The sequence below is a fragment of the Bos mutus genome, chromosome 12 (assembly GCF_027580195.1).
Source record: "Bos mutus isolate GX-2022 chromosome 12, NWIPB_WYAK_1.1, whole genome shotgun sequence".
Taxonomy (NCBI): domain Eukaryota; kingdom Metazoa; phylum Chordata; class Mammalia; order Artiodactyla; family Bovidae; genus Bos; species Bos mutus.
Genome location: NC_091628.1, coordinates 40,714,262 through 40,858,440, shown reverse-complemented (window position 1 = coordinate 40,858,440; position 144,179 = coordinate 40,714,262). Strand labels below are relative to the sequence as shown.

Genomic DNA, 144,179 nt, shown 5'->3' with positions numbered 1-144,179 from the left:
GGGCCTGGTTTTAGTCTCAGTGTTATGAATGCACTACCAGCTGATGTACTTTTGTCAAAGCTCTATCTGGCTATGCTGTGGAACTGAGAAAGAAAGAGGTGTGCAGATAGGGCATATGAAAAGATGCTCAACATTGCTAATCAGGAAAATGTAAACCACACCCACAATGAGATATTACCTTAGACCTGTCAGAATGGCTGTCATCAAAAACAACACAAATAACAAATGTTGGCAAGGATGTGGAGAAAGGGAACCCTAGTACACTGTTGATGGGAGTGTAAATTGATGCAACCACTGTGGAAACCAGTGGAGGTTTTCCACAAAAGTGAAAATAGAACTATCATATGACCCAGCAGTTCTACTCTCAAGATAGATATGCAGATGATACCACCTTAATGGCAGAAAGCAAAGAGGAACTAAAGAGCCTCTTGATGAAACTGAAAGAGGAGAGTGAAAACGTTGGCTTAAAACTCAACATTCAAAAAACAAAGATCATGGTATCCAATCCCATCACTTCATGGCAAATAGATGGGGAAACAGTGAGAGACTTTATTTTCTTGGGCTCTAAAATAACTGAGAATGGTGATGTCAGCCACTGAATTAAAAGATGCTTGTTCCTTGGAAGAAAAACTATGACAAAACCTAGACAATATATAAAAAAGCAGAGACATTAGTTTGCTGACAAAGGTCTCTGTATAGTCAAAGCTATGGTTTTTCCAGTAGCCCTGTAAGCATGTGAGAGCTGAGCAAAGAATAATTGATGCTTTTGAACTGTGATGCTGAAGAAGACTCTTGAGAGTCCCTTGGACAGCAAGGAGATCAAACCAGTCAATCCTAAGGGGAATCAATCCTGAATATTCATTGGAATGACTGATGCTGAAGTTGAAACTCCAATACTTTGGCCACCTGATGGGAAAAGCTGACTTATTGGGAAAGACCCTGATGCTGGGCAAGACTGAGGGCAGGAGAAGAAGTGGGCGACAGAGGATGAGACGTTCGGTCGGCATCACTGAATCAATGGACATAAATTTGAGCAAATTCCGGGAGATAATGAAGGACATGGAAGCCTGGCATGCTGCAGTTCATGGGGTAGGACACAATTTAGTGACTGAACAACAACAACATATATGAAAAAAAAATTATATGAACAACAGTATATATGAAAAAAATTCAAAAACTACATGTACCTCAGTGTTCATAGCAGCATTATTTATGATTGCCAAGATACAGAACAACCTAAATGTCAATGAACAGATAAATAGATAAACAAGATATGATAAACGCACACACACACACACAGACACACACACACAATACAATACTATTCAGCCATTAAAAATGAAAAATTTGTCATTTGCAGCAACATGAACAGGCTTGGAAGGCATTATGTCAAGTGAAATAAGAAAGGCAGAGAATTAAAAATAATGTATGATATCACTTACATGTGGAATCTAAAATTTTCAACAAACTAGTGAATATAAGAAAAAAGAAGCAGACTCACATATATAGACACCAAACTAGTGATTACCAGTGGAGAGAGGTGGTGAGGAGAAAAATAGGGGCCAAAGAATAAGAGAACATATATTTTTGTGTGTAATATAGGCTCAATGGATGTATTGTACAACACAGGAAATGCAGACAATAGTTTGTAATAACCGTAAATGGAAATTGCATAAAATACAATTAAAATTGTATAAAAGTTAAAAAATAAAATTGAGAATAGCAAATGTTATTTGCTCTAAAAAATTGTTATAAGAAACAATAATAGTTTGATTAGGACTTGCTTTCATCTTGTTGTATAACTTAAGACACTTAGGAGGCATCTTCTTTATGTGCGGTTAAATTATCATACTTTAAGTTTGGATGAACATCTACCATTTTATCTTTTTTATTTACATTGTCATAAATTATCTTCAAGAACGCCTGTAATGTGAAGTTTTTTAATGGCAACTAAGTTCTTCTGAGACATTTTCATCTTTTTATCACAATTTGTTTCCTTATTATGTCAATAATTTCATATTCACCAACTTCCTGCACATTTGGAGTCTCTCATACAGTAGTAATGCTAACATCTCTATGGTCAGCTAACTTCTATAATTTCAATTACATTATATACAAGTATCACTTTCAGTGTTTGTTTTTTTTTTATCATCTGATTTTTAAAATAATATCTCATGGGTTTATCAGTAACAGACAAAGCAGGTCCACAAGGCCTTGCTGCCTCTGTGTGAGCTGAATAACAAATGTGCAGTGATGACTCACTAACAGACTTTGATAGGAGTTACATGATTTGTCACTGGTCATGATGTTATTTATATAACAACTTGTGGACTAAAGAAGTAGCAGTAAAATTAGTACTTCACAAGATTACTTATATTATACCAAGTAGCTGAAATTCATACGTTTTGGAACAGTGCAGAAAGGAGAATATCTGAATGCATGCATGTGCCTGTGTCTTCAGTTGCTATTGTTATTAAAGTCAGCAGTATAACTGAAGTAGGAGAATCTGGGTGATGTTTAGGGTCAAGTATCGAAAATTGTTTTGGGTTTGTAAAAACTGATATACCTATGAAACTAGATAGCTAGTGATCATAATAGATTCAGGATACCAGGGAAAATGTTGAGTTTTAATGACTAAATTTAATATCGATACAATTTAAACTAAGTTTCCTAGGAAGAGGAAATACAGAGAATATTACCAAAAATGAGTAAAAAACTAAAAATATTAGCTTGATTCAAGGAGCACAGATTGACAATGAAGTTGTGAGATGTTAGAGAAGCTGAAGAAAGAGAGAAAAATTCTTATGAGTCTAGCATGACTTAGCGACTAAACCACCACCACCAAAGCATCATTTTATTCATGCCATCTCCAGATTCTATATTAGCAATGGGAAAAAAACAATTTGCCCACATATCTGGAAGATATTAGGGCATCACAACTGATTAATATAATTATAATTCTCCAGTTCCACATCTTTGCAGTTTCCTTGATTCGTCATCCTCTGTGTGATGGTTTCATCAGTTCTAGGCTCCATAGCTGCACATGAAAAGTCCAGAGGAAGAGAAGGCTTTTAAATCTTCCCTTCATGTCTGACTGGGTCTAGTTAGGTCCTATGTGCATTATTCATTATCTAGAGAAAGCCACAAACTGACTGGTTTTCAACAAGGATCCTGAATCATTCATTGGCAAGGGGAATGAAATTTGTATTTGAGAAAAAAAATTCTGTTTGGATAAAAGCCATGATCCCAAATGCCTGATTACCCCAGCATGGAAGAGAGGTGTTATGTTAATATTCCATCCACCACATTCTCTGTGATCAAATTCATGGCTCTGTCTCTAGTTGTATCATTTATTACTACATGGTTATTGAAATTTTTTTAATGCGTACTGTTCTTATCTATAAAAAGGTTGTGTATCTCTGAAGCTTCTTTCCTTTCTCTTTTTGATCCAAACTATTATTAGCTCCACATACAATGGCTTTGTCAGTTCTTCCAACCCCAGCTGAAAACAATCTCTCAGATACTGCCATCAGACTAATCAGTGTCTTCTCATAGCAATTTGCACTTCTCATTCAAATAATTTATTAGTAGCAATTAACTAATTAATCTCTTGAATATTTTTATTCAATATTTATATAATGTGGTTTATTATAAACCTTATAAGGGCAGGATTATGTCTCTGTATTCACTGCTATATGCCCATTACTAGCAGAGAAAGGTGAGCACACACTTTACTTAGATATTTAGGTAATGAGAAGGGAGAAGAGAATAGATTTTTAAGAAAGATGGAGAAAAAAATGAGAGAATGAAGACAGAAGTGAATATTAAAAAGAAGTACTTATCATCCTCTTGCCTTCAGGAATGATGGGAGATCACGCTGAAGAAGTGGGGATGCAGTAAAAATAATTGATTAGATTGTTTTTTCAGAGAATTATTTTCTATTGTTTCATTAACAACTATTCTATATGAAATTATTTATTGTTCATTTGTTGCAGTGGACTTCAGTTTGTGTGAAAGAGAAGCAGTTCAATCTCCTTTCCAAATTTATTCCCAGGGCCTAACACCATATCTGCCAAAAAATTGTGAATGGAATTAAATTACTAATAAAGCATGATTTAGAATCATTTATCAAGTATGTGATTAAATGTCTGCTCAGAAATTAAATTCTTAGTTAAATACTATTCTTTGGCTTCTTAATCAAAAAGATCTCTTGTGTTTTATGAGTTGATTTAATAAATGAAGTGTCATTGTACATTCATTCATTGCAACTGTCCAGGTCAACAAAAACAGCCCTTTCACCCACTATTTATTTGCCTTTCTAACCATTAGAAAAGAGCATTTCCAGAACAGCTTAATCAAGTTTTAGCACAAGATAGTGGAGACTAAGTTTAGCATCTTTGTGCATATAAACAAGTGGCTTCTTTTAATCTACTATTCCTTCATCTGACATATAAACTTTGTCAGTGGAACAGCCATTTTCAGAGATTATAACATTCATTATTCTTTTTGCTTATCTTCAATAATAGATTTTTTCCCCCTTTTCAAGAGTTATTTGCCTTTTGGCAATGCTGTTTATTTCTCATAGAATTCTTTTAAAATAAATGTCATGTGGGGATATCGCCAGGTAACCTTAAAGCAGGCTTTCTCCCACAACTTCATTTTATGGAGTCCCTTTTGTGGAAAAGCCATCACAAAGCACTGTCAAAATTGGAAGCAAAACAAAAGTCACACAGCCAAAAAAATCAATGATCTTTCATATAACCCAAGATTAAATCAAATCAAACTAGCTTTAAGCTTACACTTTAAACCCAGTCAGAATTTGGTGCACCTGACAGGGCCAATTGCATTCCAGACACTTGTGTTGCAATGGGAGCCATCCTTTGGGTAATAATTGGTTGACCCAAAATCCAAATGAAAATTTAGAATCAACTCATAAAACATAAACAAAGAAAAAAAGTTATACAAAACTAATAATTTATCTTCAAAGTATGCATTTTTATCAATTTAAATTAAAAAATGCTTTAAAATTTTTCTTCACATCTCACAGTAGTTACAACTGCCTTAATTGTAAAGGGCCAGCCAGAAAGTCTCTGTTTCCTTCACTCAAGTAAAATTGTTTTTTATGTGATGGAAAGGAAAAACATTACTGGGAATTCTGGACTTTTTCATATGGTCTAGACAATTCTGGAACTAATAAATGAGTTTCTAAATACTTTCTTTCAAACTAAATGTATTTTAACAGAATTAAGTAAAAAAAAAAATGTGCATCTGCAATATGCCTAGGATAGATTTTTTATTTTTCATATCTGGTCAACTAATTTGATCTGCTTTAAGCAATATAAGGCATTGGTAATTTAATTCCACACACCAGGAGATGATAAAGAACAACTTGTAACTGAGAAACACTGGTAAAATAATATTTTTTGCAACACCTTATAACTTGTTTTGTATGTATTAATGTAATATCAAAATATACTTATGAATATATATATAAGGAATATTTCATAATAGTCAAATGCCAGCATCAATAATTCTATTACTTTTTTTCATAAAACTGGTACTATTAGTATTTTTATTCAGTTACTGTCTTCTCTTCAATTAGGCTATAAACTTGTAGACCAAGGGTAGATTTAGAACTAAATGGCATCTTCATAGAATAAGTGTTATAGAAAGGGACTTACTGTAAGAAGGTCAATATTGTTGTAACAAGCAGAATAATGGCTCCCCTTCAAAGGTGTCCTCATCTTAATCCTTGTAAATGCAAATATGCTAATTTGCTTAATAAAAGTGATTAAGTTAAGAAACTTAGAAGCCAGAGCATTCTGGCTTATCCAAGGTGGACCTGATTAAAACACAAGGGTCCTTGTAAAGGGAGGGCTGGAGTGTCAGGGTCTGAGAAAGAAATTTGAGGACATTACATTGCTGGTTTTGATGTTGGGGAAAAGGGTCATGAGTCAAGAGATGCAGGTGGCTGACCTCTAGAAGTTGAAAGATGCCAGATTCTGGGAAACAGATTCTTCCCTAATGCCCTCAGAGGGAATGAAGTCCTGCTGACAGTTCGATTTGAATTCAGTGAAATCTATCTGACTTCTAACCTCATGAAGGATAACGAATTTGTGTTGTTTTTAAACCACTAAGTTTGTGGTAATTGCTACAGTACCAATAGTAAACTATACAGTACTAAAAGCATGCTTGCTATATGGTAGGCACTATATTAAGAGCTCTCTTTGAAATATCTGTTTCATCTACACCACAATGTTATGAGTTACTTATTATTTTTGGAACAGTTTTACTAGAGTATAATTGTTATACAGTAACCTGAACAAAATTAAAGTGTACAGTTTGTTTTGGCATAGATGCTTATCCATGAAAGCAACATGACAATCAAGATCAATGAACATATTTGTCACCAGCAAAAATTTTTGAATACACCTTTATAATTTCTCTCTCTTCCATCTCCTTTCTCTTTCCCCAGACAAATTCTGATGAGATTTTTATCACTATGTGTTAAACTTTCCTAGAACTGTGCACATTTCAAATATTATAACATGCATTCTGTACTATTTACCTTTAATGCAGCATGAGTGTACTTAGATTCATCCATATTGTAATGTGTATTTATTTCTAGACAGTGTTCCACAGTGCAGACATACTACAGTTTGTAGTATATACTGTCAGTTGTTGATGGGCCTTTGTTTCCTTTCCAGTTTTGGGCTATTACAGGTAGAGTTATTTTGAGTATTTATATATGACTTTATGGCCAGTCACTGGTCAAAGCAAACACCCTTTTCTGAAAACACAAGAGAAGACTCTACACATGGACATCACCAAAAGGTCAATACCAAAATCAGACTGATTAAATTCTTTGCAGCCAAAGATGTAGAAGATTTATACAGTCAGCAAAAACAAGACTGGAAGCTGACTGTGGCTCAGATCATGAACTACTTATTGCCAAATTAGACTGAACTTGAAGAAAGTAGGGAAAACCACTAGACCATTCAGGTACAACCTAAATCAATTCCCTTACGATTATACAGTGGAAGTGAGAAATAGATTTAAGGGACTAGATCTGATAGAGTGCCTGGTAAACTATAGACAGAGGTTCATGACATTGTACAGGAGACAGCGATCAAGACCATCCCCATGGAAAAGAAATGCAAAAAAGCAAAATGGCTGTCTGAGGAGGGCTTACAAATAGTTGTGAAAAGAAGAGAAGCGAAAAGCAAAGGAGAAAAGGAAAGATATAAGCATCTGAATGCAGAGTTCCAAAGCATAGCAAGAAGAGATAGGAAAACCTTTCTCAGTGATAAGTGCAAAGAAATAGAGCAAAGAATGGGAAAGAATGGGAAAGGCTAGAGATCTCTTCAAGAAAATTAGAGATACCAAGGGAACATTTCATGCAAAGATGGGTTCAAAAGAACAGAAATGGTAAGGATCTAAAAGAAGCAGAAGATATTAAGAAGAGATGGCAAGAATATACAGAAGAACTGTACAAAAAATATCTTCACAACCAAGATAATCACAATGGTGTGATCACTCACCTATAGCCAGACATCCTGGAATGTGAAGTCAAGTGGGCCTTAGGGAGCATCACTATGAACAAAGTTAGTGGAGGTGATGGGATTCCAGTTGAGCTATTTCAAATCCTAAAAGATGATGCTGTGAAAGTGCTGCACTCAATATGCCAGCAAATTTGGAAAACTCAGCAGTGGCCACCAGACTGGAAAAGGTCAGTTTTCATTCCAATCCCAAAAAGGCAATGCCAAAGAATGCTAAAAATACCACACAATTGCATTCATCTCACATGGTAGCAAAGTAATGCCCAAAATTCCCCAAGCCAGGCTTCAACAGTATGTGAAACATGAATTTCCAGATGTTCAGGCTGGACTTAAAAAGGCAGAGGAACCAGAGATCAAATTGGCAACATCTGCTGGATTATTAAGAAAGCAAGTGACTTCCAGAAAAACATCTACTTCTGCTTTATTGACTACGTAGAAGCCTTTGACTGTGTGGATCACAATAAACTATGGAAAATTCTGAAAGAGATATGAATACCAGACCACCTAACCTGGCTCTTGAGAAATCTGTATGCAGTTCAGGAAATATCACTTAGAACTGGACATGGAACAACAGACTGGTTCCAAATAGAGAAAGGAGTACATCAAGGCTGTATATTCTCAGCCTGCTTATTTAACTTACATGCAGAGAACATCATGAGAAATGTTGGGTTGGATGAAGCACAGGCTGGAATCAAGATTACCAGGAGAAATATCAATAAGCTCAGATATACAGATGACACCACACTTATGGCAGAAAGTGAAGAAGAATTAAAGAGCCTATTGATGAAAGTGAAAGATGAGAGGGATAAAGCTGGCTTAACACTCAAAATTCAGAAAACTAAGATCATGGCATCTGGTCCCATCACTTCATGGGAAATAGATAGGGAAACAGTGGAAACAGTGTCAGACTTTATTTTTTGGCCTCCAAAGTCACTGCAGATGGTGACTGCAGCCATGAAATTAAAAGGTGCTTGGAAAGGAAGTTATGACCAACCTAGTTCAGTTCAGTTCAGTTCAGTCACTCAGTCATGTCCGACTCTTTGCAACCCCATGAACTGCAGCACTCCAGGCCTCCCTGTCCATCACCAACTCCCAGAGTTCACTCAAACTCACGTCCATCGAGTTGGTGATGCCATCCAGCCATCTCATCCTCTGTCGTCTGCCGGGGTCCAGCCCCGGCTGATCCAGGGTATTCGAAGGAGAGACAGCATCGGCAACCTATTTATTTAAATATTCATCAAAGATATAAAGAGTAATAGAATAAGGATAGCTCAGTGAGGAAATTCAGTGGAGAAAAAAGGCTTAATAATTCAGCCAGAAGGTGAGAGAAAGAACGACATGGGGAGACCAAGTTTCAGTGAACAAGGCCCGCACTTTATTTTCCAAAGTAGTTTTTATACCTTAAGTTATGCATAGAGGATAATGGGGGAAGGGGTAGAGTCATGCAGTAAGCCAGGCTTTCTTCCTGCACACTTATCATATGCAAAAGTTTAGGTGAACTCAATCAAGAAAAGAATTAACTCAAGGGTCCAAAGTTACAAACACTGAGGCTACTACTTACATTTCTATACACCCATTATATCAATCAATACACTGCCAAGGACACAGTAGGTAAGGGGTATGGAGACTTAGCAGCAAACATTGGCCAATAAGTGAAAAACCCTTCACCAATACAATTTCTAATCAATCTTTTAACTACTTAAAGGAATCTGTGTTTAGACAGTTTAGAACATCTCCTGCCTCTCACAGTTGGGAGGCTCTGAACAATCACATGTGGCCAGAAAAACCTATTCAGGCAGGCTAGAGGATTTCCAAAGGAGTCTGTAGGTTGAAACACTGTCACACCCAGGAATTATTAACTGGAGCTGTAAGCTAACTCTTTTTTCAGAGAGAGGTAGTGGGGGACAGCTCCCTGTAAAGTCAGAGGTGTAGGTGAAAGCACAAAGCAGAAAGTAGGCAGACTCTGGTTTTGGGGGTAGATGCTCGAGAATTTCCAGGGGGACTCCTGAGGTTCAATCCTGCCTTTGCGTATGCCAAGCCTCCTTCCTCATGACCTTTGCCATGGGCAGAGTTCCTCACGCTGGCTCCCGGCAGTGATAGAATTCCAGTTGAGCTATTCCAGATCCTGAAAGATGATGCTGTGGAAAGTGCTGCACTCAATATGCAATATGCACTCAATATGCAATATGCCAGCTCCCGGCAGTCGTCCCCTTCTCCTCCTGCCCACAATCCCTTCCAGCATCAGAGTCTTTTCCAATGAGTCAACTCTTCACATGAGGTGGCCAAAGTACTGCAGTTTCAGCTTTAGCATCATTCCTTCCAAAGAAATCCCAGGGCTGATCTCCTTCAGAATGGACTGGTTGGATCTCCTTGCAGTCCAAGGGACTCTCAAGAATCTTCTCCAACACCACAGTTCAAAAGCATCAATTCTTCAGTGCTCAGCCTTCTTCACAGTCCTACTCTCACATCCATACATGACCACTGGAAAAACCATAGCCTTGACTAGACAGACTTTTGTTGGCAAAGTAATGTCTCTGCTTTTGAATAAGCTATCTAGGTTGGTCATAACTTTTCTTCCAAGGAGTAAGCATCTTTTAATTTCATGACTGCAGTCATCATCTTCAGTGATTTTGGAGCTCAAAAAAACAAAGTCTGACACTGTTTCCACTGTTTCCCCATCTATTTCCCATGAAGTAATGGAACCAGATGCCATGATCTTCGTTTTCTGAATGTTGAGCTTTAAGCCAACTTTTTCACTCTCCTCTTTCACTTTCATCAAGAGGCTTTTTAGTTCCTCTTCACTTTCTGCCATCCATAATGGTGGTGTCATCTGCATATCTGAGTTTATTGATATTTCTCCTAGCAATCTTTATTCCATCTTGTGCTTCTTCCAGCCCAGAGTTTCTCATGATGTACTCTGCATATAAGTTAAATAAGCAGGGTGACAATATACAGCCTTGACGTACTCCTTTTCCTGTTTGGAACCAGTCTGTTGCTCCATGTCCAGTTCTAACTGTTGCTTCCAACCTAGACAGCATATTAAAAGCAGAGACAATACTTTGCCAACAAAGATCCATCTAGTCAAAGACTATGGTTTTTCCAGTAGTCATGTATGGATGTGAAAATTAAACTCTAAAGAAAGCTGAGGGCCAAAAAATTGATGCTTTTGAACTGTGGTTTTGGAGAAGACTCTTGAGAGCCCCTTGGACTGCAAGGAAATCCAACCAGTCCATTCTAAAAGAAATATATCCTGAATATCCATTGGAAGGACTGATACAGAAGCTGAAACTCCAATACTTTGGCTACCTGATGTGAAGATATGACTTATTGAAAAAGAACCCGATGCTGGGAAAGATTGAACACTGGAGGATAAGGGGATGACAGAGGATGAGATGATTGGATAGTATTACCTAGTCAATGGACATGAGTTTGAATAAAATCCAGGAGTTGGTGATGGACATGGAGGCCTGGCATGCTGAAGGCCATGGGTTAACAAAAAGTCGGACTCGACTGAGCGACTGAACTGTACTGAACTGAACTGATATGTCTTTATAGGGACATATACTTTTATATTATTTTGCAGTAACATGAATGGATCTACAGATTGTCATATTGAGTGAAGTAAATCAGAGAAGCAGAAACAATGTATGACATTCCTTATGTGTGGAGCCTAAAAAGACATGAAAGATATAAACTTATGTACAAAACATAAGTAGACTCACAAATGGAAACAGTGACAGACTTTATATTTTGGGGCTCCAAATTACTGCAGATGATGACACCAGCCTTGAAACTAAAAGAAACCTTCCCTTTGTAAGAAAGCCATGACTAGCCTAGACTGTATATTAAAAAACAGAAACATTACTTTGCTGACAAAGGTCTGTCTAGTAAAGCTATAATTTTTCCAGTAGTCATGTGTGGATGTAATATTTGGACTAAAAAGATAGCTGAGTGCTGAAAAATTGGTACTTTTGAACTATGGTGTTGGAGAAGACTTGAGAATCACTTGGACTGCGCGGAGATCTGACTAGTCAATCCTAAAGGAAATCAATTCTGAATATCCATTGGAAGGACTGATGCTAAAGCTAAATTTCCAGTACTTTGACCACCTGATATAAAAAGTTCACTTATTGGAATAGACCCTGATGCTGGGAAATATTGAAGGCAGGAGCAGAAGGGTATGACAGAGGATGAGATGCTTGGATGGCATCACCAACTCAATGGACATGAGTTTGAGTAAACACCAGGAGATGGTGAAGGACACGGAAGCCTAGAGTGCTGCAGTCCATGAGTTCACAAAGAATTGAACACAACTGAGTGAGTGAACCACAACAACTTACAGAACAAACCTATGTTTGATAGGAATAAAGATAGTTGGTGAGTTTGGGAGGGACTGGCACACACTGCAATATTTGAAAATGGATAACCAACAAGGATCTACTCTATAGTGCATGGAGCTCTGCTCAATGTTATGTGGCAGCCTGGATGGAAGGGGAGTTTAGGGGAGAATGAATACATATTTATGTGTGGCTGAGTCCCTTTGCTGTCCACCAGAAACTATCAGAGTGTTATTAATTGGCTATAATTCAATACAAAATGAAAGTTTAATAACCAGAAATAATAGATATTTATTAACTATTATTTTCATTTTATAGATGAGGAAGTGTGCTTTATGAGGGAAAGGGCATAGCCCAATGATGAAAACTGGTAAGTGGAAGAGGTAGGGTTTAAACTATATTCCTTTAACTCTTTTCTGTCAAATAGTGTAGTTTGAGAATAAAAGAACATTAATAATGGTCTCCTCTGAGCTTAAATAAATTTAACTCATAAAATTAAAAAATATATATATCAATAGCTCAGGTACTAAAAATATCTGACCAGGAGAAATACACGAGTCACTAAAAAAAAAAAAAAAAACATAGCTAAATATGACCTTCTTTTTATATATTCATCATATCCACAATGAGAAATGTAGGTCACTGTAGGTATTTCAGAACAGCCATCCCTCTGAAAATGTTTGTCCTTTGGGCTGGCACCATGCTGGGCCCATCTGTTGCTTCACCCCTGGCTGCAATAGATTGGTCCAGAACTGGGCAGCTGCATCACATTTATTCATACAGATCCCCTTCCTGGGAATTCAAAAGTCAGTACTGCAAAAAATGTACTTCATCTCTCCTGGGCTGAATGACCCTGTAATGTGGATAATAAGAGAATCCCACAGTGATATGTTTCACCACAAGGACTAGACAGAAAAAGAAAGCTGTTCTGCAAAGAGTGAGAAAATAATTAGTTGTAAATGTAGACAGTGTTGACAGATTCAGAGATAACACTGTAGCTTTTCCAAGCCCTGGTTCTAGTATATTATTAAACACAAAGAATTACTAAGTATTTTTCCTTCTCCTTAGGTTCTTTGAGATGCACTCATGGCCTTATCAATAGCTCAGGTACTAAAAATGTCTGACCAGGAGAAATACACGAGTTACTAAAAAAAGAAAAAAAAAAAACATAGGTAAATATGACCTTCTGTATGACCATGGACTTCCCTGGTGGCTCAGATGGTAAAGCATCTGTCTACAATGTGGAAGACCCAGGTTCGATCCCTGGGTTGGGAAGATCCTCTGGAGAAGGAAATGGCAATCCTCTCCAGTACTCTTGCCTGGATAATCCCATGGACGGAGGAGCATTGTATGCTACAATCCATGGGGTCGCAGAGTCAGACACAACTGAGCAACTTCACTACTTCTCTTCTTTTCTCATGGCCTTATAACCATTATTTACTTATTGATTAGTTAGCCTCAGTGGACTTATATTTATCACAACATAGTCAAGTATATATCAAATATTGTAGCAGACTCTCTACACAATGATTCACCATTGTTTCTTCTTACGTTCTGTGTAGTTGTGACATGTGTCAGTACATGCTAGACCACCAGTTAAAAACCCTGAAATATCCAAAAAATCAATATTTGGTGCTTGGTAACTGTCATTTTCTATCTTATCTTCTTGATAGTAGTCATTCAGGATAAGATTCTAGTACTAAATATATAAAAATCTTCTATTCTGTGCCTTATCTCCCATGTAATATAGTCAATCATACTCATCAGTTTTCCAATTATGTTTCCCATATTTCATTAATTTCCTTATTAATACAATAATTGGTGTTTATAAAAATTCATTTTCTTACCTTATTACTATGGCATGTAATTCATGCAGCTTCCATATCATCTTCACATTCCTGTTCAACCTCCATTCAATTTACCTTGAAAATAGATGGACTCGAAATGCTGACTTCATATACTTAAAAGAAGACCACATAGAATTCATTAATTTACTCCATTTAACATTATTGTTTTATATATATATGTATATATATATAAGTGGCCTGAAGAACTATGAACAGAGGTTCGTGGCATTATATAGGAGGCAATGACCAAGACCATCCCCAAGAAAAAGAAATGCAATAATGGCAAAATGGTTGTCTGAGGAGAACTTACAAATAGCTGAGAAAAAAGAAGAGAAGCAAAAGGAAAAGGAGAAAAGGAAAGATCTACCCATCTGAATGCACAGATCCAAAGAATAGCAAGGAGAGATAAGAAAGCCTCCCTAAGTGATCAATGCAAAGAAATAGAGGAAAACAATAGAATGGGAAAGACTAGAGATCTCTTCCAGAAAATTAGAGATACCAAGGGAACATTTCATACAAAAATGGGCACAATAAAGGACAGAAATGGTATGGACCTAATAGAAGCAGAAGATATTAAGATATTAAGAAGAGGTGGCAAGAATACACAGCAGAATTCATTCGAATTGCTTGGCTGGATGAAGCATAAGCTGGAATCAATATTGCTGGGAGGAATATCAATAACCTCAGATTATGCAGATGACACCACCCTTATGGCAGAAAGTGAAGAGGAACTGAAGAGCCTCTTGATGAAAGTGAAATAGGAGAGGGATAAGCTAGCTTAAAACTCAACATTCAAAAAACGAAGATCATGGCATCCGGTCCCATCACTTCATGGCAAATATATGGCAAACAATGAAACCAGAGAGAGGCTTTATTTTGGGGGGACTCCAAAATCACTGCAGATGGTAACTCTAGCCATGGAATTTAAAGATGCTTACTCCTTAGAAGAAAAGCTATACCCAACCTAGACAGCATAATAAAAAGCAGAGATATTACTTTGCCGACAAAGGTCCAATCTAGTCAAAGCTATGGTTTTCCAATGGTCATGTATGGATGTTAAAGTTGGACCATAAATAAAGCTGAACACTGAAGAATTGATGCTTTTGAACTATGGTATTGGAGAAGACTTTTGAGAGTCCCTTGGACTGCAAGGAGATCCAACCAGTCCATCTTAAAGGAAATCAGTCCTGAATGTTCATTGGAAGGACTGATGCTGAACCTGAACCTCCAGTACTTTGGCCACCTTATGTAAGATCAGATCAAATAAGTCACTCAGTCGTATCAGACTCTTTGCAACCCCATGAATCGCAGCACGCCAGGCCTCCCTGTCCATCACCAACTCCAGGAGTTCACTCAGACTCACGTCCATCGAGTCAGTGATGCCATCCAACCATCTCATCCTCTGTTGGCCCCTTCTCCTCCTGCCCCCAATCCCTCCCAGCATCAGAATCTTTTCCAGTGAGTCAACTCTTCGCATGAGGTGGGCAAAGTACTGCAGTTTCAGCTTTAGCATCATTCCTTCCAAAGAAATCCCAGGGCTGATCTCCTTCAGAATGGACTGGTTGGATCTCCTTGTAGTCCAAGGGACTCTCAAGAGTCTTCTCCAACACCACAGTTCAAAAGCATCAGTTCTTCAGCGCTCAGCCTTCTTCACAGTCCAACTCTCACATCCATACATGACCACAGGAAAAACCATATCCTTGACTAGATGAACCTTTGTTGCCAAAGTAATGTCTCTGCTTTTGAATATGCTATCTAGGTTGGGCATAACTTTCCTTCTAAGGAGTAAGTGTCTTTTAATTTCATGGCTGCAGTCACCATCTGTAGTGATTTTGAAGCCCAGAAAAATAAAGTCTGACACTGTTTCCACTGTTTCCCCATCTATTTCCCATGAAGTGGTGAGACAGGATGCCATGATCCTCATTTTCTGAATGTTGAGCTTTAAGCCAACTTTTTCACTCTCCACTTTCACTTTCATCAAGAGACTTTGTAGTTCCTCTTCACTTTCTGCCATAAGGGTGGTGTCATCTGCATATCTGAGGTTATTGATATTTCTCCTGCAATCTTGATTCCAGCTTGTGTTTCTTCCAGTCCAGCATTTCTCATGATGTACTCTGACCTTATGTAAAGAACTGACTAATTAGAAAAGACCCTAATGCTGGGAAAGATTAAAGACAGGAGGAGAAGGAGACAACAGAAGATGAGATGGTTGGATGGCATCACTGACTCAATGGATATGAGTATGAGCAAGTTACAGTGGTCGGTGATGGACAGCGAAGGCTGGTGTGCTGCAGTCCATGGGGTTGGAAAGAGTCAGACATGAATGAGTGACTGAACTGAACTGATATTATTTTCTTATGTTCAGCATGACACTTACTTCAGTGTCTCCTCCTTTAGCTTCATTTTTTTATGTAATCTACCCACCAAGAATGAGGATTACATTTTGAAACTGAATTTCAAATTTACTCTTGGAAATATTTTTAAAGGTCACAACATTCTTCTTACTCTAAACCCAAGATTTCTTCTCCCATAGACTATGATGAAATTCTCTCCCTTAGATTGTCACTCTCAGCTTCCATGACATGGTTTCCATCAGTATTTTATACACTTCCTGGCAAAGTTTATGTAAATGTATTAAAAAACTGGTTAGTGGGCCCTCCCACCTCTGGGTATTATTCATTATCCCCTATCTTTCCTCACCTGTTTTCACCTTATTCATTTTTTTTTAAGACACATTACTTGCTGTTTTGTGTCCAAGTCATTTATTGCAATGTCTTTTATAATTCAATATCTGGTTTTATATTTATTATGTCCATAAGTAGCATGTTTTTGGTGTAGTGGTAGACTGAACAGGAAGAGATTTAGTTTACTCCATTTGGAGTCCATCTGATATTATAGGTTGCATTTTGTAAAATAGACAAGTCAGAAGACTAGCTTTGTGTAGGTTAAGAAGTCTCTTGGGAGTTACTTCATTTAGCTAGAAAATGAGAGTTGCAGAGTTAAGTATGTACCAGTAAACATCACTTGGCCACCTTTTGCCCAAGCTCCAACTATACAATTTCCACAAATCAAGCTTAAACCTGAAGTACAAGGTCAAATTACTGTAACCATATGTGTATCCAATAGGAGAAGGCAATGGCAACTCACTCCAGAACTCTTGCTTGGAAAATTCCATGGGCAGAGGAGCCTGGTAGGCTGCAGTCCATGAGGTCGCTAAGAGTCGGATGCGACTGAGTGACTTCACTTTCACTTTTCACTGTCATGCATTGGAGAAAGAAATGGCAACCCACTCCAGTGTTCTTGCCTGGAGAATCCCAGGGACGGGGGATCCTGGTGGGCTGCCGTCTATGGGGTCGCACAGAGGCGGACAGGACTGAAGCAACTTAGCAGCAGCAGCAGCATGCATATCCCATGATGTGGCAAGTCACACCTAAATATATTTTCAGCAGAAACATATTTATATGTCAATTTAAAAAGAAAGTACTAAATGTTTATAAGAGCAGTATTCATAACAGCCCCAAGCTTAAAACTACATAAATCTCCATTGAAAACAGAAATGATGAATAAATTATAGAGTGAAATACTATACAACAATGAGAATAAATCATTCATTTGCTATACTTAGTCAGTCAGTCAGTTCAGTCACTCAGTCATGTCAGACTCTTTGCGACCCCATGAATCACAGCACTCCAGGCCTCCCTGTCCATCACCAACTCCCGGAGTTTGCTCAGACTCAGGTCCATCAAGTCAGTGATGCCATCCAACCATCTCATCCTCTGTCGGCTCCTTCTCCTCCTGCCCCCAATCCCTCCCAGCATCAGAGTCTTTTCCAATGAGTCAACTCTTCGCATGAGGTGGCCAAAGTACTGGAGTTTCAGCTTTAGTATCATTCCTTCCAAAGAAATCCCAGGGCTGATCTTCAGAATGGACTGGTTGGATCTCCTTGCAGTCCAAGGGACTCTCAAGAGTCTTCTCCAACACCACAGTTCAAAAGCATCAATTCTTCAGTGCTCAGCTTTCTTCACAGTCCAACTCTCACATCCGTACATGACCACTGGAAAAACCATAGCCTTGACTAGACGAACCTTTGTTGGCAAAGTAATGTCTCTGCTTTTCAATATGCTATACTTAATAATATGTATCAATTTCAAACGAAGTGCTAAGCTAAAGAAACCTCAAAGAATATACATATATATATATATATATATATATATATTCTTGTCTGATTTCCTTTATATCAAGTGAAAAAATAAATATGAACCAACTTGTTAGAATCCTGGATAACAGTACCTTTGGGGAATTGCATAGTGACTTCAAGATATAATGAGAAGCATTCTTGGTGTGTTTCAGAAATGTTGACAATTTTCTGTTTCTTGATCTGAATTCTGGTTATGCAGGTGTACTGTTACTGAAAATTTATCACATTGTAGAATGATATATGCATATTTCTATATGAATATTTTCTTTCAATAAAATGTTTTTAAAATATTAGCTAATATCAAGGATCTAAAGATTATATCCACTTGAAATATCTTCATAGGTTTGTTTTGTTTACATGTAATTAAGCTATACAACACCTTAAGCTTGTTTATTTTCAACACATGACAAATTTTTAACTATTATCTGTATCATATCACAGACTTCATATAATTCTTATGTGCTCCAAGGAAAATATAATGGGTATTTTTCAAGAAGATTGAAATATTCCCAAAGGACTACTTTTTTCTCTCCCTAAAAGTCTCTTACTCATCTTTGAAGAACTAGCTCAGTTGTCACCTCCTCTGTGAAAGCTTATCATTTGCACCACAGGGCAGAAGCTGTTCCCTACTTTGTGAGCCACATACAGAGTTATTAACTTTGACAGCTTTTAAGGCATTGTGTTGGGATGATCTCGTCACAGTTTCAACTTCTCTACTAGATTGTGAGTTTCTCAAGGGCAAGAGCATCCCTTTATGCATTCCAGTCTCACTGGCACTTAAAAAATACATATAAAATATCTAGAACTAATTTCAACCAAAAAATGTTGGAAACTACATGGAAAACAGGACAAAAGTACTCCGAATTAAGTTATATCAGCCAGGAACTAAGTACTTGAACTATGTGTTGCATGGTTCTTTTAGAATTACTTATATTGATTTTTCCATTGCCATCATAACTAGGAAGCAGTTTTAAGAAACTTGCTGTGCTGCAGCAATCAAAACAACAACAACAACAAAATTCTGGCCTCAGCCACAGCAATACTTACGTCTTCTCTGAAAACTAATATACTTCAATCTTCTGTATATTTTAAATCATGTTCCTTATAGCTTCCTCTATGCATTTTCAGAAAAAAAAAGTATAAATTGTAATCCATCTCCAGAAAATGTCTTTACTATATTTGTTGTATCCAAAGCATAGCCCTGTGACTGAGTCAGGAAGTAAAAACACATCTGAAGTTAGCTTAACTTCACTTCAAGGGGTAAACAGCTTTGTAATTGCCAAGTGGGATTAAGTGATGGTATCTGAAAGGAAAAGATAAGGGGATCATCTTCCTATAGAAAATGCAGAGACAAAAGGAAATATTTAGAGAAATAAACTAATAATAATATTCATAGACAAACTCTATTGATTGTTCATTCTCCCAACATTTTGCATTATTTATTTCATTTAGTTTCCTTTGCAAGATTTAAGATGTCTTAATTATAGTCATGACGTTTATTATTCTCATGTAACAAATCAGAAAAAGTCTGGTGTGCTGCATACTTAGTTGCTTCAGTCCTGTCCGACTCTTTGCTACCACATGGACTGACTTCAGCCCACCAGGATTCTTTGTCCATGGGATTTTCTAGGCAGGAATGCAGAGTGGGTTGCCATGCCCTCCTCCAGAGAATCTTCCCAACCCAAGGATCGAACTCTCAGTCTCTGGTATCTCCTGCATTGCAGGTGGATTCTTTACTGCTGAGTCACCGGAAAAAAAATCTTAGGTACTTTAAATATTTTGCTACAAATTATGAACATTGAATAGTAGGCGTGGGTTTAAAATTCACCCAAATAACATAGGACCTGAATCTTTAATGATTCTACTTACGCTGCCTTGTTTAAAAATGTTCATAAAGACATGTGAAGCATCATACAAATGATTCTTTGGAATGGAACAATAACTCTTATAGCACCTACTTTTAACATAATTTATTTCATTCTTGTTGGAAGTATTTATGTAAGATATCTTTAGTAATTTCCAGAAGTAGAAGGGGATCGTGTTCATGGATAAAAATATGCAATATACACACTAATAACATCTATGTAGACACTTCCAGGGATAAGAGCATACTCTTTGATAATTGAAAACTTAAATAAATGGGTGTTATAATAAACATGTCAATTATTTTAAACTCATTTTTAAGTTCAATGTAATTGCAATTAAATTTTTGATAAAAGTATGCCCCTAAAAGTAGATTAGAATTTATTTATAATTACAGAATATTAAAATGAGAAACTATAGAAAAAAACATTTCAAATAGCAAACTACCAATGAATTTTCAAATGTTAATCTTAGAGTTTAAGTGCAACTTGTAAACATTTTTTCTAAAAACAAATTTAGTAATATATAACAAGCTTCATACACAAAAGTCTAGTAATTCTCCATTTAAGAGTAAGAAAAAGGAAAAGAATAATTTAACAAAATGTTCTTCACAGAAATGTACTTCATTACGTTCATTTTATAAAATGAAAAAATAGGATTTCAACATATGAATTCTGAATTTTGGGAGGATGCCAGTATTCAGTGCATAACCAATGAGAAAGTGATGAGAGTGGTTAGAATAAAAAGATTTATTTAATGGAGCCCTGGGCATTGAGAAGAAATGAAAACAAGATGCAGTTAGATTAGGCCAGTATATGAATGGGGCTCTGAAGCCACCGAGTGCAAAGTCCCCCTGTAGTTCTCAAGGTCTGAATTTTCTACCTCCTACATGGGAGAGTATCCATAAGCTTTAGATTTTTCCAGTACGATCAACAGTGGTCCATGGGAGGAAAGGGAGAGAGACAAGTGATTTGATCAAAAAATGCAGAGGCAAAATGTGCAAAAGCCCCAGATCAGGTATATTTGAACAGTCACTGACATGGGTTGCCTTCTTAAACATTATTGAGTTGCATTAATTTTTTTTTTATTTTAGGCAAAAGTACACTTTGAATGGTTAATATTTATTTAGGCACTGAAACTAGCATATGCACTATTACATTTTTAGTTTTTAAAAAAACTTTATGTATTGGAACAAGATTCCTGACCTGTATGCAATGACGTATTTACTAGAGAACTGTGCAGAAATTGCATGCTATCCATCTAAACAGGTTTCCATTATACTTTGCCTATTGATAGAATATAAAAAGCTTTGAATTTGATCAGGCTGTCCATTCATTCATCTCTGAAAAAGTTAAGTGACATTTTATTTTAGCTACTATATTTTAGCAGCATTAAAAAGCTTATACATTAGGTAGCTTCTCAAAATGTTATTTATGCTCAGTAGCATTTAGCACATAGAACAGAGTGCATCTTCACATCCAGATTCACATAGAGATGTTTCATTTGAGTACCATATGCTAAAGAACTGGTATTTTGAGACAGAAGTACTAATAACCTGAGTTTCTTAACCATCAATATGGACTTCTTATTCTGAAAACTTGTCTTCTTGGCCACATCATACAGTGCCAGTGAAGTCATGCCAACAATTGCCCTGTTGTGTATTAACCCAGCAGTAGAGCACCAGGTCTGTCTGATGATGATGGCAGGCACTATTATCATATCCAGGTAAATAAAAGCCCATATTTTGAAATGCCAATTTGAGATTCAAGTCAAGGGTACAATGTATTAAGAACTGGGTTTTCAACAATCTGATATCCTGAATGATATAAACAATTATGGAAATTGATGGCAATTATACCCAGGATGAGTTCCTAGCTACTGTTGTTTAATCTCTCAGTCATGTCCAACCCTTTTGTAACCCCAGGGACTGTAGCACAGCCAGGTTCCTCTTCTCTTGGGATTTCCTAGGCAAGAATACTGGAGTGGGTTGCCATTTCCTTCTCCAGCGGATCTCCCTGACCCATGGATTGAATCCAGGTTTCCCGGATTGCAGGCAGACTCTTTACCACTGAGCCACCAGGGAAGTTATTACTTGCTATGGAGACATTTTTTTCAAATGCAGTTACTCAAATAACATAGCCATAAGATCATCCTGCAAAGTATATCAGAAATGTGAAGTTAGGGTGACAAAGTTTGACAATAATGTTATGCAAGTCAAACTTGGAAATTACATTAAGTATGTCAGTTCTGAGAGAAAAGCAATAAATCCGTTTTGTGTAAACATTTATTTTATTGTAGCGAAGCAACTTGTATACTTTTGAGCATCACCTTTCCTTTCCAGTGAAACAGAAAGAAAAATTTAACAATAAACAGAAAGTTATAATTGAGAATGTCAATTGTAAATAATATCCTACAGGTTCTACTGATTTTCCCACTGAGTGGAAGGGCTCAAATCATAATCAGGAGAGAATTTTATGTTAAAAGTGTCACCTTAAACTGCAAGGATGTCCATAAACATTACAACTAAACATGCCAAAGGAAAAGACATGTTGTCAAAATGCCCAGTTAGCCCAATCAGACATCTCAAACCCACCCTTTGCTGACCTTCTGTAACTCCATTTAAAAAAATTTTTTTTTTCTTTTTCTAAACAAGAGAAAGTTGACAGATACAAGTTGGTAAATGCTAACTGTCTGTTCACACAGAGACCCAGTATAATGTCTGAGCCCAATATCTAGAAAAAGAACAAAAGCTAAACATTTTGTGCCCTATTACACAGGAGCTTAGTACCCTCCAGCTTTCAGAAGAGCTAAGCGGAGAAGGCAACGGCAACCCACTCCAGTACTCTTGCCTGGAAAATCCCATGGACAGAGGAGCCTGCAAGGCTGCAGTCCATGGGGTCACTAAGAGTTGGACAGGACTGAGCGACTTCACTTTTGCTTTTCACTGTCATGCATTAGAGAAGGAAATGGCAACCCACTCCAGTGTTCTTGCCTGGAGAATCCCAGGGACGGGGGAGCCTGGTGGGCTGCCGTCTATGGGGTCGCACAGAGTCGGACACGACTACAGTGATTTAGCAGCAGCAGCAGCAGCAAGTGAGCAGAAGATTTTGCTTTTTCTCATAGAACATGGTAGTGTTGATTCCATAGAGTTTTTGTAGAGACAGGAAGGATAAAAATTGATTTGGAACAGAAAGGAGTGGAGATTCTTTTTCCCACTAAATTCTGTTCAAAGTAATAAGTTGAGAAACATGGTATAAAGAAGAAAAGAGATCTCAAAAACAGGATGACTTTGCACAAGAAGGGAAAAAAATACTGCAACTTGCTCTCAGGGACTAGAGAAAATTTTTTAAAAAAGAAAAGAAAGCGGGAATCCATTAGTGTTCCATTAGTCATCCTCTTCTTTATCTCCATCTTCTTCCTCTTTCCCATCATCTTCATCTTCTTCACCTTCATCTTCATCCCGTCATTCATGAATATCTTCCAATCCTTCCTCCTCCTCATCTTTTTCTTCTCCTTCCCCTTCTTCATCATCCGTGTCAGGAATTATGTAGTACTGTAATGAATTTGGCCAAATATCATCTTTGATGGCCTCTCCTAACTCATCTGCACCTGCATCAGAATGATCAGTAAACCAGGTGAAGAAGCTCTCTGGTTCCTCATGCTGTCTCTTCCTGCTGGCTTTCTTCTGTGTTTCTTCTTTTGTGTTTAGTGAAATCCTTTCTGATTTCCATTTGATTTCAGTGGACTTTGAAGATGAATCACCACTCTCATTCAGACGAAATTCTTTGGAGAGAATTTTACTTTTGAAGTAAGAGTTTTTATTAAAATAAAAATCTATTCTGTAACTTGATTTACCATCTTCAAATTCTGTCAATTCAATTCCTATCAAGTAGTGTAGCACTCCTTCTTCCTCCTCCACAAGCAGTGCAGACACTTGTAGATGGTTGGCAAATAGTGTCACCCCAAAATTTTGGGTTTTGGTGAACAATTCTGACTGCATCTGGTAAAAAAAATGGTTGGAGTTTGTTATATTTCTGTTCTTTCAGAGTCTCTTCACTGGCTAGTTCATTAAATCTGTCATTTGCTTCATCAAAATGTTCAGTTGCTTCTTGCTGTTATTTTCTCCCTTCAGCAAGTTTGGAGAAGCAGACATTTACTGTGATCCAGAGGAAGGAGTCAGTCTCAGTTTATTTGGTTTCTTTACTTAATGTGGAAATGAAGACTCGTGTTTGGGAGATGTGTTGTGGGAAAAGCCAAAAATCAAACCAAGGGAAAACCCATACACAGGAGCTCTAAGACCTCGTATTACTTAATTTCAATTCTCATAACAGTTCTTTGAGGCAGGCACACATTTTTCTCTCTATAGTAATTAGTGAAAGTGATAGCGTTACTCACTCACTGTGTCCAACTCTTTGCGACTTCATGGATTATAGCCCACCAGGCTTCTCTGTCCGTGGAATTCTCCAGGCAAGAATACTGAAGTGGATTGCCATTCTCTTCTCCAGGGGATCTTCCTGACCCAGGGATCAAACCAAGGTCTCCTGCATTGCAGGTGGATTCTTTACTGTCTGAGCCACAGGGGAAGACCAAAGTGAAAGTGAAAGTTGCTCAATTGTGTCAGACTCATTGCGATCCTATGGATTATACAGTCCATAGAATTCTCCAGGCCAGAATACTGGAGTGGGTAGCCTTCCTCTTATCCAGGGGATGTTCCCAACCCAGTGATCAAACCCAGGTCTCCCACATTGCAGGCAGATACTTTACCAGCTGTGCCACAGGGGTAACCCAAGAATACTGGAGTGTGGTAGCCTATCCTTTCTCCAGTGGATCTTCACGACCCAGAAATCAAACCACGGTCACGTGCATTGCAGGTGGATTCTTTTCCAACTGAGCTATCAGGGAAGCCCAATTTGTAGACAGGCATATAATATTTAGAGAGCCTGAAGAACTCAAACACATCTCACAGTTAGAGGACAAACTCAAGCTGTCAATTTAGGTCTGTCCAGCTCCAGAGTCCACCAAAGGCATGTCTGATTGATCCACAAAGGAAACACAGGTGATAAAGCCTAAACACATTAAGAGAAATAAAGAACTAAAACAGTGAAACTACTTAAAGGCCTTTATCAGATAATTCTGATAATGAATTTATTACTTTAGAAAACAAATCTGATAAGAACCAAACAGATTAAAATGGAATGATAGATTAGAGTGAAGAAAAGTAACTATAAAATAACTACAGGCTTTTTAGGAAAATCTGAATTAATGTGGGAATAACAACAACAACAACAAAAAGACAAATTTATGACAGAATAATTAACAGAATAGATAACTGAATGGATATGAGGAACAGAGGATAAGAGAAAGTTAGTAGTGACTGATATTTGAAAAGTACTACTTTAGCATATTTAATATATCTTGAAAGTCAAATATTCGTGATGTATTTTAGTACCAATATTGTCTGAGTTCTAACATATTTCTTTCTTTACATGTATAGCCTTATTTGACCTCATTGTAGCCCTAAAAAGTTAGTCAAAAAAAAAAAAGCCATGTATTTTTAAAACTGGATAAGGCTGGGTGAGCTTTTGATATGAGCAAACATACATAATATAGAGCTCAGCAGTTAATGCAATCCTAATTGTAATCTATACTATGGTTATCAAAATGTATTCTTGATTTCCATATATTTGTATGGAGTTAGTTGGTATTAGTATTTGCTGAAATGTAATTTTAGTTAATTCAGTGTGAATTTTTATTTATAAATAAAGTAGATATCATTTCATCTTAGAAAATTCTAAGAAATAAGTGGATCTTTAAAATATTTTTCTTAACTATTATTATTCTACAGGCAAGTAGCTGTACATTATCAAGAAAGCACACATTGCTTATTATGAGGATTATTTCACGTCTTCTGTTCTTTCTCAAAGACAAAACAATTTGGTTCTTTGAATTTCTGTCAGCAACACAAATGTTCAATTCAAATTGAGATAGAAACCAATTATGTTAGGAGAGGATCATTGACAATTGAAGCATTTCAGGACCTTTGGCCCTGACTGGCACAGAATGAGCAAAGAATAGCATTAGGAGACCCATAAGGAGTGTTTATTTCCATAATTCAATGCTAAAGAACTAAATTTGGAGACATTCTTAACTTTCTGAAATAAGTAAAGTCAATACAAACTCAAGTTTGTTTGTTTGGCTTTTTTCTAGATAGCTTAGTAACATCATCAAAGCATCCAAATGTTAACTTTCCCCCAAAACACTAGCAGGCATGAGACAAAAATCCCTGTAATCCTGCTTCTCCCAGTAAGCTAAAATGTATTACATGTTTACAAGCATTGTGTAATCTATCTTTACGTAATTTTGTCATTCAATTCACACATCAGGTGCTATTTTTACCCTGATTTTACAAACATATAAAGTGAGAGGCAAGAGTTATATGATTTGCCTTAGTCACCCATTTATTTTTCTTTTTAGCTCCAAAATTACTCAACAAAATTGAGGAAAGGTTCTCAGTGGATAGGCGCTTTGGTTTATCAACATCAATCATGAGTTCCCCATTCAAAGAAGACATTTACAAAAACAAATATCTCATTCCATCTTATCTAAACAAATAACTTGCTTTGACTCAACCACAAATATTCATCTATTTTGAAACAGCATTTTGGAAAGAAGTCTCCAGAAAATAGATAGGATACTATAATTACCAGAAGCAGAATGATCTGTTTGTTTTTTAACTTTTTTTGAATTTTTTAATTACTTTTAGCAATCACCTAGCATACATTCAAATATACGGACTGAGCTGGCAGGATCTGCACGTGCTCATCATCTTAGAATGATGATGAGCTCATCTTAGTCAGCTCTGTAGTAACTGGCATGCTCAGACATCTTTTAGAACAGGATTTTGAATCAATATTGGTCAGGGGAAAATAATACAAAAACAAAACAAACAAAAAACCCATAAACTACTTTATATAACTACCTATAAACTGCCTTATGTAATTTAGGAATAAACTTTTTAGCACAGAAATTAAAGACTAACAGGAAGAGTTGGGATTGCAAAAGGCAAGGAAGCGATTAAGTCATTGCCAAGACTCAGGGAAACTGCCATGAAAGGTCAGGGAAGTAGACACTGCAGGACTGCGCCTGCACAGCATTTGATGGATTCGTCTCATAGACTTGCAGGAAAGAGGTGAAATCTCAGAATTTCCAATCATCTGTTTCAATCTCATCATTTATTTCATTCTAAGTCATGAGGTGGTTGGTTCTCAGGAACTTACTGGGAAGCCATAATGAATCTGACATCTACCCAAGAATCTTTCTACAATTCACTAAAAGAAAATGACTTCTTCCCTTCGATCTTCACTATTCTAATCACATACCTCAAAGTCTGCCTTAGAATTGTAGAGGAAAATGCATTCTGGGAAACGTCATCACCAACTTCTCAGCAATCTCCAAAGTCAGGCTTGGAAGGTGACAATGGTGATGGCAAGCGGGCAACAGGTAATCCAAATGAGGATACACTAAGCCCCTTAGGTCATGTGTCTCTCCCCCTGTAATTGTTTAAATATGTCATAGCTTAGTGACAACCTTCTTTTGATATCTTCTAATTTAAATATTGAAATATAGAGTTACCCATTATTAACATACCTTATGCTAAACTATTTGGGACTGGAAGTAAAGGAAAACAATTCTTTGTACAGATTTGAGGGTTGGATCATAAAGAAGACTGCATGCTGAAGAATTGATGCTTTCAAACTCTGGTCCTGGAGAAGACTTTTAAGAGTCTTGGACAGCAAGGAAATCAAACCAGTCACTCTTAAGGGAGACAAACCCTGAATATTCATCAGAAGGACTGATGCTGAAGTGAAAGCTCCAATACTTTGGCCATCCGATGTGAAGAGTCGACACATTGGAAAAGACCCTAATGCTGTGAAAGATTAAAAGCACCAGAAGAATGGGATGGCAGAGAATGAGATGGTTGGATAGTATAACCAACTAAATGAACATGAATTGAGTAAACGCAGGGAGATTGTGAAGGACAGGGGAGCCTGACGTGCTGCAGTTCATGGGGTCGCAAAGAGTCAGACATGACTTAGAGACTGAATAGCAATAACAATGATCTAAACTAATAACTGAATTAATAATAATAATTTAGATTTTATTTGTGCTGTGCTTAGTCACTCAGCCATGTCTGACTCTGCAACGCCATGGAATATAGACCACCAGTCTCCTTTGTCCATGGAGATTCTCTAGGCAAGAGTACTAGAGTGGGTTGCCATGCCCTCCTCCAAGGGATCTTCTCAACCCAGTGACGGAACCCACATGTCCCACATTGCAGGTGGTTTCTTTACTATCTGAGCCATCTTGTTATAAAATATGTTATCCTACAGCTGATCTAATAGAAAACTAAAATCGCTATTAGAAACTGAATTATGGCTCAGGCTTTCCAACAACATCTGTTGAGTGTTCATATTATAATATGTTCTGATTTGTGACCAGTATATGAAATTGTTTCTCCCATAACCAGAATACTTAAGTCTAGGAGTCAAGGTATGGAAATCGGAGTGACCTTAGTCATTAGGGCATGACGCCATCCAAGGAGCAGCGGCTGTGCGGGCGAAAGAGGGCCGAGAGGAGCACTCCATGTTCAAGGTCAGTAGGAGTGGCCGTGAGGAGATACCCCACGTCCAAGGTAAGAGAAACCCAAGTAAGAAGGTAAGGTGTTGCAAGAGGGCATCAGAAGGCAGACACACTGAAACCATAAAAACAGAAAACTAGTTAATCTGATCACACAGACCACAGCCTTGTCTAACTCAATGAAACTAAGTCATGGCATGTGGGGCTACCCAAGACGGAAGGGTCATGGTGGACAGTTCTGACAGAATGTGGCCCACTGGAGAAGGGAATGGCAAACCACTCCAGTATTCTTGCTTTGAGAACCCCATGAACAGTATGAAAAGGCAAAATGATAGGATACTGAAAGAGGAACTCCCCAGGCCACTAGGTGCCCAATATACTACTGGAGAAGAGTGGAGAAATAACTCCAGAAAGAATGAAGGGATGGAGCCAAAGCAAAAACAATACCCAGCTGTGGATGTGACTGGCGATAGAAGCAAGGTCCGATGCTGTAAAGAGCAATATTACATAGGAACCTGGAATGTTAGGTCCATGAATCAAGGCAAATTGGAAGTGGTCAAACAAGAGATGGCAAGAGTGAATGTCGACATTCTAGGAATCAGTGAACTAAAATGTACTGGAATGGGTGAATTTAATTCAGATGACCATTATATCTACTACTGTGGGCAGGAATCCCACAGGAGATGTGGAGTAGCCATCATGATCAACAAAAGAGTCCAAAAATGCAGTACTTGGATGCAATCTCAAAAATGACAGAATGATCTCTGTTCATTTCCAAGGCAAACCATTCACTATCACGGTAATCCAAAACTATGCCCCAAGCAGTAACACTGAAGAAACTGAAGTTGAACGGTTCTATGAAAACCTACAAGATCTGCTAGAACTAACATCCAAAAAAATGTCCTTTTCATTATAGGGACTGTAATGCAAAAGTAGGACTTCAAGAAACACCTGGGGTAACAGGCAAATTTGGCCTTGGAATACGGAATGAGGCAGGGCAAAGGCTAATAGAGTTTTGCCAAGAGAACGCACTGGTCATACCAAACACCCTTTTCCAACAACACAAGAGAAGACTCTACACATGCACATCACCAGATGGTCAACACCAAAATCAGATTGATTATATTCTTTGCAGCCAAAGATGGAGAAGCTTTATACAGTCAGCAAAAAAAAAAAAAAAAAAGCCCAGGAGCTGACTGTGGCTCAGATCATGAACTCCTTATTGCCAAATTCAGACTTAAATTGAAGAAAGTAGGGAAAACCACTAGACCATTCAGGTGTGACCTAAATCAAATCCTTTATGATTATAGAATGGAAGTGAGAAATAGATTTAAGGGACTAGATCTGATAGACAGAGTACCTGATGAACTATGGACAGAGGCTCATGACATTGTAAAGGAGACAGGGATCAAGACTATCCCCATGGAAAAGAAATGCAAAAAAGCAAAATGGCTGTCTGGGGAGGCCTTACAAATAGCTATGAAAAGAAGAGAAGTGAAAAGCAAAGGAGAAAAGGCAAGATATAAGGATCTGAATGCAGAGTTCCAAAGAATAGCAAGGAGAGATAAGAAAGCCTTCCTCAGCGATCAATGGAAAGAAATAGAGGAAAACAACAGAAGGGAAAGACTAGAGATCTCTTCAAGAAAATTAGAGATACCAAGGGAACATTTCATGCAAAGAAGGGCACAATAAAGGACAGAAATGGTATGGACCTAACAGAAGCAGATGATATTAAGAAGAGGCGGTAAGAATACACAGAAGAACTGTACAAAAAAGATCTTCATGACCAAGATAATCACGATGGTGTGATCATTCACCTAGAGCCAGACATCCTGGAATGTGAAGTCAAGTGGGCCTTAGAAAGCATCACTATGATCAAAGCCAGTGGAGGTGATGGAATTCCAGTTGAGCTATTTCAAATCCTAAAAGATGATGCTGTGAAAGTGCTGCACTCAATATGCCAGCAAATTTGGAAAACTCATCAGTGGCCACAAAAAGTTTGTGACTGGAAAAGGTCAGTTTTCCTTCCCATCAAGAAAGGCAATGCCAAAGAATGCTCAAACTACCACAGAAATGCACTCATCTCACACGCTAGTAAAGTAATGCTCAAAATTTCACAAGCCAGGCTTCAGCAATACATGAACCGTGAACTTCCAGATGTTCAAGCTGGTTTTCAAAATGGCAGAGGAACCAAAGATCAAGTTACTAACATCCGCTGGATCATGGAAAAAGTAAGAGAGTTCCAGAAAACATCTATTTCTCCTTTATTGACTATGCCAAAACCTTTGACTGTGTGGATTATAATAAACTGTGGAAAATTCTGAATGAGATGGGAATACCAGACCACCTTACCTGCCTCCTAAGAAGTCTGTATGCAGGCCCGGAAGCAATAGTTAGAACTGTGAATGGAACAACAGACTGGTTCCAAATAGGAAAAGAGTACATCAAGGCTGTCTATTGTCACCTTGCTTATTTAACTTATACGCAGAGTACATCAAGAGAAACACTGGGCTGGAAGAAGCACAAGCTGGAATCAAGATTGCTGGGAGAAATACCAATAACCTCAGATATGCAGATGACAGTACCCTTATGCCAGAAAGTGAAGAAGAACTAAAGAGCCTCTTGATGAAAGTGAAAGAGGAAAGTGAAAAAGTTGGCTTAAAGCTCAACATTCCGAAAACTAAGATCATGGCATCTGGTCCCATCTCTTCATGGGAAATAGATGGGGAAATAATGGAAACAGTGTCAGACTTTATTTTTTGGGGCTCCAAAATCACTGAAGATGGTGATTGCAGCCATGAAATTAAAAGAAGCTTACTCCTTGGAAGGAAAGTTATGACCAACCTAGATAGCATATTAAAAAGCAGAGACATTGCCAACAAAGGTCCGTGTGGTCAATGCTATGGTTTTTCTAGTGGTCATGTTTGGATGTGAGAGTAGGACTGTGAAGAAAGCTGAGCTCAGAAGAATTGATGCTTTTGAACTGTGGTGTTGGAGAAAACTCTTGAGAGTCCCTTGAACTTAAGGAGATCCATCCAGTCCATCCCAAAGGAGATAGATCCTGGGTGTTCATTGAAAAGACTGAAGCTAAAGCTGAAACTCCAGTACTTTGGCCACCTCATGCAAAGAGTTGACTCATTGGAAAAGACTCTGATGCTGGAGGGATTGGGGGCAGGAGGAGAAGGGGACGACAGAGGATGAGATGGCTGGATGGCATCACTGACTCAATGGACATGAGTTTGAACAATTCCAGGAGTTGGTGATGCACAGGGAGGCCTTGAGTGCTCCTATTCATGGGGTTGCAAAGAGTCAGACACGACTGAGCGGCTGAACTGAACTGAACTGAACTTGGTCATTATTACTTACATAATTTAGTGTAAAATGCTTGATTCACATCACTGCAAATTTATGCTTTTCTGATTCCTTAAGAAGGCACATTCCCTGTCTTGTAGCTAACTTCATTTGTACCCTGTTTTACACACACATAAAATAGATAACTATTAAAGACCTACTGTACAGCATAGGGAACTCCACTCAATACTCTGCAATGGCATATATGGGAAAATAATGTAAAAAAGAGTGGATATATGGGTGGTACTAAATAATCATTTGGAAATAATGTGACCATGTTACTTAGGGATCCCATCACTAAGAAATGTTAATTAATGTAATCAACATCATCATAATGCAGGTAAGTCCTATAACAATGGATCAAAAGTTATTAAAAGGATTGGAATATAGAATATAGTTGATTTACAATGTTGTGTTAGCTTCTGCACTACAGCAAAATGAATCTGTTATACAAGTACATACGCGTGTCTGCTAAGTCACTTCAGTTGTGTCCGACTCTTTGTGACCCTATAGACTATAGCCCACCAGGCTTCTCTGTCTCTCCTGCATTGGCAGGCAGATTCTTTACCATTAGCGCCACCTGAGAAGCCTATATATCCACTCATTTTTAGATTCTTTTCCCATATAGGCCATTACATAATATTGAGAGTTCCCTGTGCTATACAGTAGGCCCTTATTCGTTATCTATTTTATGTGTGGATAAAACTGGATACAAATGAACTTGTCTACAAGACAGGGGACATTCCTTCTTCAGGAATTAGAAAAGTATAAATTCACAGTGATGAAAATCAAGCATTTTACATGGAATTAAGTAAATAATAATGATTAAGATCACTCCCATTTCCACACCTTAACTCCTAGACTTAGGCATTCTGGTTATGGGAGAAACAATACCACTTACTGGTCACTAATTCAGAACATATCCCAGTTTGAACACTCAACAGATGTTGTTGGAAAGCCTGACCATAACTGAGTTTCTAAGAGCCATAGTTTTCTGTTAGGTCAGCTGTAGGATAACAATTTCATAACAAGAGTAAATTTGATGGACACAAGCACATTGTTAAACTTCAATCACTTTTAGTGAATTTCCTAAACAGAGGATATGTTGTGTGTGTTCTCTGTTGTTAAAGACATCACTCTGTAAGTCTACTGATGGTGGACTTACTGAAAGAAGCACTGCAGATTTGAAGAGAAATTTATATCCAAATAAATGTCTCCTGATAAAGAGAAATCATTATTCCTGCCATGAAAGATTCAATCCATTGTATACATCTTCTCTTGTGCCTGCCATATCCTCCAGGAGAGACTGTAATTGCTTCACTCAGCAATTTGGTAGTAGTTCAGCCTTAGTGAGTAAACCCCAAGATAGGTAGTTCATCCCTCTGTAGTATCTGGTCAAATAATCTAGCTGACATCCAAAGAATAGGTCATTTTGTCCAACAAATTATTGATAACTTTCTCTATGTGCTGTGCTGTGCTCAGTTGCTTCAGTCTTGGGTGACTCTTTGTGACCCTATGGACTATAGCTTGCCAGGCTCCTCTGTCCATGGGATTCTCCAGGAAAGAATAGTGGAGTGGTTTGCCATGCCCTCCTCCAGGGGATCTTCCCAACCCAGGGGTCTAACCTTCATCTCCTGGATCTCTGCATTGTAGGCCCACTGAGCCATCTGGAAAGTCCAACTTTGTCTATACTGGTTGTCATTTGGTGAGCATTCTCATTGAAAACAAGTATTTTGTTCTAATTCTGAAAGCTGTAGCTTCATAATTTTCCCTCAGATCTTGTTATCATTGATTTTAAATCTCATTTCTTTGCAGTTCCTAACCACTGTTCTTTAGATTCTCTCCTAAGAGGTGTTGTGGCATTGTAGGGCCACTTTCAGGAAACACTAGTGTATTGTGCACAACTATTTTATGTTCAGATTTCATTTTTCTTTGGTTTCTTTCTCCCCATCCCTCTGTCTTTCATCAGATGGTTACAGGGACATCTCTTTGAGAGTGTAGCTGAGGGTTGACAGAGTGGACAATGTAGGTAAACTATAAATCATGGGTGGGAGTTTAAATCATTTGCTCCTACAATTTATACCTGTTTTCAGCACTGAAGTTATATATCACTTCCACATAATAATAATTTCTGTGCACTTCCTGTGCCATGTGTCAAAGGTTGAGATAACACTTGGTTCATTATGAACAAGTCAATTTACATGGTAATGTAGTATTTCATGGTTAAATATTAAATCTCTACTAGGGCTCAGTAGTACATCAGGAAATATTTTTTTAAAAAGAGAGAGAAAATATGTCTCTAGAAAATACCATTTGACTCAAACCCCAAGCATTTGCACTTGACCATGAATTCTGCAATCTTATTAAACTCAGCTATTCATTTGAGCAGATTTTTGGTAGATTTTTTGAGACTTACCAATCATTTCCCTCTTAAATAGACAACTTATTTATTTTGTAGAACTTAAGAGGAAAACTGCTTTTTTATATAAACCCATCTACTTAACAATTTTGTTGCTCTTCTTTTGTTCCTGAAGAACCTAGGTACTTTCTGCTATCACTTCCCTCCAACTTGAACAAAACCTTTAGTATTCTCTTAGAGTAGATCGTCCAACAAATTATCTAATTTAATTTTATTAATGATGAATTTATTCCTTTAATTCTTAAAGGAGTGATGCAGACATAGATGACAAGACACTCATAAATAGATAGATGAAAACAGATATGGATATAAATATAGATGATACAGATATATGTGTAAATGAAGATAAAATAGATATGGAATCAGATAATAGATATATATGGGTACAGAAGCTTCAGCAATTTAATTATGTCATTCATTTATTTCCAAGTAACTGATATGCAGTCTATTATTTTCTAGCTGCTTTCAAATATTTTTATTCATTTTGGTTTTCAGAAATTTTATTGTAATGTGCCTAGGCATGATTTTCTTTGAATTTATCTTATTGAACTTTATTTCTTGAACTGAAATCTTAAACTGATGTATTTTACCACCTTTTGAAGTTTTCAGCATTATTTCTACACATACATCTTTCGTCCATGTCTCTTTCACTTCTCTTCCTAGAATTACAATGACAAACAGTTAATATTGCAAAAATTGTTTTATATGTATCGGAGGCTCTATACATAGTTTTTTTTTTAATTTTTGTTTTCTTTATTCAATTGGATATATATATATATATATATATATATATATATATATATATTTTGATCTATCTGAAAGGTCACCATTTTTTTGTGTGTGTGATCTTCATTCATAATCTAGTGAGATCCCATTTTAATTATTTTAATTTTCATTATTCTCCCAATTCAGTTCAGTTCAGTTCAGTTCAGTCGCTCAGTCATGCTTGACTCTTTGCGACCCCATGAATCGCACCATGCCAGGCCTCCCTATCCATCCCAATTAGTTCTTTTTAAAAAAAAATTAGAAGAGCACTTAACATGAAATCTACCTCTTAATAAATAATAGCACAATACACTATTATTAACTATTAAGGGGACTATGTTGCACAGTAGATCTCTAAAACTCATTCATCTTGTATACGTGTGTAGCAACTGCTGACTTTCTCTTCTCCCATAGCTTGGCAACTATCATTTTGCTGTTTCTATCAGTTTTACTATTTTAGATGCCTCACATAAATGAAATCATGTCATATTTGTCTTTCTGTGATTGACTTATTACACTTAGTATAATGTTCTCCAGGTCCATTCATGTTATGTAAGACACAATTCGTTTTTTAAAACTAAATAATATTTCACTGTTTGTGTATAATATATTTTTCTTATTCATTTATCTGTTGATGGACATTTGAGTTGTTGCTATATCTTGACTATTGTGAATAACACTGCAATGAACATGGAATGCAGATATCTTGGAATCCTGATATTATTTTGGGTATACAGTCAGAAGTGAGATTGCTAGATCATATGAGAGTCCTGCTTTTAGTTTCCTGAGGAGTTTCCATATGTTTTTCTTATAGTTCAGTTCAGTCCAGTCAGTCAGTCGTGAACAGCTCTTTGTGACCCCATGAACCACAGCACACAAGGCCTCCCTGTCCATCACCAACTCCCGGTGTCCACCCAAACCTATGTCCATTGAGTCGGTGATGTCATCCAACCATCTCATCCTCTGTCGTCCCTTTCCTCTCCTGCCCTCAATCTTTCCCAGCATCAGGGCCTTTTCCAATGAGTCAGACATTTGCATCAGGTGGCCAAAGTATTGGAGTTTCAGTTTCAACATTAGTCCTTTCAGTGAACACCTAGGATTGATCTCCTTTAGGAAGAACTGGTTGGATCTCCTTGAAGTCCAAGGGACTCTCAAGAGTCTTCTCCAACACCACAGTTCAAAAGCATCAATTCTTTGGTGCTCAGCTTTCTTTATAGTCCAACTCTCACATCCATACATGACCACTGGAAAAACCATAGCCTTGACTAGATGTACCTTTTTTGGCAAAGTAATGTCTCTGCTTTTTAATATGCTATCTAGACTGGTCATAACTTTCCTTCCAAGAAGTAAGTGTCTTTTAATTTCATGGCTGCAATCACTATCTGCAGTGATTTTGGACCACAGAAAAATAAAGTCTTACACAGTTTCCACTGTTTCCCCATCTATTTGCCATGAAGTGATGGGACCAGATGCCATGATCTTAGTTTTCTGAAACTTGAGCTTTAAGTCAACATTTCTAATGTCTTCTTTCACTTTCATCAAGAGGCTCTTTAGTTCTTCTTCACTTTCTGCCATAAGGGTGGTGTCATCTGCATATCTGAGGTTATTGATATTTCTCCCAGCAATCTTGATTCCAGCTTCTACTTCTTCCAGCCCAGCATTTCTCAGGATGTACTCTGCATATAAATTAAATAAGCAGGGTGACAATAGACAGCCTTGATGAACTCCTTTTCCTATTTGGAACAAGTCTGTTGTTCCATGTCCAGTTCTAACTGTTGCTTCCTTACCTGTATGCAGGTTTCTCAAGAGGCAGGTCAGGTGGTCTGGTATGCCCATCTGTTTCAGAATTTTCCACAGTTTATTGTAATCTACACAGTCAAAGCCCTTGGCATGATCAATAAAGCAGAAATACATGTTTTTTCTGGGACTGTCTTGCTTTTTCAATGGTCCAGCAGATGTTAGCAATTTGATCTCTGGTTCTTCTTCCTTTTCTAAAATCAGCTTGAACATCTGGAAGTTCACAGTTCATGTATTGCTGAAGTCTGGCTTGGAGAATTTTAAACATCACTTTACTAGTGTGTGAGATGAGTGCAATTTTGTGGTAGTTTGAGTATTCTTTGGCATTGCCTTTCTTTGGGATTGGAAGGAAAACTGACCTTTTCCAGTCCTGTGGCCACTGCTGAGTTTTCCAAAATTGCTGGCATATTGAGTGCAGCACTTTCACTGCATCATCCTTCAGTATTTGCAATAGCTCAATTGGAATTCCATCACATCCACTAGCTTTGTTCATAGTGATGCTTCCCAAGGCCCACTTGACTTCACATTCCAGGATGTCTGGCTCTAGGTGAGTGATCACACCATCGTGATTATCTGGGTCGTGAAGATCTTTTTTGTACAGTTCTTCTGTGTATTCTTGCCACCTCTTCTTAATATTTTCTGCTTCTGTTAGGTCCCTACCATTTCTGTCCTTTATTGAGCCCATCTTTGCATGAAATGTTCTCTTGGTATCTCTAATTTTCTTGAAGAGATCGCTAGTCTCACTTTTAGTGAGAATACATATTTAGGCATTTAGTTTGTATCTACCTTTAATTTATGCAGCATAGGTATAATATTTGCTTTAAATATTTTGTGATAATTCCAAATTCTGGATCACTTGAGGATTTGCATTTGTTGATTGTATTTTCCTTTTAGAACTGGTCACAATTTCCTATTTATACATATGTCAAGAAATTTTGAATTATATCCTTAGATTTAAAATATTAGGTTGTGGAGGATCTAGATTTTTCCATAATTTTATAAATATGTTGATTTTTCTTTCATTTTTATTCTTCACCTGTTTCAGCAATCAATTTACTTAACTTCAGTTCACAAAAGCCTTGGAAGCTTCTCCCCATCAAAGGAAACCATAAAAATAAATACACAAAAGATAATCCATAAAACAGGGAAAAGTATTTGCTTGTGATGTGACTCCAAAATTTACAAGCAGCTCATATAGCTCAATATCAGAAAAAAGTCAAATCAAATACAGTCAGAAGATCTAAATAGATATTTCTCCAAAAAAATGCACAGGCGGCCAAAATGCACAAGAAAAGATGCTCAACGTCTCCATTAGAGAAATGTAAGTCAAAACTACAATTAGATATTAATTCCCACCAGTCAGACTAGCCGTCATCAAAAAATCGACAAACAGTAAATGCTGGAGATGGTATGGAGAAAAGGGAACCCTCCCACACTGTTGGTAGGAATGTAGATTGATAGAGCCACTCTGGATAACAGTTTGGAGATTCCTTAAGAAAATAAAAATAGAGCCACCAAATAATCCCATTACTGAGTGTATACTCAGAGAAAAGGATACATTCACTCTGATACTCATTGCAACAATGCTTACAATAGCCAAAATGTGGAAGCAACTTAAATGTCCATTGATAGAAAAATAGATAAAGAAGATGTGATACATATATAGTGGGATATTAGCCATTAAAGAGAATGAAACAATGTCATTTGCAGAGACGTGGATGGACCCAGAAATTGTCGTACCCAGTGAAGTAAGCCAGAAAAGAAAAATAAATAATATTGTTTATATGTGGAATCTAGAAAAAATGATACAGATAAACTTATTTAGAAAGCAGACATAGAGTCACATGTAGAGAACAAACTTGGTTACCAAGGCGGGGGATGGAGTTGATATGAATTGGGGGTTTAGGATTGATGCATATACATTAGTACGGACTTCTCAGGTAGGGCTAGTGGTAAAGACCCCACCTGCTAATGCAGGAGGCATAAAGACACAGGTTTGATCCCTGGGTTTGGAAGACACCCTGGAGGAGGGCACAGCAGCCCACTCCAGTATTCTTGCCTGGAAAGTCCCATGGACAGAGGAGCCTGGAAGTCTACTGTCCATGGGGTCACAAAGAGTAGGACACGACTGAATTGACTTAGCACACACTTGAAAAGTTTGATTATAGATAACTAATAAAGCCTACTATATGGCATAAAAATATCTAGTCAGTGTTCTGTGGTGACCTACTTGGGAAGGAAATCTAAAAAAAGACAAGATATATGTATACATATAACCGATTCACTTGGCAGCAGAAACTAACACAACACTGTCAACCAAATATACTCCGAAAAAAAAAAAAAAAAAAGGATAACCAACTAGGACCTACTGCACAGTGTAGAAAATGCTGCTCCATATTCTATAATAACCTAAATAGGAAAGAATTTGAAAAAGAATAGATGCATGCATATGTATAACTGAATCACATTGCTGTACACTTAAAATATAGCACAATATTGTCAATCAATTATGCTCCAATATAAAATACAAATTATAAAAAGTAATACATAGAAGACTTAGATAGGAGTTAAGTGTTAATTCAGTTTTAAAGGCCTTTACTCTGTGTCTCTTTATTCCTTACATGCACAGCTCAGAGTCCAGTCTGAGGCTTGTTTGGGAACATATATGAAACCAGAAATTTTCCTTCATCCTGTCTGTTCTGTAAGATTTTTCCTGTGTTCTCTGCTCTGCAAGTCCCACACTTGTACTTCTAGCCAAAAGGTTCAAATTATTTTAAAATTTTGTCTGTTCACATCATCATTATGCCATGTAGCCCCATGACTTCCTCAGGCCAAAGCCATGAGAGAGAGAGAGAAGAAAAAAAAAAAAGAAGAAGAAGAAGAAGCTGGTTTCTTTGAATCTCATTTCTTCAAAATTTGACATCTGTACACACTACCTGCTTTTGTTACCTTTTCAGAAGGAAGAAATGAGTTCTGCTAATTTATTTGGGTAAGAAGTTAAATAAAGGATTGAAAATAGACTAGTCAATTGGAAAGCTGAGGTTTGGTGATCCTAAGAATGATGTTACTGGAGTGGTAGAGATGAAAGATTTTCAGTTCAATTTTTATATAAAATGTAATATTGTAAGTTAGAATAATTTGATTTTTCACATCAGTTTAATATGCAATGAATTGTTAAATTTTCACTATTTTTAAAAATTCAATGTCTTCATAATGCTTATTCACAAATTCCTTACTTTTATTGTTGGATGATCTTTTTATATTTTGAAACTGTGACCTAAAACACTGACTTTGGAAAGCCCTAACTGTGACAAAAGCTTTTAGTACATTTGTTTTCATGTACCTCTACCATTTCTAAATGCTCCACAAAGTAGAGACATTTGATACTAGTGGTAAAGAATCTGCCTGCCAATGCAGAAGATGCAAGAGATGTCCAGGTTCAATCCCTGGACTGAGAAGATCCCCTGGAGAAGGAAATGGCAGCCCACCCCAGTATTCATGGCTGAAAAAGCCCATGGACATAGGGACCACATGGGTGACAGTCCATGGGGTCACAAAGAGTTGGACAAGACTGAGCACGAACACACACACACACACAGATTTTTTTAATTTAATATGCTTTTCCTAAAGCTGTTTACAGTGTATAATAAAAATAATCTAAAAACCAGTAATAATTAGGAATTGATCACACAAAAGAAATGATAAATTGTATCTGCATTTTCATATGTTCAAGCTCTGCACCATAAATAGGAAATTAAGAGGGATTAAACAGTTATGATTTAAAAAAAATCATCTGCACCCTCATGTTGTCACACTGATCCCAATGATGATACCTTAGAGTTTCCAGTGCAAATCTAAGACATCAAATTTTTTTGAACAAATGTGTCCATTGAGAAATTTGTATTAATGCATTGGAAATCCATTGATAAAAACTTTCCTCTGTAATATGTATGTGTTTCTATGGTACAGTCAGTCATCAATCAGCATATTGAAATTGTCCCTTCCATGCCAAATAACAGTTTTTGCCAAGAAGAAAGACCCATGAAGTCATTGTTCTCTCCACTGACGTCCTCACCTGGTGTGGGTATGTCTCAGAGCAGCTGCCTATTCTTCCTGAACTCGTGTCTGTTAAATGATCCCCAGCATCCAATCCATCTGCCGACCTGCTGCACTGACAGTCACCAAAGTTGGTGGATAATGCTGACTATCTGCCAAAAATAAGTAAAGACATCATTTTTCTCTAGGAAAAAAAATGTGATTGGGACAATAACGATTTTTTTATTTGGAAGCTCTCTATCATTCCTCTCTTCACAGTAGTCCTTCCATCTGACTGGAAAAAAAAAAAAAAAAAAGCATGTTATTGTTAAGAGTAGGATAAAGAACATAAAGTCCTTCACTGAAGAAGCACTATGTTCATTTTTGATTTGCCACAATCTGATAAGAAATCTGAGGAATGTTCTGGGACAATGTGTAAATAGAACAAGAGAGTTCAACTTGATTCACCTGATACTTCCTGAAATTACTTGATAGCTTGGAGTGATGTAGTAAAATGATATATTCTTTGTTCCTTTTTGGCAGCATTTAAATAATTTATTTTATTCGATCTTACAATTCTTTCTGGAAACATCTATCAACAACTAAAAATCAGATTTAGAGATATTGGAAAATAAAACAAATATGAATTGTATACTATGTATACATAGTATATATGTGTATATATATATGTACATATATGTAAGTATTTCTAACACAATCCCAATTTCATATATAATATACTCATATGTATATAGAATAGCATTGAAAGAATCATCTCATACTTTTTATCTGCATCATTAGTTAAGAAGGATTTAACAATGACTCATAATATAAATTTATTTTGTGACTTGCTTTTACAATTAACAGAATAGCGTGTGCTGGATATATATATATATATATATATATATATATATATATATATATATATGCTATTCCTACCAGTACTATCCTTCATTATTTAACTATTTCACTAGTAATGTACATTTGGTTCCTTGACAAGTATTCAAGAATATAAACATATATTTACAACTATATGTATAATCATAACATATGCATGCATACTCACTCACTCAGTCATGTTTGACTCTTTGCTACCTCAGTTACAGAAAAACATCTATTTCTGTTTATTGACTATGCCAAGGCCTTTGACTGTGTGGATTACAATAAACTGTAGAAAATTCTTCAAAAGACGGGAATATCAGACCACCTGACCTGCCTCTTGAGAAACCTGTATGCAGGTGAGGAAGCAACAGTTACAACTGGACATGGAACAACAGACTGGTTCCAAATAGGAAAAGGAGTAGGTCAAGGCTGTATATTGTCATCCTGCTCATTTAACTTATATGCAGAATACATCATGAGAAACACTGGGCTGGAAGAAACACAAACTAAAATCAAGATTGCTGAGAGAAATATCAAGAACCTCAGAAATGCAGATGACATCACCTTTATGGCAGAAAGTGAAGAAGAACTAAAGAGCCTCTTGATGAAAGTGAAAGAGGACAGTAAAAAAAAGTTGGCTTAAAGCTCAACATTCAGAAAATTAAGATCATGGCATCTGGTCCCATCACTTCATGGCAAAACGATGAGGAAACAGTGGAAACAGTGGTTGACTTTATTTTGGGGGGCCCCAAGATCACTGCAGATTGTGGTTGCAGCCATGAAATTAAAAGACGCTTACTCTTTGGAAGAAAAGTTATGACCAATCTAGATAGCATATTCAAAAGCAGAGACATTACTTTGCCAACAAAGATCCGTCTAGTCAGATCAGATCAGACCAGATCAGTCGCTCAGTCGTGTCCGACTCTTTGGACCCCGTGAATCGCAGCATGCCAGGCCTCCCTGTCCATCACCAACTCCCAGAGTTCACCCAGACTCACGTCCATCGAGTCAGTGATGCCATCCAGCCATCTCATCCTCTGTGGTCCCCTTCTCCTCTTGCCCCCAATCCCTCCCAGCATTAGAGTCTTTTCCAATGAGTCAACTCTTCGCATGAGGTGGCCAAAGTACTGGAGTTTCAGCTTTAGCATCATTCCTTCCAAAGAAATCCCAGGGCTGATCTCCTTCAGAATGGATTGGTTGGAGCTCCGTGCAGTCCAAGGGACTCTTAAGAGTCCTCTCCAACACCACAGTTCAAAAGAAACAATTTTTCGGCGCTCAGCCTTCTTCACAGTCCAACTCTCACATCCATACATGACCACTGTAAAACCATAGCCTTTACTAGACGGACCTTTGTTGGCAAAGTAATGTCTCTGCTTTTGAATATGCTATCTAGGTTGGTCATAACTTTCCTTCCAAGGAGTAAGCGTCTTTTAATTTCTTGGCTGCAGTCACCATCTGCAGTGATTTTGGAGCCCCCAAAAATAAAGTCTGACACTGTTTCCACTGTTTCCCAATCTATTTCCCATGAAGTGATGGGACCAGATGCCATGAGGACCCAGCAATTCCACTACTGGCCATAAGACCTGAGAAAATCATAATTCAAATTGATACTTGAATCCCAATGTTCACTACAGCCCTGTTTACAATAGCCAGGACATGGAAGCAATCTAGATGTCCATCTACAGATGAATGGATAAAGAAGATGTGGTAAAAAGAAGTGAAAGTGATAGTTGTTCAGTTATTTCCAACTGTTTTCAACCCTATGAACTGTAGACTGTCAGGCTCCTTTGTCCATGGGATTTTCCAGGCAAGAATACTGGAGTGGGTTGCCATTTCCTTTTCCAGGGTGTCTTTCCAACTCAATGATCAAACCTGGATCTCCTGCATTGCAAGAAGATTCTTTACTCTCTGAGCCACCAGGGAAGCCCAAGAAGTTAAGTTCCAGCTGGAGGTGCTGGAGATTGAATACAGGACCTCATGCATGGTAAGGGTGTGTTTTACCACTGAGATGTCCATTTGCAGATGAATAAAGATGTGGTACATGTATACAATGGACTAGTACTCAGCCATAAAAAAGGATACATTTGAGTCAGTTGAAGTGAGGTGGATAAAGCTAGAGCTTGTCATATATAGTGAAGAAAGTCAGAAAGACAAATACAAATGTCATATATTAATTCATATATGTAGAATCTAGAAAAAATGGTACTGATGAACCTATTTTCAGGGCAGGAATGTAGATGCAAACACAGAGAACAAAGTTTTGCAGTGATGGAAGGAGAGAATGGGGCAAACTGAGAGAGCAGCATTGACATATATACACATGTGTATAATATATAGTTAATGGGAACTTGCCATATAGCACAGGGAGCTCAGCTTGGCGCTCTGTGATGACCTAGAGGGGTAGAAAGGAGAAGCTGGAAGAGGAAGGAGGCTCAAGTGGGAGGGAATATGTGTACTTATGTCTAATTTATGTTGGTGTATGGCAGAAACCAATGCAACATTATAAAGAAATTATCCTCCAATTCAAAATAAAGTCAAAGAAAACTTTAAAAGATATTAGCAAATCGCCCTTTGGAAATCTATTATAATTCATCATTATTATTACAACTATTATTATTATTACTGTATTGGTTTGTAGAAGATTTATGAATTCTATATATTCATATTTCTATGCATTTCATAAAATATGTGTTTACTGCAAAATTGATGTCTGATATATTTTGACATTATTCATGTTAAAAGTTTCAAATCATAGATATATACTGTATAAAAGAATCAAGAAAATATTAGTATATTTCTTTCTATATCTAATTTGTAAAGAATATGTTCTTCACTCCAATAGTATACAGATATTTTTTTACTTCTTTTTTTTTAGTTGTTTCAAGTTTAAGGTTTAGAATTTTTAATTATTTGGAATTTGCTTAGTCAGGTAGTATGGGAAGTACTATTTTTTTCAGTATAAAGTTCAAAGCACTAGCATATTGTATCAGTAAAATAGTCAAATAGTAATTCATTTTCCCTTCTGACTTGATAAACCATAATTTTAATATATAAAATTTTTCATTGATGTGTAGAATATTTGAACCCTGTTTCCTTCGTCAATTCATTTTCTGCTTCAACTTCTCATAGTGCTATATTTTTATGTGCATACTAAGAAATGAAGGTGAGTTCTCCTTTCATTGTTCTTTCTATTTATTCCTATTATGAATGGCTATCGGTTGTTTCCTAACTTTAATTTTTACAAGTTTATTACAAAAATATAGGAAGTCATATGATATTTCAAATTCAGTTTAAATATTCTAAAAATTTTATTTTCACTGTCTTCAGAATTGAATTACAAACCAAAAAGTTTTTAAACATAGTATTATATGTTTAGTTAGGTAAATGGAAATATTTTTCCTATTTGCCATGTTCTGCCTTAAAGAAGGATTATTTCTTTTTTCCAGCTGATATATTATTAATAGTATAGGATTTGAGCATTAATCTCTTTTTAATGACATTTATGTATTTGCATAATTTCATAATATGCAAATCATTTATCATTCTTAGAGACTCCAATATGCAAATTATTATATTTTTTCATAATATGCAAATTATGTCCCATTCTTTGAGATGCCAGTGGACTTTAGCTTTTCAGGCTCCTCTGTCCATGGAGATTCTCCAGCCAAAAATACTGGAGTGGATTGCCATGCCCTCCTCCAGGTGATCTTCCCAACCAGGGATAGAACCCAGGTATCCCTCATTGCAGGCAGAGTCTTTCCCAGAACCACCGGGGAAACTCAAAAATCCTGGACTGTGTAGCCTATCACTTCTCCCTGGCAACTTCCTGACCCAGGAATCAAACCAGGGTCTCCTACAGGTCTTCATTGCAGGTGGATTCTTTACCAGCTAAGCTACCAAGGAAGCCCATATGCAATAATGTGGTTATAATAATGTGGACTTTACTTAAGCTCTTTGAAATAATCTTACATGTGAATAAAGTTTTCTTTATATTATTTGAAATTGAATTATTTCCTTGTTTATCATTAATATTTTTAAATTGTCTGCTGTGCTGATTCAAAGCTGTGAACATTTCTTAGCAAATTGTATTATATGTTTATAAAGGTAGATGAAAAAAATCTAAAATATAAAGCTCTAATTCTGATTATTTTATTTTGTTCCATTTCACAGTTTTCAGTTCCCTATTCTGGATGCTACAGTATTTTGCTGGATTTCAGTGCTTAGCGATTATATTAAAAATAGCAAAAATTCAGGTTCTATGTTGGCTAATGATCAAGTCATACTTGCTCATCCTTCACATTAATCAGATTCCACAAACCTCTGAGTATTCTTTGAAATTATGACTCAGGATATGCCATCTGCTCTAATCCAGTCAGTTTTGTCACTTTACCACCCCAAAAAATATACTCTTCCACTACCATCAACAAAAACTCTGTAAACCTTTCCCTTTGTAGTATTCTTATCCTCTTTTAAATTATAATTCCCAAGCAAACACTCATGAGCCCCAGGCCATGTTCATCACTTATGGTTTTTTAATCTATGATGTATTCTTCATGTTTAACTACTCTCACACTTACTATAAGGTTATATCTTTTTCTTGTATACTAATATTCCATAGAAAAATGGCCCTGGAATTTATTCTTAAATTCTTGAGATTAATGATTTTATTTCTTCTAAAAACACAAAAAATAGCATTCTGTCATTAAATGACAGCTTCAGTTAATACATTTCTGGAGAAAATTCTATAATTTATTAATGCATCTACTCCACATTGTCAGAGACAGCACAGAATATTGAACTTGGTTCAACATAATTCTCTTAAAAACAGTTACTAAAGAAGTACTTGTTCATCAAAAATTTCATCATTAGACTTAAAAAGAATAATGTATCTTCTAAAAATTTTAACACACTTCCAGTGTATTGGTTACACACTGGGAACATTCTTCTTCATTTGCTGATGGTGTTAGAAGATAATAAATCAGGAAAACTTTCATCAAAATATAACTGTGTCCTTGAATATAACAAAAACAACAACAACAAAGGAAAACTATCGCTTTTCAAAATGGTAAATTGGCTTTTAAATATATTTTTAAAATTTACTGAAGTCTGTAAAATAGACAGGAATAAGATAAACAATGACCTGTAGGGAAAAATCAAAGACTGACCGACACTGCTGTTCTTAATAGGTGCTGCTGCTGTTAACAAACCACCTAGATCCATCAAAAGTTGATTCTAAAAGATTGAGGATGAGGTCTCAACCCTGATTGAAATGAAATGTCAGCAAGGATAAGAGAAGAAAGATGGAGATTGTATTAAAAGAGAAACTATGTTCAGAAATAAGCTTTGGGACATACACGAATCTAAAATGGCATCTATATCCAGCAGAGCAAATTCATGGGGTCTAGAAAACTAGGTTAGTTTGTCTTTTTGAAGCACTTGTTGAATTCAGAGTTGAATCTGAACATAAATGGATTTAAAAGAGAATCCTTTTTATTGATTTCCAAGCTAAGATGACATATGAGGCAGAGAAGTAGAAAGGAATAAAAATTGCTAAGGCTGTAAAAGCTTGCTATTTTCTTTCTTTCTTACAGTTTTCAGTAAGAGTATAAACTATGTACATTTATCTACTTTAAGAAATTGTTTACAGTATGCCATGCTGAGAAAACTGGCCATTAGTTTCCTTGATTTTCTTCATATCAGCTCCTACCTTATTCCACACACTAGAAATTATAAAATGACTAGGAGTCCAGACTCCCACTGACGCTATAATTTGAAGACAAGGGCAAGAGATTTACTATTTCAAGGAGGCAGTTGGATGTGATGGAAAGAATATTGCATTAGTCCTTAAAGTCTAGGGTTTTAATTTCAGTTCTGACAATTCAGGCAGTGGGTTCTGGAAGTCTCAATCTCTATGAAACTCACTGTTTCCTCATTTAAAATGAGGAGAATAATCCTTAATGTTTCCCTGACTAATCTCCTGACTGCATTCAGTTTTTAAACTATGTGGAAATGTGAAGAAATGTACAAATGTGGCATTTTACTATTTCTGCATATTCAATTTTAAAAGTCTATCAACTCACTATCTCTCATATAATCAACCCTTCTTCTGTTTCACCTTGTTAAATCATCCTTACATGTCACTTCTTGGTATATAATCATACCAACCTTAGCCTTCAGCTCAACTCCAAATAAAACTCATGACAATATTTTTTTCCTTGTATCATCAACTTTGCAGTTCTCTTACAATGATATATTTTCCCTTACATTTTCTTAGAAAGCTATGTCCCTCTTTGAATTAACTGATATTGCTTTTTCTTTAAAGTACAAACCAAATTCCTCCAAATATTGTTCAGTTGAATTCATCCTTTCTTATACTCACTCATTCACAGCCTATATCTCTCATCATAAAAATAACACAGAAAAGTCAACTAAATGAGGATAAGTTAAAATATTCCACTGTATATAACAAACTATTACCTTTTCTATCAGTTCTATGCCCAAAATAAGTCAAAGAAACATCAATCATCATTGTGGAATTCACTTACATGACTTCAAAACAAGTTTGTACTAAATGAAGGTAACACAGGAATGACACAATTGGTTCAAAGAATAAAAAATAATAATCTACTGATTGATATCTAATAATCAGCATACTTTGCTGAACCACAATTTTTCAGTCATGCAAGTCTTCCTCTGATGTTTAAGAATAGAATGAAAAAAGAAAAAAAAAGACTAGAATGAAATTGTGTTTGCTAAAAGACAAATTAAGAGAATCACATTTTGGACTCTTACAAGAAAATTAAAATATCGTCCAGGACTTAAATGCAAGATGTTTAGAAAAGATTTGGCCAATTCAGTACATAAAAGTCAATTTTATTAGTTGAAAATGATGATTCCATCATAGATGGGGAAAAAAACCATAGCCTTGATTAGACAGATCTTTGTTGGCAAAGTAATGTCTCTGCTTTTTAATATGCTATCTAGGTTGGTCATAACTTTCCTTTCAAGGAGTAAGTGTCTTTTAATTTCATGGCTGCAATCACCATCTGCAGTGATTTTGGAGCCCCAAAAAATAAAGTCTGACACTGTTTCCACTATTTCCCCATCTATTTACCATGAAGTGATGGGACTAGATGTCACGGTCTTAGATTTTTGAATGTTGAGTTTTAAGCTAGCTTTTTCACTCTCCTTTCACCTTCATCAAGAGGCTCTTTAGTTCATCTTCACTTTCTGCCATTAGAGTGATGTCATCTGCATATCTGAGGTTATTGACATATCTCCCAAAAATCTTGATTCCAGCTTGAGCTTCATCCAGCCCAGCATTTTGCATAGTGCGTTCTGCATATAAGTCAAATAAGCAGGGTAACAACATACAGCCTTGACATACTCCTTTCACAATTTTGAACCAATTTATTGTTCCATTTCAAGTTCTAACTGTTGCTTCTTGTTATGTGTACATGTGTCTCAGGATACAGAAATAGTGGTCTGGTATTCCCATTTCTTTAAGAGTTTTTGCAATAAGTGAGATAAAAAACACTCTGGAGGCAACAAATAGTAGAATAACGGAGGCAGAAGATAGGATTAGTGAATTAGAAGACAGAATGGTAGAAATAAATGAATCAGAGAGGGAAAAAAAAAAACGAATTAAAAGAAATGAGGACAATCTCAGAGACCTCCAGGACAATATTAAACGCTACAACATTCGAATCATAGGAGTCCCAGAAGAAGACAAAAACAAAGACCATGAGAAAATACTTGAGGAGATAATTGTTGAAAACTTCCCTAAAATGGGGAAGGAAATAATTACCCAAGTCCAAGAAATCCAGAGAGTCCCAAACAGGATAAACTGAAAGCGAAACACCCCAAGACACATATTAATCAAATTAACAAAGATAAAACACAAAGAACAAATATTAAAAACAGCAAGGGAAAAACAACAAATAACACACAAGGGAATTCCCATAAGGATAACAGCTGATCTTTCAATAGAAACTCTTCAAGCCAGGAGGGAATGGCAAGACATACTTAAAGTGATGAAAGAAAATAAGCTACAGCCCAGATTACTGTACCCAGCAAGTATCTAATTCAAAGATGAAGGAGAAATCAAAAGCTTTACAGGCAAGCAAAAGCTGAGAGAATTCAGCACCACCAAACCAGCTCTCCAACAAATACTAAAGGATATTCTCTAGACAGGAAACACAAAAAGGGTGTATAAATTCGAACCCAAAACAATAAAGTAAATGACAACAGGATCATCAGATCAGATCAATCACTCAGTCGTGTCCAGCTCTTTGCGACCCCATGAATCGCAGCACGCCAGGCCTCCTTGTCTCTTACCAACTCCCTGAGTTCACCCAGACTCATGTCCATTGAGTCAGTGATGCCATCCAGCCATCTCATCCTCTGATGGCCCCTTCTCCTCCTGCCCCAAATCCCTCCCAGCATCAGAGTCTTCTCCAATGAGTCAACTCTTCGCATGAGGTGGCCAAAGTACTGGAGTTTCAGCTTTGGCATCATTCCTTCCAAAGAAATCCCAGGGCTGATCTCCTTCAGAATGGACTGGTTGGATGTCCTTGCAGTCCAAGGGACTCTCAAGAGTCTTCTCCAACACCACAGTTCAAAAGCATCAATTCTTCGGCGCTCAGCCTTCTTCACAGTCCAACTCTCACATCCATTCACAACCACAAGAAAAACCATAGCCTTGACTAGATGGACTTTTGTTGGCAAAGTAATGCCTCTGTTTTTGAATATGCTATAACAGGATCATACTTATCAATAATTACCTTAAATGTAGATGGGTTGAATGCCCCAAACAAAAGACAAAGACTGGATGAATGAATACAAAAACAAGACCCCTATATATGTTGTCTACAAGAGACCCACCTCAAAACAGGGGGCACATACAGACTGAAAGTGAAGGGCCGGATAAAAATTTTCCATGCAAATAGAGACCAAAAGAAAGCAGGAGTAGCAATACTCATATGAGATAAAATAGACTTTAAAACAAAGGCTGTGAAAAAAAGACAAAGAAGGTCACTACATAATGATCAAAGGATCAATCCAAGAAGAAGATATAACAATTATAAATGTATATGCACCCAACATAGGAACACCGGAATATGTAAGACAGTTGCTAACAAGTATGAAAGGGGAAATTAACAATAACACAATAATAGTGGGAGACTTTAATACCCCACTCACATTTATGGATAGATCAACTAAACAGAAAATTAACAAGGAAACACAAACTTTAAATGATACAATAGACCAGTTAGACCTAATTGATATCTATCGGACATTTCACCCCAAAACAATGAATTTCGCCTTTTTGTCAAGCGCACATGGAACCTTCTCCAGGATAGATCACATCCTGGGCCATAAATCTAGCCTTGGTAAATTCAAAAAAATTGAAATCTTTCCAAGCATCTTTTCTGACCACAATGCAGTAAGATTAGCTCTCAATTATAGGAGAAAAGCTATTAAAAATTCCAAAATATGGAGGCTGAACAACACGCTGCTGAATAACCAACAAATCACAGAAGAAATCAAAAAAGTAACCAAAATTTGCATAGAAATGAATGAAAATGAAAACACAACAACCCAAAACCTATGGGATACTGTAAAAGCAGTCCTAAGGGGAAAGTTCATAGCAATACAGGCATACCTCAAGAAACAAGAAAAAAGTAAAATAAATAACCTAACTCTACACCTAAAGCAACTAGAAAAGGAAGAAATGAAGAACCCCAGGGTTAGTAGAAGGAAAGAAATCTTAAAAATTAGGGCAGAAATAAGTGCAAAAGAAACAAAACAGACCATAGCAAAAATCAACAAAGCCAAAAGCTGGTTCTTTGAAAGATAAATAAAATTGACAAACCATTAGCCAGACTCATCAAGAAACAAAGGGAGAAAAATCAAATCATAAAATTAGAAATGAAAATGGAGAGATCACAACAGACAACACAGAAATACAAAGGATCATATGAGACTACTATAAGCAATTATATGCCAATAAAATGGACAACGTGGAAGAAATGGACAAATTCTTAGAAAAGTACAACTTTCCAAAACTGGACCAGGAAGAAATAGAAAATCTTAACAGACCCATCCCAAGCACAGAAATTTAAGCTGTAATCAGAAATCTTCCAGCAAACAAAAGCCCAGGTCCAGACAGCTTCACATCTGAATTCTACCAAAAATTTAGAGAAGAGCTAACACCTATCCTACCTAAACTCTTCCAGAAAATTTCAGAGGAAGGTAAACTTCCAAACTCATTCTATGAGGCCACCACCATCATCCTAATACCAAAACCTGACAAAGATGTCACAAAAAAAGAAAACTACAGGCCAATATCACTGATGAACATAGATGCGAAAATCCTTAACAAAATTCTAGCAATCAGAATCCAACAATATATTAAAAAGATCATACACCATGACCAAGTGGGCTTTATCCCAGGGATGCAAGGATTCTTAAATATCTGCAAATCAATCAATGTAATACACCACATTAACAAATTGGAAAATGAAAACCAAATGATTATCTGAATAGATGCAGAGAAAGCCTTTGACAAAATACAACATCCATTTATGATAAAAACTCTCCAGAAAGCAGGAATAGAAGGAACATACCTCAACATAATAAAAGCTATATATGACAAGCCCACAGCAAACATTATCCTCAATGGTGAAAAATTGAAAGCATTTCCCCTAAAGTCAAGAACAAGAAAGGGTGCCCACTTTCACCATTACTATTCAACATAGTTTTGGAAGTTTTGGCCACAGCAATCAGAGCAGAAAAAGAAATAAAAAGAATCCAAATTGGAAAAGAAGAAGTAAAACTCTCACTGTTTGCAGATGACATGATCCTCTACATAGCAAACCCTAAAGACTCCACCAGAAAATTACCAGAAAATTACTAGAACTAATCAATGAATATAGTAAAGTTGCAGGATATAAAATCAACATCCAGAAGTCCCTTGCATTCCTATACACTAATAATGAGAAAATAGAAAGAGAAATTAAGAAAACAATTCCATTCACCATTGCAACCAAAACAATAAAATACTTAGGAATATATCTACCTAAAGAAACTAAAGACCTATGTATAGAAAACTATAAAACACTGGTGAAAGAAATCAAAGAGGACACTAATAGATGGAGAAATATACCATGTTCGTGGATTGGAAGAATCAATATAGTGAAAATGAGTATACTAGCCAAAGCAATTTATAGATTCAAAGAAATCCCTATCAAGCTACCAACGATATTCTTCACAGAGCTGGAACAAATAATTTCACAATTTGTACGGGGGAAAAAAAAAAAAACTCAAATAATCAAAGCAATCTTGAGAAAGAAGAATGGAACTGGAGGAATCAAGCTGCCTGACTTCAGGCTGTACTACAAAGCCACAGTCATCAAGACAGTATGGTACTGGCACAAAGACAGAAATATAGATCAATAGAACAAAATAGAAAGCCCAGAGATAAATCCATGCAACTATGGACACCTTATCTTTGACAAAGGAGACAAGAATATACAATGGATTAAAGACAATCTCTTTAAGAAGTGGTGCTGGTAAAACTGGTCAACCACTTGTGAAAGAATGAAACTAAGGCAACGGCACCCCACTCCAGTACTCTTGCCTGGAAAATCCCATGGATGGAGAAGTCTGGTGGGCTGCAGTCCATGGGGTCTCTTAGAGTTGGACTCGACTGAGCGACTTCTCTTTCACTTTTCACTTCCATGTATTGGAGAAGGAAATGACAACCCACTCCAGTGTTCTTGCCTGGAGAATCCCAGGGATGGTGGAGCCAGGTGGGCTGCCGTCTCTGGGGTCACACAGAGTCAGACACAACTGAGCAACTTAGCAGTAGCAGCAGCAGAACACTTTCTAACACCATACACAAAAATAAACTCAAAATGGATTAAAGATCTCAACGTAAGACAGAAACTATAAAACTCCTAGAGGAGAACATAGGCAAAACACTCTCTGACATACATCACAGGAGGATCCTCTATGACCCACCTCCCAGAATATTGAAAATAAAAGCAAAAATAAGCAAATGGGACCTAGTTAAACTTAAAAGCTTCTGCACAACAAAGGAAACTATAAGCAAGGTGAAAAGACAGCCTTCAGAATGGGAGAAAATAATAGCAAATAAAGCAACTGACAAATAGCTAATCTCAAAAATATACAAGCAACTCCTACAGCTCAATTCCAGAAAAATAAATGACCCAATCAAAAAATGGGCCAAAGAACTAACTAGACATTTCTCCAAAAAAGACATACAGATGGCTAACAAACACATGAAAAGATGCTCAACATCACTCACTATCAGAGAAATGCAAATCAAAACCACTATGAGGTACCATTTCACGCCAGTCAGAATGGCTGCGATCCAAAAGTCTACAAGCAATAAATGTTGGAGAGGGTGTGGAGAAAAGGGAACCCTCTTACACTGTTGGTGGAAATGCAAACTAGTACAGCCACTATGGAGAACACTGTGGAGATTCCTTTAAAAACTGGAAACAGAACTGCCTTATGATCCATCCATCCTACTGCTGGGCATACACACTGAGGAAACCACAATTGAAAGAAATGCGTGTACCCCAATGTTCATCGCAGCACTGTTTATAATAGCCAGGACATGGAAGCAACCTAGATGTCCATCAGCAGATGAATGGATAAGAAAGCAGTGGTACATATACACAATGAAGTATTACTCAGCCATTAAAAACAATACATTTGAAGCAGTTCTAATGAGGTGGATGAAACTGGAGCCTATTATACAGAGTGAAGTAAGCCAGAAAGAAAAACACCAATACAGTATACTAACACACATATATGGAATTTAGAAAGATGGTAACAATAACCCTGTATACGAGACAACAAAAGAGACACTGATGTATAGAACAGTCTTTTGAACTCTGTGGGAGAGGGAGAGGGTGGGATGATTTGGGAGAATGGCATTGAAACATGTATAATATCGTATATGAAACAAGTTGCCAGTCCAGGTTCGATGCACGATACTGGATGCTTGGGGCTGATGCACTGGGACAACCCAGAGGGATGGTATGGGGAGGGAGGAGGCTTCAGGATGGGGAACACGTGTATACCTGTGGTGGATTCATGTTGATATATGGCAAAATCTAATACAATATTGTAAAGTTAAAAAATAAAAAATTTAAAAAAAAGAGTTTTTGAGTTTGTTGTGATACACAGTCAAAGTCTTTAGCATAGTCAAGAGAGCAGAAGTAGATGATTTTCTGGAATTACCTTGCTTTTTCTATAATCCAACAGATGTTGACAATTTGATCTCTGGTTCCTCTGTCTTTTCTAAATACAGCTTGTACATCTGGAAGTGCTCAGTTCATGTATTGTTGAGGCCTAGCTTGAAGGATTTTGTGCATTACCTTGCTAGCATGTTAAATTCAGGCAATTGTGCTATAGTTTAAATATTCTTTGGCATTGCCTGTCTTGGAACTAGAATGAAAACTGACGTTTTCCATTCCTGTGGCCACTGTTGATTTTTCCAAATTTGCAGGCATATTGAGTGCATCACTTTAATAGAATCATCATTTATAACTTGAAATAACTCAACTGGAATTCCATCACCTCCACTAACTTTGTTCATAGAAATGCTTCCTAAGGTCCCCTTCACTTCACACTCCAGGATGTCTGGCTCTAGGTGAGTGATCACACCATCGTGGTTATCCAACTCATTAAAACCTTTTTTGTACAGGTCTGTGTATTCTTGTCATCACTTCTTAATATCTTTGCTTTTATTTCTGTGCCTTTTCTTTATTGTGCCCATCTTTATGAGATGTTCCCTTGGTATCTCTAATTTTCTTGAAGATATCTCTAGTCTTTCCCATTCTATTGTTTTCCTCTATTTCTTTGCTTTGTTCACTTAAAGAAGCTTTATCTCTCCTTACTATTCTTTGGATCTCTACATTCAGATGAATATATAAAGTTATTATTAGATAAATATTATTGTTAGTAAATATTTTATTAGATAAATTATATATAAATATATAATTTTATATGTATATATATACTACTTGGTCACTTCAGTGGTGTCTGACTTTGTGAGACCCAATGGACAATAGCCCACCTGGCTCCTCTGTCCATGGGATTCTCTAGGCAAGAGTACTGGAGTGGGTTGCCATACCTTCCTCCAGGGGATTTTCCTGACCCAGGAATTGAACCCAGATCTCCTGCATGGTAAGCAGTTTCTTTACCACTGAGCCACTAATGAATCCCATTATAGATATACAATTATCCCCTTTAGATAAAAAGAGATGTGAATATAAATAAACCATTAAAATAATAACAATAAACCATTAAAATAAATAATTTATTTTGCATTATCATTTCCCAAACTGTTCTACTTTATTTAGATGTATTATCTAAGTCTTATAAAATTCCTTAAACTTTATTATTATCATTATTTATTTACATTCAAGCTGGCCAGCAAGTTTATATGTATGCATGAATATTTTTATATATGTAGAATTTGGCTGAATAAATATATACCTTACATTATTTTTTAAATTGGTCATAAAATTTTCCCCATTGGTATGGGGAGGGAGGAGGGAGGAAGTTCAGGATGGGGAACACGTGTATACCTGTGGCAGATTCATGTTGATATATGGCAAAACCAATACAATATTGTAAAGTCAAAAATAATAATAATAATAATAATAATACCAACAATAGCTAATCAATACCAATTTTTGAAATAATGTAAAATATATTTTCATTCAGTGTATGGCATTCCCTGTTGACTCAAATGGTAAAGAATCTGCCTCTAATACAGGAGACCCAGGTTCAACCCCCCAGTCAAGAAGATCCCCTGGAGAAGGAAATGAATATATGTGTACATGTTTACATTATTCTAGATGCCCTTGTTTATAGGAGTAATATGATTGAAGATCCTTAAAACAATTTTCAAGGCTTGAGATAGCCCCATCAATAGATAAAAATTGTCTCCACGTTCTGTAGACAAGAACTATGCCTACAGAGTTTAAGCATGTGCTATGGTTACATTGTTGTTGTTATTGTTGTTAAGTGCTAAATCTTATCTGACTTTTTGTGACCCCATGAACTGAAACCCACCAGATGCCTCTGTCCATGGGATTTCCCATGCAAGAATACCAGAGTAGGTTGCCATTTCCTTCTCCAGGCCTTCTTCCTTACTGTGTCTCCTGCATTGGCAGAGATATTCTTTACCACTGAGCCACCAAGGAAGCCCCATATTTATATAGTGATGAACAATAATCCCTTGTGGGAAAACAGTGTATAGAGTCAAAGAAAATAATAAACCAAAGCTAAGATAATGAGGGATCAATCAAAAACAATACTGAACATAATAAAATGTTAGCTTTCCTTATCAGTCCCATGTGAGGAGACTCATGGAAAATGTAATAAAGGAGAGCAATGTCAAAGTAAAGCAACCTGTGTTCATAGATATGTAACATAACTCTACCATATTGTGTTTAGGCGCCCAGGTGGGCACTGCAGTGATTTGTACAAAAAAGTGGTGAAATTAGGAAACTGTCACTACACCAAGAGCTGAATATCACAGAGAAACCCCACATTTTTTAAACAAAAACACAAAGGCATAAAACATAAACATTCAGTATTATTTCTACTAGAATCTTCTACTTTAAGAGCTGAATATCACAGAGAAAAAACACAATGTTTAATGTAACACAAAATCATAAATCACCAATATTCAGTATTATTTCCACTAGAGTATTTTACTAGAGTGTTCTACTTGATTCCTTCTTCTTATAATATGAATCTTCAGATCTTCAAATATTTTTAGAAGTTCATGCTGGCTATAAAAGACAATCTTTTATTTTACTTTTTTCTCAACATTATTAAAGAGTATTACAAACATAATAAACACAAATCATCAACAAAACCTTAAACATCCAGTTGACATTTCCCTTCAGACTTAAAGAAAACTTCCACAGAGTATTTTTCCTCTTCCAAGAAGTTGAAAACAGTATTTAAGAATAAGGTGGGTTAAGATGATATTAATTCAAGAAATATGTAATTAAATTTACAATTTTTGTAACCATCATCTAACATTTATCAAGCACTCATATTATGTTGTGTGCTACATAAATGCACACCCATTACGTCTTGCATTGTTCTTTTTCTGTTGACAACAAAGGCTCTGTGTGCATGTCTCTAACAAAAAAAAAAAAATAAAGGATGCAATCAACAATACTTTTCAAACTATGTAAAAAGTAAATAAATAGGTACATGAATGATCCCTCAGTTCAGTTCAGGGGCTCAGTCGTGTCTGACTCCTTGTGACCCCATGAATCACAGCATGCCAGGCCTCCCTGTCCATCATCAACTCCTGGTGTTCACTCAGACTCACGTCCATCGAGGCAGTGATGACATCCAGCCATCTCATTCTCTGTTGTCCCCTTCTCCTCCTGCCCCAAATCCCTCCCAGCATCAGGGTCTTTTCCAATGAGTCAATTCTTCGCATGAGGTGGCCAAAGTACTGAAGTTTCAGCTTTAGCATCATTCCTTCCAAAGAAATTCCAGGGCTGATCTCCTTCAGAATGGACTAGTTGGATCTCCTTGTGTTTGAAGGAATGACCCTTCATCTCAAAATTCACCTAAATCTCTCTTCTAGATCTGTGACCTCCTAAGAGGGGCGAACACACAAGGGAACATTTGTGTATAATCAAGTGGGAAGCAGGAAAAGGAACAAGATGGTTATTTACATTCATTTTTACTTAAGGAAAGAAATTTAGCTTTGGTAATATTCAGCTACGGTCATTTTTTGTTTTATAGATCAGGTGGCCATATGTTAAAGGATAGATTATGTATGCAGATGTCAGGAGCCGCGTTACGCATTACTGACAAAATAGAGGCAGAGCCCCCAACCCCGTCTCCTTGTCCCGCAGGCACGGACCCAGGATGAAGGAGTTAGGTCTCGTCATTCTGACTTGATCTTTCCTTTCTTCGGTTGAGTTGGCTGGAAAGAATATTAAGGTGCTTATTGTTCTTTAGAGAAACATGAGAAAGCACAAAGCCTTCTGCAGTTGTGCCTAGAAAATAATCTATAAAGTAACCATTGACATTTGGTCAAGAATCTTTACAAAAAATGTCCCAGGCTGAGCACATAGGCTGCAGCTTGAGGCCATGGGAAGGATTGTTATCTGAGACCTGTTTGTGAGGGAAATATTTATGGCAAAGAAATTTGCTGAGTTTAAGGTTTAGGAATAATTAAGAATAGCTAGACCCCTTTTTAGGAGATAGTGATCTTAAGATGTTAGGGGCAAATGGGTTTAGAAAGATAAGAATTAAACTGAGGAATGTAGCATGAGTTACAATGTAATCACAAGTTAAGTACAGGACACATAAAAAGAAATAGATAATAGATAGTAAAGCTGCTTCTGAGAGAATCGCTGAAGCAGGAACTCTGTTTGTAGGACAACAATGATTTCTGGAGACAATAAATCTGTGTGGGGGAAACTAAAAATGTCAAACCTCTGACCTGATGCTTTTGTCAAAGTATTAAAAACAACAACAACAAAAAAAACTGAAGCTTGAAATAAACATATAGTTCCATACTATGAGTCAGAGGCTACATCATCGTCCACCGATACCACTCATCACTTCAGGCTGATTCCCTGGCTGCTGGAGCTGGACTCTGGTATGCAGGAAAAAAAGTTTATCTTTACAGGAGACAAGCACTTAGAAGCTCACCATTTTGCTTTCATTTTATGGCAGTTTATTGCAGTTTACATGTTCTCAGGTCCTTACTCACTCAGTCGTGTCCCACTCTTTGCAACCCTAATGGGCTGTAGCCTGCCAGTCTCCTCTGTCTATGGGGATTCTCCAGGCAGGAATATTGGAGTGGGTTGCCATTTCCTCCTTCAGGGGATCTTCCAAATCCAGGGATGGAACCCTGGTCTACCGCACTGCAGGCAGATTCTTTACCATTGGACCTACCAGGAAAGCCCCAAAATACTGAAGTAGATAGCCTATCTCTTCTCCCAAGGAACTTCCCAACCCAGGAATTGAACCAGAGTCTCCTACATTGCTGGTGGATTCTTTACCTGCTGAGTTACCAGGGAAGCCACGGTAAAGAATCCGCCTGCCAAAGTAGAAGTGGATTCAATCCCTGTGTCTGGAAGATCCCCTGGAGAAGTAAACGGCAATCAACTCCAGTATTCTTGCCTGGGAAATCCCATGGATAGAGGAGCGTGGCAGGCTACAGTCCATTGGGTCTCAGAAGAGTCAGACACTACTTAGCGATTAAATAGTTAAATAGTTTGCAAATTACTCTATTTAGCTTCAATACTAACTTATTTCAATACTAACTTAATACAAATTTGATAAGCTGTTTGAAAGCTTCCTACCTCCCTTCCTAAAATCTGTATTGACACAAGACCAATTATGCAAGCATAAGCTTCCTTGGTGGCTCAGACCATACAGAATCTGCCTGCAATGCAGGAGACCCAAGTTCAAACCTTGGGTTGGAAGCATCCCTGGGGAAGGGAATGGCAACCCACTCCAGTATTCTCGCCTGGAGAATTCCATGGACAGAAGAACCTGGCAAGCTAAAGTTCATGGGGTTGCAAAGAGTCAGACAAAACTGAGTGACTAACACTTTCACAGTTCCAAACAAACACCAAGAAAATGACAGCATTGACTGTCATTTAAATATTCAAGTGAAAACAATCATAATTTAATCAGATATAAAATTGAGTTGCTCAAAAATTCAGAAAAGTATTATCTAGAACACAGTTTTAAATATGGATTGGTATCTACTCTATTTAATCAGAATATTAGATTTGAAATTCATTTATTGCATATCATAGAACAATTAATACTCAACGTGGTTGCAAGAATTTGCATAAAAATCATTGATATAAATAATATTATACTGTTATTTAACTGTATTTTTAATATAAATTTATTTTATACTGTTATTTAACTGTATTTTAAAATTTTGAAATGCAGTTAAATCTTTACAGTAATTTGCTAAAAGGTAGTGATTTGACTGAGAAATATTTTTTCCACATACATAAAAAATGTTGAGAATGTAACATTTATCACGAGGGAAGAGTAAATAGTTCATAGAATTTGAAGACAGATTGCACTTCTTTCTTTGTACAAAAGAAAAGAGACCCAAATATATTGCCCTATCATTTTTGCTCTGCTGCTGCTCCTGCTGCTAAGTCGCATCAGTCGTGTCCGACTCTGTGCAACCCCATAGTTGGCAGCCCACCAGACTACTTCGTCCCTGGGGTTCTCCAGGCAAGAACACTGGAGTGGGTTGTCATTTCCTTCTCCAATGCATGAAAGTGAAAAGTGAAAATGAAGTCGCTCAGTCATGTCTGACTCTTCATGACCCCCTAGACTGTAGCCTACCAGGCTCCTCTGTCCATGGGATTTTCCAGGCAAAAGTACTGGACTGGGTTGACATTTTTGCTCTAAAAGACACTTAAAAGGCAGTGTATTTTAAAAATATTCTATCCATCAACTTTTCTATTTATTTTTTTTTTAACTTTACAATATTGTATTGGTTTTGCCATATATCAACATGATCCACCACAGGTATACACGTGTCCCCCAGCCTGAACCCTCCTCCCTCCTCCCTCCCTGTACCATCCCTCTGGCTTGTCCCAGTGCACCAGCCCCAAGCATCTAGTATTGTGCATTGAACCTGGACTGGCGACTTGTTTCATATACGATATTATACATGTTTCAATGCCATTCTCCCAAATCATCCCACCCTCTCCCTCTCCCACAGAGTCCAAAAGACTGTTCTATACATCAGTGTCTCTTTTGTTGTCTCGTATACAGGGTTATTGTTACCATCTTTCTAAATTCCATATATATGTGTTAGTATACTATATTGGTGTTTTTCTTTCTGGCTTACTTCACTCTGTATAATAGGCTCCAGTTTCATCCACCTCATTAGAACTGCTTCAAATGTATTGTTTTTAATGGCTGAGTAATACTCCATTGTGTATATGTACCACTGCTTTCTTATCCATTCATCTGCTGATGGACATCTAGGTTGCTTCCATGTCCTGGCTATTATAAACAGTACTGCGATGAACATTGGGGTACACGTGTCTCTTTCCTTCTGGTTTTCTCAGTGTGTATGCCCAGCAGTGGGATTGCTGGGTCATAACGCAGTTCTATTTTGAGTTTTTTAAGGAATCTCCCCACTGTTCTCCGAGACAAGGCAATGGCACCCCACTCCAGTACTCTTGCCTGGAAAATCCCATGGATGGAGGAGCTTGGAAGGCTGCAGTCCATGGGGTCGCTGAGAGTCAGACACAACTGAGCGACTTCACTTTCACTTTTCACTTTCATGCATTGGAGAAGGAAATGGCAACCCACTCCAGTGTTCTTGCCTGGAGAATCCCAGGGACGGGGGAGCCTGGTGGGCTGCCGTCTATGGGGTCGCACAGAGTTGGACACAACTGAAGCAACTTAGCAGCAGCAGCAGCACACTATTCTCCATAGTGGCTGTACTAGTTTGCATTTCCACCAATAGTGTAAGAGGGTTCCCTTTTCTCCACACCCTCTCCAGCATTTATTGCTTGTAGACTTTTGGATCGCAGCCATTCTGACTGGCGTGAAATGGTACCTCATAGTGGTTTTGATTTGCATTTCTCTGATAATGAGTGATGTTGAGCATCTTTTCATGTGTTTGTTAGCCATCTGTATGTCTTCTTTGGAGAAATGTCTAGTTAGTTCTTTGGCCCATTTTTTGATTGGGTCATTTATTTTTCTGGAATTGAGCTGTAGGAGTTGCTTGTATATTTTTGAGATTAGTTGTTTGTCAGTTGCTTCGTTTGCTATTATTTTTTCCCATTCTGAAGGCTGTCTTTTTACCTTGCTTATAGTTTCCTTTGTTGTGCAGAAGCTTTTAAGTTTAACTAGGTCCCATTTGTTTATTTTTGCTTTTATTTCCAATATTCTGGGAGATGGGTCATAGAGGATCCTGGTGTGATGTATGTCAGTGAGTGTTTTGCCTATGTTCTCCTCTAGGAGTTTTATAGTTTCTGGTCTTACGTTGAGATCTTTAATCCATTTTGAATTTATTTTTGTGTAATGTGTTAGAAAGTGTTCTAGTTTCATTCTTTTACAAGTAGTTGACCAGTTTTCCCAGCACCACTTGTTAAAGAGATTGTCTTTAATCCACTGTAAATTTTTGCCTTCTTTGTCAAAGATAAGGTGTCCATAGGTGCATGGATTTATCTCTGGGCTTTCTATTTTGTTCCATTGATCTATATTTCTGTCTTTGTGCCAGTACCATACTGTCTTGATGACTGTGGCTGTGTAGTACAGCCTGAAGTCAGGCAGGTTGATTCCTCCAGTTCCATTCTTCTTTCTTGATTGCCATCAGCTCTTTAAAAAAAAGAAAACAGTAAACATATTTAATCTGCATATCTAAGAGGAAAAAAAGAGCATTTTAACAGAATCAGAAGATAAATACTCTTCAAAAGAACTGTGTGTGAGGTAAAGAGTATTTAGAAAACAGATATTTGAAAATATTTTCTTTGTTATGCTACTGAGTTCTTGGAAATGGCATTAGTACACCATTCATTAAAGAAACCTGTATCTGCACACTTAAGAAACATACAAAAATTTGAAGAGAGACGTTTCAGTTAAAATCTTCCAAAAACCAACCAGTCAGTTATAAAAACATTTGTAAAAAAATATATATAAAAATGCAGAGCATTGTGATTAGCTTGAAAAAAACAAGTGATTTGTAACAAGAAATATATAAATTTTGATGAAATTAAAAATAGATTCTTGTGGAATTTCAAAAAAGTAAATCTTAAATGGTGAATATAATTTGATGCTGATGATCAAGATAAAGCATGAAAGTTGCTGATAGGTTCTTCTTCCGTTTAGATATTTATATTTGGAGTTATCTCTTCCACCATTGATAAATATTCAAACTAAGGATTTAAAAACTGTTATGAGAATCAGACTTCAGTTTAACAAAATGTCAAGCAAATTAAAAAAATAATAATGAAGACTATTATTTAGAATAATTCAGTTATTTACTGAATTGCATATAAATAAATACACATATCTTGGGGAAACTTGCTCCATTTAAAAAGCTCCTAATCAGTGAAAGACAGATTAATCTTTATTGTACTGAGGTTATTAAACAAGGTTTTTAAAAGAATAATTGAATTGAATGGTGGGTTAAGAAAAATACTAATTTTAGAGGAGTATAAACAATAAAAGTGTCAAAGAGACCAGGAATTTAAGTAAAATAAATGAAACTTATAGTTTAGAATCAGAAACTGAATAGAAGAAAGTTTCACCAAAAAAAAAAAAGGAGGGGATGATGATAATTTTAGCGAAAGCATTGTTTCATTTAATTCCAGTAGCTCAATATCCATGTAACCTAATAACATTATCTCCATCTTCCATCTAAAGAAATACAAGTTTATAGAGCATAGTAAATTGTACAAGGCCATCAGGAAAAAGCAGAAAAAAATTTTATTAGAAAAATGATGCCCCATGTATGGATATTTTTGCTTAAATGTCAATTAACTACATAAATATTAGACTTCAGCCACTATAAATACACACAATGCATCACCCAGTAAGCATTAAATGTTAAATTAATGTTATTAAAAATTTTAAATAAATATGTTGTGAGGAAATGTATTGTAAAACACAGGGAATATAGCCAGTTGTAAATTGAACTTAACCTTTAAACTTATATATAAATAAATAAATTTTTAAATAAATATAATGCATACTAAATGAGATTGGATATATGCAAAATAAGATGAAAGATACTTTCAAAAGATATTCTGATCTTTTTGGTATACTGATACAAATTTTTTCAAAGATTTTTTGAAATGTCTACTAATAAATTCTCTATACATACATTATTGAATTATCACTTCAGAGTGAAAATGACATGCACCCCTTTGAGTGCCATCTTTATTAGTTTACTCTGCTAAAGAAAGATGTGTATAAAAGTAACCCACCTTTGGAAAGTCGTAAATTACATTTTATTAATAATTGCTTTCCATATAAACCCAAAGAAGCCCAGATCATTTGTTTATTTTTAATTAAAAGGCAAATTTACTGAACATAATTGAACTTTGAAAATACACTTAAATCTGATTTTCTATTAGTGAAATCTTTCTCATCAATAATTTAACTACTAAATTGATAAATCCCAAAGCATTTCTTTTAAAAACCTCATTAGCATTCCTACATTCTCTTTCCCCTGTAGCTCCTGTTTAATTATAGCAAAACCTTTATTCAGATACAACCCCAGAGAAAATTTTTAAAAAGTTGTTCCCTAGCAGATATGAGATCTAACTAAAGGTCACACAAAATTCTCCAGGAAGCCCATGGGATACTAGTGGTGTGTTAGGACCGAGCTACTGTCCTTGGGGAAGTCGTCCTTCCCAGATCTCTGAATACAAAAATATGTCACGCTGGTTAAACTTTTATATACTTTCTTTTTCAAGAAATAATTTTGTGATTAATTGCAAATCAACTAATACTTTCTTTTTTCTCATTTTCTCTGTTAGATTATGATTTTAATTTCATTTTATTAATTCATTGTATGAATTTAACTTGTTTACCCTATTATAATCATGTAAAGTTTTTCCTATGGATTACCATTTCTATTAAAGCTTTGACACACCTACTGATATATAGTAAGAAAAAAATAAAGAAAATAAAAGACCCTGTAAACTCAAGTCTCCAGCATTTTTTTAGAACATAGCACTAAATATAAAAACTTTATCTGGCTTATCTTAGTCTCCCTGTCATTGTCCTCTGTCTTCAAACTTCAGCCTATCTTAGTTTCCTCTTCTCAGAAAAGCAATAGCCTGGTGCCCTGTGTGTAAATGCAGTCACCTTTTACATTTAGATTTGTTAACTCATTGAGTTGCTGGCTGTATGTAATCAAGTCAGACCCCTTTATCTCAGCTTCACTAGCCCAGAGACTCTAATGTCATTTGTTATATCTCTCCTAAATTCAGGCTCTAAAAGCCAATGTCACATTGCAACCTAACTTGCTCATTTTCAGAAATAAAATGATTCAATCTTGTCATTAACTGTGTATTTTCTTCATTAACATCGCTTCCTCATGTCCTCTCGAAAACTGTTTATATATTTTTACATAAGTAAGTAAGTGTTAGTCCCTCAGTCATGCCTGACTCTTTGCAACCCCATGGACTGCAGCCCACCAGGCCCCTCTATCCATGAGACTTTCCAGGCAGGGATACTGGAGTGGGTTGTCATTTCCTTCTCCATGGGATCTTCCCAATCCAGGGATCGAACTCAGGCCTCCTGCACTGAAGGCAGATTTTTTACTGACTGAACTACAAGGGAAGCCCATTTTTTTTTTTTTTTTTAACACTCTAAATACATAAGTTATGCAAACATCCACTCACTTTATCCTATCATTTTTACTTATTTTCCCAAAGAGTGAGGAAGAAATATGGATTTCCTTTTAGAAATGGATTTTTTTTCTTCTCCTTTGGTGTTTATTTTATCAATATAATAGTTATCATTTAATGACTTCAATATGATTGCAGGAAAACTTTGACTCCAAATTCATGACTATATATTAATGTTGCTTCCAATATCAGTACATATTTTAAAATACAATGCAATACACAAGATTTTAAAAGTCCAGAGTGCTTGCTTGGCAGCTGAAAATAATTATCAAAGGAAGTGAAGCAATATCAACTAGTATAAATGTAACATAAAGATATATACATTTCAAATATGAAATTCCCATATGCAATCACTTTTAAATAAATTTGTGTTTCTTTTATTTAAGCTAATAATTATCAACAGATACAATCTCATTACAGGGAACTCTTGCATTTCTTTGCTTTGTCTATGGAGCAGATTATTTAACACTGTCATTTCTTCAGCTCATAAACTAATATCCTTTTTTGCTGGGGCAAATTTCCAAATTCATTCTTCTTTCATTTTCATTTAGAGAACCTGAAGAAATAAATTAAAATCCTTCTTACTACTAAACAATTACTTACACTTCAGTGTAAGGATTTGTGTGTAAATTTGTGTGTAAACACACAAATTTGTCATTATCTCTTTTTATGAAGATTAAACTAGTTTGAACTAGTTTTATCCATATACAAAGGCTAGAATTTTAAATAGCAATATATATCAAACTCTTAAAATATTTCATACTGCAGATTCTCCCAGGATATTCCTGATGTCTTAAGATGAATTTTCTTAGAAAACTTTGGTTTTATGTAGAATTTATACAAGATAGAATTTTATATCATTCAACAATGCATCTTACAGATTTGGTACATGTCAGAGTATAATCTGCATAAAGCTTTTGAGGTTTGTTTGGATTTGGTATGATATTTTTATAGAGACCATATTATATTAAAATGTTGCATTTAATTTATTACTTAGCTCAAATCCAACAGAGTAATACTACAGTAGATTTGGGTAGACAATGTAGATCATCTACTAATATTTCCAAAGCAAGTGAGATACTATTATAGTGAATGTTGTGACATGACATGATATTATATGACATTATAATACTCCTGAAGAAATATCCTCTACATGGGAAATTCAAATTATAAGTATAACTATCTCAAAGAGTAAGAAATTACTTTTTAAAAGTTATAATTATTTTGGTGTGATTTTATCTGTTTAACTGATAACATTTCCTCGTTATATTCAAACATTGGTTCTTTAATCTCTATAAGTAATTTTTAGCTATCTGAATATATCATTCACTCATATACCTTGTCATTCTGTACATTTTCCTCTGTTTCTGAGATTCCCGCTCACCCCTACTTTTCATGATGAAATCCTGTTACTGTCTTCAAATTTCAGAGGATATGCATTCTTCTCACCAGGATTCCTCCATTTCCACTCGATGCTGTGTGTGCTTAGTCTCTCAGTCATTTCTGACTCTGTGTGACCCCATATATTGTAGCCTGCCAGGTTCCTCTGTCCATGGAATTCTCCAGACAAGAATACTGGCGTGGGTTGCCATTTTCTTCTCCAGGGAATCTTCCCCACCCAGGACTTGAACCTGTGTCTCCTGAATTTCATGCAGATTCTTTACCATCTGGACTACAAGTGAAACCTTATCTATTCCACGTGAGGAGGAACTAATTCCAACGTCTACAGTGCCCCCATGGTCATTTTCTCCAGAGTTCCCACAGTTTCTTTCTTGTAATTTACTCTTCCTTGTTCAGAATTAACCATAAAACAATAGTAACTTGTCACTATTTAAATGATCAAAACCTAAACTGATACTCTACACTTTGCAAAAATATTTGTTTCCTGATGGATTAGATTGCTTGAAGTGCCAGGGATGTTATCAAATGGTCTCATTTTATACATCTCATATTTATTTCAAGGTTAACCAAAAACATTAGGAGAAGAGAGAACCATTCTACATTTCCTCCGCTAGTTAGGCTTTATAAATATCAAGGGATATATTTCAAGAAACACAGCAGCTTTAGGAACCTGTAGTGGACTATCATAACTGCAGAAGCAGACATGTTTGCTTCCTTTTCAGAACCCCCATAATGATTAATCTACTCACCTCTATTGATTTTCCACCTCTTTTATTGCTTCCCAACTCTCTGTCATAGTCAACAAATGGAATATGATCAGTTTAGTTAATCATTTTTTATCTATTTTCTCCATCAGGCAGATTTCTTATCTCAAGCAACTAGATAAACTATAACTCTTAGTTTTCAGGATATACACAGTGGCCTCTGAAAGGACAAAGGCCATCCAAAAGACATTATAGATATCCTGGAATGTGGAGTCAAGTGGGCCTTAGGAAGTATCACTAAGAACAAGCTAGTGGAGGTGATGGAATTATACTTGAGCTATTTCAAATCCTACAAGATGATGTTGTGAAAGTTCTGCACTCAATATGCCAGCAAATTTAGAAAACTCAGCAGTAGCCACAGGACGGGAACAGGTCAGTTTTCATTCCAATTCCAAAGAAAGGCAATGCCAAAGAATGTTCAAACTGTAACACAATTTCACTCATCTCAGATGCTAGCAAAGTAATGCTCAAAATCCTCCAAGTCAGGCTTCAATAGTACATGAACCATGAACTTCCAGATGTTCAAGCTGGATTTAGAAAAGTCAGAGGATCTAGAGATCAAATTGTCAACATCTGTTGCATCATTGAAAAAGCAAGAGAGTTCCAGAAAAACATCTACTTCTTCTTTATTGACTATTCCAAAGCCTTTGACTGTGTGGATCACAACAAACTGTGGAAAATTCTAAAAGAGATGAGAATACCAGACCACCTGACATGCCTCTTCAGAAACCTGTATACAGGTCAAAAAGTAAGAGGTAGAACCTAACGTGGAACAAAAGACTGGTTCCAAATAGGAAAAGGAGTATATCAAGGCTGTATATTGTCACCCTGCTTATTTAACGTATATGCAGAGAACATCATTAAAAATACTGGGCTAGAAGAAGCACAGGCTGGAATAAAGATTACTGAGAGAAATATCAATAACCTTAGATATGCAGATGACACGACCCTTAGGGCAGAAAGTGAAGAAGAACTAAAGAGTTTCTTGGTGAAAGTGAAAGAGGAGAGTAAAAAGGTTGGCTTAAAATGCAACATTCAGAAAACTAAGATCATGGCATCTGGTCCCATGACTTCATGCAAATAGTTGGGGAAACAATGGAAACAGCGAAAGGCTTTATTAACTTGGGCTCCAAAATCACTGCAGATGGTGACTGTAGCCATGAAATTAAAAGACATTTGACCTTGGAAGAAAAGTTATGACCAAATTAGACAGCATGTTAAAAAGCAGAGCCATTACTTCGCCAATAAAGGTCCATCTAGTAAAAGCTATGGTTTCACCAGTAGTCATGTATGGATGTGAGAGTTGGACTACAAAGAAAGTTGAGGGCTAAAGAATTGATGCTTTTGAACTGTGTTTTTGGAGAAGACTCTTAAGAGTCCCTTGGACAGTAAGGAGATCCAAACAGTCCATCTTAAAAGAAATCAGCCCTGAATATTCATTGGAAGGACTGATGCTGAACCTGAAGCTCCAAAACTTTGGCCACCTGATATGAAAAACTGAATCATTGGAAAAGACCCTGATGCTGGGTAAGAAAGAAGGCAGGAGGAGAAGGGGACGACAGAGGATAAGATGGTTAGATTGCATCACCGACTCAATGGACATGTTCAGTTCAGTTCAGTTAAGTCGCTCAGTCGTGTCCAACCCTTTGGGACCCCATGAACCACAGCACGCCAGGCCTCCCTGTCCATCACCAACTCCCAGAGTCCACCCAAACCCATGTCCATTGAGACAGGTGGCCAAAGTATTGGTGTTTCACCTTGAACATCAGTCCCTCCAATGAACACCCAGCTCTGATCTCCTTTAGGATGGACTGGTTGGATCTCCTTGCAGTCCAAGGGACTTTCAAGAGTCTTCTCCAACACCACAGTTCAAAAGCATCAATTACTCGGTGCTCAGCTTTCTTTACAGTCCAACTCTTACACCCATTCATGACTACTGGAAAAATCATAGCTCTGATTAGATGAACTTTGTTGACAAAGTAATGTCTCTGCTTTTTTACATGCTGTCTAGGTTCGTCATAAATTTCCTTCCAAGGAGCAAGCGTCTTTTAATTTCATGGCTGCAATCACCATCTGCAGTGATTTTGGAGCCCAGAAAAATAAAGTCTGACACTGTTTTCACTGTTTCCCCATCTATTTGCCATAAAGTGATGGGACCAGATGTCATGGTCTTAGTTTTCTGAATGTTGAGCTTTAAGCCAACTTTTTCACTGTCCTCTTTCACATTCATCAAGAGGCTCTTTAGTTCTTCTTCACTTTCTGCCATAAGGGTGGTGTCATCTGCATATCTGAGGTTATTGATATTTCTCCCGGTAATCTTGTTTTCAGCTTGTGCTTCCTCTGGTGCAGTGTTTATCATGATGTATTCTGCATATAAGTTAAATAAGTAGGGTGACAATATACAGCCTTGACGTACTCCTTTTCCTATTTGGAAGCAGTCTGTTGTTCTATGTCCAGTTCTAAATGTTGCTTCCTGATCTGTGCACAGCTTTCTCAAGAGGCAGGTCAGGTGGTCTGGTATTCCCATCTCTTTCAGAATTTTCCACAGTTTATTGTGATCCACACAGTCAAAGGCTTTGGCATAGTCCATAAAGCAGAAGTACGTGTTTTTCTGAAACTCTCTTGCTTTTTCAATGATCCAGCGGATGTTGGAAATTTGATCTCTGATTCCTCTGCCTTTTCTGAAACTAGCTGGAACATCTGAAAGTTCACAGTTCACATATTGCTGAAGCCCGGCTTGGAGAATGTTGAGCATTACTTTACTACCGTGTGAGATGAGGGCAATTGTGCAGTATTTGAGCATTCTTTGGGATTGCCTTTCTTTGGGATTGGAATGAAAACTGACCTTTTCCAGTCCTGTGGCTACTGCTGAGTTTTACAAATTTGCTGGCATGATGAGTGTAGCACTTTCACAGCATCATCTTTTAGAATTTGAAATAGCTCAACTGGAATTCCATCGCTGAAGCCTGGCTTGGAGAATTTTGAGCATTACTTTACTAGCGTGTGAGATGAGTGCAAATGACCAACCTAGATAGCGTATTCAAAGCAGAGACATTACTTTGCCAACAAAAGTCTGTCTAGTCAGGCTATGGTTTTTCTAGTGGTCATGTATGGATGTGAGAGTTGGACTGTGAAGAAATCTCAGTGCCGAAGAATTGATGCTTTTGAACTGTGGTGTTGGAGAAGACTCTTGAGAGTGGACTGCAAGGAGATCCAACTAGTCCATTTTAAAGGAGATCAGTCCTGGGTGTTCATTGGAAGGACTGATGCAAAAGCTGAAACTCCAATACTTTGGCTACCTCTGGCAAAGAGTTGACTCATTGGGAAAGACCTTGATTCTGGAAGGAATTGGGGGCAGGAGGAGAAGGGGATGACAGAGGATGAGATAACTGGATGGCATCACCAACTCGATGGACATGAGTTTGAACAAACTCTGGGAGGTGGTAATGGACAGGGAGGCCTGGCATGTTGTGATTCATGAGGTCACAAAGAGTCGGACATGACTGAGTGACTGAACTGAACTGCACTGATATACATCCTCTATGATGTTACTTTCTGGAAACATGTGATCCTAAATTTAGTTCGATGGTAAAGACAGAGAGTTCATGCTGATAATTCTTCATTCAGTTATTGTGGGATCATCATAATTATTATTGTCATCAAAGTAAAATTTCCTCCCTCTCATTGGCATAGTCTCTGGGATAACAACTGCTTGTCCAACTGATAGTGTGTAGTTACCCTGGTTCTTAAATGGCAAAGAGAAAAAAATTACACATAATAACTGAACATAGAAAATAGAATTTAGAAAATGGATGAGAAGAAAATTTAGAAAAGTTAGTTTTCTGATGATTTTTAATACCTATATTTTATGCTAAAGAGTAAATGTTTCAGGTCAACACCGTTTATTTTATATGTAAAATTCCAGAACTTGTTCAATTAACTTTGCAGGTTTTTTTTTTTAAATTATTGTTTGTTTGACTTAACTGACAGATTGTGTCCTTTTTTTTTTTTTTTTTTTTTTTTTTTCCGTCACTTAAATACATCCGTAAAGTGATTCCAAATTGCAGAGTGTTTGCCTTGTTGAATTTTTGCTCACTTTTATAAAATGACACAATAGTGACAGTTTGGCTATAATTACTCTGTTGAATAAATCTTAGAATATGTGTATTCAATGCTAACTCATCTTTAAAAAATAGTAAGTGGTTAAATTCCAACCAGTCCTTTTATTAATATTCCTATCAGTTACAATATTCCTCAGTTCAGTTCAGTTCAGTTGCTCAGTCATGTCCGACTCCTTGCGACCCCATTAATTGCAGCACGCCAGGTCTCCCTGCCCACCACCAACTCCTGGAGTTCACTCAAACTCATGTCCTTCGAGTCAATGGTGCCATCCAGCCATCTCATCCTCCGTCAGCCCCTTTTCCTCCTGCCCCCAATCCCTGCCAGCATCAGAGTCTTTTCCAATGAGTCATCAAAAGCATCAGTTCTTCAGCGCTCAGCTTTCTTCACAGTCCAACTCTCACATCCATACATGACCACTGGGAAAACCATAGCATTGACTAGACAGACCTTTGTTGGCAAAGTAATGTCTCTGCTTTTGAATATGCTATCTAGGTGGTCATAACTTTCCTTCCAAGGACTAAGCGTCTTTTAATTTCATGGCTGCAGTCACCATCTGCAGTGATTTTGGAGCCCCCCAAAATAAAGTCTGACACTGTGTCCACTGTTTCCCCATCTATTTGCCATGAAGTGATGGGGCCAAATACCATGATCTTAGTTTTCTGAATGTTGAACTTTAAGCCAACTTTTTCACTCTCCTCTTTCACTGTCATAAAAAGACTTTTAGTTCCTCTTCACTTTCTGCCATAAGGGTGGTGTCATACGCATATCTGAAGTTATTGATATTTCACCCGGGATCTTGATTCCAGCTTGTGCTTCTTCCAGCCTAGAGTTTCTCATGAAATATTCTGCATATAAGTTAAATAAGCAGGGTGACAATATACAGCCTTGACGTACTCCTTTTTCTATTTGGGACCAGTTTGTTGTTCCAAGTCCAGTTCTAACTGTTGCTTCCTGACCTGCATATAGGTTTCTCAAGAGGCAGGTCATGTGGTCTGGTATTCCCATCTCTTTCAGAATTTTCCACAGTTTATTGTGATCCATATTCCTATTATAACTAAATAACATATAAATTTATTTCCACACAATTTATGAAAGTATATATATAGATAGATAGATAGATAGATAGATTAATGTAGCATTGTTTCTTTACAATATGCAATGATCTGAATATGAAAATCATTTACAAAGTAATGAAAAATATCTAACTATTGAAATTTATTGAATACTTCTCAGCATTTACAATTACTATCTAATAGCCTTAAGTTTATGACAGAAAATACTTGAGGACCAGAAAATAGAATCATAAGTAGGAGTTGGTATTGTAGTTAAATCTTTAAAAGAGTATTCATTAAATCAAAACTTTCTGGTATGGTATTTTATTCTGTAGTATAAATGTGGGTAAAGTACACAGATACACACACAATGAAAAAAATTCTTCTCATTTTAATACCTAAGAACTTTGCTTTGTCAGGTTTCAATCATCTTGTATTATTTTTCTTTTTTTCTTTTTTTTAATTTATTTTAATTGTATGTTAATTACTTTATGTATTATTTTTAATGAAAATAGACACTTCAAAAATGTTCATGAAAAACTCCCTTGAATTTAAAATGTTTAGTGGGAGGAATGAAATACGTGCTGTAATGCCAAAAAATAACTGGGAATAAAAGCAGAAAATAAGACATTTGTTTCTGTAAAAAATAAATAAATAAAAATAAAATACTTTATTTTTGATAATACTCATATCAACATAATAATTATAGTTTTAAAGACAGAGATTCTTGGTCTAAGGATAAAGTTGTTTCAATTTTTTACTAAATGAATTTCTCCATTTGAAATGGGCAATCATCATTTTGTATAGATGTGTAAGTTAAGCACTTAGGCACTTTCTTCAAATTCTCTCAAACCACCGATCAACATCATGTAGTTTTGTAGTTATGTAGTTATAACTTGTATTTATACAAGTTATGTTGTAGCTTGCAAAATTATGGTAATAAGAATTTTATTAAAAAGGTTAGCCACCTTTGTGGAATAATGTTTTCTCTAAATGTACAGATAAAAATGCAATACATGCTGATATGATCTCCTGAAGGGGAAAGAAATTTTATTCTGAACTCTCGAAGACACTTAAATCTGCTCACTTTCAAAAAGAGAGCAGAAAGCAGGAATAGAAGGAACATACCTCAACATAATAAAAGCTATATATGACAAACCCACAGCAAACACTATCCTCAATGGTGAAAAATTGAAAGCATTTCCTCTAAAGTCAGGAACAAGACAAGGGTGCCCACTTTCACCATTACTATTCAACATAGTTTTGGAAGTTTTGGCCACAGCAATCAGAGCAGAAAAAGAAATAAAAGGAATCCAAATTGGAAAAGAAGAAGTAAAACTCTCACTATTTGCAGATGACATGATCCTCTACATAGAAAACCCTAGAGACTCCACCAGAAAATTACTAGAACTAATCAATGATTATAGTAAAGTTGCAGGATATAAAATCAACACACAGAAATCCCTTTCATTCCTATACACTAATAATGAGAAAACAGAAAGAGAAATTAAGGAAACAATTCCACTCACCATTGCAACGGAAAGAATAAAATACTTAGGAATATATCTACCTAAAGAAACTAAAGACCTATATATAGAAAACTATAAAACACTGGTGAAAGAAATCAAAGAGGACACTAATAGATGGAGAAATATACCATGTTCGTGGATTGGAAGAATCAATATAGTGAAAATGAGTATACTACCCAAAGCAATTTATAGATTCAATGCAATCCCTATCAAGCTACCAAAGGTATTCTTCACAGAGCTAGAACAAATAATTTCACAATTTGTATGGAAATACAAAAAACCTCGAATAGCCAAAGCTATCTTGAGACAGAAGAATGGAACTGGAGGAACCAACCTACCTGACTTCAGGCTCTATTACAAAGCCACAGTTATCAAGACAGTATGGTACTGGCACAAAGACAGAAATATTGATCAATGGAACAAAATAGAAAGCCCAGAGATAAATCCACACACATATGGACACCTTATCTTTGACAAAGGAGGCAAGAATATACAATGGATTAAAGACAATCTCTTTAACAAGTGGTGCTGGGAAAACTGGTCAACCACTTGTAAAAGAATGAAACTAGAACACTTTCTAACAACATACACAAAAATAAACTCAAAATGGATTAAAGATCTAAACGTAAGACTAGAAACTATAAAACTCCTAGAGGAGAACATAGGCAAAACACTCTCTGACATACATCACAGCAGGATCCTCTCTGACCCACCTCCCAGAATATTGGAAATAAAAGCAAAAATAAACAAATGGGACCTAGTTAAACTTAAAAGCTTCTGCACATCAAAGGAAACTATTAGCAAGGTGAAAAGGCAGCCTTCAGAATGGGAGAAAATAATAGCAAATGAAGCAACTGACAAACAACTAATCTCAAAAATATACAAGCAACTCCTACAGCTCAATTCCAGAAAAATAAGTGACCCAATCAAAAAATGGGCCAAAGAACTATCTAGACATTTCTCCAAAGAAGACATACAGATGGCTAACAAACACATGAAAAGATGCTCAACATCACTCACTATCAGAGAAATGCAAATCAAAACCACTATGAGGTACCATTTCATGCCAGTCAGAATGGCTGCGATCCAAAAGTCTACAAGCAATAAATGCTGGAGAGGGTATGGAGAAAAGGGAACCCTCTTACACTGTTGGTGGGAATGCAAACTAGTACAGCCACTATGGAGAAGAGTGTGGAGATTCCTTATAAAACTGGAAATAGAACTGCCTTATGATCCAGCAATCCCACTGCTGGGCATACACACTGAGGAAACCAGAAGGGAAAGAGACACGTGTACCCCAATGTTCATCGCAGTACTGTTTATAATAGCCAGGACATGGAAGCAACCTAGATGTCCATCAGCAGATGAATGGATAAGAAAGCAGTGGTACATATACACAATGTAGTATTACTCAGCCATTAAAAAGAATACATTTGAATCAGTTCTAATGAGGTGGATGAAACTGGAACCTATTATACAGAGTGAAGTAAGCCAGAAGGAAAAACACCAATACAGTATACTTACACATATATATGGAATTTAGAAAGATGGTAACAATAACCCTGTGTACGAGACAGCAAAAGAGACACTGATGTATAGATCAGTCTTGTGGACTCTGTGGGAGAGGGAGAGGGTGGGGAGATTTGGGAGAATGGCATTGAAACATGTGTAATATCATGTATGAGATGAGTCGCCAGTCCAGATTCGATACACAATGCTGGATGCTTGGGGCTGATGCACTGGGACGGCCCAGAGGGAGGGTATGGGGAGGGAGGAGGGAGGAGGGTTCAGGATGGGGAGCACGGGTATACCTGTGGTGGATTCATTTCGATGTTGGGCAAAACTAATACAATATTGTAAAGTTTAAAAATAAAATAAAATTAAAAAAAAAAAGAGAGCAGAATTTTCAGTTTTAAAGTCTATTTGGAACTGTGTACAAACAGATGTCTTGAATTATGATTGCACTTTCTCTCTTGGACCCAGGTCTAAACCCACAAAAGCTGACCATTAATTCAGTTTGTCCATCAGACTTGTCACTGTCACCCCAAATACACCCAATCCTTAATAACTGTCAGTGAAATCATTCACCAAAATTCTTATCTTTCTTTTTTAATTGTTCAGCGTATATTATATGTTAGTCACTCAGTCATGGACTGTAGCCCATCAGGCTCCTCTGTCCATGGAATTCTCTAGGCAAGAATACTGGAGTGGGTTGTCATTCCCTTCTCCAGGGGATTTTCCCAACCCAGGGATTAAACCCAGGTCTCCTGCATTGCAGGCAGAGTCTTTACCACTTTGCCACATGGGAAGCCCCAACATATGCTATGAGTTTCCTAATCAGTTTATTTGTGTATATTTTACATTTCCTTTGACTTAAAAAAGAATGCTCTTAATATGTCTGTTTCTAAGTCTTTTTTTCATTATCCTTAGAGAACATCCTTGAAGAAGATATTGGATAATTATTTACTATTAGAAAAAGTGGTGGATAATCTAGCTTTGGGGTTTTATTTTGGGGTTGATGTATAAAATGCAATTTTATATTTATATATATATATATAATTTGTATATATATAATTTTGCATACACAGATTTTATTGAAATAATACCTTAAGCAACTCTACCAAATATTTGTTGTTCTTTCTGGCATCTTTTTCTGCTGCTTTTGTAGTTTCTGCTGTAGTTGAATTAAATAATTCCAGTATTTTCTTGCCCTGTTATTTATCCTGATACAAATTTAATTGTTGCATATTTAAAATTAAATATCATTACTTTTTTAATATTTCATTGCAACATTTCTCTTTTGTTTATAAGGCTACAGATAAAAATGTAATAGTTGTATTTTAAAATACAATTGAACCTAATTGTAAAATTGATGTTATTATGTTATTTTTAAATTTGTTGTAAGAGTTATCATCTTTTACTAAATAAAAACTGTATTTTACATCATTATCTTAAGAATAGTTGCTCAATGATCTGTACTGTGGGGTTGGTCACAAATCAACACTAATACTTACTATTAAGAATTTAAATCAATATTAATACTTATTAAGAATTTATTAGCATACATAAAGGTGAAAACTAAATTACTTGAATCTGTGAATAAGAACACATATCTTTTCATATAAAAAACTGAAAATTTGTTTACTTACTTGTGCTGCTCAAATATAAAAATGTAATAGGACTATTCAATTATTTAGATAAAGATAATTTATTTCAGTATGGGAGGTGTAAGTTTATGTTACTTTTTAATATAGTCACCTTGTATTGCAGTTTAAAAAGTAAAATATATATGTATATGAAAGGCGAATGGGTACAGAATGTGTATGTCATATTTAGGGGCCAGAAACAGGCAAGCAGCTTCAATTAATATCTCAGACAGTCTCTTTGGTGGTCAGCCGTGGTCATACTTAAAAATGTATCATTTCCAGTAACCGATTTTAGAAGGGCCATTTGAAGCAACCTGAGGTCCCAGAACTTCTGACTTGTGAATTAAGAAAAGAAGAGCTCGTGTAGCCTTGTACTCCCTTCCAACTGAGCTATGTTATGGAGAAGGAGGCAGAATCAATTGTATTGTTGCAGAGCAATAAGACGTTAGTAGTTCTAAATGACAATGACAGTTGACCTGATTAGTAATCTTGATGACTTTGAAATTCCCCAGCAGTAAGAACAAGTTTATTTTTCTGTCTTCCTCTTTTTTAAACATTTCCCTTTATGGATTAGATTGACTTTGACAACTGAAATATTGCAAGCTTATAAACATAAGCACTCTATATAGTAAACTGTCTTCTGTGTGCCTACCTCTATACAAGGGGAGGAGAGAAAAATGTATCTGAAATTTGCTATCCTCCTTCATCCCTTGAAACCACATTCTTTGCTTGACATGGTAAGAAGTCTAAGTCAGAAATGACAGCGAAGTCCAATAAATCACAGGGAGAATGAAGAGTTGGGATAGACTTGTTTACTATTAGTTCTGGCAGTGATACCATTGCCTTTCAGTTTTAACATCTATACAAAGAAGAAAATCAGAAAATTATGAAAAATGATGGTGAGAATATCATAACTAAAAATTTGCCTTATGTGTGCCACTAGAAACAAGACGTATCATTCAGTGACTGTTATAATGCAAATTGCTTTATTAACAAATAATCAAATTTCCTATGAAAAATAAAAGACAGTTGTTGTCATAAATCTGACCTTCCAATCTTTATAAGAAAATGGCTAAACATCAGTGAGTGCGTTTGAATAAAAGTAAAAGCAAAGATATTTGGAAATTTAACTATTATGTTAAACCTTATCCCAGGCACAAGAAAAAATTGCAATTGACATTTTCAATACTGAATTTTAGCTGACTATCCTCCATTTGTTTGTTCCCCATTCACGTTGCAAGTTGGCATCAGAGATTAAGAATTGGAAACCACATCCATAGGTGATTATCAATACATGTAGCATGTATTTTTAGGAAATTATTTGTGTTCTTTTAGTGTTCTTGCATGTAGAATCCCAGGGAAGGGGGAGCCTGGTGGGCTGCTGTCTATGGGGTCGCACAGAGTTGGACACGACTGAGGCGACTTAGCAGCAGCAGCAGCAGCAGTCATAATTAAGTAATAAAACTAAAAAGAAATAATAATCAAAATGATTATAACAACATCAGTTCAGTTCAGTTCAGTCGTTCAGTCGTGAACGACTCTTTGCGACTCCATGAACCGCAGCATGTCGGGCCGCCCTGTCCGTCACCAACTCCCAGAGTCTACCCAAACCCATGTCCATTGAGTCCGTGATGCCATCCAACCATCTCATCCTCTGTCGTCCCCTTCTCTTCCCACCCTCAATCGTTCCCAGCATCAGGGTTTTTTCAAATGAGTCAGCTCTTCGCACTAGGTGGCCAAAGTATTGGAGTTTCAGCTTCAAAATCAGTCCTACCAATGAATACCCAGGACTGATCTCCTTCAGAATGGACTGGTTGGATTTCCTTGCAGTCCAAGGGACTCTCAAGAGTCTTCTCCAACACCACAGTTCAAAAGCATCAATTCTTCTGCGCTCAGCTTTCTTTACAGCCCAACTCTCACATCCAAACACAATGACTGGGAAAAACACAGCCTTGACTAGCCAGACCTTTGTTGGCAAAGTAATGTCTCTGCTTTTGAATATGCTGTCCAGGTTGGTCATAACCTTCCTTCCAAGGAGTAAGCGTCTTTTAATTTCATGGCTGCAATCACCATCTTCAGTGATTTTGGAGCCCAGAAAAATAAAGTCAGCCACTGTTTCCACTGTTTCCCCATCCATTTGCCATGAAGTGATGGGAGCGGATGCCATGATCTTCTTTTTCTGAATGTTGAGCTTTAAGCCAACTTTTTCACTCTCCTCTTTCACTTTCATCAAGAGGCTCTTTATTTCTTCTTCACTTTCTGCCATAAGGGTGTGTCATCTGCATACCTGAGGTTATTGATATTTCTCCTGGCAATCTTGATTCCAGCTTGTGCTTCCTCCAGCCCGGCATTTCTCATGATGTACTCTACACATAAGTTAAATAAGCAGGGTGACAATATACAGCCTTAATGTACTCCTTTTCCTATTTGGAACCAGTCTGTTGTTCCATGTACAGTTCTAAATGTTGCTTCCCGACCTGTGTACAGCTTTCTCAAGAGGTAGGTCAGATGTTCTGGTATTCCCATCTCTTTCAGAATTTTCCAGTTTATTGTGATCCACACAGTCAAAGGCTTTGGCGTAGTCAATAAAGCAGAAGTACATGATTTTCTGGAACTCTCTTGCTTTTTTGATGATCCAGTGGATGTTGGCAATTTGATCTCTGGTTCCTCTGCCTTTTCTGAAACCAGCTTGAACATCTGGAAGTTCACGGTTCACGTATTGCTGAAGCCTGGCTTGGAGAATTTTAAGCATTACTCTACTAGCATATGAGATGAGTGCAATTGTGCCATAGTTTGAGCATTCCTTGGCATTGTCTTTCTTTGGGGTTGGAATGAAAACTGACCTTTTCCAGTCCTGTGGCCACTGCTGAGTTTTCCAAACTTGCTAGCGTATTGAGTGCAGCACTTTCACAGCATCATCTTTTAGGATTTGAAATAGCTCAACTGGAATTCCGTCACCTCCTCTAGCTTTGTTCGTAGTGTTGCTTCCTAAGGCCCACTTGACTTCACATTCCAGGATGTCTGGCTCTAGGTGAGTGATCACACCATCGTGATTTTCTGGGTCATGAAGATGTTTTTTGTACATTTCTTCTGTGTATTCTTGCCACCTCTTCTTAATATCTTCTGCCTCTGTTAGGTCCCTACCATTTTTGTCCTTTATTGAGCCCATCTTTGCATGAAATTCCCTTGGTATCTCTAATTTTCTTGAAGAGATCTCTAGTCTTTACCATTCTATTGTTTTCCTCTATTTCTTTGCATTGATCACTGAGGAAGTCTTTCTTATCTCTTCTTGCTATTCTTTGGAACTGTGCATTAGCAACATACATCAAAATGTTTTAAGGAATTTAGATAAACATATTTTTTACCCTGTGTGTCAAATCTTGGCTAAAGGCAAGCTATATGAGAATGGACATCTCTGGAAGTCATTTAAAAAATCCAAAAAGAAGCATATATGCATGCCAAAAATTAAATTGATGTTTAATATATGCCTATACCAGGTCAAGATTTTTTCTGACTCACTATAACATTTCATTTTTAATACTGTGCTGATTTCTGAAGGAAGCTATGCTTTGAAAGCACAAATTCTATAAATTTGTGTTAACTTAAAATTATAAAATATAAGGTACACTTTTTGAGCTTTAAATGCTGTTGCTGTATTATTTATTGCAGAAACTTTTGTTGTAGGAATTGCATAGCATAATCCACACTGCTTCTTGCTGGCCTTTTGAAATAAATTACAGGTAAGATTAATAAACTGTTATAACTGCATACTATTGAATGCTTAATTGTACCCAACTACCAGATATATGTATTTTAATGGTTTGTATTTTGAATGACTCTTAGCTTATCTAAAATTAAATATAACTAAATATATATTATTAAAACTGCTCATTGGTGTCCAAAATGCTAAAGAGTCTACTTGCAATGTGGGAGACCTGGGTTTGATCTCTGGGTAGGGAAGATCCCTTGGAGAAGGGAATGGCAACCCACTCCAGTATTCTTCCCTGGAAAATTCTAAGGACAGAGGAATCTGGTGAGCTACAGTCCATGGGATCACAAAGAGTCAGACACAACTGAGTGACTAACACACACACACATATATTATAATGTTTCAAGCACTGTGCCAGAAAAAAAAAAAAAAACCTAATATTAACACATTAATAACTTTAAAAACATTTTTAAAGATAAGAGTTAGTAATATTTTCCTTTTTTTTTTTCATTCATTTATCAAAAGTTTACCAAACAGTAACTAAACACTACTATAACAGAAGTAGCCTGGGTTTAAAGATTGATAATTATGGCAAGCTGACTGCAGTGCAAAGGATTCATGAGGAATCAAGCAAAAAGCCTGGACATTATTCATCTATAAATTTCTCATTCCTGATGGAATCCTGTTGAGATAGTATTCAATATCTCATGTAGAGTGAGATACCCATAGTTCAGAGCTGCCAAGAAACTATGGGTTTTCTTCATTTTACACTAGGTGTTAGCAAATCTGGCCCACCACCTGTTTTCGTAAATAAAATTTCATTGGAATACAGCCATGCTTATTCACCTACATGTTTTCTATGGCTGCTTTCACTTTACAACACAACTCAGTAGTTGTGACAGAGACTGCATGTCCATTGAACCTAAATTATTTATTACCTGATCCTTTAAATGAAAAATTTGCTGACACCTGTTTTATGTCTGAAACTAAGGAAGGGACTATGTTAGTGTGTAATGGTCTACATGAAACCATCTAAGGCCAATACTTGCTGTGTTATAGCTGCATTATACTATTTCCATTTCATTCTCTGTCATCAGGCCCATAGCCCACTAAAACCCATTCCTTTGGATGGGGACATGGGTATTCATGTTTCATTCCATATAAAAAAATTATATATAAGTATATCACTTTTTAAATATAACAATAGCATATCCAAAGAAACTACAAGCTAAAAGCAGATAATGTTAATCATTATGGCAACCGCAGTTGGAAAAACCAGAAAACCTAATTTATTTTTATAGCTCCTGATGCAATTGGTGGGCTTATCTGCCCATTAATTAATTTTAAGGCTAGAACTGTTTGATCTGGGCCTACCAGGCATTTCTTTCAGATTTAATGTCAAATTTTCTTTGAATAAGGTTCAACAAAAAAAGATGATTTATATGAATATCTACCGAAGTGAAAAGGATATAGTGAGTATCAAGTTGAAAGTGTTAGTCACTTGTGTCCAACTCTTTGTGACGCCATGGACTGTAGCCCATCAGGCTCCTCTGTCCATGAAATTCTCCAGGCAAGAATACTGAAGTGTGTTGCCATTTCCTTCTCCAGGGGATCTTCACAACCCAGTGATTGAACCAAGGTCTCCATAACTGCAGGCAGAGTCTTTACCATCTGAGACACCAGGGAAGTCCATGAGTATAAGGTAAAGGTAGTCTATGATCAAGAACACCATACTCAGGTGACAGGTTCAGTGCCAAAGTGACCAGTGTGAATCTTCTCTCCTAATTTATTGTCTTCTGGGGATATATCTGTTGATATTCTTGAAGAATTTTATTTTTCTGCAGCAAATTTGTCAGTTTGTTGTGAGATAAAACAACTATGATTCATCAGCATCTGAATTTTCTTACACAATCCATACACATGAAAAGTGAAATTCTTAGCCTTTTTGAAGTTTGTTGGATCATGTGACTTCTCTGGCTGAGGGACTATGGGGTGCAGTGACCTAAGTCATTTTCAGATCAAAGCATTGAAGCCTGGCACATGATCTTCTAGCTTTTCCCCTCATTCTCAAATGGAGATGAAAATCAAAGATTGCATAAGATTAAAGTAGCCTGAATCACAACCAATAGTATACAGTTCAGTTGTCAAAAATTTTTGTCTACACCTTTAAAAATAAGAGTTAAAAAGAAATAAATCTTTATTTCATAAAGCCACTGGGAATTGAGCCTGTATATTGGTACATAATGACTTCTCAGACTTTCTGTAATTTCAAGATCTCTATTCTTCCTCTTTAACCTTGGATGTAGAGGATATGAAGGACTGAACTAGTCTATTCACTTTTAAAACATTTCATCATAATCCCAATAACTCATTCCAATATCACTGCTATCGTGCCCATCCAAGGAAAAATGAAATATAAAGATTCAATCCAAATCATCTCAGATAGTAAGTGATTTTAAAATCAAGATGCTTGAAATACATCCAGAATTCAACTCAAATGAAAGAAAATTATATCTCCTGAAATCCAATAGAAGCTTCCAAAGAATGAAAATGAAGTGATAGTTGGTCAATAATACTTTATCATAAGCTCTTTTTAATGATGATGTCAACTTATTTAATAGTTTCTACCACCAGGTAAAGGCTTCCCAGTGGCACTAGTGGTCTCCAATGCAGGAGACCTAAGAGATATGGGGTTCAAATCTCTTGGTTTAGAAGATCTCCTGCAGGAGGACACAGCAACCCACTCCAGTACTCTTGCCTGGATTCCATGGACAGAAGAGCCTGGTGGGCTGCAGTCCATAAGGTCGCAAAGAAGTGGAAACTAGTGAAGCGATTTAGTACACATACACATGCTATCAGGTAAAGATCCTTGATAAGCTTCTGGCACATCAGTAGGTTTTAACTGCCTACTATCTTATGCTGAAATGAATCAAAATCAAGTTAAAGACCCACAGGTTAAGCTTCATATCCTCTATTCTACAGTTCACAGAAGAAATGAAAAATGAGGAAAACGTGCTTTAGCCTTTTACTATCACAGGTAGCACTGAAAGTAGCCCCAGATCTGGTAGTATAATCACTCACTTGTCATAACACTTGCTTACCTTTAGCATTCAAGTCTAACATTCAAGCCTGGTACATCAATTCGGGTATGAGTTTGGTTGATATTGTCCATCACCCTTGATAAAGAAAGGGATGTAGCTGTTTAGTAAACTGGGCATCATAATGTGCCATATGATTTCCCTGGTGTATGGACTGAATGTTTGTGTTGATGTGTTAAAAATCTTAACTCCCAATGTAACGATATTAGGAGGTAGGGAAGCCCACATGAATGGCATTAGTGCCCTTACACCAAGAAACACAAGAGCTCTCTCTACCCTGCCTCCCTTCTCTCTCTCTTTCTCTCTCTCTCTCTCTCTCTCTCTCTCTCTGTCACTGAGAAGATGTTCATCTGAAAAACAAGAAGTGTTTCTTCACTGAACATGGGATTTGCTGGCACCTTGATCTTGGACTTCTTACTCCCTAGAACTGTGAGTGGTTTGTTGTTTAAGCCACTCGGTCTCTGTGAATAAGTTATAGGAACCTGAGATATACCAGGAGGCTAAGACGCATGGCCACTATTGCATGGATAAGTATGCTTTAGCATCTTAAGAAACTCTTGAACTTTGTGAATCATCCAAGCTGCAGCTCACTCATTCCTACCCAAGGTGGGAAACACATACTATTTCTCCTCATGTGAAGAGTGGTAGCACTAAACTGCCCAGTCCCTGACTCATAACACCAGTGAACTCCTTTATCTTCTCTAGGAACATGGAATCACTGCATTAGCAGGCCATGGCCCAGCAGTAGAAACTGTGTCTTCATGATAAAAACAGGAACTAACTTCACTCCTCATTAGTACCACTGATGAGCATTTCTAGATAAGATGCTTGGTTAGTGAAAGGTAAGATCACTTGATTCCAACATGTAACACTGTATTGGGTGGCCAGGAATGCAGGCTTTTACCTTCAGAGGAGCCTCTTCTGTGCCTCTGTAGCTGCCACTAGATGAGTTTACCCCATGGTAGTTTACAGCATCATCATTTCTTTATTCTGGTTCTGCCTCCCTAATAGACTCCTAATTACCATTACCAAGGTCAACAACAATACTATGCATAGTCTGCTGCTGAAATAGAAGGCCAGGCCAGATAAACAACAGCTGGTCGATTCTTTAGTGAATTCTGAATTATGAAACTGGTAAATAGAAATATTTCTCTGCCTCCAAAAGGGGCAATTGTTCAACTTGACTTGAATCAACAGATTAATATATTTTAGATATGTGTTTGCCTTTCCTACCCCCAGGATCTTGGTCAGCAAGGGTTGGGAGGAGGGAGCTAGGACTAGAAAAATATTCAGAAAAATACTCATCCAAAGCCTCTCCGGAAGCCAAAACCCTCTTGTGGGGGTGACAGAGAACTACTTCAGCCAAAGTCCCTGGTAAGAAGGCTTTCAAATGGAGGGCTTGAGCTAAGAAAGCAGACATGTCTATGAACATGACTGACCTATAGATGTCATTGATTGTAACTCTCAGAAAACTGCACTATACTGTCTGTGCACCAACTTTGGTATGGGGAGAATAGCTGCTCCTCATGAAGACTGTTAGGGAAAGTCTTTAATTGCCTATGGTTAGGCTTGAAAGATCACACATAGAATTATAGTCTGGAGTCAGACTCCCTACAGGATACACTGTGTACCACAAACATCCAGTGTTTTGCTGCTGTTTAGTTGCTCAGTCATGTCCAACCCTTTGCAACCCCATGGACTGCAGCATGCCAGACTTCCCTGTCTTTCATCATCTCCTGGAGCTTGCTTTGCTGACAAACATCTGGATCATCAAAGCTTTGGCTTTTCCAGTAGTCATGCGTGGGTAGGAGAGATAGACCATAAAGAAGGCTGAGCACCAAAGAATTGATACTTTTGAACTGTGGTTCTGGAGATTCTTGAGAGTCCCTTGGAGAGCAAGGAGATCAAACCAGTCAAACCTAAAGGAAATCAAATCTGAATATTCATAGGTAGTACTTATGCTGAAGCCAAAGCTCTAATACTTCAGCCACTGGATGGGAAAAGCTGACACATTGGAAAAGACCCTGATGCTGGGAAATACTGAGGGCAAGAGGAGACAGGGAAAACAGAGAATGAGCTGATTTGATGGCATCACTGACTCATTGGACATAAGTTTGAGAAAACTCAAGGAGATAATGATGGACAGAGAATCCTGGTGTGCTGCAGTTCTTGGGGTTGCAAAGATTCATACATGACTTCACAATTGAACAACAGGAACAACAACAAGAAATATTTAATCCAATCATAAAGAATTAGTGGGTACCACTACAGCAAAGTGGCCATGAAAGAGTATATTTATAACTTGAGTTTCTACCTGGATATCTTTATTTACTCTGAGTCCAGTCTCAGTAGTCAATAGATCAAACTGGAAGGCATAGCTTGACAACAGGACATTGTAACAGGGACTCAGGTATCTCAGTATTGAGATTTTGGCTACGCCACCAGTTCACTTCAATCCAGTCGGCTCAGTCATGTCTGACTGTTTGAGACTCCATGGACTGCAGCATGCCACGCTTCCCTGTCCATCATCTACTCCTGGAGCTTGCTTAAACTCATGTCCATTGAGTTGGTGATGCATCCAACCATCTCATCCTCTGTTGTCCCCTTCTCCTCCTGCCTTCAATCTTTCCCAGCATCAAGGTTTTTCTCAATGAGTCAGTTCCTAGAGTCAGGTGGCCAAAGTATTGGAGTTTCAGCTTCAGCATTAGTCCTTCCAATGAATATTCAGGACTGATTTCCTTTAGGATTAACTGCTTGGATCTCCTTGTAGTCCAGGGGACTCTCAAGAGTCTTCTCCAACACCACAGTTCAAAAGCATCAGTTATTCGGCACTCAGTTTTATTTGTAGTCCAGCTCTCAGATGCATACATGACTACTGCAAAAACCATAGCTTTGGCTATACAGACCTTTGTCAGCAAAGTAAAGTCTCTGCTTTTTAATATATTGTCTAGGTTGGTCATAACTTTTCATCCAAGGAGCAAACGTCTTTAAATTCCATGACTGCAGTCAGCATCTGCAGTGATTTTGGAGCCCCAAAAAGTAGTCTTTCACTGTTTCCATTGTTTCCCCATCTATTTGCCATGAAGTAATGGGGACAGATGCCATGATCTTAGTTTTTTGAATGTTGAGTTTTAAGTCAACTTTTTCACTCTCCTCTTTCACTTTCATCAGGAGACTCTTTAGTTCTTCTTTGCTTTCTGCCGTAAAGGTGGTGTCATCTGTGTATCTGAGGTTATTGATATTTCTCCTGGTAATCTTGATTGGTTTGTGCTTTATCTAGCCTGGCATTTCACATGATGTACTCTGCATATAAGTTAAATAAGCAGGGTGACTATATACATCCTTTACATACACCTTTCCTAATTTGGAACCAGTCCGTTGTTCCATGTCCGGTTCTAACTGTTGCTTCCTGACCTGCATACAGATTTCTCAGGAGGCAGGTAAGATGGAAAACTTAGAAACAAAGATCACTGAGAGTATGATGGTACAGACCTGAGTTAGAAACTGGAGACCTATACTTAAGAAATGTACTAATTAATAATAGTAAAAGTAGGCATGATGGGTTTAGTCCAAATTGCTTCTTTAAGAAGAGAAGCAGTGGGCCTCCTTGGTGAACATTTGGTGCACTACACGTGGGTCTGTGAACCTATGGCCCCTCCTTTTTGGCTCAGTGGAGCATGGATGGAGTAACATAACAAGTGTTTGCTTTATCTCCATCTTGATGGCCTCTGTGACTGTCCATTCCAGTGACTTCAGACTCTGTTCTGTGTGTGTGCTAGTCATTCAGTTGTTTCTGATTCTTTGTGACCTGCATGGACTGTATCCTGCCAGGCTCCTCTGTCCACTGGATTCCCCAGGGGTTGAAACTAATGAATTCATTTATCATTTATTCAAACAAAGCATAACATTTAGGTAAAGAAGCAGTCTTTTGAAATACTGATAATCTGGATTTTATCTGCCTTTTTTAGTTACCCCCATTCACAGCTCTCTTTTTACTTCTTTTGCCTCCACAGTCTTTATTTCCCCAAACTTCAAAATTTTGCAGTGTAGAAAGAGTAAAGAGACAAGGTTTCCCTAATGGCAAACGAGAAGATAGTGCTCAGTTCAGTTCATTTCAGTTCAGTCGCTCAGTCGGTCCAACTCTTTGCTACCCCATGAATCGCAGCATGCCAGGCCTTTCTGTCCATCACCAACTCCTGGAGTTCACTCAAACTCATGTCCATCGAGTCGGTGATGCCATCCAGCCATCTCATCCTCTGTCATCCCCTTCTCCTCTTGCCCCGAATCCCTCCCAGCATCAAAGTCTTTTCCAATGAGTCAACTCTTCGTGTGAGGTGGCCAAAGTACTGGAGTTTCAGCTTTAGCATCATTCCTTCCAAAGAACATCCAGGACTGATCTCCTTTAGAATGGACTGGTTGGATCTCCTCGTAGTCCAAGGGACTCTCAAGAGTCTTCTCCAACACCACAGTTCAAAAGCATCAATTCTTGGGTGCTCAGCCTTCTTCACAGTTCAACTCTCACATCCATACATGACCACTGGAAAAACCATAGCCTTGACTAGACGGACCTTTGTTGGCAAAGCAATGTCTCTGCTTTTGAATATGCTATCTAGGTTGGTCATAACTTTTCTTCCAAGGAGTAAGTGTCTTTTAATTTCATGGCTGCAACCACCATCTGCAGTGATTTTGAAGCCCAAAAAAACAAAGTCTGACACCGTTTCCACTGTTTCCCCATCTATTTGCCATGAAGTGATGGGACCAGATGCCATGATCTTCTTTTTCTGAATGTTGAGCTTTAAGCCAACTTTTTCACTCTCCTCTTTCACTTTCATCAAGAGGCTCTTTAGTTTCTCTTCACTTTCTGCCATAAGGGTGGTGTCATTTGCATATCTGAGGTTATTGAGATTTCTCCTGGCAATCTTGATTCCAGCTTGTGCTTCTTCCAGCCCAGCGTTTCTCATGATGTACTCTGCATATAAGTTAAATAATCAGGATGACAACATACAACTCACCCTGTTTTAAATTTCTTAATTTATCAAATTCACAGAGTAACAGCACATTGATAATTATGATACCCATTGGTGCTCATAAATGATCCATTCACTCTTAACTGTTACATTAACCACAGGTGATAGTTATTAGATCATTTTAATTTATCTGAACACAGGAAAATGAAACCAAAACACATAGTTCACCTCATCTAAGAACAGTTGTTTTTCTGTTTCTTCATTTGGCTTCCCTCTTGTAAATCCCTTCTTAAAAGTCCTATCAACATCAAGTCTCAAATGGCATTAACCATTATTATATTTAGATAGCACCAGCATCTGGAATGTCCTGGTAACTGTATCTCACTGTCCTTTTTTATCTTTCTATAATTTGAAACCCATTTATTCTAGCTTTTACTAATCATGTTATTCCACCTAAGCTCTTTGCAAGAGAAAAAAACAATTATCTGGGCATTGTCATTGCCATGCCTTACTTTCCACATCCTCCAGAGGCATAAATTCATTATCTGATGCTGAATAAATCACACCTTCCAAATTTGATTTTATCTAATCTTTAAATATGAAAAGGATGACAATTCTTACTTTTCTATTTCATTTCTGATTCAGTAGTAATTGACCCACTTACTAGACTGAAGTCTATTTTCAATCAATTTATTCTTGGCCTTCTTTTAAAAGCAAGTAGTCTACAGCAAGTCAAATTTATGTTTGAATATAAAGAATATCACATGATATTTAAGAATGAATTATCTAAAGCTGAATAATCTGCATTTGAATTCAAAATTACTTAGCAACTTTATTCCTCAGCTATCTTATCTGTAAATGGAAATAAGCTCTTGCATAGAGTTGTGGTAAAGAGAACAGAGATGAGTATAAAGCAATTTACAGAGACCAGTACACATGATCTATAAGTCCCACAATTAAGTGAGATCCTTCTTGTGAAGCACATGGTTGGTGCTGCCACACAGAAAGCATGCAATGTATACTATATCCTATAATTAATGATAATAATGAGCAATTATAATCTGTTGATGACCACAAAAACATTTTTCTCAAAAGATGTTCTCAAGGTTAGTGATTAATTATATGAAGCAGTCATCACAGCTTTGATCCATGGTAGGTGTTCAATAATTGGCCACCATTCTCAGATTCTTGGTCTCTCCTTCTTCTTAATCCTTTTGTTCATAAATAAATATAATCCCTGCCTAGAAAAGCACACACTGCAGTCTGCAGTCATGTTTTGGAATTATAAAAATGAAAAAAAAAAAAAAACCCAATGCAAAATCTTGTCAAAAATCTCACAGAAATCTTCAACCAGGATTTATTCTTGTTTTAAAAGTATCTTATTAAGTTCTTTTGTGTTAAGTTGCTAAATCATGTCCAGCTCTTTATGGTCCCATGGACTGCAGCATGCTAGGACTTAGTTACTATAATACTAATGATGATAATGCTCAAAAGCTTTATTTACCTGATGCTTGAATTCATGTCGTTAATTCTAAGGAGATGACACCTTTTTAAAATAGGCTATTTTTAGGGCATTTTTAGGCCCACAGCAAAATTGAACCAAAATTTTCCACTTATACCTTTGCCTTATAACATCTTTATTTTAACATTACTAAAAAATCAAGTTTGACTAATATGAATCCCTCAGTCTATGTCTTTATCATCCAAAATACTGTCTTTATAATATTCTTTTTCTTTTTTATATTCTCTGAGACATTGATATAATGCTGTCTTTTAAAGTTTTCTCAAGTCCGTTTTCTTCCTCATCCTCTGAAGATCCTCCCTCAGTTACCCCTGATCATCATCCCTCTCAATTCATCTCTGACCTTTTACTCTCCAGCGTCTAAAGCTTTGCAATTTACATCTTGGTTCCTTCTCTTTTTATTTAATTTTCACTTCCAGCTTTTTTAAACAATTGGTATGTATTGACTGCCTCTATTTACAGTCACCAACTCTCAATTTCTCAAGAAACATTTGAAATATTTTGGCTTCTAAGAAAGTTGATTTCAAAAGTTGCCTGTTACCACTTCATCCTCAAACACTTGTTCTCTCAATTCTTCCTCTCCTTAGAACTCTTTTTCAGACTTGACCAATTCTTGAAACCATCAGAAACTGCTTAAGAAGAATGAAGCAACAAGGAAGCAACTATGTGTTCTGGGAACACATCCAAACTTATTCCCAGAAGTTATAGGAAACAGGCAAAAGATAAAAAAGGACAAGCAGGGAGGAAAAGCACTCACAAAATCAAAATCAGAACTAGAAAACAAAGTTTCGGCCATGAGATGTCACTCTCTAAATACTTATCATGTACAAAGGCAAGGGATCAAACTTCCCTTTAACCTGGTTATGTGTGCATGTGTGAAACTGGCATAATTAGCTCAAATCAACAAAGTCTGCAGTCATTACTAAGCTGGCTGTTTTTCCTCTCTGTAACTTCAATATTATTGATTAAAATACCAAATTAAAATGAATGGAAAGAGGCCTGTGAAAAAGGCTCCAAACAGCTGGAAATATGACAGTAGGTAGTCATCAAAAGAACAAAATCTTTAAATACTGTTCTTGGAAATATGAAAAATCATCCTGGCAGTAATTGATTATCAGCAATTGATAATTGTTAATATCACATGTAATCATCCAAATAAGTGCTTCATTTTGAAATTTTGTGGCAGGTTTAAATAGAACTAGGATAGTATGAATAGGGACAGACTTTGGTAATATAAGCAAAATTTTCTGAGCAAAAATAATGAGCCCATTGCAACAAAAATCAATCTTCATGTACTAAAGATAAATAAGGCCTTTTCCTCAGGCAGGAAAACCTGTCCATGGAATTTTCCAGGCAAGAATACTGGAGTGAGTTGCCATATCCTACACCGAGGATCTTTCCAACACAGGGATCAAACTCATGTCTCTTGAATCACCTGCATTGGCAGCGATTCTTTACCACTGTGCCATCTGGTAAGTCCTGTACAATACAAGCTAAATAATGGTAATTATTTCCCTTGGAGAGATAACACTTCTGGTAAATAAGCATTAGTTTTACTGCAATTTAATAGACTTACTTTTCCAAAAGATCAACTGGAAATTCACTCCACATGTTTAAAGAAACACAAAATAGGCAAAATGTACTATGTAGGCAACATATAAGATTACATGCACTTGAATCAGTAACTATATTAAAGATGATTTTAATTTTTAAAAAAAAGTGAAATTTGAAATGAAAATGAGTCATTCAGAAATTTTATAACAGAAGTGCAAAGCATTATGAATTTTATTTTACATCATCTTCACTATTTTTGTCCAATTTGTATTCTAGATCACTAATACTAACATGATCTGATATTATAAAATTAGACTTGAATACATTTTTACCTATTTTAATATGAAGTCAAAATTCACATGAAATTAGGGTCTTAATATACAGTTAATACTTTTTAGATATATATTGAAAAAATATCTAGCTATGAATTTTTAAAGTCGGTCTACATACCACCTAAAATCATGTGTGTGAGAAGAAAGAAATAATTCAATTCTTTAGATAACAATTGTTTTAATCAGCTTGGGTTACTATAACACTTACTAGGAACTTGGTGGCTTAAATAACAGACATGTATTACCAGCAGTTCTGGAGGCTGGAAAGTCCAAGATCAAGTTGCTGGAAGATTCACTTACTGGTAAGAACTCTTCCTGGCTTGAAGACAGCCACCTCCCTACTACTCTTATGGTGGAGAGAATGCTGCTGCTTTCTCTTCTAAAAGAATACTAATTCCATCATGAGGGGGCCCACTCACCCTTGAGACCTCATCTAAATTTGAATTTCAAAATATAATCAGTTAGCAGCTTAACTGCACTAAAAATTAAAGGGGTTTTTGCTCATTTTAACTGCAAAGATGTTATATCATATTCTAATTTTAAAATTTATACCCATATCCAAAAGTATTTCATTAAGTAATATTTTATTTTTTTTACAGTAACTTATTTGGTTATAATTTGCATGGAACAAAATTGATTCATTTTAAGTAAATGCTTGTAAATTTGAACAAATATATATACTCAGGTAAGTGTAAGGCAATCAAGAAATTTAACTTTTCAAATTTAATTTTATTTTTAAAATTGTTAATAAAACTCTTTCTTCATCCCTCCACAGTCAGATCTCTCATCTACTACTATATATTGCTTTTTTCCTATCCTAGAATTTCATATAAATGGAACTGCATAGAATATGGGCTTCCTGATAGCTTAGTTGGTAAAGAATCCGCCTACAAGGCAGGAAACGCTAGTTCGATCTCTGGGTTGGAAAGATCCCCTGGAGGAGGACATAGCAACCCACTCCAGTATTCTGGCCTAGAGAATTCTATGGACTGTATAGTCCATGGGTTCGCAAAGAGTTGGACAAGGCTGAGCAACTTTCACACACACACACACACACACACAGAAAGTACACTTTTTTTTTTTTTTATAATTTTATTTTTAAAAAAAAAAATCACATGCTCCCCATCCTGAACCCTCCTCCCTCCCAACCTCCCCATACCATCCCCCTGGGCCTTCCCAGCGCACCAGCCCCAAGCATCCAGCATCGTGCACTGAACCTGGACTGGCATCTCGTTATGTCTGACTTACTTTTTTCAGTATAGAAATTTTGGGATTGTTTTAATATCAACTGTTTATTTTTAAAATTTATAATTAGGATTGCTTTTTACAAACATATCATGATGTTTAAGAATTTGTTTTTTTTTCTTTTTTTAGTAAATTGTTTGAAAGTTTTTAAACTTTACATAATTGTATTAGTTTTGCCAAGTATCAAAATGAATCCACCACAGGTATACATGTGTTTGACATTTTGGTTTCTCTGAAGTTCTAAGCTATTAAGAATGAATCTACTCTGAACTAATACACTATTATTCTATCTCTTATTCTGTCCTTGTATTTGGAATTCTGTTTGCTATACTATTTCATTTCCAAATAATTATAGATTTTAGAAGCAGTATCTTACAAACATCTACCAAAAACCTCACAGGGATTTCTATTGGGATAGCATTGAATCTGTAGATCAACTTGGGAATAATGATCATTTTTCAATATTGAGCTTCTCAATTTGTGAACAGACTACCTGTCCATTGCAACAGTTAAATTCATGTAGTAACTGGCTGGGCTAACCAGTTTTTAATAGTTAAGCATCAATCTAGATGTTGTTGTGAAGGTATTTTTGAATGTGATTAATGTAATCCTGGAATGTGAAGTCAAGTGGGCCTTAGAAATCATCACTACAAACAAAGCTAGTGGAGGTGATGGAATTCCAATTGAGCTATTTAAAATCCTGAAAGATGATGCTGTGAAAGTGCTGCAGTCAATGTGCCAGCAAATTTGGAAAACTCAGCAGTGGCCACAGGACTGGAAAAGGTCAGTTTTCATTCCAATCCAAAAGAAAGGCAATGCCAAAGAATGCTCAAACTACTGCACAATTGCACTCATCTCACACGCTAGTAAGGTAATGCTCAAAATTCTCCAAGCCAGGCTTCAGCAATATGTGAACCGTGAACTTCCTGATGTTCAAGCTGGTTTTAGAAAAGGCAGAGGAACCAGAGATCAAATTGCCAACATCCGCTGGATCCTCAAAAAAGCAAGAGACTTCCAGAAAAACATGTACTTCTGCTTGATTGACTATGCCAAAGCCTTTGACTGTGTGGATCACAATAAACTGTGGAAAATTCTGAAAGAGGTGGGATACCAGACCACCTGATCTGCCTCTTGAGAAACTTATATGCAGGTTAGGAAGCAACAGTTAGAACTGGACATGGAACAACAGACTGGTTCCAAATAGGAAAAGGAGTATGTCAAGGCTGTATATTGTCACTCTGCTTATTTAACTTCTATACAGAGTACATCATGAGAAACATTGGGCTGGAAGAAGCACAAGCTGGAATCAAGACTGCTGGGAAAAATATCAATAACCTCAGATCTGCAGATGACACCACCCTTATGGCAGAAAGTGAAGAGGAACTAAAGGGCCTCTTGATGAAAGTGAAAGAGGAGAGTGAAAAAGTAGGCTTAAAGCTCAACATTCAGAAAACGAAGATCATGGCATCTGGTCCCATCACTTCATGGGAAATAGATGGGGAAACAGTGGAAACCGTGTCAGACTTTGTTTTTTGGGGGCTCCAAAATCACGGCAGATGGTGGTTGCAGCCATGAAATTAAAAGACGCTTACTCCTTGGAAGGAAAGTTACGACCAACCTAGATAGCATATTCAAAAGCAGAGACATTGCTTTGCCAACAAAGGTCCATCTAGTCAAGGCTTTGGTTTTTCCAGTGGTCATGTATGGATGTGAGAATTGGACTGTGAAGAAAGCTGAGTGCCGAGTAATTGATGCTTTTGAACTGTGGTGTTGGAGAAGACTCTTGAGAGTCCCTTGGACTGCAAGGAAATCTAACCAGTCCATTCTAAAGGAGATCAGTCCTGGTTGTTCATTGGAGGGACTGATGCTGAAGCTGAAACCAATACTTTGGCCACCTCATGCGAAGTGTTGACTCATTGGAAAAGACCCTGATGCTAGGAAGGATTGGGGGCAGGAGGAGAAGGGGATGACAGAGGATGAGATGGCTGGATGGCATCACCGACTCGATGGACATGAGTTTGGGTAAACTCTGGGAGTTGGTGATGGGCAGGGAGGCCTGGCGTGCTGCGATTCATGGGGTCACAAAGAGTCGGACACAACTGAGTGACTGAACTGAACTGAACTGAACTAAATGTAATCAGTAGCAATGAGCAAAGCAAATTATCCTCCATAATGTGGATGTACCATAGCCAATCAATTGAAGTCTTCAAAAAAAAAAAAAAACTGAGGTCACTCAGCTAGTAAGGACTCAAGATTGCCTTCTGACTCAAGGATGCAGCATCAACTCCTATTGAATTTCCAGCTTGCTGGTCTGCCTTGCAAATTTTAGCCCCTACAATTGTGTGCCAATTCCTTAAAAGAAATTTTTTTTCCTTATTTGTGTGCTCAGTTTCTCTGGGAGAAATTCATCCTAGTAAATTTGCTTTATTTTTAGAAGTTTTAAATTTTCTTTCAGAAATGTCTATTTAAATTTTTACTGTAAAAATATTGCACATAATATTTTTTTTAATTTTATTTTATTTTTAAACTTTACATAATTGTATTAGTTTTGCCATAATATTTAAAACTAATCCCCAAATACTGTTTTTGATGCTGTTGTAAACTTTGATCCTACTCTTATTATTTGTTTGTTTCTGGTATAAAGAGATTTGACTAACATGCTACTTTCAACTTAAACAATTCAGTTTTTCTAAAGTCATTTGTCTGTCTATTTCATTTTAGTAGAGATAGTCTAAGATTATTTATGTATATGATTTTTTTTCTGTGAAAAGACATATTACTTCTTTATCCCCAATGTTTATACCTTGTATTGCTTTTTCCTAACTCATCCAGAAAGGAAAGCAAAACCTTAGGAGAAATGATCAGTTTCATTTCATGCTGTAGGAAAGGACATATAGAAATGAAAGCAAGATTGATAATGGGAGGAGAGAGAATAGTATTAAAGAAAAAATCTATGGCCATACTTGATTCTATAAACAACTCAAATCTTTTCATATATTTTTCATAACTAAAATAAAATCAATAGACAAATTCAATATAATATTTCTGCAATAATTTCAAGCAACCTGACCATATTATTTCCATCTTTTAGATGTATTCTTATCTAATTGAAAATAAGATATTTGCCAAATATAGACAACTATTCCAAGGGAATATGTCTCTTTCAACTTCTGAAAGAACTAAGAACTTTCAGAACTGGAGACTATATCAGTTCTATAAAAGACTGAGGAAGAAAGCAGAATCTTTTCAGGTGTAATTTATTTTCACGATGATTAGCAATTATCATGCACACATAAAAAGCAGAATACAGTGACATAAAGAGGGCAAGATTTTAAAAAAAGGAATAAAATAGTGACTGCTTGAACAACATGATATATTTTGTCCCTGCTATTAGGTATTGTGAGTGTCTTGGCACTGGGCAGGACAGTATTAGTTAATATCATGAATTCTGGAGCCAAATGACCTGGGTTCACATTCTATCTGTCTCAGTGTGTAATCACTCTGTCATCTTGGGAGACATTTTTAATCTTTCTGTGCTGCATATGTAAAATTCAGATAATTACTGTAGCAACCTAATAGGGTTATTATGAGGATTAAATGAGTTATTATTTAAAAACGATTTAGAAGAATGCCAGACACATATTAAGCTGTATGTGTCTCTGTGTGTTTTAATACAATTTTAAATATATTCCTCTTTAGAAGGAAAGCATATTATTCATATGCCTCAAGGCAAAAGTATAATAGTTGTCACAAGAATTATTCCCATGACTAGTTCAAAAAGTTATATGTTTAATTACACAAAGATTATAGATTTTTTTATACAGAGTATTCTTAGTCCATTTTATAGATTATTATCATAAAAGAAAAAGATACTACTAAAATTTTTCATGCATTAATGAAGAGTGAAGATTCTCCTGCAGCACTGTGTTCTTTCTTCCTTTCTTTATTCATCGCATCACAATTTCTTAGTCTTCACATGGCAGTCAGAATGTGACTTTCTCAGGGAGACCTCTGATCCCTGTTTCTAGGATAGATATCTCAAAGAACCCTATATTCTTGCTTTTATGATACTCATAATAATGGTAATTAAATGCTCCTCTTATTATTCCTTTATATATTTTCCTCGACAAAACTTTAAGCTGTTAAAATACAAGAGTGTTTCTTCCACATCTTCTGTTTCTAGTGCAGGGTCTAATACAAAGTATCCATAAGTTCCCTGAGACAAGGGATCTAGCTATACTCTTTTTATCCCTAGCATATTAGTGGTATTAGGAGATGCAATAAATATTTGCTGCATAAATGAAAAAATAATGTAACATAAGATAAAAATAATGAATTATTATTTTTGAGTGATAAATCAAAGTTTTGCTTTGCAAAGTTACAATGTGAATTTTTGGTTCTTCACTTTGAAAACACTACCTTAGTTTACTGTCCAGCAATATAATTCTAGTCTAACTCTCTGGCTTTTACTTAAGGACATGAGCATATGTTTGTATTAAGGGCCAAGTAAGAAGCAAAATTTTATGATGGTCCCCAATAATCTGGCTTCCAATGTACATATATATTCTTTCAGTAAAACACTTCCAATAAAACACTAATCTATATGCTGCTACAAAGGGATTCTGAAGACAACTAAAATTCTAGATCAGCAGACCTTATAATGGAAAAATTATATAGAAAGGTGCTTCAATAACTGTGTCTAGAAGTTAAAGACAGGGAACATAATGGTGGTGTTGGTGGTGGTGTCAGAGATACTTGCAGTGTGAGAAAAGTTCCATCAAGAGAAACCCTGCATTGTTAGCTATGAAGATGGTAAGAAATAAATAGAAATTTAAAAAAAATACAGCAGTCTCTAGGATCTGATAGTGACCTTCAACTACCAACAAGAAAATAGGCAAAACCAATATAATATTGTAAAGTAATTAATCTCCAGTTAAAATAAATAAATTTAAAAAAGAAATCAAATATCATCATTAAAAAAAGAAAGAAAGAAAGAAAATAGAGACTTTTCAGCCAAATGGAACTGAAGTTTACCAACAATATGAATGAATTTTGAAATGGATTCTTCCCCAGATCCTTAAGACAAGAAGACAGCTTGACAGACATCTTGAATTTCAACCACTGGAAAATTGAGAACCCACATGCATTGTACCCCGACTTCTGATCCACAGACTTGTGAGCTAGTAAGTGAGGACTGTTTCAAGCCACGAAGTTTACAACAATTTGTAATGCAACAATATAAATGGAGATATCTCTTTATAGAAACAAGTATATTTGGTTTAAAACATAAAGAAAAGTTGTACAAGGCTCAGATGAATTAAATTTGTCTGACCATAACTTTTTGAGAGTCAATGTTAACTATTTAACAATAAAATTTTGAATATTAAAAATACAAATATATGTGTATAAATTCTTATATTTATCCAAATTAATAAATTAAAATTTAAAAGAATAACATTTCTTTTTAATATAAATTTATTTATTTTAATTGGAGGCTAATTACTTTACAATATTGTATTGGTTTTGCCATACGTCAACATGAATCCGCCACGGGTGTACATGTGTTTCCCCATCCTAAAACCCCCTCCTACCTCCCTCCCCTTACCATCCCTCTGGGTCATCCCAGTGCACCAGCCCCGAGAATCCTGTATCATGCATTGAACCTGGACTGGTGATTTGTTTCATATATGATATTATACATGTTTCAATGCCATTCTCCCAAATCATCCCACCCTCGCCCTCTCCCACTGAGTCCAAAAGACTGTTCTATATATCTGTGTCTCTTTTGCCATCTCACATACAGGGTTATCGTTACCATCTTTCTAAATTCCATATATATGCGTTAGTATACTGTATTGGTGTTTTTCTTTCTGGCTTAGTTCACTCTGTATAAGAGGTTCCAGTTTCATCCACCTCATTAGAACTGATTCAAATGTATTCTTTTTAATGGCTGAGTAATACTCTATTGTGTATATATACCACAGCTTTCTTATCCATTCCTCTGCTGATGGACATCTAGGTTGCTTCCAGGTCCTGGCTATTATAAACAGTGCTGCGATGAACATTGGGGTACACGTGTCTCTTTCCCTTCTGGTTTCCTTGGTGTGTATGTCCAGCAGTGGGATTGCTAAGTCATGTGGCAGTTCTATTTCCAGTTTTTTAAGGAATCTCCACACTGTTCTCCATAGTGGTTGAACTAGTTTGCATTCCCGCCAACAGTGTAAGAGGGTTCCCTTTTCTCCACACCCTCTCCAGCATTTACTGCTTGTAGACTTTTGGATAGCAGCCATTCTGACTGGCATGAAATGGTACCTCATTGTGGTTTTGATTTGCATTTCTCTCATAATGAGTGATATTGAGCATCTTTTCAAGTGTTTGTTAGCCATCTGTATGTCTTCTTTGGAGAAATGTCTGTTTAATTCTTTGGCCCATTTTTTGATTGTTTATTTTTCTGGAATTGAGTTGCAGGAGTTGCTTGTATATTTTTGAGATTAATTCTTTGCCCATTCCTTCATTTGCTATTATTTTCTCCCATTCTGAAGGCTGTCTTTTCACCTTGCTTATAGCTTTCTTTGTTGTGCAGAAGCTTTTAAGGTTAATTAGGTCCCATTTGTTTATTTTTGCTTTTATTTCCAATATTCTGGGAGGTGGGTCATAGAGGATCCTGCTGTGATTTATGTCAGAGAGGGTTTTGCCTATGTTCTCCTCTAGGAGTTTTATAGTTTAAAAATGAGTCTCAAAAATGATGAAAGCCATTTATGAAAATATCTTATTGCAAACATCCTGTCAATTATCTCTATTTATGAAGACAATGTTAATGGAAATAAAGATTTTTAAACAGTATTTTTAAAATAAGTACTGTAAACTTGGCAGGGATTTTGTTATTTATGCTTCCAAACACATGCTGACTCGTTTGTTTATGCCAGAAACATAATCCATATTTATAGTTCTCAAGAGTTTCTTTCTTTCAACATCCGTTGACCTTCTTCACTACGTTCCATGTGCTTGTTTGATCCCCGCGACTTTGTTTGGAAATCACAAGGGGAGAGAACAATTACAACGCCCATTGCATTTGAAGTTCAGGTCTATGCCGTTTTTCTGTGTCCTCCGACAAAACAAGGAGAATCTGTAACCTCTAGATCATAAGGAAAATAATTTTTCTGTGTAAGTGAAACAATTCATAGATTCTAAGCCTGGAAAGCTGCAGATGCAAGAAACAAGCAGGGAAGGGGCAAGGTGAAGAGGAACTTCTGATTTTCTTCAGCAGTGTAGCAGCTGCTGCACTACATTATGTTCAGTTCCCAGTACTTCTTCCTTCTTCTTCATAATGTGTTTGAAGCAATACTGAGCATCCTTTATATATTTGAATCCCTAGAATTATTGTCTCCTGTTGCTTTATTACCATAATAAACTTGTGAATCATAGTAACTAACGCAGTAGGGCTCCTATGACGAATTCATTTTCATAACCTCTTTTGTTGTCACAAATGTGATCCAAAAGGGTGCCATGTCAGCAGTTTATCACTGCTTAATTTAACACGTTACAGAGATTCATTTAAAACTTCAACAGATGTAATATAATGAAACACTCTAGTTATAATTACAATTATGTTAACACTTAATAATAATTGAGCCTCTGTGCCTATATTTCATTTTGCTCTAAAGACAATTGGATCTTTTTGAAAGTAGCTAACCCTCAGCAGGTGTTCTGCTTAAAAAGCCAGCATAATTAAATGAGAAGGAAAAAGTGATGATGGCACAGGCAACAAGTTTGCAACTGAAAGGTAGATATTAAAGAAATTTGGAGATCTAGCTGTTCTTAAAGTGAAACCAAGGTTACGAAATAAAAATCTAGAGTCTTAATGAGAATTTATAAATACACGGAAGTAAGAAGTAGTAAAAATGTGTCTTGATGTGATTAGCACAGCTTGTTGCCATTAAATTAATATGTAGAATTATGTCAAGTGTAAACAAGTTATTCATAAACATCTCATCAAACTCTCTTCTTGAAAGTTTAGTAATGACAGGAACTCTAAATAGCCATTCTAGTGATTAATATTATACCAATATTTCCATCATGCCATATTTAACTCTAACATCTATAGCCTATTAAAAAAATACCACTGCAATATAGAAATTAAGCACCAAATACTGATGAGACAGACATGGGTTAACAAATAATCAAATTTATCCTCCAAATGCAAAATATATATTCCAGATATTATTACCCCCCAAATTTTCTTTAATGGAAGTATTTTAATCTCACAATGAAACATGTAATTTTAAATGGAGTTCCCTAATTGATGTTATCATCTCCACATGATTCATTTTAATTTTAAGTAACTATGACTGAGTTTTAAATTGATGATGAAACATAATGATAAATAAAAAGGTATTTATAGTCTGTTTTAGGAAAGTATATTTATTTGTACTACAATTATACTTTGATTATATAAGCTAATTAAATGCCTTGATAGGTACTGAATATCAGATACCTTTTCTCTAGAGAATTTATAATCTAGAAAAAGGCATTCCATAAGCAAATATATAATGATAAATTGTGACAACAGCTGTGATTAAAACAAAAGTAAGTTAGTGTAGGAGAATCACCCAATGGATAGCATTTAGAATACAAGATCTGGAATGGTGCTTCTCACAAGGAGACATTTTAATGGAAATCAGATTATTCAGAGGGATAGTTTGGGGTAAAACAAAATGGGTAGAGTAGTTCTAGACTGAGGATATGCACTTGAAATCTCTGATCGGTATAGATATAGTAGATCATTAATGATTAAGGATAAAATTTGAGTAAATTTAGTTGATGAAGAATCTCTTAGGGTAGGCTAAGTAATTTGGGATTTTATTTTAACTATAAAGGTCATGACAATTTTTTAAGTATATGGAAAGTGATAAATTAATTTTTAATCTTTCAAGGCATCACTTTTGTTGCTCTGTGTAGTGGATAGTATGAACATGAGACTTGAGTCCCAGTATACATCAACTCAGGCTTTTGCAATAATGTAGGTGAGTGATGATGCCTCAGACTAAGCATTAGATATTAGGTCTTTGGGAATGAAAACTAGGCATTGAGTCTCTAAAGTTCCTTGTAAGACATGAGAAAAATCCTGTTAGTGGTACAAGATTTTATTAATTTATGAATTTATGAGTTTTTGAGTATTCCTTGGTAGATCAGATGGTAAAGAATCTGCCTGCAATGCAGGAGAACTGGGTTCAAACCCTGGGTCAGGAAGATCCCCTGGAGAAGGGAATGGCTACCCATTCCAGTATTCTTGCTTGAAGAATTCCATGGACAGAAAAGTCTGACGTGCTACAGTCCATGTGGTCACAAAGAGTCGGACACGACTAAGCAACCAACACTAATGAGTTTCCCTGCTTTGCCTTACTACATAATACTCTAATGTGTGAAAGTGAAAGTGAAGTCACCCAGTCGTGTCCGACTCTTTGTGACCCCCATGGACATCAGGCTCCTCCGTCTATAGGATTTTCTAGGCAAGAGTACTGGAGTTGGTTGCCATTTCCTTCTCCAGGGAATCTTGCTGACCCAGGGATCAAACCCAGGTCTCCCGCATTGTAGACAGACACTTTAACGTCTGAGCCACCAGAGAAGTCCACTCTAATGTGTAGTTTTCTTAAATATACTGTTAATTAAAAATAAATGTGCAAAGGCAAATATATGATATTGTCTGTATGTGGAATCTTAAAAAAAATGATACAAATGACTTATATACAAAATAGAAATTGACTCACAGACATAGAAAACAAACTTATGGTTATCAAAGGGGAAATAAGGGGACAGTATAGATTAGGAATTTGTGATTAACATATGCATACCACTATATATAAAATAGGTAACCAACAAGGAATAGTTCTCCCTCAGTCTTAAGGGAGATCAACCGACCTACACTCAATATTGTAGCACAGTAGACTATACTCCTAAAAAGGACAAGAATGTGAAAAAAAAAAAAATCAGTATACACAGCATTGTTGTTCAGCCATCCAGTCATGTTAACTCTTTGCAATCCCATGGACTGCAGCACACCAGGCCTCCCTGTCCCTCTTCATCTTCTGGAGTTTGCCCAAATTCATGTTTATTGCATCAGTGATGCTGTCTGGCCATCTCATCCTCTGACACCCTCTTCTCCTTTTGCCCTCAATCTTTCCCAGCATTGGGAACTTTTCCAATGAGTCATCTGTTAGTATCTGATAACCAAAATACTGGAACTTCAGCTTCAGCATCAGTCCTTCCAGTGACTATTCAGGGTTGATCTCCCTTAAGACTGGATTGATCTCCTTGTTGTCCAAGAGACTATCAGGAGTCTTCTCCAGCACCACAGTTTGAAGACATCAGTTCTTCAGCATTCTGCCTTCTTTACCATCCAGCTCTCACAACTGTACGTGGCCACTGGGGAGACCACAGCTTTTGACTATACGGACCTTTGTTGGCAAAGTAGTCTCTGCTTTTCAATACACTGTCTAGATTTGTCATCGCTTTCCTGCCAAGAAGCAATCACCTTCTTTTTCATGGCTGCAGTCACCATCCACAGTGATTTTGGAGCCCAAGAAGAGGAAATGTGTCACTGCCTCCACCATTATCCCTTATATTTCCCATGAAGTAATGGGGCCAGATGCCATGATTTTAGGTTGTTTTTTTTTTTTTAATATTTATTCTTAAGCTGGCTCTTTCACTCTCATCCTTCTCCCTCATCAAGAGGCTCTTCAGTTCGTCTTTGCTTTCTGCCATTAGAGTAGTATCATCTGTATATCTGAGGTTTTTGATGTTTCTCAATATTCCTCAGTAGCACAGGAAACTATACTCCCATAAAAGACAAGAATGTGAAAAAAATTCGATATACACAGTATGTATAACCAAATCACTTTGCTGTACACCTGAAACTAAGACAACATTGTAAATCAACTATACATCAATAAAAATAAATAAACTAAAAAATGCATAGCAAATCATGGTGAAATGAACACTGATCAAAAATATTTAAAAAGTAATGCAAAAAAGGAGGCATTTTTTAAATTGCAAGATGTAATATCTTTATTAATAAGAGTGAAATATGATTTCCTTACAAAATATCTAGAAACTAATAAAATAAGGAAGTATTTGTCTTTACAAGATAAATACTTTGAAAATTGTAAAAAAAAAAAATTGTATCATTTAAAAATAAAAGAATTCCTGGTACTGCCATTCAACATGAAATCTCTTCATATGAAATCCTTAAGTGATAATCCTATGTCTGGTAAAAATGACTGTCACAGCTCCTTAATCCTGATGATGAGTTACTGTGCCCAGGTTTATAATTTCTCCTCCAGAATTAACTTTGGGCTTGTTCCAGCTGCTAAAGGTGCTTAAAGCACAGTGTAGCCTTAAGTCCCACCTCTGCTTAGACCATTACAAATTTAAGTAAATAGTCTGATACTGCAGATCAGAAAAAAGTATCAACAAAATCCTTATTTCTAACAGATTTTTCCACATTGCGCTGAAGAATGCAACTAATAATCACTAACAGAATAACTGCATCCAAGCCTACCTCTTAATCAAGTACAATGACTACCTGACCATTGGGAAGGAAGTCTGCAGTGGTGAATAGCATCAGGACACTTCAGAGAGAGCAAAGACTGTTTTCTCAGCAGTCCTTGCTTTACAAACTGGCTCTGCATTCAACAAGGTTTTAAGTTTTGAGAATCATTTACCTGATTACAAATGCTGATAAGTCTGGCTGAAAAATAGCCGTGCAAGAATTAGATATGATGCTTGCAAACCATCATTAGAGTGTCTGATGCATGACAAGCACTTAGTACATTGTGACTATGTTTCTTGACCTGTTTTAAACAGAAAATCAAGCTTATTTGATGTTGCCTTCAAAAGCTGAATGCTTGCAAAAATACCAGTAAAGTTGCTGATCAAATGAAAATGGCAGTTTCCAGGACATTTTGTTTTACTATAAGATACCAGGAATCAGGAAGATATTATGTGGTAACTTTAGTATATAAACACACACTGATCATCCTCCCAATTTCCAAAAAGTCACTCTCAGTATAGGAACATTCATCACCAACTATTCTTACCACTAAATGGAAACCTGGCAAAAATATTGGGGTGTGGTGGACTGTAGCCCACCAGGCTTCTCAGTACAGGAAAATGGTAAGGAGGGAACTGATACAAAAAAATAATAATAATAGCAAAATATACACTTTACCATAAAGCATATCCTTCACTTCAGATCAAAGTTTATGCTAATCTTTCAGCCTCAGAACCAAGAGTTTATTTACAAAGCCATCTTTTTTTTCTGTAAAGATTTTCACAGTGATTCATTCATTTAAGAAATCCGAGAATTTCACATACTCTTTGCGACTCTATGGACTGTAGCCCACTGGGCTCTTCTGTCCATGGGGATTCTCCAGACAACAATACTGGAATGGATTGCCATGCCCTCCTCCAGGGGATCTTCCCAACATAGGGATTGAACCAAGGTCTCTTATGTCTCCTGCATTAGCAGGTGTGTTCTTTACCACTAGTGCCACCTGGGAAGCCCTATATTTATGCAATTACATGTTAACCATATGAAGCAAATATATAAGAAACAACCATGTTATATCACAACATCCCTTGTGAGCCTTCTCAATGATTTTAGATCACATATCTTTAACTCTGAATGACTAAACCACTTCTGTCCCAAGAGCTGAAGATCTGCTCTTTCCATATGTCTTAGAATAGTTAATAGCAGATTTTTGCAGAATGATCTCACTCTTGTTACATTTTAAGGCTTTATTAACAAATATAAAGCCTTTCCAAATAATACATGGAATTCTTAAACCCTCCCTTTCATTCAACCTGCTTTCCTGAAATAGCAATAACTTGGACAATACATAAACAGTAAAAATGTAAGTGCACTGTCCACAATGGTCTGCTGCTCTGGTAGCTCAGCTGGTAAAGAATTCACCTGCAATGCAGAAGAACCCGGTTCCATTCCTGGGTCAGGAAGATGCACTGGAGAAGGCATAGGCTACCCACTTCAGTATTTTTGGACTTCCCTGGTGGCTCAGAAGGTAAAGAATCTGTCTGCAATGCGGAAGACCTGGATTTGATCATAGGGTTGGGAAGATATCCTGGAGAAGGGACCAGCCACCCATTCCAGTATTCTGGTCTGGAGAATTCCATGGACTGTATAGTCCATGGGGTCGCCGAGAGTCAGACAAGACTAAACGACTTTCACTTTCTATCTAAAACAGCATTTAAGTGTATGTTGTAAACCATTCAGGGGAAATGTAGCCTCAATTCTTTGGGGATTTTTTCCCAGTCACAATGAGTCAAGGGAATATTAAATATATTAATAACAGACCTTAAAAAGTGTAAGTTGTAGTGTTTGTACTAATTTTATACAGAGAAGACTGGGAACAAGCTCTCTCAGAAAATACTTTGATAATAAATAGAATCCGGCTAATAGTTATTGGTGGAGTATTTTCCAGTTTTTTACTAAATACTCATAGAAAGCCAAAAATAAGAGATTGTTTGAATACAGAATAGTAAGGCTGGCAGCCAACCTCTTATAATCTAGGACAGATTTCCAAAAAAGACAAGATCTATAAAACTGGATTAAATAATGTCATTAGGGGAAATTAGCTAGAGGCTATTTTACCCCTCCCCCTCTTTTATTCCCTGGTCTATAAGCAGAAGGAAAAACCCACTAAATAATTGGGTATCCAACCATGGTACTTTAGTTAGCTCAACTGCACTCCAAAACTACCATTGCCTTATCACAGTGGGCAGGATACTTTGGTGATAGGCAAATGATAGTGATGTATTGAATTCTGAGACTTTGATTTTCCAAGAGTAATTTGTTGTTGGCAGCCAGAGTAAAAGCCTTAGTAAATTCTTATAAGTCCCCATATGCTCTATCTATATGAGTATCAGAAGGGCAAAAAAAAAAAAAAAAGACAGATGGAAAGAATCACAGTTTATTAAAGCACTATGGTTGAAGCCCTCAGATAGTAAAAACTGAGCCATATGTTGACACACACAGACCCGCTATCCAAGTTTGGTTCAGAGAGGAGACATCAGTCAGCAGCCAAGAGGTTGAGATTTGCACCAAGTGAACATCAAACATTCATTTGGTACACACCAGATTTTTACAGGTCACTATCAAGAATCAGTAAATCAAGGCTCATTTAGGATTGAAAAAAGGCTCCCCTTCTCTGTGCAGAGTTTCATACTATCACCCTGGAAGTAGTCATTGTCTTTGCTTTACTGTCGCATTCTCATAGTGCCCTCTGCTGCCTTTCAGGTAAGCTTGGAGATGGCAGGTTGGTTGACAGCTAAAGGATGTGCTTTCATATATTTGAGACCAACAAGAAGGAAAAATAATGAGATTTCCTTTGTTATATGTTTTTTTCATACCAAAAGATATACTTTAAAGCCATTCTAAGTTCTTGTAAGCAGTACTTCATCTTCAACCCCAGATTAAATATCCCCCATGAATACATCTTAGAATATTCTATCCAAGTAAATGAAAAGAAGTATACTTTAATTTTGTAATAATGGATTTATTAACAAAAATGCTTTTAAGAATAATTCTTAATAATAATAATTATTATTTAGTTGATGATGAGCTAACATTGATAAATTAACAAGTCATTGCTTTAAAATCTTAACTACATAAAAATAACATTTATACTGAAGATTATGAACCTCCAAAAAAGTATTCTCATCCACTAATTGTTGAAATTATCATTCAGTATACCAGTAAATGATTCTAGAATGATTTTGCAATTGAGAAAATCCAGTCCAATTTAAGAAGTTGAGAACTATCTTTTTAATTCAAATTGCTTGCAAAGAGAAAAAAAATTACACATTTTCAGAAAATTGCAATACAAATGCAACAAATGAGAAATAATTTATAACAAAGCTCATAAGATAGTAGCAGAACTTTTTTCATATTACACAGTTACACCTTTAAAATTCACCTAGTAGTTCTCATAGAAATCTGTAATGATATAGCAGAACAGTTTAGAGCACAAAATAAAATGGTGCAATGTTTTGAAATTCATTTAAAGGAAGTCTGTAGTAAGTTAATATGAAATGGAGTTTAAAAATATTTCAACCTGTAGATATAAACTAGTGTCCAAAATCACAGTGAATACTGCAAGCCAATTTTATAATATACAAACACAATAGCAGACAGTTTTGCTTTGAAATTTGCTTTATGTAAAATCACATTTTGATATTTCTTTTTATAATGAGTAAATGTAAAAGCAAATATCACAGTAAAAAATAATGTATTTTATACGTGCTTTGTGTTAATGGTGCAAATTTATCAATGAATATTGAAGCTAACAGCAGAAAAAAACAACAAAAAAATTTCCAAAATACAGTAAATCACACAAAAACATAATTTGTTCTGTTATATATTCTAAAGGTTATATTTATACTATGAGCAGTGAATGAGATTAATGAGCTTTCTCAGCACAGTAAAAATCCTCCTCAGAAACAGAAGCTAAATTGCAATAAATCATGGATTTATGTTCATGTATTTATGGGATGGGAAAGATTTAGAGTTCCTCTGTAGAGAAAGCCATCCCAAGTAAAAGAAAAAATTATGGCATCCGTAACATAAAGGTAGATAAACTGGGGCAAGCTCAAAGTTGTGCATTCAGTATGCTTTAATAATGTCAATAATTTATTAAAAGTAATTATCACAGCAGACTTGGCTGGTTATACTTCATCAGAAGTGACAAAATGCTAGTTCAATATGTTAGTTACCTTCATATGATTATGTATCAAGACCAATTAAATTAGAGCTATCATTTTTCTACATTTCCCTTAAAACTAAGTGCCACTTTTCCTTTCAAAAATGTCAGCAGTATTATAGGTGATAGAGTGTAATTCATCAACTATAAAATATTTCATATCATTTATGCCAATAATCCAACCTTAGATCACTGCCTAAAAATATTTTTCCTTATTTGTTAAAAAACAGGTCTACTGATCATATTTGGCTATCTAGTAAGAGTACAATCTCTGACATTTATATAAAAAAGATTTTTGATCACAAATTTTGTGGACAAATATCATGAAGACAATCTAGTATCATTTTTAAGTGAATAGGATCCTGGTGTGTTCAATTTGTGGCATCTTACTGGAAAAATTATCTGAAGACAAACACTGGGAATACAATTATAGCAATACTAACCCAGATGCCAAAAGCCCAGTAAACTTTATTTTGTCTGCACCTCTAAATGAAAGAGTCACTATCAGAAACAGTAGAGTGAACTTTCTACTCAATATCCTGAAAAGAAAAAAACAATAGAATCCAATATATTTGTTTCTGGGGATGTTATACAATCTGCTTCAAATACACTGTAACACTAAGAAAAGAGGAAACCAGGTTGTTTGAAAAAAATCAAAATCATTTCAAGAGAAATATTGATAAATAAGAAAATGTTGCTGTTTAGAAAATAATTCCAATTTTGACAGATAATGATACAGTAATGCAGAGGAACAAAATCTTATAAGGCTTGGAATGTCATGTTTCAGACACTTTGAAATGGGCTGCTTTTCCATCAGTGTTCAGAAAGAGATCAGACAAAAACCACAGAGATAAATTTAGATCTTCTGTGCTCACATATGAGTAAAACATTTTTGTTACGATTATACAGCCTCTATTAATTCTTCATAAACTAGAGGCTGCTTGATGGAAGCACCAGAAATTATTCAGATTGGAGGGCAACATAACTTTCCAAAGGTAGGTTATTTTGGATTTTTTGAGAAATGTATATCCATTAATGGATGAGCAATAACTTTCATATTTCTAAACTATTTGAATTCATTCAGTTTAAATATTTCCAAAGAGCATATTTAATGAGCACTACTTGAAAAAGAGCCAGAAGTATAAAAATGAATAATGCATAATATTATCTCTAAAACTGTGAACAATCCTGGGTGGAGATAATACTAGAGATTTTTGATATTTTATGAAATTAAAATGTAACAATTTTTAAAATAGCATGCAACCTTGAAAAAAAGATTAATCTACATTTATTTCTAAGATTCAATAAGTAGCAAATTGACAAAAGGTAAACTATTTCTGATTTGGAATCCTTACAGACACCTTGTTATCAAATATCTTAGTCTTTATGTATGTCACATTTTCACATATGCATTCATACATTTTGACTCTTCTAGTGCCATTGAGTACTTGTTAACAATAATTGGCAAGTACCAATAATTTTTGTTTTATTACATAAACCAACAAAATAGTGTGTCTTATTCCCAGCCAAATTTCTTCATTTCTATCTAAACATTTAAAGCTATAAAATGGGTTAATTGTATTCTTTTGTACTGTGTTCACACTTGTTCAAAATTTTATATTGGCTTGATAGGAATCCTATTATTATAGCAGAATTTGAAACACCACACTCTCAAAAATAAGCTGATCAATGTATTATTAATGCCTCGTAAAGCTGTACAATGTAAGGTGAGGTCAAAAGTAAGACTATTTCAGCTTAGTTCTTGCTTAAAACTTATTCATTTATAGTCAGTTCTACATGGAAAATTTTACATTTTCTCATTTCCAAGAAAACTACTTCTCTATGTAAAAGAACTACATAAATATTTTTCTTAATAACTCTAATGAATTTTTTAATAAAAGAATAAATGTGTAACAGCAGAAGGATATCAACTCTTCTCATTTACACATGACACGATTATGTTTTAACAGGAATAGTTCCAGAACACAAAAGCTAAAGATGATTAAGTGCTGTTAACAAACAGTAGATGACAAGAACAGGAAATTTTCCCAGATTCAAGGAACATTAAAATCTACACAATCTCCAAACTTGGTAGTTATAACAAGCTTGGAATACAAAAAATAGGCAGATAAATTAAATTAACACCAATCCGATGGCAGAAATATTTATTCTTATTTACTTTCAAGTGATTTAATTATCCCACACCAAAGCTCTCAGTTCAGTTTAGTTCAGTTTAGTCGCTCAGTCGTGACCAACTGCGACCGCATGAATCGCAGCCCGCCAAGGCCTCCCTGTCCATCACCAACTCCTGGAGTTTACCCAAACTCATGTCCATTGAGTCGGTTATGCTATTTAACAATCTCATACGCTGTTGTCCCCTTCTCTTCCTGCCCTCAATCTTTCTCACCATCAGGGTCTTTTCAAATGAGTCAGCTCTTTACATCAGGTGGCCAAAGTACTGGAGTTTCAGCTTCAACATCAGTCCTTCCAATGAAGACCCAGGAATGATCTCCTTTAGGATGGATAGGTTGGATATCCTTTCAGTCCAAGGGACTTTCAAGAGTCTTCTCCAACACCACTGTTCAAAAGCATTAATTCTTCAGTGCTCAGCCTTCTTTATAGTCCAACTGTCACATCCATACATGACTGCTGGAAAAACCATAGTTTTGACTAAATGGACCTTTACTGAAAAAGTAATGTCTCTGCTTTTTAAAATTCTGTTTAGCTTGGTCATAACTTTCCTTCCAAGGAATAAGCATCTTTTAATTTCATGGCTGCAATCACCAACTGCAGTGATTTTGGAGCCCAAAGAAATAAAGTCTGACCCTGTTTCCACTGTTTCCCCATCTATTTCCCATGAAGTGATGGGACCAGATGCATGATCTTAGCTTTCTGAATGTTGAGCTTTAAGCTAACTTTTTCACACTCCTTTTTGACTTTCATCAAGAGGCTCTTTAGTTCTTCACTTTCTGCCATAAGGGTGGTGTCATCTGCATATCTGAAGTTCTTGAGATTTCTCCTGGCAATCATGATTCCAGCTTGTGCTTCTTCCAGCCCAGCATTTCTCATGATGTACTCTGCACATAAGTTAAATAAGGGTGACAATATACAGGTTTGACGTATTCTTTTTCCTATTTGGAACCAGTCTGTTGTTCCATGTCCAGTTCTAACTGTTGCTTCCTAACCTGTATACAGGTTTCTCAAGAGGCAGGTCAGGTGGTCTGGTATTCCCATCTCTTTCAAAATTTTCCACAGTTTATTGGGATCCACACAGTCAAAGGCTTTGGTATAGTCAATCAAGCAGAAATAAATGTTTTTCTGGAACTCTCTTGCTTTTTTCATGATCCAGTGGATGTTGGCAATTTGACCTCTGGTTCCTCTGCCTTTTCTAAAACAAGCTTGAACACCTGGAAGTTCACGGTTCACATATTGCTGAAGCCTGGCTTGGAGAATTTTGAGCACTGTTTACTAGCATGTGAGATGAGTGCAACTGTGCAGTAGCTTGAGCGTTCTTTGTCATTGCCTTTCTTTGGGAATGGAATGAAAACTGACCTTTTCCAGTCCTGTGGCCACTGCTGAGTTTTCAAAATTTGCTGGCATATTGAGTATAGCACTTCCACAGCATCATCTTTTAGGATCTGAAGTAGCTCAACTGGAATTCTATCACCTCCACTAGCTTTGTTCGTAGTGATGCTTTCTAAGATTCTCTTGAATTCACATTCCAGGATGTCTGGCTCTAGGTGAGTAATCACACCATAGTACTTATCTGGATCATGAAGATCTTTTTTGTACAGTTCTTCTGTGTATTCTTGCCACCTCTTCTTGATATCTTCTGCTTCTGTTAGGTCCATACCATTTCTATCCTTTATTGTGCCCATCTTTCCATGAAATGTTCCCTTAATATCTCTAATTTTCTTGAAGAGATCTCTAGCCTTTCCCATTCTATTGTTTTCCTCTATTTCTTTGCATTGCTTGCTGAGGAAGGCTTTCTTATCTCTCTTTTCTATTCTCTAGAACTCCAACTCAAGTGGGTGTATCTTTCCTTTTCTCTTTTGCTTTTTGCTTCTCTTCTTTTCTATTAGTAAGGCCTCCTCAGACAGCCATTTTGCTTTTTTGCATTTAGACACAGACAACTTCACTGATGAAATCTATCAAAAAAGAAATAAAATCAAATTTACCTAAATTTAGTAGAGGTATAGTGAGGTACAGTAGAGGTATAGAGAAAGTGAGACTGTGTCCTAGTTCCTTTTATGATATCAGCATGTACTTAATATCAAAATATGATAAAAACATCATCCAAAAAATTATAAATATTCATCATAAGTATAGATGAGAAAACTTTAGAAAATATAAATAAATAAATTCATCAATACATAATAAAATATAATACAGAATGTTCAAATTATGTTTATCTAAGGAATGTAAAAATAATGTCATAACATTAACAGAAGAAAAGATGAACATATATGATCACCTCAATAGATATAAAGAAGTCACATGCAAAAATTGCAAACATACATATAATTTAAAAATTAAGCAAAATAAAAAATGAAAAAAAGTCATCCTTAAAACACTATATAAAACATAGTCCTGATGATTCAGTGTTTTCCTCTCAAATATTGTAAACAAGAAAAAGAGATACTCTTCAACACTTCTTTTAAAATTTTTACTAAGGACTCAGTTAACATGAGAAAGGACAAGAAAAACAATTTCAAATAAATTATTTATATAAAATCCTATTATAGAAATCCTAAGAGATCCAGAAAACAGCAGCTAGAACTTTGAGTTCTGCAAGTTTGTGGGATACAAGTCAATATATAAGAATCCATATAATTTCTATAATTATACAAATATGTAATACAAAATATAACAAAATGAACTTATAAATATTGCAAACATGAATATCTTGAAAAAATTAGGTTTTAGATGTAAAAGTTATATATCTTAAAATCTACAAAGTACTGCTAAGATGAATTTAAAGAGACCTAAAAGATGGAGAGATATATCATATTCATGGATGGGAAGAGTGAGTATGTTTGAAACGTCACTGTCTCCAAAATTATCTGCAAGTTCACGTCAGTCTCAATCCTACTACCAGTAAGTTATGGGGTTTTTGGTTTTTGTATAACATAATAGCAAGTGATGAGTAGATCATAAAATTTATATGGAAATATTAAGAACCTAGTAAGTACAGACAAATCTTGACAGAGAACAAATTTGACTTCAAGAATCTTGATTTCAAGATTCAGTGTAAAGTTATGGTAAAACCAAATAAGGGTAACTAAATGACAATTGGTACAAACAGGATATATTAATAAAAAACCAGCAGACTCATACACTGATTTTATACAATAGCAACCAAGCAATTCAATAAGTATGGGTGTTTTTTTTTTTTTTTTTTTAAATGGTGCTAGAAAAACTAAATATGCAGCGGAACAGGGAAATCTAGACTCTTAATTTTGCAACTTTGGGTTAAGCTAAGTATCCTTAGACCAGACACAGAGAAAATAATTAAAGAAGAAAATAAAATCAATTAAGTTTCACTGAAACTAAATACTTCTGCCCATTAAAGATACTTTTAGGGACTTCCCTCGTGGCCTAGTGGTTAAGACTCTGTGCTTCCACTAAAGGCAACTTGGGTTTGATCCCTGGTCTGGGATCTAAGATTCCACATGCCATGTGGCAAATATATATATATTTTTTCTTTAAATATATCTATTTAAAGAAAATGGACCAAAAACTGGGAGAAAAACAGAAAAAAGGAAAGAAATCTTAACAATGTATTAGAAAATTATAAATGGAAAGTTGAAGAAAATGCAGAACAAGGATTTGTGGGAAAAAAATCATAATTTTCTTTTCTTCTCTAGATAAGGAATTGAGGCAGTTCACTAGCAAGAGCCATGAAAGAACTTTTTGGAATTAGATAATTGTTCTGTAGTTTGACATGGGTATCAAATACAACACTCTTTGCCTAGTCTGGATCAAATAATAAGGAAATATATGATATTCTTAACCAAGGTGCATTCTACAAAATAACTGGCCCACTGTAGTCTTCAAAAATATCAATATCAAGAAAGACAAAGACTGAGCTATCATATGTTCCAGCGACAAGGAACCTAAAGACTTAGACCACTAAATACAACGAATGAAGTGCCTTGAATTCATTTTTGGAACAGGGTAAATAGATATAAAATACATTATCGGGACAACTGACAAAATGAGAATCAGTTCAGTTCAGTCGCTCAGTCATGTCCAACTCTTTGCGACCCCATGAATCGCAGCACGCTAGGCCTCCCTGTCCATCACCAACTCCTGGAGTTCACTCAGATACACGTCCATCGAGTGAGTGATGCCAACCAGCCATTGCATCCTCTGCCAGACCCTTCTCCTCTTGCCCCCAATCCCTCCCAGCATCAGAGTCTTTTCCAATCAGTCAACTCTTCGCATGAGGTGGCCAAAGTACTGGAGTTTCAGCTTTAGCACCATTCCTTCCAAAGAAATCCCAGGGCTGATCTCCTTCAGAATGGACTGGTTGGATCTCCTTGCAGTCCAAGGGACTCTCAAGAGTCTTCTCCAACACCACAGTTCAAACACATCAATACTTCAGCACTCAGCTTTCTTCACAGTCCAACTCTCACATGCATACATGACCACAGGAAAAACCACAGCCTTGACTAGACGGACCTTTGTTGGCAAAGTCATGTCTCTGCTTTTGAATATGCTATCTAGGTTGGTCATAATTTTCCTTCCAAGGAGTAAGCATCTTTTAATTTCTTGGCTGCAGTCACCATCTGCAGTGATTTTGGAGCCCCCCCCAAAAAAAGTCTGACATTGTTTCCCCATCTATTTCCCATGAAGTGATGGGACTAGATGCAATGATCTTCATTTTCTGAATGTTGAGCTTTAAGCCAACTTTTCACTCTCCACTTTCACTTTCATCAAGAGGCTTTTGAGTTCCTCTTCACTTTCTGCCATAAGGGTGGTGTCATCTGCATATTTGAGATTATTGGTATTTCTCCCGGCAATCTTGATTCCAGCTTGTGCTTCTTCCAGTCCAGTGTTTCTCATGATGTACTCTGCATATAAGTTAAATAAGCAGGGTGACAATAGACAGCCTTGATGTACTCCTTTTCCTATTTGGAACCAGTCTGTTGTTCCATGTCCAGTTCTAAGTGTTGCTTCCTGACCTGCATACAAATTTCTCAAGAGACAGGTCAGGTGGTCTGGTATTCCCATCAGTTTCAGATTTTTCCACAGTTTATTGTATCCACACAGTCAAAGGCTTTGGCATAGTCAATCAAGCAGAAATAGATGTTATTCTGGAACTCTCTTGCTTTTTTCATGATCCAGTGGATGTTGGCAATTTGACCTCTGGTTCCTCTGCCTTTTCTAAAACCAGCTTGAAAATGAGCATAGACTGGTATAATGCAATAGTGACAATTATCCAGGTTTTGATAATGTAATGCAGATGTGTCAGAGAGTCTCCTTATTATTAAAAATATATGGATTGAGATATTTAGGCTTAAAAGGGATCAACATCAAATTACATACTCCAGAAGAATATATTTGTGTATAAGAGAGAGAGAATAATAAAGAAAATAAAGTGAAAGATAAACAACTTCTGATGGAGTTGCTCTATACAGTCAACAAAAACAAGACCAGGAGCTGACTGTGGCTCAGATCATGAACTCCTTATTGCCAAATTCAGACTTAAATTGAAGAAAGTAGGGAAAACCACTAGACCATTCAGGTATGACCTAAATTAAATCCCTTATGATTATACAGTGGAAGTGAGAAATAGACTTAAGGGACTAGATCTTACAGATAGAGTGCCTGAAGAACTATGGATGGAGGTTCGTGACACTGTACAGGAGACAGGGATCAAGACCATCCCCACGGAAAAGAAATGCAAAAAAGAAAAATGGCTGTCTGAGGAGGCCTTAAAAGTAGCTGAAAAAAGAAGAGAAGCGAAAAGCAAAGGAGAAAAGGAAAGATATAAGCATTTGAATGCAGAGTTCCAAAGAATAGCAAGAAGAAATAAGAAAGCCTTCCTCAGTGATCAATGCAATGAAATAGAGGAAAACAACAAAATGGGAAAGACTAGAAATCTCTTCAAGAAAATTAGAGATACCAAGGGAACATTTCATGCAAAGATGGGCTCAATAAAAGAAAGAAATTGTATGGACCTAACAGAAGCAGAATATATTAAGAAGATGTGGCAAGAATACAAAGAAGAACTGTACAAAAGAGATCTTCATGACCAAGATAATCATGATGGTGTGATCACTCACCTAGAGCCAGACATCCTGGAATGTGAAGTCAAATGGGCCTTAGAAAGCATCACTATGAACAAAGCTAGTAGAGGTGATGGAATTCCAGTTGAGCTATTTCAAATCCTGAAAGATGATGCTTTGAAAGTGCTGCACTCAATATGCCAGCACATTTGGAAAACTCAGCAGTGGGTACAGGACTGGAAAAGGTCAGTTTTCATTCCATTCCCAAAGAAAGGCAATGACAAAGACTGCTCAAATTACCACACAATTGCACTCATCTCACAGGCTAGTAAAGTAATGCTCAAAATTCTCCAAGCCAGGCTTTAGGAATATGTGAACCATGAATTTAAAGGTGTTCAAGCTGGTTTTAGAAAAGGCAGAGGAACCAGAGGTCAAATTGCCAACATCCGCTGGATCATGGAAAAAGCAAGAGAGTTCCAGAAAAACATCTATTTCTGCTTGATTGACTATGCCAAAGCCTTTGACTGTGTGGATCACAATAGACTGTGGAAAATTCTGAAAGAGATGGAAATACCAGACCACCTGACCTGCCTCTTGAGAAACCTGTATACAGGTTAGGAAGCAACAGTTAGAACTGGACATGGAAAAACAGACTGGTTCCAAATAGGAAAAGGAGTACATCAAGGCTGTCTATTGTCACCCTGTTTATTTAACTTCTATGCAGAGTACCTCATGAGAAATGCTGGACTGGACGAAGCACAAGCTGGAATCAAGATTGCCAGGAGAAATCTCAAGAACCTCAGATATGCAGATGACACCACTCTTATGGCAGAAAGTGAAGAACTAAAGAGCCTCTTGATGAAAGTGAGAGAGGAGAGTGAAAAAGTTGGCTTAAAGCTCAACATTCAGAAAGCTAAGATCATGCATCTGGTCCCATCACTTCATGGGATATAGATGGGGAAACAGCAGAAACAGTGTCAGATTTATTTTGGGGGGGCTCCAAAATCACTGCAGTTTGTGGTTGCAACCATGAAATTAAAAGACGCTTACTCCTTGGAAGGAGAGTTATGACCAACCTAGTTAGCATATTCAAAAGCAAAGACATTAGTTTTCTAACAAAGGTCCGTCTAGTCAAGGCTATGGTTTTTCCTGTGGTCATGTATGCATGTGAGAGTTGGACTGTGAAGAAAGCTGAGTGCCGAAGTATTGATGTGTTTGAACTGTGGTGTTGGAGAAGACTCTTGAGAGTCCCTTGGACTGCAAGGAGATCCAACCAGTCCATTCTGAAGGAGATCCACCCTGGGATTCCTTTTGGAAGGAATGATGCTAAAGCTGAAACTCCAGTACTTTGGCCACCTCATGCGAAGAGTTGACTCATTGGAAAAGACTCTGATGCTGGGAGGGATTGGGGGCAGGAGGAGAAGGGGACGACAGAGGATGAGATGGCTGGATGGCATCACTGACTCGATGGATGTGAATCTAAGTGAACTCCAGGAGTTGGTGATGGACAGAGAGGCCTGGTGTGCTTTGATTAGTGGGTTCACAAATAATCAGACACTACTGAGCGACTGAACTGAACTGAACTGAAACAACTCCTGAATTGTGTAAGGAGTGTACAGGAATTTCTTGTATTTCTGCAAATTTTCTCTAAATGTAATGTTTCAAAGTAAAAGTCACACACAAAGGAAAATAGGAGAATTTGAAACAGAAAAAAGGGAATGTGTCAGGAGTGATTGAAGGGTAGAAGGTAGGACAGAAGAAACAGTGTTCTCAGCTCTGAGAATACATGATTCCTTCAGTTTTAGACATGATTGTTATCCAGAGAAAGGATAATAGTGGACCAAAGTCTCAGTGAAAACAGGAAGAAATAACTTTCAGTCTAGAAGATGACTGTACTTAGTAGAAGGTACCTTTGTGTATAAGTTTTGTTTAACAGAATGATATCCAGTAGAAAGACAAACAGTAAAGAGAATCTCAAAGGTTCAACTTTTAACAAACGATTTTTTTCAATGCACTATCTCAGTCAAAGAACACTGACCAAGACAGGTCAGTTTTAGCCCTAAGTCTGCAACTTAGTAGTTAAATATATAACCTAAATTTTATTTGCATAAATTTCTCATTTGAAAATAGGATACCTATACATATCAATTCATGATAGTTTTATAAAAAAGTAATAACAATTCATGTCAATATTAAAACACTAACATTAATTATTCAATAAATTAATTAACAATTAATTATATACTATATGAGACATCACCATGCACCTGTATAAACACAAATGTTATACCATCTTCTCACATTGTTAGGTGCACATAGAAACTGTACATCACTGAATTCCCTTTTATGCACTATAAAATCAGAATGCTTGCAAAAAATAGACATCCATTGCTAAAGCACATTTTTATTAAAGATGTTAACATAATATGTGACCTTTGAGTAGCATGTAATCATTAAGATGTTTTATCCCACTTTTAATTCTGTCTTTTAGGGCTATCTTCTGTTTTGAATAATTTGATCTGTGTTTCATTGGGAAATACAGAATTTTGAGGAAAGCAAGCAGCCTTGCAGATGTTTTCCAGATATACAACATATTTGAGCTGCTGTCTTGAGAAGTAGGGCATTTTTATAGAATGAGTTGCTGCATATACTTGAAATGTCAAGACATGCTCTCAAGACTGTACAGGTTTTTCATGAAGTCTAACTTAAAACACTGTCACGTTTTTAATTCTACACACACTGATTTATGAACAATCACAGTAGATTTTCTTGACATTTATTTTCTTACTTTTAAAGCTTGATCTAGAATTTCCAGTTAAGCACATTTTCTACTATCTCCTACAGAAAGATTACAGTTCTAAAACTTTACTAAAAAATCACAATCATTATATATATATATATATATATATACATATATATTTTAAAAGGTCATTTAACATAAAAATGTTAAAATTGAGTCATGATATTGAATGTGATAAGTACATTTGTGTATGTATCTGCATGCATATATAATAAAATCTGCAAATGTCATAAATTTTTAGCATATTAAGAAAGTCACAGAAAATGCTTCATAAATCAATGTTGGTAATACATGTAGCTTACAGTATGAGAAAGATCTCTGAAATAAGTCACATACATATGTAAATTATGGAAATACTTATAAAAGTAAATATACATTCCCTGTAATCATTATAAAGACACTGAACTGTAAGTTCTGATTTTAAGTTACTTTCTACATACTAAGGATTTAGGACTTGGTATTGAGTAGTCTTTTATGTTTATTACAATGTCATTTTGTTTATAGAATCATAACTTTCATTTATTTAGGTAATAAATATGACTACACAACACAAAAAACTACTATGTTTATTGAAATTATTGTGATACACAGATATGCTTTGATATATGTCTAGGATATTTGAAGATCTATTTAATTTTTAATGATTAGTTTATTTATCATCAGACCATGACTTTCTCTACTTAAACTTACTCAGATGAAAAATATCAAACAAGATTAAAGGCTAATTACTAAGTCATATTTTGTATACCAAATAGCTATTCACTATACAATGTATCAGTTCAGTTTAGTTCAGTCACTCAGTCGTGTACAACTCTTTGAGAACCCATGAATCGCAGCACGCTAGGCCTCCCTGTCCATCACCAACTCCCAGAGTTCACTCAGATACACATCCATCAAGTGAGTGATGCCAAGCCGCCATCGCATCCGCTGCCAGACCCTTCTCCTCCTGCCCCAATCCCTCCCAGCATCAGAGTCTTTTCCAATGAGTCAACACTTCGCATGAGGTGGCCAAAGTACTGGAGTTTCAGCTTTAGCATCATTCCTTCCAAAGAAATCCCAGGGCTGATCTCCTTCAGAATGGACTGGTTGGATCTCCTTGCAGTCCAAGGGACTCTCAAGAATCTTCTCCAACACCACAGTTCAAAAGCATCAATTCTTCGGAGCTCAGCTTTCTTCACAGTCCAACTCTCACATGACCACAGGAAAAACCATAGCCTTGACTAGATGGACCTTTGTTGGCAAAGTAATGTCTCTGCTTTTGAATATGCTATCTAGGTTGGTCATAATTTTCCTTCCAAGGAGTAAGCGGCTTTTAATTTCATGGCTGCAACCACCAACTGCAGTGATTTTGGAGTCCAAAAAAATAAAGTCTGACACTGTTTCCACTGTTTCCCCATCTATTTCCCATGAAGTGATGGGACCAGATGCCATGATCTTAGTTTTCTGAATGTTGAGCTTTAAGCCAACTTTTTCACTCTCCTCTTTCACTTTCATCAAGAGGCTCTTTATTTCTTCTTCTCTTTCTGACATAAGGATGATGTCATCTGCATAACTGAGGTTATTGATATTTCTCCCGGCAATCTTGATTCCAGCTTGTGCTTCCTCCAGCCCAGCGTTTCTCATGATGTACTCTGCATAGAAGTTAAATAAGCAGGGTCACAATAGACAGCCTTGATGTACTCCTTTTCCTATTTGGAACCAGTCTGTTTTTCCATGTCCAGTTCTAATGGTGGCTTCCTCACCTGCATACAGTTTCTCAAGAGGCAGGTCAGGTGGTCTGGTATTTCCATCTCTTTCAGAATTTTCCACAGTCTATTGTGATCCACACAGTCAAAGGCTTTGGCATAGTCAATCAAGCAGAAATAGACGTTTTTCTGGAACTCTCTTGCTTTTTCCATGATCCAGCGGATGTTGGCAATTTGACCTCTGGTTCCTCTGCCTTTTCTAAAACCAGCTTGAACACCTTTAAATTCATGGTTCACGTATTCCTGAAGCCTGGATTGGAGAATTTTGACCATTGCATTACTAGCATGTGAGATGAATGCAATTGTGCAGTAATTTTTTTTTTTTTATTCTTCCAATTTTATTTTATTTTTAAACTTTACATAATTGTATTAGTTTTGCCAAATATCAAAATGAATCCGCCACAGGTATACATGTGTTCCCCATCCCGAACCCTCCTCCCTCCTCCCTCCCCATACCATCCCTCTGGGCCGTCCCAGTGCACCAGCCCCAAGCATCCAGCATCATGCATCGAACCTGGACTGGCAACTCGTTTCCTACATGATATTTTACATGTTTCATTGCCATTCTCCCAAATCTTCCCACCCTCTCCCTCTCCCACAGAGTCCATAAGACTGTTCTATACATCAGTGTCTCTTTTGCTGTCTCGTACACCGGGTAATTGTTACCATCTTTCTAAATTCCATATATGTGCGTTAGTATACTGTATTTATGTTTTTCCTTCTGGCTTACTTCACTCTGTATAATAGGCTCCAGTTTCATCCACCTCATTAGAACTGATTCAAATGTATTCTTTTTAATGGCTGAGTAATACTCCATTGTGTATATGTACCACAGCTTTCTTATCCATTCATCTGCTGATGGACATCTAGGTTGCTTCCATGTCTTGGCTATTATAAACAGTGCTGCGATGAACATTGGGGTATAATTTGAGCATTCTTTGTCATTGCCTCTCTTTGTGATTGGAATGAAAATTGATCTTTTCCAGTCCCGTGGCCACTGCTGAGTTTTCCTAATTTGTTGGCATATTGAGTGCCTCACTTTCACAGCATCATCTCTCAGGATTTGAAATAGCTCAACTGGAATTCCATCACTTCCACTAGCTTTGTTCATAGTGATGCTTCCTAAAGCCCATTTCATTTCACATCTCAGGATGTGATGTCTGGGTCTAGGTGAGTGATCACACCATAGTGCTTATCTGGGTTGTGAAGATCTTTTTTGTACAGTTCTTCTGTGTATTATTGCCACCTCTTAATACTTTCTTCTTATATAGGTCCATACCATTTCTGTCCTTTATTGAGCCCATCTCTCCATGAAATGTTCCCTTGGTATCTCTAATTTTCTTGAAGAGATTTCTAGTCTTTTCCATTCTATAGTTTTCCTCTATTGCTTTGCAGTGATCGCTGAGGAAGGCTTTCTTATCTCTCCTTGCTCTTCTTTGGAACTCTACATTCAAATGGGTTTATCTTTCTTTTTCTCCTTTGTTTTTCACTTTTCTTCTTTTCACAGCTATTTAATACAGCCTCCCCAGACAGTCATTTTGCTTTGTTTTTTGCATTTATTTGTCTTGGAGATGGTCTTGATTCCTGTCTCCTATACAATATCACGAACCTCCATCCATAGTTTATCAGGCACTTTGTCTATTAGATCTAGTCCCTTAAGTCTATTTCTCATTTCCACTGTATAGTCATAAGGGATTTGATTTAGATCATACCTGAATGGTCTAGTGGTTTTCCCTACTTTCTTCAATTTAAGTCTGAATTTGGCAATAAGGAGTTCATGATCTGAGCCACGGTCACCTCCCGGTCTTGTTTTTGCTGACTGTATAGAACTTCTCCCTTTTTGGCTGCAAAGAATATAATCAATATGATTTCGGTGTTGACCATCTGGTGATGTCCATGTGTAAAGTCTTTTCTTCTGTTGTTGGAAGACAGTGTTTGCTATGATCAGTGTGTTCTTTTGGCAGAACTCTATTAGCCTTTTCCCTGCTTCATTCTGTACTCCAAGGCCAAATTTGCCTGTTACTCCACGTGTTTCTTGACTTCCTACTCTTGCATTCCAGTCCCCTATAATGAAAAGGACATATTTTTTGGATGTTAGTTCTAGAAGGCCTTGTAGGTCTTCAAAGAACTGTTCAACTTGAGCTTCTTCTGCATTACTGGTTGGGGCATAGACTTGGATTACGGTGATATTGAATGGTTTGCCTTGGAAAAGAATAGAGATCATTCTTTCATTTTTGAGATGCTGGATTAAATAATCTCAAAAGGCACTTCCAACTTTTACTTTTCTACAAGCTATTATACTTATATAAACATTATTCATGTCAATCAAAATCCAATTACAGTTGAAGACTGTGCACGCAGATTATTAGAATAAAATAAAACTATGTCTCACTGGACTTCCCAAGTGGCTTAGTGGTAAAGAATCCACCTGCCAGTCAGGAGATGTAGTCCAATCCCTGGGTCACTAACATCCCTGGAGTAGGAAATGGCAGCCGACTTCATTTCCCTGGGATGCCTGGGAAATCCCTTGGACACTGGATCCTGGTAGGCTGTTGTCCATGAGGTTGCAAATGAGTCAGATACAACTAAGCTACTAAATAACAACAGCATGTCTTATTTAGCCTATGAACTGCATTTTTATCTTAGAGATTTTTGCATCTTTCAGTATGGTGACACTGCATTTTATATTAGGTAGATATATATCAGTATTGATATAGTATTAAATCAGTATGTTTTATATATTATGCAGGCCAGTGCCAAGAGGCTAGTCTGTCATTTGGCTGAGCCCACGGATTAGGCCAGGACCACCCAGGCTAGGCTGCCTTTCGATTGACACCACTGATTAGGCCAGGCCAAACAAGTTCAAGGTCAGGAGGGGCGGCCGTGAGGAGATATCCCTTGTCCAAGATAAGGAGCAGCAGCTGTGCTTTACTGGCGCAGCTGTGAAGAGATACCCCACGTCCAAGGTAAGAGAAACCCAAGTAAGACAGTCATCGTGTGAGGGCATCAGAGGGCAGACACACTGAAACCATAATCACAGAAAACTAGTCAATCTAATCACATGGACCACAGCCATGTCTAACTCAGTGAAACTAAGCCATGCCGTGTGGGGCCACCCAAAACAGACGGGTCATGGTGGAGAGGTCTGACAGAATGTGGTCCCCTAGAGAAGGGAATGGCAAACCACTTCAGTATTCTTGCCTTGAGAACCCCATAAACAGTATGAGAAGGCAAAATGATAGGATACTAAAAGAGGAACTCCCCAGTAGCCCAATATGCTACTGGAGATCAGTGGAAAAATAACTCCAGAAAGAATGAAGGCATGGAGCCAAAGCAAAAACAATACCCACTTGTGGATGTGACTGGTGATAGAAGCAAGGTCTGATGCTGTAAAGAGCAATATTGCATAGGAACCTGGAATGTTAGGTCCATGAATCAAGGCAAATTGGAAGTGGTCAAACAAGAGATGGCAAGAGTGAATGTCGACATTCTAGGAATCAACAAACTAAGATAGACTGGAATGGGTGAATTTAAATCAGATGGCCGTTATATCTACTACTGTGGGCAGGAATCCCTTAGAAGAAATGGAGTAGCCATTATAGTCAGCAAAAGAGTCAAAAATGCAGTATTTGGATGTAATCTCAAAAACGACAGAATGATATCTGTTTATTTCCAAAGAAGACCATTCAATATCATGGTAATCCAGTAACGCTGAAGAAGCTGAAGTTGATCATTTCTATGAAGACCTACAAGACCTTTTAGAACTAACACCCAAAAAAGATGTCCTTTTCATTATAGAGGACTGGAACACAAAAGTAGGAAGGCAAGAAATACCTGGGGTAACAGGAAAAGTTGGCCTTAAAATATGGAATGAGGCAGGACAAAGGCTAATGGAGTTTTGTCAAGAGAACGCACTGGGCATAGCAAACACCCTCTTCCAACAACACAAGACAATACCCTACACATGGACATCACCAGATGGTCAACACTGAAATCAGATTGATTATGTTCTTTGCAGCCAAAGATGGAGAAGCTCTACACAGTCAGTAAAAACAAGACCGGGAGGTGACTGTGGCTCAGATCATGAACTCCTTATTGCCAAATTCAGACTTAAATTGAAGAAAGTAGGGGAAACCATTAGACCATTCAGATATGACCTAAATCAAATCCCTTATGATTATACAGTGGAAGTGAGAAATAGATTTAAGGGACTAGATCTGATAGACAGAGTGCCTGATAAACTATGGACAGAGGTTCGTGACATTGTACAGGAGACAGGGATCAAGACCATCCCCATGGAAAAGAAAAGCAAAAAAAGCAAAACAGCTGTCTGGGCAGGCCTTAGAAATAGCTGAGAAAAGAAGAGAAGAGAAAAGCAAAGGAGAAAAGGAAAGCTATAAGCATCTGAATGCAGAGTTCCAAAGAATAGCAAAGAGAGATAAGAAAGCCTTCCTCACCGATCACTGCAAAGAAATAGAGGAAAACAACAGAATGGGAAAGACTAGAGATCTCTTGGGAGAAGGCAAAGGCACCCCACTCCAGTACTGTTGCCCAGAAAATCCCATGGATGGAGGAGCCTGGTAGGCTGCAGTCCATGGGGTTGCTAAGAGTCAGACACGACTGAGCGACTTCACTTTCAATTTCCACTTTCATGCATTGGAGAAGGAAATGGCAACCCACTCCAGTGTTCTTGCCTGGAGAATCCCATGGACGGAGAAGCCTGGTAGGCTGCAGTCCATGGGGTCACACAGAGTCGGACACCACTGAAGCGACTTAGCAGCAGAGATCTATTCAAGAAAATTAGAGATACCCAGGGAACATTTCATGGATAGATGGGCTCAATAAAGGACAGAAATGGTATGGACCTAACAGAAGCAGAAGGTATTAAGAAGAAGTGGCAAGAATACACAGAAGAACTCTACAAAAAAGATCTTCACAACCCAGATAATCACGATTGTGTGATCATTCACCTAGAGCCAGACATCCTTGAATGTGAAGTCAAGTGGGTCTTAGAGAGCCTCACTATGAACAAAGCTAGTGAAGGTGATGGCATAACAGTTGAGCTATTTCAAATCCTTGGAAGATGATGCTATGAAAATGCTGCACTCAATATGCCAGTAAATTTGGAAAACTCAGCAGTGGCCACAGGACTGGAAAAGGTCAGTTTTCATTCCAATCCCAAAGAAAGGCAATGCCAAAGAATGCTCAAACTACTGCACAATTGCACTCATCTCACATACTAGTAAAGTAATGCTCAAATTCTCCAAGCCAGGCTTCAGCAATACATGAACTGTGAACTTTCAGATATTCAAGATTGTTTTAGAAAAGGCAGAGGAACCAGAGATCAAATTGCCAACATCCACTGGATCACTGAAAAAATAAAAGAGTTTGAGAAAAGCATCTATTTCTGCTTTATTGACTATGCCAAAGCCTTTGACTATGTGGATCACAATAAACTGTGGAAAATTCTGAAAGAGATGGGAATACCAGACCACCTGACCTGCCTCTTGAGAAACCTATATTCAGGTCAGGAAGTAACAGTAGAACTGGACATGGAACAACAGAGTGGTTTCAAATAGGAAAAAGAGTACATCAAGGATGTATAGTGTAACCCTGCTTATTTAACTTGTATGCAGAGTACATCATGAGAAATGCTGGGTGGAAGAAACACAAGCTAGAAGCAAGATTGCTGGGAGAAATATCAATAACTTCAGATATGTAGATGACACCACCCTTATGGCAGAGTGTGAAGAGGAACTCAAAAGCCTCTTGATGAAAGTGAAAGAGGAGAGTGAAAAAGTTGGCTTAAAGCTCAACATTCAGAAAACTAATATCATGGCATCTGGTCCCATCACACATGGGAAATAAATGGGGAAACAGTGTCAGACTTTTTTTTTTTGGGGGGGGGGGCTCCAAAATCACTGCAGATAGTGGTTGCAGCCATGAAATTAAAAGACTCCTTGAAAGGAAAGTTATGACCAATCTAGATAGCATATTAAAAATCAGAGACATTACTTTGCCAACAAAGATCCATCTAGACAACACTATGGTTTTTCCAGTGATCATGTATGGATGTGAAAGTTGGATGGTGAAGAAAGCTGAGCGCCGAAGAATTGATGCTTTTGAACTGTGGTGTTGGAGAAGACTCTTGAGAGTCCCTTGGACTGCAAGGAGATCCAACCAGTCCATCCTAAAGGAGATCGGTCCTGGGTGTTCACTGGAAGGACTGATGCTGAAGCTGAAACTCCAATAGACCACCTCATGAGAAGAGTTAACTCATTGGAAAAGACCCTGATGCTGGGAGGGATTGGAAGCAGGAGGAGAAGGGGAGGACAGAGGATGGGATGGCTGGATGGCATCACCGACTTGATGGACATGAGTTTGAATGAACTCAGGGAGTTGGTGATGGACAGGGAGGCCTGGCGTGCTGTGATTCATGGGCTCCAAAGAGTCGGACACGACTGAGCAACTGAACTGAACTGAGTATAGTTTAAAATAATATACTATTTGCTAAGACTGATGTAACAAAGTACTACAAACTGAATGGCTTAGACAACAATAATGTATTGTCTCAGAGTTAGGCATGACTCAAGTGACTTAGCAGCAGTAGCACAGTTTTGGATCCTAAAAGCCCAACATCACAATTATCATTGCACTGGTTTCTTTCAAAGGCTGTGGGGAAAATTTGTTCCATACCTATTGTAACTTAGTGAAATCTTTGGGATTATTTAGCTTGTAAAAGCTTCACCAATCTCTATCTTTATTTCATATGGCATTCTCCCTGTGGGAGTATCTGGGTGCAAATTTCCCCCTTTTTTAAAAACCAACAGCAACACACTGAATTATGGCCCATCCTACTTCAGTATAATCTCATCTTATCTAATTATATCTACAATAACCTTGTTTCCATATAAGACCCCATTCTAAGGTACTAGGGTTTAGAATTTCAACATATGAATTTTAGAGGGATACAACTGAACCCAAAATATAACATATCTTAGTATCTATATGTTACTATTTATACCACTGACATGCTAGTTTATTAGATAGTGCTATTATAATGATATGTGGACATAAATATAAACCATAGAATATTTATACTATGAGCATATTATTATTATAAAATATATTAGTATATTTTATAATACATGGGGCTTCCCTGGTGGCTCAGATGGTAAAGAATCCACCTGCAATGCAGGAGATCCAGGTGTGATCCCTGGGTTGGGAGAAGATCCCCTGGAGGAGGGAATGGCTACCCACTCCAGGATTCTTGCCTGGAGAATTCTATGGAGAGAAGAGCCTGGTGAGCTACAGTCCGTGGAATCACAGAGTTGGACCCAACTGAGCAACTAACACATACATACATACATAGTACATAGGAAGATGGTAGATAATCTAAAGATTGGCCTATTCTAAGCAAAATCTAAGCTGATTTATTTATGAAAGTACTTTGAAAAACTATTCAAACAATTCTTCCTGAAACTTTTTCTCAATATACTAATTCTTTTAGGAGGAAACACAAAATGTTACTGAGAAACATAAGATAGTAATGGCACCTTACTCATGTGTTTCAATAATTAATATAAAAATAAAGTTTCAACTGTATGTGTAAGCTACAACTTTGAAAGCTGCAATTCTATGCCTAACTTAGAATTGTATTGCAGTTGAATTTGTATATGTATATATGTAGTCCCATTCCCTCCTTAAAGATGTTCACAAACTGAAAATATTTGTCAAATAATATGTAGAGTGTATCCTCTCTGTTTATATTAGCAAAGAGATTAATCCTATAATAGCAGTTTAAAATGCAGACAATATAAAGTATTTGGTCCTGTGTAAATATGCATATCACTGTTTGAGTGTGTATTTGCCATTTGCTAAAAACTATTTTAATTAAAAGTCCAAAAATAACTAGTTTCATCGTATTTGGTAAAGTAAATAGCACCATTAAAAGTCAATCAAGTATGACAAAGTGAAAAAAGTATTTGTGAAATGGATCTTTTGCCTTCTTTGTTTTATTCATAGCCTGGATCCCTTTCCTTTACTATCACACTCACTCATTTCCTGGGCTCCCATCAGACTTTGGAGAAGTATCTAAACATCAGAACCCATCTTGTTTTTAGAATCACTGGTTTCAATAAAATTAATAAATAAAGACTAAGATTTCATTAACTAAAACAAGATTTTAATGACAAACTGTCTTCATTAAGATGCATCTTTTCCTTGAGTTTTTAAAGTCACACATGCATACAACACACACACACATATTAAAAGGAAAAAGATTGTTTCCTTTCTACTACTGTCAACACTTTGTAAAAAATTCATAAACAGAAACCTCAGTTAAATAAAGACTGGAGACCAGAAAGGGAAGCTCTCACACCTATCACAATAGCAGAGCTCAACAGGAAGATAAGACTTCTTTCCTAGCAAGGATTTAACCAATGAAAAGTCATGGACTATTTGTTTAAGATGGCCTTCCAAGTTTCCTTCTCCTCTCTATAAAAAGTCTTCTCTTTCCCTTGCTGGGCAGAGCCTTCCTAGTGACTGAACATGGTTGCAGACCCTGAACTGCAACGTTCTGCTGACCACAGGTAAACCCATCTTTGCTAGAGACATACCCAGCAGTCCATCTGTTTTATGTCAACAAATTCTCCCAACAAATTGTGTAGGTTTTCCAATTCTTGGACAACAACTGGGTGTCTGACAATCAATTTAATTCTGACACTATCTTCATAGAGTTAAAATCAGATCTCACAGCTTAAGGGCTCAAGTCTCACAAGATTACTCCCACTTTAGATTCCAATCACAAGTCTGGATTTCCCATACTTCAGACTCAGAAAAGCAATTTACTTAAAATTATCCGTTTCCTATAAAGGAGGTAACTCACAAACAGTCATAGAATAGATGCATTGGGCAAGGTTTCAAAAAGGGATATGGAGCTTGCATTCCCTCCCTGGGTGTGCTACCACCCAATACATGTATACATATACCCCTTCCTTCTTGAACCTCCCTCCAACCACTCCATCTCATACCCTCTAGTTCATTACTGAGCACCTAATTGAGTTCCCTGTGCTATACAGCAGCTTCCTACTAGCCATCTATTTTATACACAGTAGTGTATATATGTCATTTCTACTCACTCTCTCCTTCCACCCTTGCATCTATGTCTTTATTCTTGTGCTGCAAATAGGCTCATCTGAACCACCTTTGAACCTTCTATACATGTGTTAATATTTGTTTTTCTCTTTCTGACTTACTTCACTCTGTGTGACAAACTCTAAGTCCATTCACATCACTACAAATGACTCAGTTTTGTTCCTTTCTATGGTTGAGTAATAGTTCATTGTATGTATGAACCACATCTTCTTTACCCATTCATCTTTTGATGGGCATTTAGATTGCTTCCATGTCCCGGCTACTGTAAATAGTGCTGTAATGAACATATGATGCTTTTGAACTGTGGTGTTGGAGAAGACTCTTGAGACTCCCTTGGACTGCAAGGAGATCCAACCAGCCCATTCTAAAGGAGATCAGTCCTGGGTGTTCTTTGGAAAGAATGATGCTAAAGCTGAAACTCCAGTACTTTGGCCACCTCATGCAAGAGTTGACTCATTGGGGAGGGCTCTGATGCTGGGAGGGACTGGGGGCAGGAGGAGAAGGGGATGACAGAGGATGAGATGGCTGGATGGCATCACCAACTCGATGGACGTGAGTCTGGGTGAACTCCGGGAGTTGGTGATGGACAAGGAGGCCTGGCATGCTGCAATTCATGGGGTTGCAAAGAGTCAAACATGACTGAGCGGCTGAACTGAACTGAATGAACATATAGTTCTTATCACTTAGGAAATTACAAGGCTTTTAGGAGGTCTGTCCATGAGCTGTGACCAAATATAAATTCCTATTGTGTCACAAAATCATATATAATAGCATACACATATGTATGTATGTATATGTATATATGTTTGTATTTCATATATATATTACATATGTATGTATATGACCATATATTTCTGGTAAGATGGCTCTAATTGTTTGTAAGAAACATACAATATTTCTAAATCCCAGTGTAGATTATAGCTGGGATCCCTGCTATATCATATTAAATGGTTTCTATTCCTAATACTGCTTATTAACTTATCCATGCCTATATAGGAGAGATAATAATATTATTGTAAGTATTAAATAATATAGCAGCTATAGTCAATAGTCATTGATATATAGCAAGAACACAATAAGTTCAGAATTATTATCATCATCACCACTCCTTTTTTAAAAATCATGTTAAAATATTAACAGTAATTATCTTTATGTGTTAGGATTAAAACTGATTATTATATATATTTAATATTATATTTTTCAAGACTTTACAAGGACTATTAATTGCACAGTAACAAATAAAATGCTGTTTTGAAATGAAATAAAAAGAACTCAACAGTATTTATCTAATAATATTAATAAATTATAAACTGTTTATTATGTAAAATAATGTAATATCAACTCTCTTTCAAACTAAACTTTAAAAAGCAATTACTGAATCCATTAAAAGTATTTATTGACAACCACAGGAAGTTTGAAAATGACACAAACAATGGCTACTTCTTGTCTTCTTCTATTGAGTGACAGTGGATCTAAAACTTCACATCTGGTCTCAGATTGGAACCAGAACCCGTTGTCTTTTAATTAAAATCACTCACCTGGTTTTAGAACTTACTGAAGCTCAGGTTCTTAATGTCTCAGCATACAAGGAATTCAACAAGGGGCAAAGTGATAGTCAAGAAGTAGATTTACTAATACAGGATGCTTGTAAGGATACAAGTGGGCAATCAAGGGGACTCTGCCCCAAGAATTAAGTAAGCCATCAAAGAAAATAAGGGGCTCTGAGAGACACATATGAATGTCTGCCTTCCTGATGTCTACTTTCTCTGCAGCTCAGGATTGCATATAAGCCTTAGTTACCTGTCTTTGAATTTTTCATATCTATGTGAGATTCCTGTATATACGAAATTTTATTTTCCTATTAATCTGTCTTAGATATATTTTTAATAGGTCAACTAAAAAAGCTGCCAACTACAAATTAGCACTTACCAAGAACATTGCCAATGACTGAACAAAAAAAGGCATTTGCCATCTGTCTCCACGGAGACTGAACCTCCTGTTGCTATTGTTGCTAAACTTCAACAATTCCTGAGGGAGTTAAGGGTAGAGTGAGGCACTCTGTGCTCCAGGGAATTTGGTGGGACTGGTCTTTAGATAGCTGGATGTATCTAGGAACAGATTTTATGATTTCAGTCCTTGAATCTCCTCCTGTCTAGAAAAGCACTAAATCCCTTCATGGTGACATCAGATTTTCATGACTAACAAAAAACTTTTTGTAAAATGAGTGCTTCATGACATTGAACTCCCCTTCACTAAAACCTTGTTGACTTTCCCCCACTGCTGCTTTGGAGTAGTCTCTCAGAGCTATTTGAGATGCTGCCTCCTGAGCTGCAGTCCTCATTTTGTCCCAAATAAAATTTAACTCACAACTCTCAAGTTGTACATTTTTTTTTTCTTTTAGTCGACAAAGCCTATAAAGGTAGAGGAACAATTTTCCTTCCCAATAACACTTAAAAAAAAAAAAAAAAAAACTTAAAAAGGACTCTCTTGGCCCCTTTTCATACCATTTTTCTTTTTATACCATTTATCTGTGATTAACTTTTCTGCACTAGGATTTATGAGATAGCATTTACTATTGTGTGCTTATTTTTGTATTCCTTTACACTCATGTCCTTTACACTGTATGTCCTCTGATTTGTTACTCTAAAAGAAGCATATACCTGAATTTCATATTTTACTTGATATAGATGATATTTTATCATATAATATATATCTAAGCCTGTTTATATTTGCTGCATTTATTAACAGTTTGGACTGGTTGGCCATTTTCTTTTGACATTAATTTTCTTTTTTTGTTTGTTTTTACCCATTCTGACTTTTAATTTTTTTCTTCCCTTTTCATCTTTAGGGTTGCATATTGTATATCTCTTACTTTTCCTTTTAGTTGCTAACATTCATATATATTAATATATTTTTTCCTAATAACTGCTAATATTAATCAATGCCATGCTTTTTATCCAAAATAAGGCAACACCCAGCAGGATATGCTGGATATCCAGCATATTCAGAATATGTGCCAGTTTCTTATAAACTTTTTCTTAACTGACTTTCATGTCATTTTTGCATATTTAGCTTAAATTTATTATTAACCACAAAAACCTATATTAATTTTATTATTTTTCTTTATATTTTATTTTTCTTAATATTTAGTAAAATTATTATTACATTTTACCTATATGTGTTCTTATCATTAAATTTTTGTCTTATTCCTGTCTTCTGCATTCCTTTTTTATTTACCTACAGAAGTACCTTTTTGATAGTTCTTTTGTAAACTGTTCTCTGGGAATGAGCTTTAAGTAACCATATACTTTTCTTTTTTCAGCCATTATAACTAAATAAAATTTGTTGTCCTGGTACTATTCTTCTGTAAGTTTCTTTCTGTGAATTTCTGTAAATTTCTTTCTCTCATACATTCTAGAATTTTCTCTCTGATCTCATGTTTTGTGATTTCATTTTGAGGTGTCTATTCCTCAGATAAGAAAGTGTGAGGTATCTATTGAGGTGCTCTTCAATCTGATGATTCATATGGTTGGTCATTCTGGAATAATTTCAGGTTTGAATGTTTCAAATATTTGCTCCCTAACATTTACTTTACATCCTCTACTACTCTTCTTTCTAATTTGTATCTGTTCAGCATTGAAATAACTTTTTGAGCCTGTTGAGTAAAGTTAGTCATAGCATCAACTTGTAGGATAACATCTGTAGTTTCCAGAGAGGGAATGAATATTGCAGCCAGATAATCATACCAGTGAAATACAGACCTTGCCCAGCAAGGTTTAAGGTGTGGCAGATTAGTAGACTTTTCTGGAAGCTCTGAAAATATGAAGCCATGAGTAAAAGGTTCCATCTCCCTATCCAGCCAGAGGGAAGCCATGTCCATAGGTAAGAGCCATATATCCAGTAGATCCCATTAGGAGCAAACAAGCATGACCGAGGGATCCAGTCCCAATGAGTGCCTGGCCAGGCAAAGGGAGGACCTGAACATGGGAAGCTTTCAATTGATTAAGAGGGAAGTGCTCCACAGACGCAGCAATTAGACTGATTGTGGAATGCAGGGTAAGAATGAGCCCAGGACAGAAAGGTGTTGTCTTGAGGGTCAAATAGGCAGACTTAGGACTTTTGGAGTCAGCAGAAGCAGGCCCACATAAATTATCAGGTCCATCAGAAAAGTAACAGGTGAAAGCATAGAGGATAAAGACATAAAATGACTTTATTTAGTTTTGGTTAGGGTGCCACTTTTTAACTCCAGTATGGTACACCCAGGAATAAATTCCTGGCACCTTGACAGCTGTGGGAGAAGAAAGAATAATCTGATAAGTGCCTTCCCAGAGGGGCTTGAAAGATTGCCCTCCAGATCTCAAAGTCTTTATCAGGAACTTGGTGCCTGGTTCAAACAGTGGCTTGTTTGACTCAGAAGCCAGGAGTCACCTCCCAGAGTTTCCATAATGTTTCTTGAAAGGCTGAAAGCTGAGTCACATAGTTAATTCTAAGGCTTCAGGGTCTATAACACTGTCTGTACATAAGAAGCACCCTCCATACCATAGATACATTCAAAGCGGGACAGTCGTTTCTTTTTAGGGGCAGTCTGAGCCCTCATTAAAGCAATGCAAAGAACTTTAAGCCAATTGTCCTGAGTCTCTTGAGTTAATTTACACAGATGTCTCTTAATGCCATTAGCCTTTTCTACCTTTCCTGAAGATCGGGGTCTCTAGGAACAGTGTAAGTGATATTCTATTCCTAGAGATTTTGACACCCCTTGAATTACAGCAGCTTTGTTGACTATGCCAAAGCCTTTGACTGTGTGGATCACAATAAACTGTGGAAAATTCTGAAAGAGATGGGAATACCAGACAACCTGATCTGCTTCTTGAGAAATGTGTATGCAAGGCAGGAAGCAACACTCAGAACTGGACATGGAACAACAGACTGGTTTCAAATAGGAAAAGGAGTTCATCAAGGCTGTATATTGTCACCCTGTTTATTTAACTTATATGCAGAGTACATCATGAGAAACGCTGGACTGGAAGAAACACAAACTGGAATCAAGATTGCCGGGAGAAATATCAATAACCTCAGATATGCAGATGACACCACCCTTATGGCAGAAAGTGAAGAGGAACTCAAAAGCCTCTTGATGAAAGTGAAAGAGGAGAGTGAAAAAGTTGGCTTAAAGCTCAACATTCAGAAAACGAAGATCATGGCATCCGGTCCCAACACTTCATGGGAAATAGATGGGGAAACAGTGGAAACAGTGGCTGACTTTATTTTGGGAGGCTCCAAAATCCCTGCAGATGGTGACTGCAGCCATGAAATTAAAAGACGCTTACTCCTTGGAAGGAAAGTTATGACCAACCTAGGTAGCATATTCAAAAGCAGAGACATCACTTTGCCAACAAAGGTCCGTCTAGTCAAGGCTATGGTTTTTCCTGTGGTCATGTATGGATGTGAGAGTTGGACTGTGAAGAAGGCTGAGCGCCGAAGAATTGATGTTTTTGAACTGTGGTGTTGGAGAAGACTCTTGAGAGTCCCTTGGACTGCAAGGAGATCCAACCAGTCCATTCTGAAGGAGATCAGCCTGGGATTTCTTTGGAAGGAATGATGCTAAAGCTGAAACTCCAGTACTTTGGCCACCTCATGCGAAGAGTTGACTCATTGGAAAAGACTCTGATGCTGGGAGGGATTGAGGGCAGGAGGAGAAGGGGACGACAGAGGATGAGATGGCTGGATGGCATCACCAACTCGATGGACGTGAGTCTGGGTGAACTCCGGGAGTTGGTGATGGACAGGGAGGCCTGGCATGCTGCAATTCATGGGGTCGCAAAGAATCGGACATGACTGAGCGACTGATCTGATCTGATCTGATCTAATGGTGGAGACATTGTCGCTCTGGAGGCTACTTGGCAGCCCAAACATGGGAATAATTTCATGAATTAAAATTTTTATAACTTTCTTAACCTGTTCACTATAGCAGGGAAAGGCTTCAATCTATCCAGCAAAAGTGTCTATCCAGACCTGTAAGCAAGTAAATCCATTTGTTTTTGGCATATGAGTAAAAGGAAACACAGCCTCATTTATTGAGGCTAGTCTCCATCTCGAACTAGCCTCCATTTATCATTTAACTTTTTCAAACCCCAAATAGGAGCGTTTCATGGACTATTACAGGGATTTAATAGCCTCTGCTCCTTTAAATTTCCAATGATAGGTTTTAACCCTTCCTTAACCTTTAGTGGGCACTGCTTTAGATGTGGAAATAAGTGAGGGTCTTTGAGGTTGATAATGACAGGAACAGCATTTTGTGCTCAACCCACCATTTTTCCATCAGCCCACACTTCAGGATTTACATTTGCTCAATTAATGGGAGAGAAAATTCAGGCTCCATATTCATGAAAACAGAACCTGGAACTTGCCCAGTATATCCCTCTCCATAAGGGGTGAGGGAGAGTCTGGCAGGATCAGAAACTCGTGAGGAAATAGCAGAGAGTCCCAGTTGCAGCTTAAAGGATCACTGAAATAATAACATTTGGCTCGTCCTGACAGTCCCATTACAATAGTGAATCGGGAGGAAAGTGGACCAGGGGCTTCAATGAGCACAGAGAAAGTTTCCCCAGTGTCCAAAAGAAAATTGACTGATTGCCTTCCCCCACTCTCCCACTCCCTCCCCCCTCCCCCCCCAGTTATTAATATCCAGGGTGTTATTAGGATGGGAGCTTGTGTGGGGACCTGTGGGCACCTTCAGCCCTGATTGTCCTGAGAGCCTGAGCCCTGGAGCCTACACCTCTGGGGACAGTCTCTCCTCTGGTGTGATCCTTTACACACCAGATGGGAAGCCGGGGGCAGCTTAGATGCCTGAGAGCAACTTCGTTTGAGATGCCCCTCCTTTCCACAGTAATAGCAAGCCCATCCCTTTTCACCTGGGTTTTTCTGGGAATTTTTCTCTTCAGGCTGATTCATAACAGTTTCCACAGTCATCACTAAAGCCTGGGCCTTTTCTCTGGTTCTCTTCTATTGTCTTTTTCCTCCTCATATTCTCTACTGTAATATACTGTCTGAGCCAGTTGTAACAGTTGTACCTCTGGGTAAGAAAAGGGCTTGTGGATTTTTATAGATTGGTTATTTTTCCCAGTAGGGCCTCCTGAAGAGGCAGTACGTTGTGTAGCTTTTCCTCAGCTCCTCTAGCTACCCTTCACATACATTTCCAGGGATAGATTAGATAAACATGCTTTTTCTCATCCTCATCCTTTTCCTCACCTTTGTCTCATCCTTAGTTTTTAGTTATCTGTGCCTCCTCTACTTTGACTGTCTGAGTTCCTATTGAAACCAAAGCAGTCTAAGGCTGCATTGGAACTGGGCTTCTTTGAACTTTTCTCGAGACTGAGGCAACCCTTCCTGGAGGGATTCCTTGACCCTAAGCTTGCTCAGTTGTGAGCCCCAGATACAGAGGCAGAGGCAGAGTAAGAGGACAGGAGGGAGCTGAAAGCTTTGCACCCAAATCTGTACTCTTAGGAAATAAATCTGCATATCTCGCAGAAAGAAAAAGAGCAACACATATGGCACTTCTACCCATTTCCCTTTTCTTCTACAGAACCAGTCTACTTGTAAAATAGAATTGTAATTAAAAGACCCTTCAACCGGCCATTGTCTGCCACACTCTAGCGGATATTGTGGCCATGCAGATTTGGAAAAGAAAGTCAGGCTTGTTTTCTGTAAACTCTGGGGGTCAAACTTATCCCAGTTTTTCAGTAAACAATCCAAGAATGTGAGTCTGGAAATTTGAGGAGCTCCCATCTATAAAAGAGAAAAAAGCGGTGACCAGCGCCTTTGCTTCCTTCCACTGGAGGCGTCCCTCCCTGCTGTAGATGGGGTTGTAGGCAGACATTCCACAGAAGCTTCCCTTCCCTGGCTGGGCTTAGTCTGTCCCTTACAGACAGAGGCGCCTTACTTGTCCCTCCGGTTTCTACCACCAAGGTAGGGTGGAGATGCACCAGGGGTAGACATGATGGCATCCTGAATTGATTTCTAGTTCCATACCACCCTGACCTTTGTTTGATTTGCCAGAGTAGTTTCCCAAAATATTTCCCAAGCTAGTACTCCTAGAGGAAGCATCCATCTTATGTGTGCCTGTTCACATTCCTGAGTACAGTCTTGACCACAGTAGAAGCAATGAATCATTGCCACATCAGTAAGCCACTGGAGAGCTTTATCTAGTCTGCTAAGAGCTAGTCCTACCAAAGGAAGAAGCCTGTTGTGCTCCCAAACTGGGATTCCGAACCTATGTTCTTAGAAACCTCTTGCTTGCTAGCTGCATTTCCATCCATATAGTTTGGAGGCACAGCTACAACAAGGACTCACTAGTTTCACTTAGTTCCTAAACGTGCTCCTAGCAAGTCTGGGTTCCCATAACTACCAAGCTAAGAGTCTAAATAAAAATACATAGTAACGACATGAATCACAAGTCCATTGAAATTCTATGATCGGACAGATTAGGTTAGCAGTTCTAATTTCCCACCCAATTATGAAATGGTCAAAGAGACCAGGAAAAGCTGACTGAGAAAGGAAAGTTCACTCCACATGCTTTGCCCATTTCTGGTTGCTCCCTTCGCAGGACCTTTGCTGTCTCTTGGCATTGACAGATCCGTATAAACCCCTGACAATGCTCCCCTTTGGGGGCTGCCTTCAGTCATTATGAGGCACTGTGAAACCACAGAGCAGGGCTCATCACTTACTTCCTTTATGCAAAGTGTGTCATTCATTCACACAAACACACTGAAGAGTTAGTAAAGCAGAAAAACTCTACACTGAGAAAGCAGAGAGGCTAGAGCTCTGAGTGTTCTTACCTTGTCCTACAGATCCTGGATGAGCCCCCAAGATGATAGCTTAAGGTGAATGATGTCAGATTCGTGATCTCCAAAGAAGAAGATTTACCTTCGGGATCAGAGACCAGGCTTGACCACTCAGGGCTCTTGAGTGGCAGAAGTTTTATTACATTGAAAAGGGACAGAGAAAGCTTCTGACATAGACATCAGAAAGGGTCAGAGAGTGCCCTGCTCACTAGCCTTTAGCAGGGAATTATATATTTTATAATTAGTTGGTACAATAAACCAAAAGAATGTCTCAAGGTTGTAAAAATTTTACCAGACCCACCCCCCACAATTTACACTTTAGGATAACAGGATTAGAATTTAATAATAGAAAGATCCTACCAGACCCACTCCCATAATATGCATTTTTAAATATCAGGATTAATCAGAAGGTTTTCAGGAAGGAGAAACTGTCCTCAAGCAGGATACATTGTTGTTACACAATCCCTCACTTCAGTTCAGTTCAGTCACTCAGTTGTGTCTGACTCTTTGCGACCCCATGAATCACAGCATGCCAGGCCTCCCGGTCCATCACCAATTCTGGAGTTCACTCAAACTCACATCCATCGAGTCGGTGATGCCATCCAGCCATCTCATTCTCTGTTGTCCCCTTCTCCTATTGCCCCCAATCCCTCCCAGCATCAGGGTCTTTTCCAATGAGTCAACTCTTTGCATAAGGTGGCCAAAGTGTTGGAGTTTCAGCTTCAGCATCAGTCCTTCCAATGAACACCCAAGACTGATCTCCTTTAGGATGGACTGGTTGGATCTCCTTGCAGTACAAGGGACTCTCAAGAGTTTTCTCCAATACCATGTTCAAAAGCATCAGTTCTTCATCGCTCAGCTTTCTTCACAGTCCAACTCTGACATCCATACAAAACCACTGGAAAAACCATAGCCTTGACTAGATGGACTTTTGTTGGCAAAGTAATATCTCTTCTTTTTGATGTACTATCTAACTTGGTCATAGCATATTCAAAAGCAGAGACATTACTTTGCCAACAAACGTCCATCTAGTCAAGGCTATGGTTTTTCCAGTAGTCATGTATGGATGTGAGAGTTGGACTGTGAAGAAAGCTGAGCACCAAAGAATTGAAGCTTTTGAACTGTGGTGTTGGAGAAGACTCTTGAGAGTCCCTTGGACTGCAAGGAGATCCAACCAGTCCATCCTAAATGAGGTCAGTCCTGAGTGTTCTTTGGAAGGAATGATGCTAAAGCTGAAACTCCAGTACTTTGGCCACCTTATGCGAAGAGCTGACTCACTGGAGAAGACTCTGATGCTGGGAGGGATTGGGGGCAGGAGAAGGGGACGACAGAGGATGAGATGGCTGGATGGCATCACTGACTCGATGGATGTGAGTTTGAGTGAACTCCAGGAGTTGGTGATGGACAGGGAGGCCTGGCGTGCTGTGATTCATGGGGTCGCGAAGTGTCGGACACGACTGAGGGACTGAACTGAATTGAACTGAACTGAAGGTTGGTCCTAAGTTTCCTTCCAAGGGGTAAGAGTCTTTTAATTTCATGACTGCAATCACCATCTGCAGTGATTTTGGAACCCAAAAAATAAAGTCTGACACTGTTTCCACTGTTTCCACTATTTCCCCATCTATTTCCCATGAAGTGATGGGACCGGATGCCATGATCTTCGTTTTCTGAATGTTGAGCTTTAAGCCAACTTTCTCACTCTCCACTTTCACTTTCATCAAGAGGCTTTTGAGTTCCTCTTCACTTTCTGCCATAAGGGTGGTGTCATCTGCATATCTGAGGTTATTGATATTTCTCCCAGCAATCTTGATTCCAGCTTGTGCTTCTTCCAGCCCAGCGTTTCTCATGATGTACTCTGCATAGAAGTTAAATAAGCAGGGTGACAATATACAACCTTGACGTACTCCTTTTCCTATTTGGAACTAGTACAGAGTTTAAACTGAGTTGTTTATTGTGTAATCATCAGGTCCAGGCTTAAAGAAAAAAAAATTATGTGGTTAAGACTAAGGAATGTAGAGGAATTGTAAAAAAAAAAAAAAAAGTTTGTCTTTTCTTCCTTGAGAACCCCAAACTCCTCTCTCCTCAAGGAACCCTATATTTCTTATCAACCTGCCTAGGAATTGACTCTCTCATGGCTTCATTTGATAAATTCACTATAGACCATTTAGCTTGAAAACTGAAAGAATTATTTACCTCTAAATAAAATACACTAAAATATATTTGTGTATCTTAAATTTTTTTAAGTTGTCCTTCCTTTCTTTCTCTTTCTCCTCACTCTTTCTTCCCTCTTTTCCCTCCTTTTTTCCTCCTTTCTCTCTTTCTTTCCCTCTTTCCTAATTTTCAGTGTCCTTTTCTTTAGTTACTACATTTGCTTGTATCTTTGATGATTGGAAACATAATGTTGCTTTTTATACTGGGACTATGAAGTAAAGGTTCAGTTGTTTTGAATATAAAATAGAAATATTTTATAGTAGAATATTAGTATATTCTACTATATATTCTATATTCTAGAAGAGTAGAAATATTTCAGCTTCAGGAAGTAATTTTTTAAAGATAAGATTTTTAAAAATTATAGAGGAAGTGTTGAAAAATCTAGCATGTTAACAAAGTAAGTGTCAACTAAAAAAAAGATGTACAACTTGAGAGCTGTGAGTTAAGTTTTATTCAGGGCAAAATGAGGATGGCAGCCCAGGAGGCAGCATCTCAGATAGCTCTGAGAGACTACTCCAAAGTGGCAGTAGGGGAAAGTCAATATATAAGGTTTTGGTGAAGGGGGAGTTCAGTACCATGAAGCACTCATTTTACAAAAGGTCTTTTGTTATTCATGAGAATTTGATGTCACCATGAAGGGATTTAGTGCTTCTCTAGATAAGAGGAGATGCAAGGACTGAGATCACAAAATGTGTTCCTAAAAACAGATCAGATCAGTCGCTCAGTCGTGTCCAACTCTTTGCAACCCCATGAATCGCAGCACGCTAGGCCTCCCTGTCCATCACCAACTCCCAGAGTTCACTGAGACTCACGTCCATCGAGTTGGTGATGCCATCCAGCCAT

At 37.0% G+C, this 144,179-nt stretch overlaps 1 pseudogene; it reads right to left on the bottom strand.

The window, feature by feature from the left end:
- Positions 1 to 23,189: 23,189 nt before the first annotated feature.
- Positions 23,190 to 23,957, bottom strand: LOC102273521 (protein SET-like; annotated as a pseudogene).
- Positions 23,958 to 144,179: the final 120,222 nt, after the last annotated feature.